The following is a 144,179-nucleotide window of genomic DNA, read 5'->3' on the forward strand; positions in this document are numbered from 1 at the left end:
AGATTGGAGGATCATCATATATGATTCTGCTAGTAATAGGTGACCGGTAAAAAGCGTAAAGGCTCATGGGTACATCGTCTGCTACCACCACTTCCGGTTCGAGATCACTCCTGCCCTCCCGTACGCCTGCGTGCGCCGGCGGCTGTCAGGCGCGTGTGTGATTGTTGTTTATTTGTCACAGGGTGCTTATCTGTCGGATAAACCCCTAGTATGGTCAATCGTTGTTATTTATGGAATTCCCGATGCATGAGTGTTTTTTCCCCAGTGGAAACAGATAAACAACAAGTACACACGAGCGTGAAAGCCGACGGCCTACGGGAGGCCAGGAGAGCTCCCGAACCAGAAGTGGCGGCTCTCCGCGGGAAAAAACAATGCACCCATGAGCCTTTGCGCTTTTTACCGGTCACCTATTGCGTCCCTTCCCGACCCTAGGCGGATGCGGAGTGGAGCATCCCTTACTTCCGTTTCCGTGATATACTTTACTCGCGTAATGAACCCACTCTTTATCCAGAAAATTCGGCATTAATTTGGGGGGAGAGGTTATTATGCGTGAAAAAATAGCAACGGATTTTTAAAAGTTGAAATTTCATACAATGAAGTTGCTGAGAAGTCCTGTCAGAGCCTTCCCGTTTTCGGAAAAACACGTAGGTAATTACGTAATCAAATTTATTTATTCCCAACCTGCTAGTGGCCGCCTACTCGCCATGGAGCTGTCCTCCTCACTCAAGTTGCTTGTGGCTTCAGATTGGTTGTCGGGCCACAGCGCGCCGCCTTCCGTGCTGTCAAGGCATTCCAACATTTCTTTTCGGACACCGGGAAACTTCCCTCTTTTGAGCCCACGGAACACATGGCGATTCCTGTTGACCGGCCAAAAAACCTCTTGTTTGCGCCCGTCAGGGATTTATACACACCCCCCTAACACCCCCCCAGAAGGACTTCGACACCCCCCCCCCCCCAAAAAAAAAAAAAAAAGATTCCCCAACCACAAGCACCCTGCCTAGGGATTTATACAACACCCCCCCAAACATCCCACCAACACCCCCCAAAAACCGAAATTCTGCATAAACCCCTGCCGCCCGTAGTGCAAACGCACTGCATTAACTTAACTGACGTGCCACCCAGCCGCGTGGTTTCCACGTGCATCAACGAATGCTACACCACCTTCAGTTTAAAACCGGCTGTGCAGCTCATGTGCCGGCCCATCGTATACGGCGCACACACAGCCACCATATACACACAGCTGAACAACAAATCCACACAGCGTAATGGCGAAGTCGAGGAATATACGCGGAACGCGTGTTTCCATCTCCAAAACGCTGTAGTGGCAAAACTTTCCGTGACGTCACATAAAAATAAAAAACAAAGAACGAAAACACGAAGCCGTTTATGCATGAAGTAGTAATAAGGATGATCATAAAAAGCAAAAATATTGCTGCGCGTGTAAGCATTTGCATCGAAACGTCTCACGCATTAACGAAAGTGGGGCGGATCAGAGCCTTCTATAAAACTAGAAGGCTCTGGGGCGGATTAGGGTGCCTGGATGTCGGGCGAGGAGGAACATCCAGACACCCTTATGATGATGATGATTAGCGGCTTCCCCTTTGTAACGGGTTGGCGTTGCACAGCGGCCTTAGTAGCAACGCGACTGTACAATCGCCTCGCCAAAACAAATACAAACAAAATAAATAAAAAATAATATCAAAATAAAAAGAAAAAAACTTCTATGAAATTTTTGCTACCCTAGGATGCGCCACGAGCGCCTTCTAGTGGTAGCAGCAGTTATCAAAAAATAAAATAAACAGCGGGCGAGCGCAATCGTACAGGAGCAGGAGGCGATGGCGCGATGGCGCGCTGCTTGTGTTGATCAGAGTTGGGTTTGGCCAAGTATCGGGTGTCTGATTTATTGGTTTACGTTTACGTACATCTGCGTGAACGCATAGGATTTTGCCATGTCTATTTTTTTCTCCCGGCCAGGGGTCTTCTCCCTGGTCGGCTAGTCTCTCGGCGTAGGACTTATCCCTGGGCGCCATCCTGAGGAATGGTGTGACGGCCGTTGCTGTGGCTATGGTCCCTACGAATGGCGGAGCGATCCGGCTTAAAAATTTCAAAACTATTCAGAGGGACCTGCAAGGGGCGAGTGAGCACTTCATGAACGTGAAGGAGGTGAGACCATACGGGAAGGGCGGAATCGTCTGCAAACCTTCGGATAAGGCCTGCTTAATCGATCTTCTGAAGTGCTCGACTTTCGCATCGTTCCCGGTGAGTCCTTTTGTCCCCTCCCACCTTGCCTGCACAAAAGTAATAGTCCGAGGTGCAGACACGGAGATTTCGCCCACCGAGCTCCTTGAGCAGTTTCGGGATGCCGGGGTAATCTCGGTGTACCGTTGCTCCCGTGCCAGCTATTCCAACATAATCGGTGATCGCAACCTTCGCGAGTACATCGTGCCCATCGGAAATCAAAGTCTGGCCTCTCATCTACAGGGTAGAACCCTGACCTCGTCAATGCCGGAACTGCTGGCGCTTTGGACACAGCGCATGGTCATGCAAGTCCGCATCCCGCTGCTGCAATTGTGGGGGCGAGCATTTGGCTAGCCAACGTACCGCAGACGACTTCTCCTGTTGCCTTTGTGGAGCGTCTCACACCGCTGATTATTCCAACTGCCCAGCCCACTCTTCTGAACTCAGTGTCCTTGGAGTTCTTGAAAAGCGCCGTTGCTCTCGCAAGGAGGCGGTAGCGATAGTTAAAGAGAGAACGCATGGATATGCAGGTGCTGCTGCCCGCCAGGCACCACACAACGAGGCTTCCCTTGCAAAAGCGACAGCGCTTGCCCTCAAACCGGAGATTTCACGGAATATGGTTGCGTCTGTAACTGAGCAAGTGTCTTTTTGGCAGCGCAAACACATCAAATCGCGCAGGCACTCTCTTTGCCCGTGGCTCCCTTCCGGAAGCAGGGTTGCTTGCAATCCTCATCCCCGCCTCCCAGGGATCAAGAGCCCCAGGATTCATCGGTGAGAGCTGTCGATCTGGCAAGGTATCCTTCCTCAGCGAGCGCACTCCAGAATGTGACTTCGAAGGACACAGTAGGCTCCGACGGTAACTGTCCAGGTTTCGGCACCTTCTATTTCTGTGATTTCCCAAGGTCAGCCTCCCTCTTCAGATCTCTGCCCATTCAATGAGTCCGAAATGGAACTTGACATTTCCACTGAGTTGCGAAGGCGTCCTGGCGTTACGCGAGCATCTACTTCGCAACAACCAACTTCTTCCCCAGAGTGGCGATCCAAGAAACCTAAAAAGGGCCAAGGGGACATTAAACTAAAAGAAAGCATCTTGGATGCAGCCATGGCTGCCATTCATAATGTCGATCCGAGTACTCCAGTGGAACTGCCGTTCTATAGTTGCGGCACTGACAGATCTTAAATGTCTTATAACTAATCACTGCCCAGATATTATTCTCCTTCAAGAATCGTGGCTGTCTAGAGGCAAACCATTTATTTTACCCAATTTTCGCGTGTTTCGCTTAGATAGGAACACGCGAGGAGGTGGTCTACTTATTCTAACAGCTACAAAGATTTGCCACAAAGCCAAGCTGTCCTTCCAGTTTTTGTCCAGGTTGCCTTTCCTTCTCCGTACTGAATGCCTATTTCCCCAACGGAGTGTCCACCACAAAACCGCTGGATCTCGCCCTTTCCTCCCGTAATCAAAACGTCATAGTTGCCGGAGATTTTAATTCACACCATGTGAGCTGGGGCTTCAAGACCGACACTTCTGGTTGGCGTTTATTAGACTGGACAGAAAAAAATAATTTAGTATGTCTTAACTCGGGTAGTGCATCTTTTTTTCGGAATCAAACGCGCTCAGTCTTAGACTTAACATTCGTAAAGGGTGGGTTGGTTTCTAGTTGGTGTACAGTAGATGGTCCTACAAGTAGCGACCACGTTCCTATCATTTCGTGTGGTGCCGACCTTGGTTAACTATGAACTCATGAAAAAGAAGTTGAGTTCGTCCCTTGCATCTTTTCCCCGTGATTCTATTTAGGGCCCTAAACGTAACAGCATTAATGAAAAGTACACTAAAAATTCAGTTTGTTGTTTCGTCAACCAAGAGAGACGGTATAAGCCCGTGGTGGAATAATGATTGCACGAGAGATTATCGGCGCAGGAACGCAGCGTGGAAAAAAATTTATTCATAATCAGAGCCCCAATAAATGACCAATTTAAAGTATTATCCCGCAATCTTTCGCCGAACCATCTCAACGGCTAAGCAAGAATATTATTCGCAACGGTTCTCCGCGCTTTCCCAAACGAAAAACCGGCGTATTCTTTTTGCTTTTTTGCGTAACCGCAAGAGCACTGACGACAGGGGCAACGGTGTATCCATTGTGGAAACGCCGGAAGAAAGCTCAGAGTCGCTCGAAAAAGTCGCCCGGGCCTTGCAAACAAGGTTTACGGCTACTCTCCGACCCATGATAATTGAAAATACCCCAGCTTTAGACTTTAACTCTGTCATGATGGAGGAAATGGCGGATATAGTTATGCGCCTCCCGCCAGCTTCCCCGGGACCCGATGGCATCTCGACTACAGCGATAAAGCTTCTCTTTGAGGAATCTCCTCACGATATATTAAACATTATTAACACGTCATTGGAGAAAGCATATGTGCCCGAAGATTGGAAAATTGCAAAAATTGTACCACTACTAAAAAAACCCAGTCTTGGCCTCGTCCCGGACAACATTCGCCCAATTGATTGACCAGTAACTTAGTCAAATTGATCGAAAGAATTGTGTACGGCCGTTTACTTCGATTCCTATCTAGGGAAAATTTACTGAGTGCACATCAGATTGGCTTCCATCCAGGCTGCTCCATTTGGTCCGCCCATGTGGACCTGGAGAGTCGTATCCAGTTTGCCCGTAGAAACAAACAAATCTGCGCGCTTGTCACAGTGGACATTGCGAAAGCATGCGACAGTGTAGAATACAGCGTCCTTATAGCTAAACTTAAATGCGGGATACCCAATTACATTATTTCATGGATTCAGCAGTTTCTATCTGGCCGCAAGTTCTTTTGCTCGAAAAATGGTTTTAAGACTTCCACACTACATCAGACAAGGGGCGTTCCACAAGGGTCAGTACTTTCTCCGGTTCTGTTTAACATACTGATGAGATCCCTTCCTACCAGCAATGAAGTCTGCGGTTACGTTTATGCGGACGATATAGCCTTTTTTGCAGCAGCACGGGACATACATGAGCTTTATCAGGCGTCACAAAATTAATTGGATTCTGTCGAAAGGTGTCTGTCAAGTCTGAATTTGTCGATTAACGTTGCCAAGTGCGCGGTCCTGGTATTGCCCGTATCAGTGCCTGTTACCCTCTGCCTTAGATACCGGGAGGAGTTTATTCCGCAAGTGACAACTTTAAAATACTTGGGTATTATTTATGAGAGTAAGCTTGATTGGCGGCATCATATAAAGCACATTACGACGAAGGGGGGAACGGGCACTTGGCCTGTTGCGAAGAACTAGCAACCGGAATTTTGGGATGAGAAGAGACTTCTTAATTAATATTCATTTACCGCGGGTACGTGCGCCCTATCTTAGAATTTGGCTGTGCTCTCTTTTCAGGATCTCCAATGTACAAACTCAATCCGCTTATAACTGCTAGAGCGACGTGCCCTGAGATTGTGTCTCGGCCTTCCGAAATACACAGCTAATAACATCCTGTACTTAGAGTCCCGGCTGCCTGCACTAGAGTCTCGGTTTAAGCTTTTAACTGCTCTGACGATGCTTAGGATTTTCGAATCGCCCCTCAGCAGAGATTTGTCGCTGATGGTGGCTCGGCCGGCTTTATTTTTTAACTCGTGGTGGCCCCACCAATACCGCCCTCAATGTGTGTATGCCCAGACATTACTTTCACCTCTTAGTATTAACATTCCGTTCATTATGCAGATGTCCTGGGAAGCTCTCCCTGTTCCCCTAACCTTTAATAACAGTTTACCTAACAATGCGAAAAGGCTGCCTACACGTCTACTAACGGGTTTGTTGAACGACTATCTGTCTAGCTGGATACATACGTGGTTGTAGCGACTGATGCGTCTCAACTTGAGGAGAGAGCGGGTGTGGGGATTTTCAGTCCACAACTCAACTGGTCGCTTTCGATTCGCCTGCCGGACTTCACCCCAATCTTCTATGCAGAGTTTATGGCAATAGTCATAGCATTAAAAAACTTACCTCCCCAGATATTAAATGTCTAATTGTGTCTGATTCATTGGCTGTTTGCTCCGCTTTGGTATCCCCCAAAAATTCTGCTCTTCTTCGCACATTTGGTTTTTTAGTTCCTTCCCACTTAAGAGAAATCCACTTGATATGGGTGCCTGGGCATAAGGGTTCATATCTGAATGAAGAAGCAGACTCTTTAGCGAGGTCATCACTAGACGGCCCTCCGATCGACGTCTGTCCATTTCCCTCCATACTGGCCGGAGCACGGATCCGTCGGCATCAACATCTGGCGAGGAGGCAGGAAGATGCTATCACCTCCCTCGATGATTACGCCCATTTGGCATATGCGTGGGACTCCCGATGTTGCGAATCTCGCCAATGCGAGGTTACTTTAACTAGCTTACGTTGTAGAGTTCCGCAGCTCAACTTCTATATGCACCGCGCTGGGCTCACCTCCTCTCGTCATTGTGCTCTTTGTGATGAACCCGAAACCCTAGAGCATTTTTTCTTACATTGCCGCGGCTTCTATTCAATGAGAAGAAAATACCTCGTGGAGCCAATTCACCGCCTTGGACTTACCCTTTCAATGCCGGTCTTACTGTCGTTTGGTGCCATTTCGCTTGGGTTTCCCCACAGGAATTTGGTTACAGCCGTCCACACCTACGTCTAAGAGACTAGGCGGCTACCCTGTTAGCCGCTCTTCTTGTACACAGACGAAATAAGAGCCTATTGCAAATACCCGCATAGCCTTTTCTGGCAAATTCCTGCATAGTGCACACTTTTCTTCTACAAATTCCTGTATTTGTTGTGCAATTATTCTGATCAACAATTTTTTTTCTCCAAAATTTAGTCTCCTAAATCGGGCACATTAGCCCCAATATATCTCCCGATCCTGGCCAATCCCCCAAGTGGGTATGCGCCACAAAAAAAAAGGAACAACAGCAACTACATTCTTGAGTGACAATGGTTGTGATCGCATTGTTTTAAATGCGAATACATTTCTTAGTCGGGGGTTGTCGTGCTCCGTCGGCGTGCGCCTGCATTCCTCCAGCGCGAGCGCACGTGAGCGAGCGCCTCGTAGTTCTGCCTTCGTCGTCGTCGTCGTCGTCCGCCGCGCTCGCATCGCGGAGCTCGGGCGGAGCTAGCGGAGAGTGAGTGGAGAGGAGGAGCGCGCTCGGGCGTGTGAGGGCGCTCGCATCGCGGAGCTCGGGCGGAGTAGCGGAGAGTGAGTGGAGAGGAGGAGCGCGCTCGGGCGTGTGAGGGCGCTCGCATCGCGGAGCTCGGCGGGAGAGAGAGCTCGCGCGCGGGGCGGGCGTGTTGCGCGGGTCTCTCTCTCCTCTCCGCGTACCCTCTCTCCGCTCGCTGCGCTCGGAAAATGTATATAAATGCAGTGGAGCGCACGCCTCTCTCCGTTACTGCTTGCCGCAGCGCACTCATCGGTGCACCCAATGCATTCGCATTTCCGCACGATCCCCTTCGGGAAGGTGGGGGGAGTTTTTTTTTCAGCAGTGTGCCAAGCTTTTCACTTGGACCATTTCAGTGGGGATGCTTGCCCCGAGGCCCGTCGCCGAAGCTGTAATTATCGATGTAATTATTAATGGTATTTACTAATTAAGAGTGAGCGGTAGCGGTTGGGTAAAAATGCACACAGACTGCCCTCACTGCGAGTTGTGAGCCGGGCACGCTGTTTGGCTAAGCAAGCTGCTTCCTCGAAATCCCCGTCACCTTTTCTACACCTGTTGCAACTATTTTTAGTCAATCCACGTTTAGTTTTTAGTCGAGTTCAGGAACAGTTCTTACATTTCTGAAATGCAAGGGCGGAAAGTACATTGCATGATTTCTTTCTCAGCCAATCGCAGGAATAATATTGGAATAATACTGCAGCATCTGATGTTGGGACCATTTTTACAGGGGCCACGCTCACATTTCTCGAAATTTTTATTTCCCCGGCCAGAACGCGTATGTGTCAAAATTGGAAGGTTAGCAGAAAAAGTAGATAAAGAGAGCGTTAAACTTAAACTGCAACCGTTGACTGTCATTTGCGAACGGTTTTGTTTATTGTCCGTACCAGTTAACAGTGGTTCAGAGACCAGAGTCACGTCACTTTTTGGTACAGTGTAGGGTATGGGGCATCTCATAGCACCATTCCCTAGTAGGCTGCATTGCAGGTGCTTAAAATATAAATTTGCCTAATATAAATTTGCTAAATTTAAAAAATACAAATTTGCTAAATAAAGGTGCTTAATATATAAAGCCTACACCTGAGAATGTAAGTCCCAAAACATGTGTCCGCGAAATCATGCAGGTGTCACTGACAAAACTTTTTTCACTTATTCTCAACAGCTCCAATGACACTATCTACCACCAGCTCAGCTCCAATTTCTAAAATTTCAGTAACTGGCGACAGTGCCAGTGTTTCAGTAAACTACTTATGTGCTTTATTGCCGCTTTCCAGTTTTCGCTACAATTTGCGTAGACTTTTTGTCCCATTAATTGCAATTTTTGAGGTTAAGATGTGTGCTAGAAGTCTCTTTTTCTTATATTGATTTGATCAATCGAATGGGGACACAAACCAAAAAAAAAATTGCACTTTCCAGCCACCTCGTTGCATAAAGGTGATTTACTGTACAAGCTGGGTCAACATTTCAAGTGTAGTCACACGCCACGAGCATCTTCTAGTGGTAACAGGGGCCGAGCACCAGGCTTGTACCTATTTTCTCAATAGGTGCCCGGCACCACCAAGGCACACGAATGCACATGGTGACTTCCACAGCTACGCTGCACACTCTACTCAGTAACCGCCTGTGGTAGGACATGCCGCCAGACTCTTCCTCCCTTCGGCAATGCGGTGTTGTAAAAGGCCGGGGCCCCACCAGATTGACAAAGGTCAGAAGCCCCTCGCAAGGGTAAAGGCAGCTTTCCAGGCGTGAGTTATCCTTTTAAAGGTCCACACTCGCCAGGGACACCTGTACCCATTAAAGAAATCAGTGGTTGCCCGGCAGTGCGCGGATTCGAACCCAGTACTTCCCCCATATGAGGCGAATGCAGTACCTCTGAGCCATCGCTGATGAGGCATAGCCACACTACGTTTCTGCAGTGCGCTGCAGAAAAGTTGTGTCCACGTAATCCAGGAACACACTGACCGCCAGGCTCATAGGTTAACTGCAGAGGGTTTTCTGACACCAGTGCTTAAATGCGGTTGCAGACTGCCTCCGTATCAAGTTTAAAAGGCAAACCAAAGTGTAGAAGCCCGATTAAAACAAGGTTAAAGTGATACCGTATCTTCATAAGCCGTCGCACAACATAAAGAAAATTGTTTCATGGCACGGTGTTCGAGTAGTGTTTCCCGCGCCATGAAAGCGGTCCAGACTGTGCATGCACATTGAAAACGCCAATACTGGGAGAGCCGGCAAAGGTGATGGCGGAGTTCGTGTGGGTCCTATACAAAAATTACACTGGTGTGTACATGAGAAGCACCAACTTCACAGTCTGAAGGCCTGGCATGAATACATTGTACTACATTACATAAGCATCTTCAACTCTCACAGCGGCTTCATGGCTGTAAACAAGAGGTGTGCTTGAGAAGCAGCGGCTTTACAGCCTGAGGGACTCACATGAATCCATTCCAGCGTACTACACAAGTCTACAATTCTTTCCGTAGCCTTCTAATCAGAAGCAACAGCCCACCTCTGCAAAGGAGCAACATTAGCACCTCGAAGGACTGACATCAAACCATTGCAACCTGCTTGGAAACTGGTTCCTATTCTTAGTGCAGCTGTAAGCCAAAATATTCTTGAAAAGCAGCGACATGAAGGGCTAAGGTCCTGAACTATTCTGATAAGCGGCATCATTTTCTATTCTTACCGCAGCTGCATAATCAGATGCAACTGTGCATGCTTGAAAATCAGTGACACGGCTCTGTGAAGCCCCTCCAACTCGTCATGGTTGCTAGAACAATAATAACTTGCAAGTGTGTGGAAGAGGTGTTGAGTACATACATACATACATACATACATACATACATACATACATACATACATACATACATACATACATACATACATACATACATTTTATTTCATCTTCATGACAAACAGATACAAGTGCCAGCCCGCGTAAGCAACCTCTGCTTTTATGCGAAGCAGGGCAGTCGGTTCGAGAAAAAAAGATAATAAAGGCACAATACGCTATCAAATCGAAATGACGTGCAAAACTTGTACTGTTATATATATATATATATATATATATATATATATATATATATTCTGACGAAGGTCTGTCCCAGGCCGAAACGTCAATAAAGTTTGTTTGTTACCCGTTCGTCTGTTCGCTCTACGGTATTTTCACCGGGCCCATTGCATCATCTTCTGACATATATATATATATATATATATATATATATATATATATATATATATATATATATATATATATATATATATATATATATATATATATATATATATATATATATATATATATATATATAGCGATGAATAAGTTCCGGGAATCGGTTTGAAAAATACACGAGAGGGTAGACACACGTATGAAAACGATGATTGAATTAACGTTTCGACCGGGGTCCGGTCGAAACGAAGACCGGACGAAGACCGGACCGACCGGACCCTGGTCGAAACGTTAGTTCAATCATCGTTTTCATACACGTGTCTACCCTCTCGTGTATATATATAGAATAAGGGTTGGCAGTCAAGAAACCCCCGGAAAGCAAAGGGGGGAATGCGTTACGTCATAGAAAGAAATGAAGAATTTTTTGAGTCAGAAAGAAAGTGGTGAAAAAATGCCCGCTGGGGGTGATCAGAACCCATGACCTCCAGAATACCAGTCTGGTGCGATAACCACTACGCTACCGGCGGGGCTGTTTCCTCACCACTTTATCGGGTATTTATGTTAAGGTATTTTTTTGTTTCCTGCACCAAGACTGCCAGAACAAAGGCCCTCGCTATGCATGTAGCGAATCAGAATAGGCAATGAGGGGCTCGTAGAAATAACACAGAAATAAGGGTTGGCAGCCAAAAAAACCTCGGACAGAAAAGGGGAGGTTGTGGTAGGTCATTGAAACAAATAAAGAATTTGGAAAGAAAGAAAGAAAGAAAGCGGAGAAAAAATGGCCGCCCGGTGGGATCGGAACCCACGACCTCCAGAATACCGGTCCGGTGCGATAACCACTACGCTTCCGGCGGGGCGATTTTCCCCCCCGCTTTCTGGGGTATTTATGTCAATGTAATTTTTTCCTGTGCTTGGGGGTGGTAGCCAGCGCCACTCTGACTTCTCGGGGGGAAGGGGACCTTCTTTTTAATCCCCACGCCGTGACTCGAGTGTCTACGACATGTCGAGAGTGGTCAACCAGCGTTAAACCCTCTTAAGCTTCCTATGGCACCAAGACTGCCAGAACAGAGGCCCTCGCTATGCATGTAGCGAATCAGAATAGGAAATGAGGGGCTCGTAGAAATAACACAGAAATAAGGGTTGGCAGCCAAGAAAACCTCGGAAAGCAAAGGGGAGGTTGTGGTAGGTCATTGAAACAGATAAAGAATTTGAAAAGGAAGAAAGAAAGCGGAGTAAAATGCCCGCCAGGTGGGATCCGAACCCACGACCTCCAGAATACCGGTCTGGTGCGATTATCACTACGCTACCGGCGGGGCGATTCCCCCCCCCCCCGCCCCCGCTTTCTGGGGTATATATATACATATACATATATGATGTACGCCTACTACACACATATATACATATACATACACGCACACACACACACACACAGACATTCGATATTTTCTTCTGCAGTCGGGTTTATTTAGGCGATATTCTCGGAAACCCAGACATGGATTAACGCTCTAGCGTCTTTCATAGAGACTACTTGAGCGTCGTTCGGCAATTTATTAAAGTAAAATGGCAAATAAAATGCTCTAGTCCTTTTGCCATAGTTGGTGTACACTTTTGTAATTTTATACAGTTCAGTTTTGCGAAGGTTTCGGATTTTCACATTCTTTATTTTAAAGTCATTCGAGAAAAAGTTTTTTGTAAGTTTTACAGACAAAAATAGCTGCTGCACGCTGAAAACTGAGTGTGCTGACATAAGCTTCGTTGTATCATCCGAGAATTCCCTTGTGCCATATGCTATATTTTTGGTAATCCTGCGGAGTATTTTGTTCAATATACTTAGTTTATACGGAGAAGCTAACCCATATATTGAGACACCGTACCGCAATATCGATTCCCCTAATGTTTTGTATATAATTTCACGCAATTTCCCATCACATACAGACCTAATTTTATATATTAATGCACAAACTTATCTTAGTCGAGTTGCGAGGTGTTCGATATGGCTGGTCCATGAAAACGTTTAATCGAATATTAGGCCCAGGTACTTTACCTTTGTCGAAAAATTCACACTAGCACATTTGCAATTTCTACATAGATTATTATGTAAATACAAAGGGAGAGGGAGTTCAACTTTTCTATGCGGACTGTGAAAACAAATAAGCTGGGTTTTCTCTTTGTTAATATAGATGTGATTATCTTCAAACCAGGCTATTAGTTTATTTATATCTTCTTGCAACAATGCCACTCCGTCGGATGCGTTTTCCTCCGCTATACAAGGGCTGTATCGTCAGCGTACTGATAGATCATAGAATGCAGCTTAACGTCTGAGATATCGTTAACGTACACGTTAAAAAGTAATGGTCCGAGAACAGAGCCCTGAGGCACGCCATATCGGAGATGTAAGCGCTTACTATCAGTACTGTTGATTCTAACAAGTTGATAACGGTCTTCAAAGTAATCTTTAAACAAATTTGTATATATGCCACGAAATCCGATCAATGATAATTTGTTAATCGAATGCTTTAAGGTCTATAAATAATCCAACGGCTATATTATTACTATCAATTGCTTCGTTTACATCATCTGCAAAATCCTCTAATAATGTAATGGTACTTCTCCCAGTACGAATTAATTCGTACATGGCTTTATAAAGCCATGTTGTGCATCCGACAGAAGCTGAAACTCTTCGCAAAAAGAGATCATCCGCCTGGCTTTTTCCAGAATACAGGCCACGCAGGACAATACCCGCCTCGAGCAATGGGCCTATAATTTTCGCATTGGTCTTTTTTGCCCTGTTTGAAGACAGGTACGTCTAATGAATGAAATTTTCATTCCTCTCGGAATTTTTCCTGTTTCTAGTATTTTTGAAAAAATGTACACAAGCAATGCTTTCAGCTTTTCGAAATGCACAACCAGGTCTCTAATTCGGATACCGTCGTAACCTGGCATTCTGTTAATAGGAAATGTTCTAATTATCTCCCATATTTCTTGTTCGGTTATATCAGGTAGATATGCTGAACGCATGTTACTTTTCGGACTGAATATTTGTGGCTGTTTTATGACACTTTGACTTCTTAATTGTCTGGCGGTGTCCGCAAAACAATCGTTGAACTCATTTGCTAATTCCTCAGCTTGTCTTTCAGGGAAGTTGATCGTAATAACCTCGTCTATGCCATCTTTTGGCTTTCTGCCCGTTAACGAGTTTACTAATTGCCATGATTTTCTTATATCCTTCCGGCCGCTATTTAGTTTGTTTTTATATAGTAATTGTTCTTGGCCAGCCTTATTTTGGCGGTAAGTTTATTTCTCATTTGCCTCGATTCATGTTTTAAAATTTCATCAGCTGGGTTAGCTTTACTTCTGCGGTACAAACGTTCCTTCAGATAACTTAACTCCATTATTTCTTGAGTTAACCATGGTTTGTCTTTCTTTCTTTGTTTAATCGTTACCGTTCTTTGGCTTGACCTATATATGTGCTGCAATTTTGAAGCGAGTTCATCGTACGCCTTCGTATGGTCTAGACCTATCAAATTGTCCCAGTGCTCCTCAGCTATGGACTTGTCAACCTTTACATTGTCCACAATTGAAACTTGTTTAATTTTCTTTTCGTCAGAATTATCTCCGTAATCCATGCGCACGGTAAGCGTCACAAAGTAATGGTCAGCGATTTTTTGTTTTATAATACTGGCTATTAATAACAATACTGACCCGTCGTCTATTCGGGTTATAATATGGTCAATGGTCAAGTTAATTTGCCTCCGACGACCTCTTCTCTAGCTATACCAACTATTTTGTGTTCGAGCCCAAAGCCTGAAATGAGAGTTTGGTATTCCGAGACTCCCATTTTTCCAGGTGTGGATATATCTATATTAAAGTCGCCAACAAGGATAAGATTGTCATGTTTGTTTAGTTTGATTAATAGCTGCTCTAATTCATGCAAAAACATTAACACGTTCTTCCCTGGTGGCCTGTAGACGACTAAACAAACTAAAGATCTAAACAAACTAAAGATTTATGGGAAGTCTCTGAAACAATTGTCTCACTTTGTAGAATAACGACTCTATCATTGCAAGGGGACGCTGGACACCTGACTGTTTGCCAATACACTTTGTAAACTCCTTTGAAAAAATTCATACTCTACTGTTAAACTGCATGTAATCATGAAACTTCAGCCATCACTATGAAGCACAATTTCAAAAAAACACATTTTTATTGCTCACGAAGGCCATTCTACAAACTGTGAAGAAAAATAAAGAAAAGATAAATTGCTGGGTTCATTCCTCGGAAATGCACTGCACAATTCCAAAATAACTTTAATAGCTGACAACACTTCCGACAGAATCCAACACTGCCAAAAAAATAACGGCAATTCGAGATCAGTACACCCTTTGTCGGCCCCTTTGATGCCACCTTCATTAGCAACGGGAACAACGAACCAGCACCGTAGCAGGCCTAATAAAACACTGCGTGCATGTGGATTTTTAAAATGAATTTATCAAAAATACGTGACGTAATGCCGCGGGGCCACATACTTTCAGCTTTCTGCAATGACGGGGTCCAAATTCAGCAATGTCTATGGTACCTTTCTCATAACTTGTAAAGAATACTACTGTAGTGTATTTTGTAGTGGCGCTGTCGCACATAACTGCCAACTGTCTGCCTGTTAAGCCCAAGGAGGATATAAAGATCTGCAAGTTTTTATATCCTCCTTGGTTAAGCCCACGGTTGAACCTGCTTCACGTGTGGCCCCCTCGAGGTCACTTTCAACAGTACTGTCGAAGTTTGCGTCGCGGGCGTGGAAGATGCTCGGCCCGAGTCGCCGAAATTGTTCCAGAGGAAGACGCTGAGAGCGTCATGAACATTCTTACTGTTCACACTGACAATTAAGCGTACGGGTGTCTACTTTGATGTCGGGGTTCAACCTGTTTCTCTGGCATCACCCCCGCGCATCATAACATTTTTAGTGGACACTGGCTCAACTGTATTGATAATGGGAGAGCAAAGCTTCCAAAACATGTTCCGAGACCAAGTTGAGCTGAAAAAATCACAGCTAACATTGCTGGATTTTTCACATGGAAAAAATTCCTGTGCGCGGACAGTTCCCTGCCCTCACTGTGCAGAAATCAAAAACATTACCCAAGGTGGAACATCACTTCTGGGTATTGATGCTGTACAAGCTTTTGGTCTCCAGATTGTGGGCAGAGAATTACGCTGCATTACAATGGCCAAACATTGACACAAACCAAGTAAAACGTTGACACAAGGCCCCAAAATGCTACGCCCCGAAATACATCCACAGCACTCAAACAAGTTGTCACCGCCCACCACGAAACCACCCGAGTCGGAAGAAATAGTGTCTCTGGTGACGTCTGTACATCAAGATGAACTGAGACGGGCGAGTATACAGGATAACAATCTCTGAGAAGTTTCCCGTTACGTGCAGACATCGTGGCCGCCCCGCAAGAATCGGGCACCTTAGCTGACTCCATACTATGAAGTCCGAAAGGAGTTGACAGTTGTTGATGGCATGCTCTTCCGTACTAAGTACATCGTAGTTCTCGCCAAGCTCGCACCGACTTTTGTCCAGCTGGCTCACAAATCCCACCCTCGTATCGTGAAAACTATTAAACAACGCCTCCGAGAGAAGTATGATGGACAGGGTTAGGCAAACATGATGAAACAGCTATCCGCATTTCCATTTGTCAGCACACGGACAAAAGTGCCAAGACCTCACCCACACCAGTTCAGCCAATTCCTCTTCCTGACAAACCTTGGGACAAGATAGGTATTGACACTCAGCGTGCACCTGAGCGTGCACCTGAAGACTGACGATTTGCCATTTCCGTAGTTGGTTATTTTTCAAAAGGGCCAGTGGCTTTTTGCACTGACGTTACCACTCACAAAGTGACGAAGTTGCTTCTAGCACTCTTCGCATGTGAGGGTTACCCTACCGAAATAGTGTCTGTTCACGGTCGATTTCACATCAAGGGAACTTGAGTCCTTCCTTGAAGACCGTGGAATCAACCACATCTTTTCTGCCGTGTACCACCCACAGGCAAGTGGTCTCGTTGAGAGATTTAATCGTGTACTGAAGTCATACATTCAACTGGCTCTGCTGGAGCAGCGTCCAGTGAAGGAAACTGTGACTGAGTACTTGGGAGTATACGCCTCGAGCGCGGCCTGTAGGGGCGCCACTGAAATCCTCCTAACGGCCCGTTTCGAAAGCAACCGCGGGAGTCGCCGGCCCGCTCCCCACTGTCACCGTTGCTTTCGGGGCCCGTTCACAACGGAGATTTACCATTTGTAGGCGTTGGAAATACATATTTATGTGGAGCAGTCACTCGTGTTCGCAAATGTGGTGTGTTTACGAGAGTGTAAATGTGTGTGACGCGATCTTAGTCTGGTACATTCAGTCTGTACAAGCGCCAGGTGTGCGTCACAGGTCGGCATCGCGAAACAGGGATATGCATATGGAGATGATTGTGATTCCACTGCCCTGAAATTTACTAACACTGTCTCCGTAAGCATAATTTCTCCAGATGGCCATGTCATGGCAATAAATACGATGTAAATCAGTTTTGTGCGCTTATATAACCTAGTGGAGCGCTCATACCTGACAACACGCCAGTTATGCTTGCCAATATCATACCTCAATCACTAACCTGGACATAAATTTCCCGAACATTCTACGAAGTAAGTACAATGGATAATCCAAAATTATACCCGGGATCAGCACACGACAAAAAAAAAATAATGCTGGGCGTCTTGTCATGAGATGAGCGCCCGCAAATATTCATATATGTTACATATATATCCTCCGCGAGCAAGCCGGAGAAGGGCTTCCACAGTAATGCCCATTCGCGACTAAACGTTTTTTCGAAGCATAGTCATATGACGCAGGGAGCCTGCAGAATCTAGCACAAACGGAGGCCTTATCAGATATCCCACTCATCTAACGACACCTTTTATCAGTTTTGAACTTGTATACCTCAAAAAATGCGTTCGCCGAGGAATCAGCTGTTAGTTGAAGTCTAAAAACTAGAGTGACGTGAACGAGTAGCTTGTGTGTGTGATACTAAAACGTTCTTTCCTTGATTTCGCTCCGCAATCGTACACGACAATACGTAAGTGTACCCCTCCTCCTCCCCATGTCTCGCGAAATAGCAGTGCATTTCGCACACTAGTTGGTCTCGTAAGTCCTACCCGGCTAGCTTAAGTTTATCCGAACGTCTTTAGCATTTCAGAAGCTGCGCTGAGTTTTTTTTTTTTTTCATTTCTGTACGAGCTATTTTGTTTCTTCCGGACTTACAGACCATTAATTTTTCAGTGGTTTAATTCACTTCTCTTGGTTCTTGCTATAAGGCATGAGGGCACATCTTTCACGACGCAGAGCCTTGGAATATACCTAACATTTTCGCGTGGCTTATATTCTTATGAAAGTTATTATCAGGCATTGGGTAATCGCATCCCCGAAATATATTTTTCTACGACGCATATATTCGTAATGAGGCCGCATTCGTTGTCCGCGCTACAAAACAAAACATACCTCTCACTGTGCCAGTATCAGGTTCAAACGAGGCGACAATAAAATTCACTCGTGCCGGACGTATTCGGAGGTGACAGCGGTGGTATGCTGCTGCCGTCGCCGACGCCCGTAACAGCGGCCGAAAAGGACGCAGATCCGCATTCCCGGATAGCCATTGTTGGCTAAACGTTCTGTTTACACACAGACGTCACCATAACAAGTTTTTTAGCACTTTGAAGGGCAAAAAGAAGCGAAAGAGGACCAAAACACTGCATGAGCCCCTATGGGCCGCGCAGCGCCAATCCCGTCAACTCCGCGGAGAAGCGGCGGCAGGCGGCGCAGCGATCGCAAAGCTCGAGGCGTATACAGAGCCACCCCTCACAGCACCACCGGTCTCTCCCCGGCCGTTCTTCTACATGGCCGACACATGAGAACTTCTTTGGACGTCATTGGTCAGCCGACAGCTGACTTCAGCACAAATCCTTCACGGGGGACGAGTCCACTCGGAAAAAGAGTCGCAGAGTGTCAACGAAAAAGTAAGGCATACGCTGAGCAAAAGCGAGCTGCAAGGGTCCCCAAGTTCCAAGTTGGCACCTACATACGAGTTCCTGGACCATAGGGCACTCCAAGTTATGGACCACTATTAAAAATCCTCAAAAAAATTGGCCGCTGGTCCTTCTATCTGGAAGGTGGTCGAACTTGGAACGCTTCACAGCTATCAGTGGTACCAAAAGAGGCACCACCACGGCAAGAAACTAACAAGGACAACTCTTGCACGTACAACATGCCCCCCGTTGACGGACTACCAAAGTAGAGCTGCACCATCGAAGACTTCGATCACTGCCCCTGGGGGGGCAGTGATCGAAACACAATCTGCGAGTACCACCACGTGCCACCGAGCCCACCACAGCCGCAAGGTTCGCAGCCACAAAGTCTGGCTCCAGGCTCTGGCACTGAGGAGTGCAGTGTACCGGTAGAGGGAAATGGACTCGATGTCGGGGCCACCACCTGACCGGCCCAGGAGAAATCGCAGACCTCCAGTGCACTTCCAAGATTACGTGCAGTGATTTGACAACTGTGAGGGCTCATACAGACAGTAACCGTATTGGTGATTGTTTTGTGCAGACTGGACTGTCAAATGATTGTTTGTTCCCTGGGACGGAAAGATGTAGTGGCCCGCAGAAGCACCAGGTGCTGCTATATTATCCGTAGACGCCACCAACATGTGGCACCACCTCTGTAATATGCGCACACACACACACACACACACACACACACACACACACACACACACACACACACACACGCACGCACGCACGCACGCACACACACACACGATGTGTAGTGCAGTGCATCTGTACGGCCGACATTACTGATGCTTACGAACAACCATAGCGAATAGTAGCAGTCATGAAACACTCTGTATATAACGCCAGCACATTTGATTACCTGAAAAATATTCGCACTCGTTCATACTGCTTTGTTTGTAAGCTACGCAGTCTCAGACGATTGTGTACAACTGTTTTGTGCTTTCCACAGATCCTCAGTGATGCCGTAATCACGCCTGTTCACGTCAGGATAAAAACGCATCGTTGCTCCGACTGCACTACTGCCCAGAGCAACCTGCGAAACCGCTGCGTAAAGGATACTTCCGTTGTCAGTAGAGTGAACTGGAATATAACACCAGCTACGTTGGCCTCACGTTTAACATCGGGTGAGCCCGTGTTCACAGCCAAAAAAAAAAAAACAACCCTTGCAGCTTGTCACCGCTGCTGTCGTAGAACAAAGCCACTCAAATTCCATCAGGGAGATTGCGTTACAGACACACATCACACCAGCAACAAATAAAGCCAGGACGTTCTCGGCAGGAGATAGGTGACAACGCTACGAGTAAAAACAGCCCACCACGACTTCCTCACGTAAAAATGACTTGGCAAGACACATACGGCGCAGACGACTTTAGAGCCTTATGATGCACTACATTCGTGCACAAATCGCACACATCCATCACACACCGGAAGACGCCATTGTTCCGTTTTTTTTACGGGTGCTTTCTACCCACGGAGCAAGAATTATTGAGGAGGCGCAACAGGGCTTGCTCCGGCGGCGCGATAAAGTCACGGCGCAGGGCACGGCACCAACGCGCCGTGCTTCCGTCGCGCCTCTGTCGCGAGGCGAAAGGCGCGCCTGTCAGCCAATACATAGCCGGCTGCCATCGTGGGTAGACTACGCCGACGAATCCGCTGCGAGACTGAACTTTCATTGGAGTCGGTTTGCGGCAGAAGAAATCTTCGCGTCTCAAACATCGTTGTCGTAAGACAAAGGGGCTTTGACAAGAAACATGTGGTTGAGAATCTAGGTATGATTTGTCCCAGGAATGACGGTTCTTATCCTCTCTGCCATTCATATTCCCATTGTCCTAACTTCATCGCCCTGCCTAAGTCTGTGCAACATGAAAAGCGCGCGCAAATCTGAGAACCCGCCTGCGAGCGTGGCGAGAGTGAACCACTCTTGGCGGAAAGGCGGTGTCGGCAGACGTCGCCTGCTCCGGGATTCCTTCTAGTGCTCGTTTCAAGCGCGGTCCAGCTTGTAACCTTCACAACCTATTTTGTAATTGTAATTTTCACAACCTATTCGATCATATTACGATTTTTGTGCGTCGCGTTCATAGAAGAACGTGCAAACTATGGCAACGTGCTTGACGCGCCATCTGTTGTGCTGCTACGCAAGCTGCATTTCCTCCTCGCCAGTGACATTAACGCACCGCTAGAGTGTACTAGAAGTTTTAGAGTGGCCCGAGCGGCGGCCTCTCCCATTGCTCCGCCGGGTCGACTTTCGCGCAGAAAATAAAACCGGTATAGCGGCGGCGCTGCTGTCGTCAACAACTGAACAGCCGGCGCTCCCCGGCAACAGCTCCCAGCCTGCGCGCGGCAATATTTGCGTTGCTCGCTGCGGTATTTTGCGCTTGCGAAGCTGATTTATTTTGGATTATGAGGTTTAACGCGCCGGCGCTACACAGGCGATGAGGCAAGCGGTACTGGAGGGCTCCGGATTAATTTTGACCACCTGGGGATCTTTAATGTGCGCTTAAATCTCGAAGACACGGGCGTTTTTCGCTTTGATCCTCCATCACAAAAGCAGCCGCCGTGGCCGGGAATCGAACCTGCGCCTTTGGTCAGCTGACTTAGAAAGTAGACGCAGAAACGTTGTGACTCCGCTTGAGCAAACTTTAAACTAGTACTACCCGCCATGAAATTATCGACCTCCTCTCCTCCCCCCCCTCCCCAACGATACTTTCTCATTTTGTATGCGTTTTCTGAAAACGTTAATTGTTGATATACAGTAACCTCTCGTTAACTCAAAGTCGTAAAATTAGCTGAAAATTTTCAGATAAGCGCGGAGTTTCGAGCTAAGTCAAATGCTCGAGTTAAGCCAAATGCAGAAAATTTCCTGCCAGGTCCCTGAAATAGCAGCTATATATATATATATATATATATATATATATATATATATATATATATATATATATATGTGTGTGTGTGTGTGTGTGTGACGTCCCGCAGATGGATGGTGCAGGGCAGTTGGCCGGAATGGGAGATTAGCCACCAAGAGACGGTGCGGTGCGATAGTGGTGGACGAGGAAGAAGTAGTTGTTAATAAAGGTGTTGGTTCGACGGACGCCATGTCTCCTGCGTTACACTAGCCGACAGGATTTACCGTGCAACCCCGCATCATGACAACATCCAAGAAAGCCATCACCATCCCCAAGTACTCGGGAGCAAGCGACGCTGTTCCCTTTGACAAGTGGCTCCGACTCTTCGAGGTGAAGACTGGGGCCGCTGCATGGACCGAGCGAGACAAGTTGTGCAATTTCTCCGATTACCTTGAAGGTGAGGCCTTTCGCTGGTACCTTACCGAAGTGTTTGACACTGGCACAGCTTGGGAGGACCTCGTTGCATGCATGACCGAACGGTTCGCAAGCGCCATCGCGGATCCATTCCGTCAGTTCATTCATTGCCGCCTGAAATCGGGCCAGAGCCTCAAGGAGTATTACGATGAAAAAATGTGTCTGGGACGCCTCGCTGAACTAAAGGACGCAAACCTTATATCAGGGCTCATCGACGGCCTTCCTGCTGAAATGGAAATGGCTCTTGCCGGGCTTACTCCACCCACCCCAGCAGCGTGGCTTTCAGCTGCGCTTAGAGTAGAGGCTGCTATGAACCGAGCTAAGTCGCACCGCGTTCCACCAGGTCGACACGCACAGATCAATGCACCGAGCGGCAATTCCCATCAGCGTCCGCCTAATACGCCGGGCCGAGCACCCATGTCCGAATGCAGGCATTGCGCCATGGCCGGCTTGCCACGACAGATGCACTGGCACAATGAATGCCCACGACGCGCAAGCATTTCCGCCCTCGCTACCAACCAGGGAAACGAGGAGGGCGACCCAAAGCTATGTTAATTCACTTTGATGCACTCATTAACGGGCACCCAGTCAGCGCTACTCTTGATACCGGAGCTACAATTACCCGTATCAGCGAAGCAGTGCTGACAGCCCTTCGCCTACAAATAATGAGAGATTCATGCATCACTGTAGATCAAGTTACATCATCTACCAAAACTTTGGGTCGCGTCAATATAAAACTACAAATCGGAAAAATCACAAAGGAAATAGAAGCGCACGTTCTGCAAGGAATGAAGAGCAATCTACTTCTTGGCTTGGACAGCGCCTGCCTCTTCAACTTGTTTCTAGACCTCGACACCCTGACCCTACGCCAAGGAAATGATGTCCTCCACTCCCAACGCCCACAAGTCCGTTACGCGGCTGACAAAAACGCTTGTGTACAGGAACCTCAAACTTCCGATTTGGGCCACCTAAATGAAACTCAGAGGTCTGCACTTAAGCAACTTCTCCACAAGTATGAGAACATTTTTTCCAAATCACAAACTGACATTGGGTGTATCAGTAGCGAGATGCATCGCATTCCCGTCACAAACAACGTCCCCATCCGCAGGGCTCCCTATCGATGCTCAGAAGCCGATAGCGTCGAAATGGACAGACAAGTCAGCGACCTTCTCACGCAAGGCGTAATACGCCTGTCTACGTCTCCGTACGCTGCCCCGGCACTTCTGGCAGAGAAAAAAGGGAGAAGGGCGCACACGTTTCTGCATAGATTACCGCAAGCTGAACGCAGTGACGCTGCCCGACTACCAACCCATCCCTCGCATTGACGACGTTCTAGACTCTCTCGGGAAATCGACGTACTTTTCAACATTAGACATCACATCGGGTTACTGGCACGTCAAGATGCACCCGGAAGACATTCCGAAAACAGCCTTTGTGACACGTACCGGTCACTACGAATGACTTGTTATGCCTTTCGGTCTCCGGAACGCCCCAGCCACTTTTGAGCGGGCTGTCAAGTCCATCCTAGCAAAACACCGCTTAGCGCACGTCACGAACTACTTCGATGATATTGTGGTGTACTCTGACACGTTTCCTGACCATCTGAAGCATCTCGACGCCGTTTTAAACGCTTTTAAAAGCGAATGCGTCAGGCTCAAAATGAAGAAATGTCAGTTCGCACAAACATCCATTGAGTACCTGGGACACAGGGTTTCAAATGGCGCAGTCACTCCGAAACGAAGCAACGTGGAGGCGATTTTGCGGTTTCCCACACCATCGCGCCCGAAAGAGCTGCAGCGGTTTCTCGGTACCGTGAACGTTTACCGTCGGTACATCGCTCACTTCAGTGAAATTGCCCATCCACTGACGTGCCTCCTCAGCAAAGACGCTACGTGGAACTGGGACTCTGACTGCCAACTGGCTTTCACAAAGTTGAAGAAATGTGTCACGGAAGAGCCGGTTCTTGCCATCTACGATGCCTCCAAACCTTGTGTGCTGTACTGTGATGCATCCAGCAAAGGTATCGGCGCCGTTTTGAAGCAGGCTGATGAAGCAGGCCGGGAGCACCCAGTTGCATACCACTCACGGAAGCTGCTCAAGCATGAAGTCAATTACGCCATCACAGAGCTTGAATGCTTGGCAATTATTGACGCTATCGACAAATGGCACTGCTATCTACATGGAAAACCTTTTACGGTGGTCACCGATCACGCTGCGCTACAGTGGCTTAAAAACATCAAGAATCCGCGAGGCCGTCTGTTTCGATGGTCCTTGAAACTCTCCATGTATGATGTAAACATCAAGCACCAAAAGGGCTCTGAAAACATCGAAGCTGATGCACTATCGCGAAACCCGATTATTCAGCTTCTATCATCTAACCAACTGCAAGAGCATCCCAACGACAAACCGCCTTGCAAGCACGTCATTGAGAACGGAATGGTCATAGTGACGCGCAAAGGGATTCGATTCGTGTGACGTCCCGCAGATGGATGGTGCAGGGCAGTTGGCCGGAATGGGAGATTAGCCACCAAGAGACGGTGCGGTGCGATAGTGGTGGACGAGGAAGAAGTAGTTGTTAATAAAGGTGTTGGTTCGACGGACGCCATGTCTCCTGCGTTACATATATATATATATATCTATATATATATATATATATATATATATATATATATATATATATATATATATATATATATATATCAGGGTGTCGAACCGGAACCGAACCGAACCGAAAACCGGAACCGAACCGGTATTTTTTCCGGAACTGAACCCGAACCCGAACCGTTATTTTTTGAGCACGCTGAACCCGAACCGGAACTGAACCGGAAAAAGAAATAACGGTTACCGGTTCATGCCGAAACGGTTCGACCCTCTGTTGTTGATATTGCACAGTCAATGCAATTCAGGCCTTTTTTTCTTTCCCGTACCATCAACTTCGTACTTGCTCGCACACTTTCCCCTCCAGACAATTGAACACTATCACGCTTTATGTAACAACAGGGGAAATGAATGAGCACCAATGTAGCATTGGTCTGTTGCTGCTGGAGGCGCGAGCGTAGTGCAAGCTGACCAAACGAAATGTCATTCTCGGCAGCTTGCAGGTGATATAAAACGACTTTGCCCTTCCCTAGCTGCGACTTCATTGGAGAAATCAGGCTGCAGGAGTGCTCCACTGCGCAACAGCGAAAGCTCACACCCGATGTGTGCAAACTTTTTGCATTTCATAATTTGTTGAAAAGGTCCGACACCTGCAAATTATTAATACTTGACAAGTGTGACCGCAGGAGCTGCTCAGTGGCTAAGCTGTTTGCTAAGCCGTTTGCCCAACTCGCTACATTGCTTCTACTGCTACTCGTTCCGGAGGGGAGTACTGCTGTGGACGAATTAAAGAGCGTCTACCCAAAAAGTCCCATCTCATGCTCCACGTGTCAAATTTCCCTTTCATTTTTTAACCGCATTATCTGTTATAAGATTCCGCAATGTAGCACACGGAACGATGGTAGGGGTTCAGGCGGTACGATGACATACTGATTGTAATGCACACTTTCGGTATCGCAAAAGGAATTGCAGTGGTCAGAGCAATAATGCAGTGACTGAGCGTAACTAAAGCTTACTTTTAACAAAAGTGTGGCTAACACATTCGATAAGGTGACAGCTAACAAATTATTCAGGGTTACCAAATAATCTAATTCATTGGTAGTATTTATGTGCCTGTTGTAGAATTTTTCTGTTTTGTTACAAATATAAAAAATGTGCGCCATTGTTATTAAGCGCTGGTATTTGAACACGCCCGTACGCAGGATTAAATTTAAGGCCTCAAGGTTAGCGTGATGGGCGATTGCATAGCGACAATTGCGATTTCAACAAAAAAGGAAAGGACAGAAAATATATCCCACCATCATATCTCTTGGCGTTGGCTTTATGAATAGTTGCTAGGACAACAGAAAGTCTGAGCGATAAAGAAGGTGGTAAATCGTCGCCACTTCATGTGTTTTTCTAATATCTCCTAATTGTTTAAAGTTTCCTTTGCAATTGCGCCACTGCCCTTGGGGAGCAGCACCATTTTGAATGTCAGTTTGTGTTTTGATTTGACGGTCGTTTTAAACTAGTAAATGTTTTTTTTTATAATTTTAGTGATAATTCAACTAATCGAACCGGTTCGCGAACCGGTTCAAGCTCCCGAACCGGTTCGCGAACCGGTTCGGTACGTGATTTTGTCGAACCGGAACTGAACCGGAACGAAATTATTTCAACCGAACCCGAACCGTAACCGAACCGGTATTTTTTTCGGTTCGACACCCTGATATATATATATATATATATACTTGAGAAAATGGTAGACGCACGATTAAAAACAAAAACAGTGGTTTACTGACGTTTCGACTGCGGGACCAGTCTTCATCTTGAGTAACCGCAGTCGAAACGTCAGTAAACCACTGTTTTTGTTTTTAATCGTGCGTCTACAGGGTTCGTACAGGCTTCAAAAGCAAAAATTCAAGGGTTTTCAAGGACTCTCAAGGACCAGAAAACACATTTTCAAGGTCCCCATCTTATGTTTTATCTGGGATTATTTATAACTTTGTCAACACAATGCAAAATTTCGTTATTGCCCAATACCTAAGCACATTAGTGCACATTTAGATAGGCACTAACAGGTTCTTGAATGCTCCCCCAGCTTTATTTTTTATTTAAGAGTTGGTATTTAGAGGTTTTTGTATTTTCTTGGTGCTTTGCTGAGGCTTTTTGATTTCAAAATTTCATTCATTAATGTTGCCTGCATCTCGTGCTTTGTCAGCAAGAGTATCATCTGAAATTAACTCAGCAAGTGTTGCTGCAAGGCAGGATGAACTATGTACACGTCCACCATTTGCACGTAAAAGTAAACGCAGATGGAGCGTATGAGGCACAGCAAACACGCAATGAGCGGCCGTCCACAGACTAGATGGAACATGCAAGATAGAGAACAGAACCCGGGTTTCACTGGATTGTATAGTGACATGGATTCTATTTAGGAGTGCTGCTCCCAATGTTGCCTCGTAATAATGAGAATCCACCAAACTCGTAATTTCACGCAATACACTGACACTTGATTGTTACAATGTTTCTTTACATTTTTAACACCTAAAATTCACGGAAAACACTTTAAATTCTTGTGAAAAGATAGGGCCATTGGTTCTCTCCAGAAAAATCAAGGGTTTTCAAGGACCTTTTAAAAATTCCAGGACTTTCCAGGCCTTGAAATTGACACTTCTAAATTCAAGGGTTTTCAAGGTTTTCAAGGACCTGTGCGAACCCTGGTCTACCATTTTCTCAAGTATTTTTTCTGGCTCCTCGAGAAGTTTTCTTTTACTGCTTATATATATATATATATATATATATATATATATATATATATATATATATATATATATATATACCATTTTCTCAAGTATTTTTTCTGGCTCCTCGAGAAGTTTTCTTTTACTGCTATATATATATATATATATATATATATATATATATATATATATATATATATATAGCTGCTAACAAAAACACTATTGCACAGGGGAGATTTCGTAATAAAGGCAAAATAATTCGCAGGAAAAAGAAACTTTTATTATTGCAGAAGAAAGAACTGTGTTGCGCTCGGCTGATTCGCGTTCGCATCTGCATCCCAGAAAAGCGTACCCGAGAATTCTCAACGCATCGCATGAATTGGTGGTCGCCACCGCTACATTCAACCTTGTTACAAAGCAGACGCAGCATGTATGTTGTTTCTGCCGGTGTAGGCACTTCTGGAGGCTCCTCGTCGTCCGCATGATCAGCTGCGTCGTCCACAGCTATCTTAATGATGTACGCGCCAGACAGCATTAATTCCGGTAACAGGGACGCGTAGCGCGCGTAAACTTGCACTTCACGACCGCGTTCGGCGAGTAGTGGGAGTAATCATTCGAACGGAGACCTTATCAGCTGCCTGCAGCGGACTTTGCCTTGTGTCCTCTCTCCCCAGTATTTCGAGACATCCGTGGTCCTCCGAAAAAACGTTTGGAGATAAAGCGGGCAAATGCGCAGCGCCTATGGGAGGTAAGCACACGGTGAGAAAAAGTTTGGAGAAGATATTTTGAGATATAGCAGAGTTCGAGTTAAAGAGGGATTAATTTGACGGACAGGCACCAGGAATGTTCTTCTCTTCCCCTTCTTGACTGCGCATGAAGCAAAAGCGGCGGGGCGCACATTCTATGCTGCAAAAAGTTTACTGTTTTTTACGTTCCTATTTGGAACGAAAATACCAAAAGCCTTCTTCTGGGATACTCCTACCGTTGATGCTTGTACTGTTGTTAGTGGGCTTTCTTATTTTATTAAGCTGCTATGTCGCATGCAGGCACTTGGTAAGGAAGTGTGCATTGAAAACGAAGTGCCAAGTCTGCAGGACCAATCCTGCATGCCAGGGGACGATGCCGCTTGTAATTTGGGAGTACTTTTGAATCCTTCAGCGCATTTTTTAAAGTTTATTAGCGATCTCTAGGACGTTGCTTCAGCGACAAGGAGCTCCACCATGACAGCGTTATGGATGTGCTGCAGCTCTTATTCACAACAAACACCTTAACGGCGTTGGTTGCGACCAGCACGTGAGACCTTGACAGCAAATTTGGTTTGGTTCTGTATACATTGCGACACGGATTCATTTCTACATAAAATGTTTAAACAAGTTCCGTGATTACATGCGGAGGTTGGAGCAACACCTTAAACTTAGCCGTCGCTAATGATCGAGGGCGAGTATTATGAAAATGCGTTGACCAAAAATGTCAATTTAAATCTCCATGTTAGCGTTATTCCTAAACCTTTACATATGTAGACTTTGTGCATGACTTCCCGCGTTAAATTTCATTTGCTGGGCTATTGAAAATGAAAACAAAATGTGTATTTGTTCCAGTTCCATTTATTTGAACCTCCATGCTAGCGTTCTTGAACCTTTACCTCTATAGTAGACGTGTTATGTTTCATTTTTTCATTTTTATCACGGTCAATATATTTTCTGATCTATGTTTTGCATTTGTTTTATGTGCGTGTAATTGTACTCTCAGCATACTTGTGAATTAAATTTGTGTTAATCTGATTCAACTCCTTTTTTGATCGAAAAAGATGAAAGGTGGTGCGATTAATAGAACGTTGCGGGTATAGTTCTATGAAAGACGGTCATTGGGACCACTGGGCTAACCCCTTTTTAGTTAAAAAGATCTCTCGCTTGCACGTGTCATTTTCTGTTCGGCCACCACGGTGACCCGTCCCAAGCGGGCCACTGCTTAACTACTGCTGTAATAACTCACGCAATAAAAAAACAAACGCAACTGATGAAATTAACCCACATAACTGCAGTCCGAGCGTAAATTGCAAGACAATAACTAAGAAATTTTTCTCAGAAGCTATCATCCCAGTCCTCATATTTTTTCGTGTCATGTCCATCAAGCAGCATAATAAGGACACAATCATAAAGCAATCATGAACTGGCTCATATTAGGCAATTCAACGCAAAATACTTTATTATGGGAAACTGGATTACCGAAAATGTCGCTGCAATAACTTTATTTAGAATCCGTTACGAATGCTGCACCGAAGGAAAATCCGTAATTTTCCTTGTTGTCGAGCGGGAAAGGCAAAACTAACGCAAAATGCGCTGCAGCGTTTATTTTTCATTTCGTTACCCACAGTCCACTGTACCTACAGTACATTTCAGCTATTGGACGACCCCGCAGAACAAAATTCCAGCGCTCCACGCGTAAAGCGCGTCCTGGCCCGGCTGGGCGCACGGCCGTGCGCGCGGCCAGCCGCCGCTTTCGCTTTCAATGGCCGTTGACTACAGCGCCGCCGCTATTTTCTGCGCGAAACGAGCACCCCTACGGGCGGCCGGTCGGGCCACTCTAAAACTTCTAGTTCACTCTAGCACCGCCCGCCCGCACTGGCCCAGCCCGGCATATAGCAGCCCGGCTTCTTCTTTCTCCGCGTTTCTACCACTAGAAGGCGCTCGTGGCGCATCCACCCCACTTTCGTTAATGCGTGAAATGTTTCGATGCAAATGCTTACACGCGCAGCAAAAACTTTTACTTTCTGTGATCATCCTTATTACTACTTAATGCATAAATGACTCGTGCGTATTTGTTTTTTTTTTTATTTTTCTGTGACGTCACCGGAAGTTTGGCCACTACAGCGTTTTGGAGACGGAAACACGCGCGCAGAACAGCAAGAGCAGAGGAGTGTGGAGTGGTGTGGAGTATGTTTAGTGCTTTGTTCGCACGCCGCCGGAACCAGCTGGAACAGCAAAGAGCAGGGAAGGAGCGTGGAATATGTTTAGCACTTTGTTCGCACGCTGCATCGTTTTTATGGCGCATTTATGGCGCAAAGTTCGTTTTGCTTTCAGCAGGTTGCAACGTTTTTAGATCTAAATCAAGTAATCTAAAATCTAACCGTCGGCAGGTTAGGTTGTGTGCGTGCGGTTGTGTGCATGAAAAAACGTTGGCAGGTGGCGCTCCGCAAGCGCGCATTTTTTAAATTGAGAGTCACGGCTTTTGCGCTCGCGTCTCCCGCTACCGTTGAGATTTCTTTTTGTTGGAATGAGTTTTTAGCATTTCTGGTCATACTGTAGCGTGATATCAAGTTACTGCAATAGTCTATGACATCAGCAACCATGCTGAGATAAAAAAACATATCCCGCTGCACTTTTTCACTGAAGTGACAAAAAAGTAAGTTATTAAGAACACTGGGGGAGGGTTCATTACGCAAGTAATTACGGGTTTGAAGTTCAGCATTGGCCATTCCCTGATAGAGGGGCAGATCCAGTTTCCGCCCTTGGGTATGTACAAAGATGTGGCCTTGTAAAGGGGGTTCATACGTGGGGAGTAGCGAGCCGATTCGTTTGGGCAGTCTTGAATTGTTCAGGGTCTAGCAGACGTCTACAAACAAAAAGGCGAATCGGATTCAGAGCTCACTAGCTAGGTCATGTTTTGAAACCTGCAAGACTTTTACGAAGAGGATATCTGTTAGGAATGAGATCTTCACAGATTAAAAGAAAAAGACTGACAAACGTTGCCAATTACAGCATCTGTGACAGGTGTTGACCAACACCGTTCACTAAATTTTATGTATTGTAGGCATCTTCTCTACGCATTTTCCACCCCAGGACACAACGATTACCCACTTTTGTGCTTCACAGTCCTGTACTGACATGATGACAATACAGAAATTGACATCACCGGTTTTGATCATATTGGTTGCAATGGTGTCATTGCTCATAGCATTTTCACCCCGGCCGTAAAGGACTTGCACCAAAAGGGCCCTTTCAAGCACAACATAAACTTTTTGAGCCAGCGAGTGTGATGCACCCTTGCCTCTTGTGCTATTTTGCAGAGCCACAGGACAGACGTGGGTCCAGGCCAGCTGTGTACCTATGGGCAGAATCATGCATGTTGCGTCTTTTGCACCAGTGGACATTGCTGGCTTTTTAAAGGATAGCATTTGTATGCGGCTGGCTTTGACACAATGCGGCCTTCTACGTAACTGTGTACACGTAACGTGATTCACAGGCCTACGCCAGCTGCCGATGCGTGGGCAGGATTGCAGACCATCAGGCTTGCTGGATTCCTTTGTGAACGTTGACTTGCTGCAAAGCCATGTGCACGGTAAAATCCAACACAGCTTCCTGCTTTTGCTGCAAAAGGCTCCCTGCTGCAGTTACGGGAGCTGCCAGGGAAAGAGACACAGAGGCAGGCATGCCTGCGCCACAGCACATTTATTCACTGAGCGTGCTGAGGCAGCAACATTGGCTGCGTAGCATCATGCAAATAACAGAGGATGGGCACTAACATTTCAAATTTCGGCTTCCAAAATGAGCTTGCCGTGTGCTTAAAAAAAATGACATTACAACGAAATGAGGGAAAGCCTGTCAGCGTTCCAGCAGATTGCAGTGAATGCTGCCGTCAAAGCACAGTGCACCATAAAACGACTGTATTCGTTAAACAAGCATGTCAGAGTTCAATAAAGCTCTGCAAACGCCGAGGTGTGTTCCACAAGAAACACAAATCATCTTCCAATTTCAAATAAAAAAGGAGGGCTACTACAATAAAAAAATCAGTGAATCAACCTGCAAGACACGCACGCAGCAATTGCAGTCTCTTATGACACAGAGCAGGCGAATGCCACCCAGTGTACATCAACCCTCGGGACATGGCAAAGGGTCTGGGCTGGCACGAAGGGCTCTTCTGCAGAAGGGGGGCACCAACCCACGCTGCTAATAGATGGTGTTGGGTGGTGCGCCACCGAACAGCAGGCTCCACGAGATGGGCGTCTGCCAGGGACCCCGTCGCCCACTCCGCTCAATGCCTTCGGCGGGGGGCTGCAAAGGAAGAGGTCAACCCTGCTCAGGGCTGCCAATGTTGATTTTGAAGGCCTGCCCAAATGATTAAGTCAAGCATGAAAAAACGGAAAACAGAAAGGAACAAGTAAGTTGGTGCATACTACAGTGTATACCATTTATAACGTAACTGCTTATAGTGCGGGACCGGATGGAACGTACCGCGGTTTTGGTGACTGCTGGTTTGCCTCCCACAGAACTCAATGCATAAACATACCGCTTAAGATGCGGTTGGCCGAAGCACAATTGCGGTTTTTCGGTGTGTGTACTGATTGACCGGCGCAGCTGGGGCATCATTTTAGGGTAGCAAAAGAAAAAAGAAAGGATGACGCAGCGCGCACCCCTTGCTCTCCTTTAACTTTGACACACAAGAAAAAAATAGGCAGTTCGTGCGTACGTGATAACCACAACTGTCCTTGCTTGATGCACCTCGGAAGATAGCGACCCCCTCCCTGTCCATGCGCTGCACGTTGTTTCCGTGAACCGCATGGCCCGTTCTTGCACACGCTTCGTGCATGTTGACGTTGCACGTGCCTTTTTGTCACGCTCGTTTCCACAATTCCGGGGCGGTTTCTTCGCGTGGCAGTGGGAGGAGCCTGACGACTTGCACCAATGGGGAGGCACGCCCATAATGGCGGGAGACCGCAAGCGCTCTGAGCACCGGCTGGCTGCGCCAGGGATGTTTAGGCTTACCACCGTGGTATTTTTTGATGGGCGCTTTCACAGGCAACATGGATGGCATTTTATATTCCACTTTCCAACCACAATATGAGCTCTTTTCTTGCATGAGCATCTTCGCTTGCGCGTCGTGTGGCATTTCAGCGATCGGTTAGAAATGGCCGCTGGAGCTGCCTGCACCGCTTCACGGCCAGTGCCGACACCTTGTTGCCATCTCTTACCGCGCCGCATACACCACGCCAGTTGTATCCGCACCGACGTCGCCACGCCTGCGGAGTGCACTGCATGTTTTTGCGAGAAGAAATTGCTCAATGCAGTTCACGCTCTAGAACGTTGTGCAGATAAGCCACCACCGTTTCCCTTTCCAAAAATCTGCAGATAGCGAGTTGCACGAAGCCAAAGATTTCCACCAAAAATACGTTGCACTGGTAAGCAGCCAGCTTCGGCATCGTGAACACAAGGTGGGGTAAAAAAAAAAAAATCCTAATGGCGTTCTTATCGCAGTCCCACGGCGTCTGTTCACAGACACTAAAAACGCAGCCATGGTCCTTCAAAACAAACACAATCGAAGTTAAAGCCGTGCTCGCCGTTTGCAAGACTGTGCTGCAGCGGCTGATGTGAAAAAAAAAATAATAATAATAATAAAAGACCGTGCCTTTTTTTTTAAGTGCTGTGCATTTGAGATAAATATAGGATGACTTCAGAGGTATGTTGCGATGTGGTTGGATTCACGCATGTCTTGGTTATAGTGCAGTACCACTTATAGTGCAGATTTTTGCAGCTCCCGCGACATATGTTATAAGCGGTCTACCCTGTAGTACCTCTAAAGATTAGAGTGCAATAAACACGACACAGCAGTCCCATTGTTCTCCTGTTGTGTTTATCGTGTTCTAATTTTTAGGAAAAGATAAGGAACGAATTTGGAAAGGATGTCACGCTGCCCGTTGCATTCGTTCAAGGAAGCGTGCCGTCCTGTCGCATTTGTTCCTCTCTGTTGGGATTTCCTCACCCTTCATTCCAAATGCATGAACGCCTCCCAGCTTGCCCAGCTTTGTTTGAAAGCTTCCGTAGCTGTCTGGCTATGGGTGCGTTCAAATGGGCCGTAACACTGGCTTAAAGGCCTTTCCTCAGTAAAACAAATCTAGCAAGAATGAACACTTTGGGAGAAGAAATGGACGACACAATTGCAGTCTGCGCTCATGTCGTCCACCCTTTAGCCGGAAGTGTCTTCTCGATGAACTCATGCCAACTCACTGAGTTTGCTGTTCTCCCGCAGAGCCTGCCCCACGGGGCAAGGCAGGCAGCGAAGAAGAGTTCAGGCAGCCAGGCAAGCTGCTAGCATGTGCAGTGCAGGTCCTATCCATACTTGGCCGCATGAGTATGGGCCGGGGGACAGGGCAGTTCTTGGTGCCACGTCCAACATGATTTGCAGGGACTGAACCCCTTGGACAAGATTGGCAAGCTCAACAGCCATCACAACAGAGCATCCAATGGTTGAACAACACCCTTTGAAATGTAATTATTGTGCGTTTCTGTAACATAGAAGGCTGCCTCTCTTCGACCAATGACAACCCGACGACTTCGATAATTGTGCTCCAGTTCTTCAGCATCGGCTTCCATCCGTCTACATGTGGTACAGCACTGGTGACAGGACAATAAGGGGATGGAGCCCAGTGGCCCACTTCCCCCCTCCCCCAAAAATTTTCGTGAACACGGGTAAGCAGTGGGCAACGCCACTAGCTCTGCCAAACATCGAATAATGACTGCAGATCATTATTTTTGTTTCACAATACTACATATCTAGCTTTGATGTCTAGGCTCCACAAAACAAGCAGAAATTTCTCGATTTTCCTGGCAGAAAAAAAATGATCACAACACTCCCGAGGTCATGTAGAGTACTGCACGGCATGCTGAAGTCCCTTTATTTTACTCATTTTTTTATTTTTGTAGGTTTTAATCTTTTTGGTTTTTTTCCATGTTCTCCCCCTTTTTTTGCAGTCCCCCTCCACCCCCCCAAAATGAAACCCTGTGCACACCACTGCAGTGGCCCCTTATTTCTTGTCCATCTACAGCTATGCATTTTCATTTAAACACGTACTATATTACAGGGCGATCAGGGGTGAGACAGCTGAATCAGATTTGGGAGCAGTTTTTGGAGCAGCGAAATCTCGATTTTGGAGCAGAAGAATCTTGATTTGGAGCAGAATGACGACATTTATTATGTCCCTTTACGAGCCTAAAAAAACAAATTTTTGGCAACTCATGGGGGAAACGTGCACTTTTTAATCGGTGATGAATGTACATAACACTGAAACAGCCTTTCAATAAAGTTTTTTCTACCAGAGTATCACAAGGTAAGAACTGCACTACCTCTTTAGAAACCATTTTTAAATGCTTAGGCTCAATGTATAGATAGCGTGGAATGCCATTGAGAATATCGAATTGAAAAACTACGCAATTGTAAGGCAGTTTTATTGCCATGTAAATGCCAAAATTATTATTTTTGTATTCCCAGACGGGGCTTTACGCACAAATGTAGAGCCACGAAAAAGCTGCGCAAAGCGAGGTGACAGTCGTCGTACCCACCAGCCCTCCCATTTCAATCCCCAAAGTGCACGTTCACTACGATCGTAGTTTGAGTAACATTGGTATGTTTGGCCTCCTCCCTCTTGGCTAAGTTTCACTTCAGAGAGATGAACCATTATTGCTAGCGTGCAATGATAGCCCGTCCCGCTTTCGGACATTGCTTGAACATTATGCGGTGATGTAGCCTGCGCCACCACTTCTGCAATGTCGATCGTGCCCTTCCCGCCGCTGGCAAGCTTGCTGTCAAGGGCAGTCATAGCTCAGCATTTTATAGCACCGCAATGAGTGCGAAATTTCACTTCAACCACACACAGCACCTCACACTCAAGGCCGAAATACGGCGAATTCGCAAGCACCCCTTTGTTTTTGCTGAACTCCCGTCTTTCGAGTCGCGCAACTTCCCACAACAGATCAAACGACTAAATGTAAACCCAGCCACCCCCATAACCATAACCACGGTAGAAATCGGCGAAGGGCCCTCTGCCTGAACCGCGAACAACTGCTTCGCCCGGTGGCCATGTTTTCCAATCTTCACCACAGAAACGGCGCTCCAAAAATTGCCGTTTTTTTCACCAACTTGCACAAGTACCTTGTGCATCAACATAAGTATTTTTTACAAGACTTTTCAATGCTTTTCAATGAGAAAACTTTAAAAAACTCTAGAATATAACATTGCCAACCCGACATTTCTACGTTCGAAAAAACTGCCTCAGGGTCAATTTCATGCGGGTTTTTTATTGAATGATCAATCAATTACCTTTACAAACAGCATCACCTTGGGGGTGCTAGAAAATTATGCCATCAGTAAGCATTTTTCCGCACTGAAACTAACGGGAGCGCTAAAATCCTTGGCTCTCAGATTGTTTCGGAGCAGTTTGGAGCAATTTTTGCAACTTTCAAGCTTTTGGAGCGGTCTGGCGCAGGAAAACAAATTTGTATCAAAACTGCGCAATATGCGCAGCTGTCTCACCCCTGGGCTATAGAATGACCCTCTATACAGGTTGACTGTTAAGGGGACGTGCTCCTTGAAACAACCCTTTTTTTAATTAAAGGGGCCCTGAAAGGCGTTTTGAGCACACTAAATGAAGTAGCGCAATCGTTAGATTGGGTCGTCAAGGTCATCTGGGCCAAGTATTACTCTTTTACGCGCAGCGGAAAGCTCACACTTTTGTTGCAAAGTTTGTCGCTTTTTTCTCACCCTTTCCTTCGTGTTTTTGGACGCCGCCATCTTCACATGTCTACATCATCGATTCCCAGATGTTCGTCATGAGCTAGACATCCTGCTATTGGGCGGCTTTTTCACGCACTTCCGGCAAAGAGATGAGTCGTCTGCTCAGCGTCGGCTCGCCGGCTGATCTGCCAGCGGAGTGCCGGAGTGCTCGGACATTTTACGACAAACGAAACAAGTGTAAACAAACGCTTAACCATTCGTATTGAATGCAACACGGCCATAACACGACATGGATATTCTCTTACCTGAGTACGTTTCATAAAGAAAGCGCTGAAGCCCCATGACACTTCTTTTGCGCAATCGCAGAGAACGCCCTGAGCCGAATGCCCGGGTTTGACGGATACATTTTATTCCACTTCAAAACAATCCAGAGATGCGTTTCGAACGAACACAACGTCACAACATGCGTTGCAAGTCTGAACCGCGATTGACAGACGATGGGTTGCCTCCTCCTGCCCGTCGTAAATTCGGCACTCACCTCGCGAGCGGTTTGCGGGGACGAACAGCAAGTCACTTAACTCTGGCGCGCAAGCCGAGATGGCTTTTAGCCACTCACACTGCACATACCCCATGCGAGGTTGAGTCGTACGTCGCTCGAGAAAGATAATCCAGACAATGGGAATCACTATCCACCCGCAGAAGCGCAACGTCGCATTTCATCGTGAAACAAAGGCGTCCACAACACACACACCATTGCCTCCTGTAATGCCAAACGCATCTCACACTTCCCAATGGGAGTGAGTGGTACGCCTGCAGTGCCCACAGGTCGCGAGGTGGGGCGCCGAGCTGAACCGGGATCACGCAACCGTAACTGACTTCTGGGGCGGTTTGTGCCTTGTTGCCAAGGCAACCGATGTTTGAGATTGTCAAAGGAGTGGTGCTCGCTCCAGCGCTAGAAAGCTCAGAGCCGCGCCGGAGCATGTTTTGCCAACGTTGCCGCTCTCCACCACGCGTCGCCCCAAGCTGAACTGGTCACATGATTGAAGCACATGGAGGAAACCTTTTCTTTCCTCCATGTTGAAGCATTTTGTGCACTGGTTCTGTATCAGTTTAAAATGTCTTTTTCACATGCCGCGGGCAGGAATTACCACCACCGCAAAATAAGACCCGGCACCAGCGGGGCCACATCTGATACGGCGCTTTTTGGATAAACCGTGCGCAGTGCATGAGGGGCATGAGGGACCGAGCGCATGATCCTCCCCGAGCGGCTGCGAGTTCGCCGCCGATTAAAAGTCACGTGCTGCCCTGCAGCAACGCACACCGCGAAAGGGCCAGGCCAGGCCGCCACACAAATGCGGCCAGATTTTTCGTTCGCTTTTCCAGCCTTGAGCGGAGTGAGGGATTCAAGGTGTCAACAAAGCTTGCCCGTAGCAGACGGCAGTATGAGCAGCGCGATAGCGGAACTACGTCACCGCCGAGGAGCGCAGCATCATGGGAGGGAAGGCTGGCGCGCCGTCAACAGCGGAGAGTAAGTTGAAAGGAGGAGGAAACGCGGCGCGACGATAATGCGTGGTTTTTGATTTACGATTTCTCAGCTAATACTCATCGCTTTAACAAAATTCTTGCGGGAGGAGATTGCTAATACGTTGTCTTATTTGGTTACATGTACATCCATGCATCGGCGGAAGGTATTTGAGGACCCCTTTAAATGAACTTAGAAGGGTCAAATCTGTACAGTTAGTAAAGATTGAGCCCCTCCTGTCATGTGTCATGTTTCGGACAGCTGCTCTGGATGATTTTTTGCACAGCATGGCACACAGAAAAATGCCTTTTTTGTGCACACACTTTTGTGCACACACTTTGCAATACGACAGCTCTGAGTATGCAGAATTGCATGCACAAGCTGAGAACATGGACATAAACACCAAACCAGGAAAAATACAGCTAAAAGTTTTTTTTTTTTTGATAAATGTTGGTATTTTTGCTCAAATAACATAAAACCTGGTGGCGACATAGGCTGACATGAGCCCAGCAGGCCAGCACGGTACCTGGCAGAGGTGGAGCCACTCATCCAGCCGGTCGGCCAGCAAGATGGCGTCGGGCGTGTTGTCGCCCTCGGAGCAGTACACCAGCAGCAGCACCACGGGGATCTCGTCCGAGACACTGCGGTCGCCAGGCATGCACACAGGGGCCCTTCAGGCATCTCAAAGGGACCCGGCAACACTCTTTGAGCAGTGCAAGCAACCTGTGCGACATTTAGATTACACTGCCAGCAATACCTGAGCCAAATATTACATGTGCAGGTGAAGTGGTGAGTGCGCAAATTGCTGTGAAAGACGCAGAAAGACCAGCCGCACTCTCTTCAATTTTCCTCATTATGCACCCCTGGCATGGCCTAAATGACGTCATTGTGGCCATGGATGTCATATTGACTGTCGCTGTTCAACTTCGCAACTTATTTCTGGCATTTCCTGTGACGATCCACCGTCGTCGACGCTGTGTACCAAACTCTTCTGCGCCTGAACTGTATGCACATTTTTGGCGTTTCTTTTGCTCTTTGAGTGCGCGCAAAATTGAGCGACGATCTCAATATTCCCCTTTCATTGAGACCCCTCGACAACAAACGTTTATTGCTTCAAAAACGCCCTACCAAGCCTGAGCGCGTGCTTGTGAGCAGGCAGCCATGCCTGCTTTTTTGTGGCACCATACCAGAAATAGACCCTCCACGTTGCGGAGAAAAAGAGAAAACTCCTCGGCGTGTGCTATAACGAAAGCCGCTGAAGAGAACGCCGTGAGCTGCCCCCCTCTGCGGGAGAGAGCACACATCTTTCGACGCTTGCACGTGGCCGAGTTGAGAGGGAAAATTATGCGCGGTTTCTCATGGCGCATAGTTTTGGTGATAGTGAATGGATTTTCTTAAAGGGACACTGAAGTGAATTTGTCAAGCTCCCGTTTTTGCTTGCACTGTGTAGACTGGCTCAAATTAACACACTATTAATCGTTTATCCGGTTGACAAATCGGTAATTATTTTACAAAGCGCGAAAGAAGAAAAACTACTATGCGCGGTTTGCGGCGGCCGCACCAACTAAAGGCTGTGACGTCAGGAGGGGGGGCACTGTGATTGGACGATGCCCAAGGTTAGCAATCAAACAAGTTTCGGTTTCGGTTTCGGTTCTGTAAAACAACATGCTTGACATCTGAGATGGCGTTGTTGGATGGGCATTCTCGATATCTCAGTTATCGCCGTACCGCGCTTCTGCCATGTTGTCGGCTGTCAAATGTCTAAGATAAACCTCCCAGGGCGGCTTGGAATCGTAGAAATCAGTAGACGAGGCCTACGCAGTGGATTGAACGCCCTCCGCGTCACCGCAGACTCTCAAATGCCATGCGCTTTTCCCGCATATTCGGAGCTTGCCTCACTCATGTCTGTTCGTAAAAAGCTAGTTCGCACCAGGCCAAGGGTGTGCTGATTCGGGCCTGGGCCCACTGCCTGCAAGCAGTCGGTGCTTGTGGCAACAGCACGCCAACGAGAACTCGCTAGCGCGTCATTGTCAGTATGCGCGCGTTCTGCGATCTCGCTCGTGGAGCAGGAACGTTACGGCCCAAAAATGGTGAACTCAGTTCAGAAATCATCGGCCGCATACGAAAAAACCAACTTACAAAAAAAAAACATGTACCCGCGGGGATTCGAACTTGCGACTTTCAAAACAAATTCCAGCGCCTCAAACCGTTAGGCCACGAGCCGGCGCTGGCCGGTTGGGATATATAAGGTTTATAATGTATGACCAGTTTACACTTTTATTTATTTTAAGCATTTTAAGTACTTTATGTGACTATTTGTTGTATATCACTCCTGCAGTAAGTGTCCCCCAAACTTCCGCAATATCTCACGTCTAGCAATTGCATTTCTTTGACGGAAAATCGTTCGCAGATGTGCGGTCGTGCTGCTGACCGCTGTGCTTGTTTACCCAGCGCAAAAAGTGCTTCCTGCTCCCTAGTTTTGCGCTGTACGGTAAAAGTTTCAGGTGATTTTATTTTCTTAGTACCTATATTGACTTCGCTGACTCTTCTCCCGCCTTCAATTGGCCTTAGATTTTCCTACTAGCGTAAAGTCAGCGAGGCGTCGCATGTGCACTTGTGCAGCGCTTGTGTGGAGCGACCCGGACTCTGAGTTTGACACAGTGTACAAACTAACAAAGTAAGGAAAGGCACATTCTTTCATTCACAAAGGTGTTGTGGCTTAGTTTCAATTGAGCGAGCGAATAGCGACGACCCGTCGGCGGACGGCGGACAAAACGCTGGGCCGACTGACTCGATCGGTATCTCGGCTGGTCGGCGAACCGTGCAGTAGCGCAGCCATTTTCCAGCTCATCTCCTGCTGACGTCACACGAAAACGCCACAGAAAATGGGCGAGCGTAAAGAGAGGAGGACAGCATTTTCGAATTGATTTTTCTACTAAATAAATTCGCGTAAACGCGGCCAGAGTGGTCGAAACAATGCCTACGGACTCCGAACTACAATTTGCGCTAGTAATCCCGCAATGTTTACAAAACACTTCAGTGTCCCTTTAATTGTTCTGGGAGGAGATTGCTCAGACTTTACCTCAAAATACATTCCGAGTAGTCGATGGTAAATGCTGCAGGGCCCCTTTAAAGGGCCCCTGAGATGGGGTTTTTTGGGAATCGATGGTATTGGAGCACAACGGCTATTTCTTGAAATAACCGTGACGTAATAGTGCACTCTTGATTTAATTAATTTTTTACGAGCGTATAAACATCAGAAAGCTACAAAAAACATCTTTTGTGTGTGTGTGCGTTTACACAGTCGCACGTACCGTATAATGCGGAATATAGGTCGAGATTTTTTACAGAAAAATTTGCCGAAAAGTCACCCCTCGACCTACAGTCAAATCCCGCTACAACGAAATTGACGGGACGTGCGAAAAATTTCGTTGAAGCGAAAATTCGTTGAGGCGAAATCTGCCCCAACACACCACGGAAAGGCCAGAAAAATAGCCCCGAGCGTTTCCGCAACATTAGCAGCATAATACAATGTTCAGAAAAAGGAGTGACGCGCAATAACTCATGTTTATTTGGATAACAAACATACCAATGGTTATCTGTTTTTTCACCACCCAAAGAACGCGTTACGGAGGGGGGTGAAGATATGCAGGCGCAAAACGTATCGCTGTACAACAAGGCGTGTTCACCGAGCTGATTACTTGCAGATAGCTGCTAGGCCGTGGGAAGCCCCCCTCTCGCTTGTGGCAGGAGCAGTGCCGTTATCTTATCCTCTGACAGGGCACGGCAGCAACTGACCTTGGCAGGCAAGACGCGCGCGCTTGCATTTAACAGGACCGCGCGCTCGCGACTAAGATAGGATGACTAGGCTTCAAGACCAAACGCGCAAACATGATTTTTGCTCTTGGCTATGAAGAATGGTAGAAGGAAAACGGCAATGACAGCTGCTCACAACGCATACATGACGGCACCGCGCCAGCAGCGGAGCACATTCATGCAATTTCAACTGGATACGGATTGGCTGTAGCTCTGGGGCTCCGCCTTGGCGAAGCGGGCCTGCGCCTCGTGTAAAGACGGCCAGCCACATCGTTATCACCATCAAGCAATGGCGTGCGCCTATGATGAGTTTTTTTTTGTTTTGTTTTGGGTGGCGGTGTGGTCGCAACGCGCATTTTCGGTGAAACTAAGCGTCCTGAATGTATAAAAAGTTACAGATAGCTGGCGCTATGCTTATTTTATTGCCAAATAATTGTTCAAACCCAGCCCAAATCATCGAAAATTTCGTTGAAGCGAAAGCAAGCCTGACAAATGGTTCGTTGTGGCGAGGACTTTGTTGCATTGACTTCTATGGCTAGCTGACGGGGAATTGGAAATATTTCGTTGAAGCGGAAATTTCGTTGAAGCGGTGTTCGTTGTAGCGGGGTTCGACTGTATATTCCAGTCACTGGCAGTTGTCATCTGGCGACCGGGCAGCCCATCGAGCCCATCCAAACCCCAAAGGCACCATCGCCACCACCATCAATCGGACGCGACGCCATCTTTGTTTTGTTGCTTATCTCGCTGTCGGCGAATGTGTGCGTGCTATTTTCTTCTTGCTCAAAATGAGTTTAGGCACTTGGTGCCGGTTTACAGCAGCATTTAAAAGAAAAGTTGGGGGTTTTCCAAGGCCAATGACGTGTCCGCCTTGCACCAGTTCGGTATCACCAAAAGAAGTGTTGCTAGAGCTGAAGGGGCAGCTCTCGGTATGCAACGCTCGGAAGGCCTCGTTTCATGGGCGCTGCTCTCTTCACCTGTGCTGCTGTACAAAGGGGCAAATTTTGTCCGCTAGGGTCGTGCGATGTCTCTACGAATGGATAGCCCACGATGTTTGCTGACCGCCTGCACAGACTGGCTGTCGCTCCAGTCTGCACACGAGTGTCCCATGCTTTGCGCTCGCTTCACGATGACATGGTCTTGCGAGTGTTGAAGAAGTGCCGCATAAGCAATTCCCTGGTCTGCACCGAGGACGAACTGCTGTGTGGGCGACAGCGAGCCAGAAGCAGTCGTCCGACGTTGCTTCAGACAGTTTTAAAGGATTAATCTGAGACGAAATAAGTTATAGTCTCAATAAAACAATGGTTGGTACCTAATTATTCTTTTTGCATTTTTCGGCTAAAAGGTAAGGGGGTCGACCTACATTCCACCTCGACGTATATTCCGCATTATACGGTATTTGTTTTATCCCGGAGTGTACACTTACACACCGCGCCAAACCGGGCTTGACACTCCTCCGTTCTCGGCGGAAGGATACAGTGAGCGCAGGAGCAACGACGCTTCCAGTGTGATCACTCAGCGCTCCGTGTCTGGTGATCATCAGTTTTCTTTGCATTTGCTTTCTTAGACGCTGTACCCGAAAGGATTTTTTGCACCATCTGTGTGTCGAGCGTAGCCTCGACGTTGCTTCAGTTATGAGGTGGTAACGAACGCCGCGCCAAGGGAGCGCCGCGCCGACGACAAAGGCAGAGCTCCGCACGCAGCGCTTGGACGACGCCGGGCACTGCTCGTGATCACGAGGCGCACACGCAAGTGCGCTCACGTGGGCTGAATAAATCAGTTCAAGCCCAAACGCTGTCGCAGCTGATTCTCTGCGCCGGTCGCGACATGCGCATCCCGTAACGACAACTCCTGCCAAAGAGTTTCATTTCATTGCTTCCCATCAAGTCATGATCGCAGGAAAGTGTGGCTTGCTGCACCGGCCTTCTGAATGAACCTGTTGCCTAGTGTCCTTAGCACGCTTTACCGTTTACCGTGTTAAATGAAGCAAGAGTAGCCGTTTGCCGCTGAAAACGAAAGGATTGCACTCTGCGGTTTCTGCATTCCGGCTCTGCCAAGTAGCGACATCTGGCGAATTTGTCTCAAAGCAAATGACACAAAAGTTTGTTGCCCAGAACTGTTTGCTTACGCTTGAAATAGCTTGAATCTTGGACGTTTTAGATTGAACTCTCACAATACAATAATTTTCTTTTAAAAGAGCCGTAGACTTCTGCTGTAGAGCTTAAAAAATAGAAAACATGACGTTGACGCCGCCATCTAGTGGGGACAATTAGGACCAAGTATTGCATTAACCAGAATTCACGCCTCCGCGAAATATTTCGATATAAAATGAGTAAGATATATTGTAATGATTCCGCAGTTGCCTATATTACCTTGCCCAACACGATTTTAAAAGCATAAAAGAGCTCATCTGAACCATTGGAAGCGTGGGAGGCTGAAGTAGGGGCGGAGATTTTGCTCGCTCATTCTGAAAAAATTGTCATTTATCGTGCTCCTGATCATCATTTAGCAAGAATGTAGTAAACAACATCAACTAAGATTGCTTGCATGAAGTGCCAAGCGCAGCGCATTTGCTGTGCCGTAAAGTTCCGAAAGTGCATACATCTGATTTTTCCCCACGCCAAGACGCCTCTTCACAGCTTTCAGGCTACCTCCATTCTTTACAGTGTATTCGATCCTCTCCATATTATACTTCCGTATGTCAGCTGTCTTACGCTTATTGATTAACTGCGAAAGCTCCGGTAGTTCTATTCTGTCAGCTGCGGTAGAGATTGTCATGGTTTGCCGTTTCCTAATTAGATCTTTCGTCTCCTGTGAAAGTTTGCCAGTATCCTGTCTAGCCATAGTGCTCCCGACTTCTACTGCACACTCCGTGATAATACGTGTAAGGTTGTCGCTGGCTTCCTGTGTCGTAAGCTCGGCTTCCTCGTTAAGAACTGAATATCGGTTCTGCAGCGCGATCCTGAATTCTTCTACTTTACGTCTTACTGTTAGCTCATTTATCGGCTTCTTTCGTACTAGCTTGTTGCGGTCCCTCCTCAAATCTAGCCTAATTCGAGATCTTACCATACAGTGGTCACTGCACCTTACCGTTCCGAGTACTTCCACATCCTGCACGACGCCAGGGTTATCGCATAATATGAAGTCTATTTCATTTTTGTGCTCCCCATTCGGGCTCCTCCAGGTCCACTTCCGACTCTCCCGTTTACAGAAGAAGGTATTCATTATGCGTAGGTTATTCCGTTCTGCAAACTCAACTAGTAGGTCCCCCCTGCTATTTCTACAGCCCAGACCATAGTTCCCAACTGCCTTGTCTCCAGCCTGATTCTTGCCTACTTGAGCATTGAAGTCCCCCATAACTACGGTATACTGTGTTTTTACTTTAGCCATTGCCGATTCCACATCTTCATAGAAGCGTTCCACTACTTGGTCGTCGTGGCTGGATGTGGGCGCACAGCCCTGCACCACCTTGAGCTTGTACCTCTTATTGAGCCTAATTACAAGACCTGCTTCCCTTTTGTTAATGCTATAGTATTCTTCTATGTTGCCAGCTATGCTTTTATTGACTAGAAATCCCACTCCCAGTTCTCTTCTGTCCTCTAGGCCCCGGTAACATAAGATGTGTCCATTTTTCAGCACCGTAAAGGCTTCGCCTGCTCTTCTAACCTCGCTAAGCCCTATTACATCCCATTTAATGCCCTCTAATTCCTCGAACAACACCTCGAGACTTGCTTCGCTAGATAAGGTCCACGCGTTAAACGTTGCCAGGTTCAGATTCCATTGGCGACCTGTCCAGATCCAGGGATTCTTAGCACCCTCTGCTGCATCACAGGTCCGACCGCCGCCGTGGTCAGTTGCTTCGCAGCTGCTGGGGACTGAGGGCCGTGTGTTAATTGGCGTATTCATGGGAGGTTTTGACTCGGTCGAAACCTAGCTTTGACCGAGCATTTCACTCGGTCAAAACCCTAGCAGTCATTCAGGCATTACGGAACGAGGGGGTAGATGAGCATTATGTAAGAATACTAGACGATATTTACAATGGGTCCACAGCTACCATCATCCTCCATAAGGAGAGCAGTAAAATACCTATAAGGAAGGGTGTCAGACAAGGAGACACAATCTCTCCAATGTTATTCACAGCATGCTTACAAGAAGTATTCAGAACGTTGGATTGGGAACAGGTGGGAGTAAGGGTTAATGGAGAATACCTCAGTAACCTCAGATTTGCTGATGACGTTGTCTTGCTAAGCAACTCGGGGGACGAACTGCAAAGCACGCTTTCCGCACTGGACGAACAGAGTGAACCGTGGGCCTGAAAATTCATATTCAGAAAACTAAAGTAATGATCAATAACCTCGGGACAGCACAGCGGTTTGAGATAGGTGGCGAGATTGTGGAAGTGGTAAGCGAATATATCTACTTAGGCCAAGTTGTGACTCCAGATCCCAACCATGAGGCAGAAAAAATTAGAAGGATCAGAATGGGGTGGGGTGCATATGGCAGGCATTCTCAGATAATGAATAGCAGCCTACCATTGTCGCTAAAGAAGAAAGTGTATGACAGCTGCGTCTTACCGGTACTCACCTACGGGGCAGAAACTTGGAGGCTCACTAAGAGGGTTCAACTTAAATTGAGAACGACTCAGCGGGCATTGGAGCGTAAAATGATAGGTGTAACATTAAGGGACAAGAAGAGAGCGGAGTGGGTCAGGGAACAAACACGTGTTAGGGACATATTAGTAGAGATTAAGAAGAAGAAATGGACGTGGGCAGGGCATGTAATGCGAAGGCAAGATAACCGCTGGTCATTAAGGGTAAAAGAGTGGATCCCTAGAGAAGGCAAGCGCTGCAGGGGGCGGCAGAAAGTTAGATGGGCAGACGAGATTAAGAAGTTTGCGGGGATAAATTGGTTACAGTTGGCACAGGACCGCGGTAATTGGAGAATAATGGGATAGGCCTTTGCCCTGCAGTGGGCGTAAATAGGCTGATGATGATGATGATGAAAGTTCTGAAAGAACGCCCACCCAAATTTAAGTACAGTCATATCAAGTGAAAAATACGAGATGGGCGAACTTTCGGGTCAGGTGCGAAAAACTACGAAAAGGTGGCTGCACGGCCAACCAAAACTGCGGAGATGTCAAAAAAAAATTTGAGACTGGCCACCTTCCGGGTCAAGCGCGGAAAGGACGAATAAGGGACCGCATCTACACATGGGATGATTCGGGTTTGTTTTGTTCACTCATCGACGCTAAAGCCATCAATGTTATGGGGTGGGCACGTCTTTCAGTAAACTGAATGGCGATGTTTCGGGGGAGGGCGTTCTCTGGGAACTTTACGGTAATCTAATCAAGACGCGAGCGTACATTTCGCCGGCGCAGGGAGCTCGCTGTTACAGTCGCTAGAAATTCTATCCGCTGTATCGTTATGTAGCGACGGTAAAAATAAGTTACCATTCATGGAAACCCTCGCGCATGCAAGGTCGACTTCCGCAATCACCAGTGCCTCCTATTGGACGTGGGCAGTCCGTAAGTAGGCAGTCCGTAAGTCCGTAAGGACTGAAAAGGTAGCTTAAAAAAATAAAAGGGCGTCGTCGTCTCATGTGTGACCCACTCGCTGAAGTAACCATGGTAACGACGACGCTGTAAACCAACGACCGCCGCCGTCAAAAATCGCGGACATTCCAGCGGCCAACCATGAAATGAGTGCTTCACCTTGGATGAGGTCGGACTATGTCTCATCGCAAGCTGCCGAGCCAACAAATATTTCTGTCTCGTCGGGGTAATAACTTTTGTTAGCGTGAGCGAATATGCTTACTATTTTTGGAGTTGCTTCTACAAGAACTATAGAGTAGTTTTCTGACACAAACAAAAACACTTTGAAATCCATCTTAAGAGTGCGTGTTCCATTCGTTCGTTCAGCTTTTTGGCTTGGTTCTTTTCCGCCGCTATAGCAACAAAGATGGAGTAAAGGTTGTTGCGGTAGCAAAGAAGAGGCAAATCAGCTGCCATCAGTTCATTAAACTGAAGGTTGTGTACAGCTTTGCTATCATCAAGTCTTACGCGATGTGGGGATCCACTAGATCCCCTTCCCTCCTCCCGCGCCGCATGTGAAGTCACCTCGTGGTCGGCGCGCCGGCGGGCACCAACTGCCCCACCGCCGCTGTCGCTCCTCCTCACCCGGGAACCTGTCTTCTCTTCCCCGCACCTTGCGAGCGCGGTGTGTGCACTGCGCCGCTCTCTCTCTCTTGGCTCTCTTGCCCCACGGATAGGGGAGACGGGGGATGGAGGAGATTGGAGCCGGATAACCGGGGCGCTGCTTGTCCCAAGGTTGGCTCCTCTCCTCCCCGCCACACCGTTTGGCCGAGGCCTGCTTTTGGCCCTGCTCGGACGCGCAAGGTAGGCCTATCACGTGCAACCTAGGCTATTGCTGCCCGTTCGGGCGGGGCCTTAGGACGCGCGTCGGTACAGTGTAGTAGTTAACCCTGTCTTGGCGTTCATTACGGCTGTACCACTCGGCCAATAAATCTCCTGGTTCGTCCTGGCCCCTTGGAGCCTGTCGTCGCCTTTGTCGGTGAGTTGAACCCGTCGCGGCATCTCCCTCGTGGACCTCTCTGGGGCATTTCGGAAGGGTCATTTCCGGGCGTGGGGAAACACCCTGTATCCCCCTACGGCCCGCTTGGGCCCATCTAGCCCACAACGTTAGTGTGCGCTTCCTTCATTTTTTGTTTCTTTGTCTCACCAAATTGCGAACTTTTCGCACCGAAAGTGCCTATGACTTCGTTTCCCCATACAGCGAGTGCCAAGTTGTGTCAACAAAGTTCGTGTAAAATGCCCTGCAGCTCAAAATCCAGTGCAGGTATCTTGGAAATAAATCACACTGAAATTGGCCGCGAAGGCGACTCCACCATTACGCCTGCTTTCATTTGCCTGCCACAAATAGTTAGCTCAGAGGGAAGTTGCAAGCATTGCAGGATTCCAGCCTGCTGCTGTCAATACACGGCCTGAGGGGAGCATGGTGACCGAAAACGGCTCTGACGCTGCTGGAGTGCACAGCACTGTGGCGCCCAGTACAGGGGCTTTGTGATGGCCAAGGTGAAGGCGTCCACATAACCGAGCGAGTGAACGCACACGAGGGGGCGGGCGGCACACACTGCTAAGGCATCATCTCCCAACGCATCGGCACAGCTCAGTAGGTCTCACTGCCTTCCCCTCACACTTTCGCCATGCATTGCTGCCAAGGAGTGTCCTCCCCCTCACACTTTTGCCGGTACTCCTAATCTGTTTCTGGTTCATCAGAACCGCGTGACGTTTGTGCGGGAGGTTCAAACACGACTTGCAACAACATGCTTGACGGCAGCGAAGCGCTGCGAGATAATGGCAGACAGCACCATGCGTTCGCTCATTGCGCGATCGCTTCCTGAGACCAGCAGATGCGCCGTGACCAAGGAGACTGCAGTTCGTGCTGCGCTGTTGAAACTATCCCAAATGTGCAAACCAGGGCAGGCTCTGTGCCGTGCCAGGGGCTATCCCGACAGCAGCCCTCCTCACCACTTGTCGAGGAGCGAGCGGGTGATGCCCGAGCCGGGCATGAGCAGCACGCCGTCGGGGTCCCGCTCCCGGCTCACGGGGTCCTGCTTCTCGAGCCGCGTCCACTGCAGCGCCCGCAGCTGCCCCTCCGTCGCCTCCTCCACGGCCGGCGTGCAGTAGAAGTGCACCGAGTACCTGCGCGGGGGCCCCGATTGACACCACCGAGCGGGTGCGTTTACATAGCTACTCCAAATACTATCATCAGTCCCTGCACTAGTGACTGCAAATGGCATTCAGCCCCCCGCATCGTGTGGACACACACAACAGCTTGGTGCTCTTTTTCTCTCACCGCCCAACAATGGTCCATCACCGTATTTGTCTTTCCTGCCTGCTACGCATCCCCGTCCCAATTTCCTCACCCCACATTTTGGCAGAAACGATGCCGTCATGCATTCTGTTTGCTTTCCACGGACAGTGTCTGGCTGCGACAAGTTACTGGGCCCCATTCATTGTGAAGTAGGTACAGAATGAAACATCGTGTCCTATGTATGGTGCCGTTATTTCTGTTGTCGTACATATGAAGTGCCCTTCCTGCTTGGACCACCTATGGTCTGCAGAATGCACTAAATCAGCCTTTAACGCAATTTTAGCAGCTATTAACAGCTCATTCGTTCAAATAATTAGTTCCTCTTTTCTTTCTTTATGTGACCATTTATACCCATTACTGAGTGCCTTCCTCTTTGTTCTGCACTGCTGACCTTCAAGCCATCTTTTTCTACCAAATAATACTCACGATTGCAAACACCTGCATTTTTCCCCGCTGTTTGCCAGTCATGTGCGTTTTATTTCATAACCACGTTTCACTGTCTTTCCTGTTGATGTTCATCCCCACCCCTACAGTGAACTAGAATGTCTTGATCCAGTGGCGCGAACGGGAGCGCTCTGCCGCGTTCGGCTGAAGCAAAGCGCGTCTACCGCCGCCAGGGGCACCACTGCGCCTTCTCCGAAAACGGTACCGCGGTTGAACGGGCCGTTGCTTGGGGCGCTCGCCAGCTATTGCCGCTGCCGTTTTTTAGTGTGGTACAGTAATTAACCTTTATGGAAGAAAGATGCTCACTTTTGTTGTCCCTGTACCTTTCTAGGAACGTTTTGTTGCTTATCAGACCCGTTTGAGCCATCGGGCAACGGCTACAAACAAAGTAGCGCTGTGTCGTCTGCTAGCGGCACAGACGACACGAGGGGATGTGCGATGCGTTGGCGGCGCTCGGTCGGGCAGACTCTCCATCTGTTTATGGTCGAGGCCGGCCTTTCATTTTCTGCGTGTTTTATGTTTCCGTGATGTTCCCCTACAGAAGCAAGGGGTATCTAATCGTCAGAAAAATAGTTATTGCGAGTGCTGTCGAATAGAGGTTGGACAGGCGCCGGGTAGCCGCGATGTCAAAACGAAGGACGGACACCTATTCCCTTGCTCCGGGTTGTCACAGTGGTTACCCAGGTGCTCCCAAGGCGTCTTTGTTCGCCGCTCCAATGGACGATGAACTGCGCAAAAAGTGGGAACAAAATTGGGGAAGACTGGACAAACTCTTGACCATATCTTTCGCCGTCGGTGAGCGCCACTTTGGGCCCGAGTGCATATTGCGGGATTAAATCCACGTAATAAACGGCTGTGAAGTGCGACTTGCACGCGGGAAGCTGTCACTGGCTCCAGGTGCTGTACCTACCATCCTGCCTACTGTGCATCGAATTCTGTACAGAGCATGCAGGCGGAAGCCGCAAAAAAAAAGGCGGGCAAAAAAAAAAAAAAAAGAGTTCCAGTTTCGGCAGTCAGCAAGAAGCGACAAAGCTGAAGAGCTGAAAAAGATTAGGTGCGCCAGCCACACCCCGAGGCTTCTCTCTCTCCGCAGGGCTCATCAAATGAAGGCGCAAGTTCTGTGGAATGGGATACTTTCACAATTAGCCATCTTCAAGAAGTCAAGCTTCCTTCAAAGCTCTGGTGCCGGCTAAATTTTGCCGGCGATCAAAACGTTCTTTTCGCTACCACATCGATACGAAGAGAAGAAAAGCTAGAAGTTTTTCACGAGAAATCCGTGCTCTTCTATCCACATGATGACAAAGTGTCGGCGCGAACATTTTTTCGTAGTGTGTTATGCGGAAGCGGTGAAATAGATTCCCCAGCTAGCTGTTGCAAACAGTGTGCTGCAAGAAGCTGACAGCAGTTTGGCCTGCAAAGGGGCCATGACGGCTACGGCGTTTAGTGATGTATTGCACGTGCTAACGCAGCATTCAGCCCTAAGTGCCTGGGGAAAGCTTCCTCTAAAGGTAATTTGTTCATTGCAAACTTTGCTGCTGAAAAAATCAGCCGGGTGCTACTGGACGCGTGAATACTGGGTATAATTTGCTTCTGTAGAGGCAAATTCACGAGTAGGTTCATGCCGGGACTTTATTACAGTAAATACAAAAAAAGTAAATCCATTCGTAAAGAATTAAACATACCAGTTGTCCGCCGGCAGCACATCGAACGCGTACGCTCGTATCGATCATCTGCGCAGGTAGCAGACGACACCAAACAACACGATTTATAGCCGTTTCCCTACCGCTCAAACGGGCAGATTTGCAACAAAACGTTCCTAGCAAGGTACGGGGATGCCAGACGCCAGTAGCCTTTTTTTTTTTTTTGTAAAGGTTAATTACTACCCAACATCGGAACAACGACAGCCATAACAACTGCAGATCGCCTGAAGTACAGCGACTGCCGCGGCGGCGCCTTTCGAAGAGAGCGCAGCAGCGCCACCTGGTGTTTTCTACACAGAAGAGCACACCCCTTCCTCGCCGTTCGCGCCACTAGATCATTCTAGTTCACTATACCCACCCCCTTTATGCAATACCTGGAAAGGGGCCCTTAAAGAAAAAATACATGATGATGATGATGAACTGCTTGAAGGAACACTGAGGATAACTTACCCCCTTCCTTACTTGAAAGACTTACCCCTTGACAGCTGACCAATATTGACTTCACCAATATTAGAAAACTTTCAAATCTGCAGCTACACAATGTTAGCAGTGTGAATACTGATTTTTGTTCTCAAAGAGAATGCAAAGCAAACAATAATTTTGCCTAAACGGTTGCGAGTCAAAATGAGTACTTTCAGACCAAAGCGAGTATTTGGTGATTTCCAATAAGGAAGACGAACATTTCCAACTTTCCCTGCTCGCTTCAGCAACTACCGTATAAACCGGAATATAGGTCGAGTTTTTTTCCAAAAAGTCACCCCTCGTCTTATATACGGTGATTGGCAGAATGTAAATCATTGTCTGGCATCAATGTGCAAGCGTAGTCCTTCGCCATTGCAACGTTGGCCATCGCCCTTTGTGTCGGACTGCACTTTCGCACTATCAGGCCTTTATTTGCTTTTCGCTTTTCTCTAGTTTTTCGTCTTTTACTCGTCTATTGTGTGTACGTGCGTACATTTCTATACGTGTCTGTTCCGAGATGAGTGGCGGCAGTCGACGCCTGTTCGCCGCGGCATTTAAGCTGAAGGCGATTGAGTCGCCGAGCAGAATTGGAATGTGGCGGCGCAACGCCAGTTAGGCGTTTCGGAGAAAAGTGTGCGGTACTGGCGGAGCCAGAAAGCTAAGCTGTGCGCGTGCAACCCCCGGAACCAATCGTTCCGTGGATGTCAAGCGGTGCACCCCGAGTTGGAGAACAAAGTGGCGGACTTCGTCCGGGAACTTCGCTCACGATCGCTCCCGGTTACAGCGGAGGCCATCCGCGGACCGGCTCCGCGAACTGTACAGTCGCGTGCGATTTGAAGGTTATCGCACGAGCTTCGGCTGATAAAGACGATAACGCCTTCGCGTGGCAGTTTTCGGTGCGCCTGGGACCCAGTTTATGGCTTCTCCTTTCCCTCAATCGCTGTTCCTTCAAGCAGTCTTCGCTCCCGCAGCTAGTGAACCACCCTTTCCACTTTGTGATGATTTTGTGTGGTTGGAATCACGGGTGGGCTTTCTTCTTGGTTATCGTGAGCAGCAATAGCACCCACTGCTATAAGTGCCCACTATTTGCCGACAATGTGCTTGGGTGCACCTTTTCAGAAACTTCTGTAAGGTACGACAACGGGGATGTCGTTGCTGCGTGCACGATAAAAAAAGGTGGAAGGGGTTACTTGTTCTGCTGTGGGAGTGGTGACCGCTTGAATAAACAGCGCCCGAGGGAGAGAAGAATGCATAAACAAGGAACCAGGCGCAGCAAAACAAGCCACGTTGGGGCGTCATCATCGTGGCTGGTCGACGCTCGCGCGATTACCTTCAAATCGCACGCGACTGTACAATGAGTGGATAGCCGGCGACAACAAAAAGACCCATACGGGCGGCTGCCAAGACCATCCCTCGCAACCGCATCAAGCTGGGTGTCCTTCTCTTGGCAGTCGCTGCCCGACGACATGGTTGCACGAGCGTCTAGGAAGTGCTCCATCAGCAACGCGCCTGACGGCATGGAAGATGACAGTGAGAAGCAGTCATCCTTGGACGACTTTGAGAGCTCGGACGAGTGACTTTGGCAGGCATAGTGAGTGGCAGTGACGGACGGGCGTCAAAAATAAATCTGACATTGTGTGTGCGCTTCTGTGCCGAATTATTTTTTTTGTCAACTTTTCCCACTTCAAAATAGGGGGTCGACCTATATACCGGTTTATACGGTAGACTGTAGAAAAAAAGGGCTGGGTTAAAAGTGCTTCCACATTTTCCCGTGGCATAAAACAAGCACAAAGAAGCTATCCTGCCACTTTCTGGTTTGCTGACGGATTTAAACTTTGCTTCTTTGGACAACTTTCACTTCTTGTGGTGACCTCAACTACCGATGCATCAGTGTGGCAGTGCAATTAGGATTCAGCTGTATGTACTGACAGGCTGTAGGTTAACACAATTTCCTTACAAAGAAGAAATGCAAACGGCACTTTGATGGACCTGCACGTCATCACCAAAAAAAATCCTATGTATGAGGCAATGTGAACCATCATTGCTTTCATATATAAAACCTCTTAGGCACGCCCCAATGGCATGCAAGAAGTACCCACTTTCCATCCCTGTGCTTGAGTGTCCTTTTCTTCACACTGACAATGCACGACTTTGACTTCCAGAACACACATTTGCATTCCACACACAAGAATCTTAAATATAGGTTCTGCCAATTAAAGGGGCCCTAAATAGGGTGTTGAAGGCTGTGAATTTATGCTCCCAATAGCTGGTTGAAAGTGTTCAGTACTAGTCGTGTTATTGTTCCCTCAAAAGTTCCACCTATGGCGCCTGCAGCTTTTGTTCTCCTGCCATGCCTCAAAGCACTGTGGATGCTACAAGCAAACCAGCTCGGAGCAAGATCGCCTAGGGACACCCACCAAGGCTCTTGTTGCTCCAAGATACGAGCAGCCATTGGCTCCACTTGCTTTCTTTTGTACCGACTGTTGGGCGTGCTCCATTTATCACCAGTTACATTCACATGCCTTCTCTCGTCTTAGAACCCAGCATTTGGCCCAAAACACAACATGCTTGCCCACGACAGGAGGTCACTCTGCGGCTGGTTCGTACAGAGAGCTCTAGGCTCACCACTGCAGCAGTTATTCGGTCGCCGCTTGAACTAGCAACGTGGACGCCGATCTCAAGTGAAATTCTTCACCACAACATCACCTTCTGTTACGCATGTGCAACTTTGTTTTTGACACAGGTTCCCATCTGGGAAGTAGGAACAATTGTAGCCAGCTGCTATGGCCTATATGTTGATCTGTGCATGGGCATCCGTGCAGACATCTTTTGTGGAATATTCGCCGCAGTACAGAAAAAACAAGCAATCGAGAGACGAACATGCGCATTTAATGGCCCCTTTCATTCGCACATGTCTGCCAACATCTGCTACCGCATGCTGCGGCCGTTTGAGAGCAAGAACTCCTTTTTTAGACACTGCAGACTTTTGGCCGCACTGGGATGGCCCTTTGCACGAGAGTACCTCCGCACCGCTCCCAAGCTGACTACGGCCTGAGCATATCTGGCTGCCAGAGACGCCACCTCTTCCCCCCCGCCGCCATCTTTCTCGCAGGCTTCGTCTAGCACCAGCGCTGCTTCATGGCGTGATTCTGCCACGATTTCTTCCAGGGTTAGCGTTTCACATGTTGGGATGCTGTTATGCAGGCGACATTGGCTGAAGGTTCCCAAGTGACCCCAGCAAGCCCAGCACTGTGAGGTCACCGTAAAACGTATCATCTGGTCGTGCTGGGATAAAATTTTAAAAATTTTGAACATACTTGCCGGTAAATTGTGTTTATCCAGGAATGTAGTAAATGGGAAAAAAACACCGTAATGCATGGGTCATTTTTAGTGTTCCCAATTGAGAGCGTAGTAACCGGGAAACCGTATGAACCAGCAACGTATCAATGGAATTTTACTGTACATGGGCTTTTATGGACGTTATCTGGAGATCCAAAAATATTACGTTGCAGTGGGGATTTCGTGCTCGTGGGATTTTGTTATCATGGGGTTTGCCTGTACCTGTGCATCGGTTTTGGCTACCGTAATTACCTGATTCTAACGCGCACCTTTTTTCCGGAAAAATAGGTCGAAAAATCGCATGCGCGTTAGAATCGGATACGAAACCGAAACTGCCGAAACAACGGAAATTTCGTCTCGCCCATCACCATCTCAAGATGGCGCCAAAGCTTTTAGCAACAATTTTTCGGACGCAGGAAGCATAGGCGCCCAGGCTTTTCTATCGGCGTTCACACAAATCGTCAAATCGTTCCACTTGCGCACTTAATAACATCAATGGCAGCAGCGGCTCTCGCGCGTTCAAAACGAGCGGTCGGCTGAAGTGTGCGCCTCTGGAGAAGTTCGCAGGATGGGCGTGCGAGGCGTGGGCCACGATCGCATCGATCATGGTTGAACGTTCGTTATGAAGTGTGGCATCGCGAACGCGCTTGACGGCACCAAGGACGAGATGTTGGGGTCAGAGGAGAGCGAAGAGGAGGGAGATGGGTGAGATCACTTCGAGAAATCTGTCTCGCTTCGAGAAATCTATCCTGTTTATCTCGCATTCGTTTTTCTTGCTCACAAAGTTCCGTGCGTGTTACAATCGGAAGTGCAAGTTTTTTCGTTTTTTTTTGCCAGGAAAATAGGGTGCACGTTAGAATCGGGGGCGCGTTACAATCGGGTAATTACGGTACATGTTGACACTAAGAAAGAGCTAAACAAGCTACAGCACAACGATTTTTTGTGAAAATTTGCAACATGAAAGGGTTCCTACAAAAACTGTAAAATTTTACTGCTGTGCATGACATAACTCAACAACTGTATCAGTTGCACAAAAACCAACGGCATAATTGAAATATGCACGAAAACTCCACCACTGTCTGAATTTCCAAATGCCTAGTGAAAACGTTTTCAATAAAGGAAAGTTGTTCTGAGGAGCGCCTCCCACTCTGAAATGGCAATCCTTTGAGTGGCCACGGCTTGTGCGGTATAGTATAGTACAGGTACACTGGTGGTGCTGCACCCACCTCGGCAGGTCGGCGGGGTTGGTGTACTGCGAGAGGCAGCTGGAGAGCATGATGACCAGCCGGAAGCGCTCCCCCTGGATCCACTCGGTCAGGAACTGCCGGTACTCACTGCGGCAGTTCTGCACGGCCACAGGGGGGGTAAGGTCACCACACACCTGCCACAAGGAAAGGGGGGGGAGGAGAACAACCCGACAAGGCAGCCTGTGCACCTCAATCTGCAAGTGCCAGACCCAGCCCAGTCCTGTTGGTGCACAAGAAGCAAGGAACCACTCTTCCCTAGAGCACTGAAGCAGCTGAGCATCAGCCCTGACGAGAGAAGGAATGTTGCACCCCTCCGTCTAACGATGACAATGGTTGAATGCGAAGCCTCCTCGTCATGGATTCTTTGGTTGGACAATCCCACACTGCGAGCATATGCTACTCTGGAAGCATGCACCACTGTTCTAGAATGCCCACAGGAAGTGTCGGGTGCACACCCCGTAGGCCGAACATTTGGGTCGGGCTACACGGTGCAAATCGGTACCTGCTGCTTGGCGTTGGGTGAGCAATTTTTTGAGTGGGTGCTGGTTTGAGGTATTAAACCTCAAGATGTGACGTTAGGCCTAACGTCCTAAACCTCAAAATAGGAAGTTAGGCCTAATGGCGTTGCCATTCTTAGGCCTAATGGCAACGCCATTCTTCTTGTGACGGATTCTTTGGTTGTCGTCTCAGTTTTCTGAACCGCTTCGATTATTTTGAAATAGAGCAATTGGATAGACGCCGGCTTCATAACGCAAGAGACCCAGGTTCGATTCCAGCCACGGGAAGCGTTTTTTTCTTTCACTTCACCTATGATCATTCATGGTTATCGCCAGAGAAAGTTGGCCTTCCTGCAGGCTGCAATGGTGTACAATGGCACATCAGTGAAGACACTAAAGCTTCGCTTTAACAAAGAAAGGGTCGGGAGGACCCACCCCTCTGACCAACACGTGAACAAGAACTGAAGTGATACCGAAAGCTAAGCCAGTTGCTACATTGTGGAAGTTATAAGCACACAAGGAACACGGGACGGGCAGGAAGAACGCAAACAATGAAGCGCTTGCTTGTGTTCTTTCTGTCTGTCGCTCACTTCTTCCTATACGTCTAGAATTTCGCGATCGCTGCGCCACCTGCCGCTGTTTCTCTTCAACGTTGAGGAGAGCCCGCTAGGGGGCCGTGGTTTGCAGTTGCACCACACATCGGCTCCACTTTTTGACCCCTGTCCCGCAGGCTAATCACCTGCCCTGACGACGAATTGTGCACTACAGCGCTCGGTACATGACGGCGACCCCCTGGACACCATTTTTGTTGTACGTGGTGGATTTTGAGCGAACCAACGAGCTCCTGAATTCTGCGCCCAGCCGAGGGCTCTGCCAGGCCTCATCAGGCCTAGCACCCTCGCCTCGCCGCCAACTGCAGCGCGCCACGGGCAAACCTCGCATGGCTCATGGAGAACACCGTGGAAGGAGAGGACGTGGACCCTGCGGAATTTCAGAGGCCCGGCTGGGCAGAAGTTCGCCACCGTCAGCGGGCCCTACATGTGGATGCTAACATCCCCGACAAGCAAGTAAGTACCCCCGGAAACCACTCCAGTCAGCGACCTCAGCGAAAGCGCCCATCACAATGGACACCACCGGCCACACCGCTCCCTCCTGAGGATATTAAAGGGGTCCTGAAATACCTTCCGCCGATGCATGGATGTACATGTAACCAAATAAAGCAATGTATTACCAATCTCCTCCCGCAAGAATGAGCGATGAATATTAGCTAAGAAATCGTAAATCAAAAACCGTGCATTATCGTCGCGCCGTATTTCCTCCTCCTTTCAACCTTTTCTTTGCTGTTGTCGGCGCACGAGCCTTCCGTCCCATGATGCTGCGCTCCTCAGCGGTGACGTACTTCCGCTATTGCGCTCCTCAGACTGCCGTCTGCTACGGGCAAGCTCTTTGGGCCTTTTCATCTTTGTTGACACCATGGACATGGATCCCGCACTCCGCTCAAGGCTGGAAAAGCGAACGAAAGACCTGGCCAGATGTGTGCGGCCTGGCCTTGCCCTTTCGCAGTGTACATTGCTGCAGTTGCTATTGGCGGCACGTGACTTTTTATCGGCGGCGAACTCGCAGCCGCACAGGGAGAATCGTGCGCTCGTTCCCTTTGATGCACTGTGCACTGTTTATCCAAAAAGCCGTCTTAGATGTGGCCCCGCTGGTGCCAGGTCTTATTTTGTGGTGGTGGTAATTCCTACTGGCGGCATGTGAAAAAGACATTTTAAACCGACACAGAACCCGAGCACAAAACACGCTGGATTGGATCGCTTTATCAGTGACGATGAACAGGAAGGCGCAGAGCAAACCAGCGCCGCACTCGAGCAGCGAGCACGCGTTTCCTGACAAGCTGCACCCATGTGTTGCATTCAACACTGACGGAAAAGCATTTGTTTGCACTTGTTTTGGATAGTCGTAAAATGTCCAAGCACTCGGGCACTCTGCTAGCAGATCAGCCGGCGAGTCATTTCGCAAAACATTCGACAGATGGCGCCGTATGCATTAGCGTGTCGCTACGCAAAACTGATGAGACGCTCTACTAGAACTCCCCTCGCGATGTTTACGTAGCGGGACGCAAAAATTTAGCGTTTAGCGTATGTAAAGGCAACAAACGCTGCGCTAAAACTCCCTATTAGCAGCAAAATGGCGTGCGTACATGAGGCCGCAACATGGCGGCAAGTAGCACGAGATGGAGGAAAGATTTTTTGCTTCCGATGAACCAAGTTGCCCCTGTGTTTTTAAATATGTCAAGTGGTTAGCACGTCGCACTCATGCAGCTCTGTATCGTGGTAACATCGCTGACTGTCCGAACGAAGCTTGCAGCTAAGCCAAGGCAGCGACCGAAGCTGTGTGTGCGTGTGCATCGCCTCCTGTGTGTTGTGGACGCGTTCGTTTCGCGATGACATGTGACGTTGTACTTCTGCGGGTGGATAATACTTCCCATGGTCTGGATTATCTTTCTCGAGCGACGTACGACTCAACCTCGCATGGGGTATGTGCAGTGTGCCTGGCTAAAAGCCTTCTCAGCTCGCGCATCAGAGTTAAGTGACTTGCTGTTTGTCCGGGCGCGAGGTGAGTGCCGAATTTAGGATGGGCAGGAGGAAGCAACCGATCGTCTGTCAATAGCGGTTCAGACTTGCAACGCATGTTGTGACGTTGTGTTCGTTCGAAACGCATCTCTGAATTGTTTTGAAGTTGAATAAAATTTTCTTGGTTTAAACAAGCCAGGTTTAAATACCATCGCAAATGAACCAAAGGCAGAAAACAGCTTGCGCCATCTAGGTTGACCAACAGTAATCAAGGCTCCGCTTCACACCAAGTTAAGCTGAAAGACCCTATGATGTCATTGCAAACGTCGTTGAAGAATGTTTTGGCGCGAGAATCCAAATTTTAACCTAAGATGAATAATTTTGCAGCGAACAAAGCATTATTTGCTTCCAAACAAGTGCTGGGGGCACTTTAGAACATGAAATCTTTTGAACAAAACAAACTTGCATTTTGTCTTCATGGTCCTTTTAGGCACCGGACAGGACTCACCAGTCCAATTAGATGCGAAATGCACTGCTATTCCGCGAGACACTACCCGCCAACCTGGCAACTTCGAAAATCGGGAGGTTCCCAGCATGAAGGGGGAGGGGGGGGGGGGGCATTTTTTTTAATGCAGCACATGCGATGTCTAGTCTACATACAAGATTCATCTTTTGTTTTCAACTTTCCATTTTTAATGTGTCGAGCACAAGGTTGCCAATTTTTTGGCCAGTAGCCTCTTCTCGAAGTTCTTGCATGCACAACAGCTTACTTTCAACCCACCCGCATTCCTCTACGTAGTAGGTTGCCACGACAGGGTAAAGCTGCGAGGAGGTGTTGCTGCCGTCAACTGCAAGCACGAGAACACGACGCTTCAGGCTTTCCACCATTGCACCTTGCGCCTCTGTAGCCATTTTACCGACAATGGCAGCTGCCGCACCCGTAGCGCTTTGCCTCTTCGCACTTGGGAAACATCTTGCGCAGAAGTGGCCCAACGTGATCGCTCACGCTGAGCGGCAAATTGTGCTCGATAAGAAATACAGTGAAAAGGCACTCCGCACGCACAACACTGTCTTCACTGCTGCTGCCAAATAAGTTGCTCACAGTCCTCTGCTTCACAGCAACACAAAGGAAGCTTTGGTGCTTAGTAGTCGCCAAATGCAGTTTTAAGTCTCCTTTACCGCCGTGGGCCACGCTCACGTCGCATGCGCAAGTCGTGCAAAATCCGAACTGTTCGCCTTTCATAGATGTCACGAAACATGGGAATTCTGAAGTATAACGCTTCAAGAAACATTGTAAATACTTCTTCTCGGGTTTCGACGACCCCGTAATGTCAAGAGAGCTGTGAAAAGCAGAATGTTACTACGTTCAGTCCTCAACGCATTGTCCCGACCACATGTGAACAAAGTTAGGCTTGTACACTCCGTGCACACAAACGGCTTGGATTCCCATCCGACTTTGGCTAGCCACCCAGCTCGTGATGGCAATCGCAATGCGGCTGTGCTGCATTATCATAACGCAGTTCTTTTTTTTCGAGATGGGGGTTGGGGCCGCTTATCGAGAGATTTGTGGCTGTGCCCGTACAATCGGGAGAATAGGTAAGAAATCGGGAGCCTCCCGGGTAAATCGGGAGAGTTGGCAGGTATGCTTGGGGGAGAGGGGGACGCGGACGCTTAATTATCTTTGCGTTCAAATGCGGAGCAAAATCAAGGAATGAATGTCTTATTAATCCCACACACAAGCTGAGGGTTCACTTTCCTTGTGTTTTTCGACGTCAACGAATGGCTGATCACTCGGCGGACACATTTTTTGAAGAATACAGGGTAGGCAGTTCACAAGCGATAAAAGGTGTCGTTGGAAGAGCCCGGTATCTGATAAGGCCGTTTGATTTCAGTTTGTGCTGGATAGTGCAGGATCCCTGCGTCATATGACGCTGTTTCGAAGAAGAGTTTAGTTGCGGACGCGGATTACTCCATAAGCCTGTGTCCGCGCTGATCGTGGAGGATAAATGTAACAAACTTTTGCGAGCCCTCACCTCGCGACAAGACAACCCAGCATTAAATTTTTTGTCGTGTGCTGATTCACGAGTATACTTTGCATTATACGTCGTACTTCTTTCGTAGAGTGTTCGTGAAATTTATGCCACACTGGCTTGTTCAGGGTAGTGATCGATATCTGAGATATGATACCAGCAAGCACAACTGGCGTGCTGTCAGGTATGGGGGCTCCGCTAGATTGTGTAAGCGTTCACACACACAAACCCTATTTACATCATAGTGTGTAGCCGTAGCATGACCATATGAGGAAACGCTGCTTACGCTGGGACACTGTTAGTAGATTTCAAGGCAGTGGAATTAGAATCAGCTCTACACATATGCCAGTTTCGCGACTCTGGCCTGTGATGCACACCTGGCACTTATACAGACCAAATGTGCCACACTAACCCTGGTATTCCGAGTCCTTCCTCCACTCGAGCTTCCAGTGCAGGAGATGCTTGAAATCGATTTCCCCATGCATAAGCATTGTGGAATCTTCTCCTCGGCCGAGTGGAGGGAGCAAGTGGAGTGGAGGGGGGACTTGGAATGTGGCCCTAAGACCGTGTCAGGAGCATTTACACTCTCGTAAATACACCACATTTGCAAACAGAGTGACTGCTCCACATAAACATGCATTTAGAACGCATACAAATGGTAAATCTGAGCCGTGAACGTGCCGCAAAAGCAGCGGCGTCAATAGAGAGCGGGCCGGAATCTCCCGCGGCTGCTTTCGAAACGGACCGCTAGGGGGACTTCAGGGGCATCCCTACAGGCAGCGCTCGAGGCGTACAAGTCACACTTATGCCACCAGCCTCAAATTATTCAGGGCAGCCAAAGCATAAGGCCAGGCTGCCCAGCTCGAAAGGCTTACTACCATTGCAGACACATGATGACACAATTCATAGCGCAATTTTTGGCTACATTATCAGCTCCTTTCCAACATGGGGAACTTTCTTTCAGACAGGAGTTCCAGTCAGGCCAATGGTGACATACTGTAACCGCGGCTGCCCCCTCCACTTCGGAATCACAGCCAGTGCCTTCTGGTGTGCAGGCAAGCGAGCCTTTCCACGTGATGTGTTCCCACATGCAAAAAATGGTTCTTGGAAGACTGAACTGCAAACCATGGGTGGCAAGATCCTGAGAGTTACGAGCCTGAGGCTGATCAAAGGAGGACCCGTATTTGCCAGTTGTCCTTAGCTCCTGAAGGGATTGCGGCCGGCCATTCTCGACTTCCTCCCGTTACACTTCTCCGCAAAAACGTCCCCCGCATAACCTTGCCCCAATGAAATCACCCATGAAATCAAACAGAAAGCTTTGGCTGACAGCAGAACTGGCTCTGAGCAGGGAATCAAGGCTTACCGCAGAGACTGGCGTCCTCTGCTGCACCACGAGCAGCTTGCTTCGATGGCACACGTACACTGACCATGGATGGGGGGCAACAAAATGCAAATGTGAGAAACACACAACACTAACACCTGCATCGCAAATTTGCTCAAACTATGTTACCTAGTAGCAGTGAAGTGCTAAAAATGAGTTAAAACTGCTCAGCACAAAATGGCCAGATTAATGTAGCAAAATGTCGGGTAAAATGTCACAAATGGTATTCACGCAAAAGTTCAGCGGCCTATTTCTTTTCTTGGCAGCACTGAAAACCACCATGGCCATGTCCACCGTGTATGCACATGCGTTCACATATCGCAGAGAAAAAAAAAAGGCCCTGGAGCCGTTGCCACCAGACTCTCGGCCGTGGCGTCAAAGTCAACAGATACGAATAATAGCAGTGAACTTGTGTGGTGACGTGCTACTTGCCCTAGAGAACTCTGAATCACCGCTGGAGAATGGAGCCGCAGTTGCTCCGTGTTCGCAGCGCAGTTGCCTGCAAACCCCGAGACCAACACACGTGTGCCCGCACCTTGCCCCCGGTAGAGTCGTTCAGTGCACAAGCCAAACAGTGCTTTTGAAGAAATCGTGAGTGCATGCCAGCTGAGATACAGCAGCAGCGCAGCAGTGCGCGCTAACGTTTGTACGCGCATTGTTAGCTGGGAGACTAGTGGCATCTATCGGCAAGCGACTGACTGAAAGAGATAGCGCTCGCCGACAGCAACCAGTGGCTGATACCAAAACACGGCCGCTGGCAGTCAGCTAGGAAGTGTCGACGACTTCACTGGTGTCTTGCGACAGGCAGGCCGTAGGACGCTGCGCGAAACAGCAGTTAACGTCGAGGTAATGCCTTTGAGCTGGCTGAAATGCCTTATGCATGCGCCGCCATGCCTGAGCCCACACGTGCATGTTGCCAAGGCGACACACATCATGCAGGGTTCGTACAAGATTCAAAAGCAAAAATTCAACGGTTTTCAAGGACTTTCAAGGACCACAAAGCACATTTTCAATGTCCCCATCTAATGTTTTATCTGGGATTATTTATAACTTTTCCAACACAAGGCAAAAGTTTTTTATTGCACAATATCCAAGCACATTAGTGCACAATTAGGTAGGTGCTAACGGGTTCGTAAATGCTCCCCCAGCTTCATTTTTTTTATTTCATGGCTGGTATTTAGAGGTTTTTCTTTTTTCTTTGTGTTTTGCTGAGACTGTTTGATTTCAAAACTTAGTTAATGCTGCGTGCATCTCCTGCTTTGTCAACAAGAGTATCAGCTGAAATTAAATCGAGCAAGTGTTGCTTCAAGGCAGGATGAACTATGTACACGTCCACCATTTTCACGTAAAAGCAAACGTAGATGGAGCGTATGAGGAACAGCAAACATGCAATGAGCAAGCGTCCATGGACTAGATGGAAGATGCAAGATAGAGAACCGAAGCTGGCTTTCACTGGATTGTATCGTGATATAGATTGGATTGACAAGTGCCTGCTCCTAATGTTGCCTCATAATAATGAAAATCTGCAAAACTTGTAATTTCACGCAATACACTGAAACTTGATTGTTACAATGTTTTTTACATTTGTTAACACCTAAAATCCACAACAAACACTTTAAATTCTTGTGAAAAGACAGAGCCATTGATTCTCTCCGGAAAAATCAAGGGTTTTCAAGGACCATTTAAAAATTCCAGGACTTTCCAGGCCTTGAAATGGACACTTCTAAATTCAAGGGTTTTCAAGGTTTTCAAGGACCTGTGCGAACCGTGCACATGGTTCCCGGCATGTGTGCCACGCCAGTGAATACAACTTATGAGCTCAAGTACGTGCACTTCTTAACCCTAATTTTTTGCATTTCAGTTCATGACGTGCTCGAACAGACTAGATGCTCCATCGATTGCCCTCTACAAAGACACTGAACGAAACACAAGAAACAAATTTTCTTCAGCGTATAAGCCCGGGCCAGGTCACACACACGTGGGCCCTCCCTAGGCTTAAAAAAAATTACCGAGCCCAGGCCAAATTCCCCTATGAGGCTAGTGTTACGGGCCTGGGTCAGGTGCGGGCTTCAGCCCAAGCCCGGGCCTTTAAATCGGGCCCGTGCAGTGCTCCACTGCATAGGGACGCCATCGGTCACACATAGAAAGCTTCACTGTACAAAAAATTCCCCCCTTCATTCTCTCCCTGCTCTCGGCACTCTCGTAGCCTTTTATTGCCTTCAATACTCTAGCATCTGGCTTTTCAAAGATAACAGACAATTTCCCTCAGGAACATGCAAGAACTCCTTTCCTTGTGCAAGAAAGTGCCGATGAAAAAATGAATTTGCAACAACAGGTGTTTGATTCCATGGTGACAAATTTCTTTCCACTGGCTTGCTAGACGGGGCAGAAATCAGGGAATACAAGTGGCAACACTCAGGCCGGGAAAATGAAATGCCTGTGCTTGCTAGTGCCCTCACAATGGGAGGCACACTTGAACATACGCGTCTTTCCACAGAATAAAGGCTGCAGTTGCACCCAGGCTACCTGTGAGTGCAGGGTTTCGGATGACCGCACTTGGATGAACTCGCAACGATGCAATGTTGTGAAGGTGATGCTTTTTACACCGTTAAAGATAGGCAGTCAGCATTCAGACTTTAACTCTAGCTTGTAGCTATGAGAAAGGACACCTTGCCAGTGTGCCACAATGGAAAACTCTCGTGACTTTCATAGGACGAGTTTGGTAGGCAAAGTCAGACCATGCACGCCACAGTTGTGCCTGGGCTGCAGGCCACAGCACAGTGGATGGCTGTGGGCCTTCTCTTGCATAGTACCATAGGCACATTGGTGGTTTCAATTTTCATCTCCTTCACTGAACAGTCCGTGTGGACAGGACTGAACGCGTGATTGATTTTGATTTCATGTTAGCGTTTAGTGCGCCGATGCAACACAGGCGATGAGGCGCGGTGTAGTGGAGGGCTCCAGGTTAATTTTGACCACCTGGGGCCCTTTAACGTGCATCGTAATCTCGTACACACGGGTGTTTATTGCTTTTCTCCTCCATCAGAAAAGCGGACGCCGCGGCCGGGAATCGAACCCCTCCTGTTTGGCAGCACAATGCCTTCGACACCGAGCTCGCGCGGTACGCACAAGAAACAAGGGAAGACATGCACTTAGCTGCTGGTGTGCGTGTCTTTCGGTCTCCAGCCAAGTGTCAGAGCATTGTACGAATGTGGTCTTGCAACTCCAACGCTGCTATCATTATTTAAAAGGAACCGACTACCGACTTTGCAAATGAACCAAGTGACTCTCGAACGCTGATGAATGCCACAAAACAAGTTGGTGATGACCCTTTTCAGGTTCGCAATCAAAATCATTTTAAAAAGAGTGCCAACTGCTTTTTGTGCACTGTACATCGTCTAGCTCATATTAAAGCCAACGTTTTGTACAGTGCCTAAGTATACCCTAGTGCGGTAACTAGAAGAAATTTTCTAATAAATTCACAAAATTTGGCACTAAACTGACTGAAATTTGAAAGGTGGCGCCATGTAGTGTTCAAACGCAACATTGCCTGATAGCATCCTCGATAAACACGCACCGGGGTTGCTTTCAAAACCGGCGCGGTGCACAGTGCTTCACGACGGTGCGCACCGGCACGGAGCGTTGATTGAAGGACAAACTGAGCGGTTCTACCCTAGCGCCATCTCTTAGGCTGTGAACGCAACTCATCAAAACGTTCACAAGTGGCTAAAAGGCAGCGTAATATGACACAGTGCCACTACAAAGTGATATTTATTGAAATCTAATGATTATATGTCCACGCAGGCCATATCCGTCACACATGCGCAACAATGCACTTCACTGCTTCCACTAAACAGCTGCCTACAAGCTGCTTCTCATCTTCGTTCTGAGAGCCATAACGCGAGTGCCTGTTATGTTGCGCCCTTCCGCAACAGCAAAGCATGTAGGTCTTCGTGGTCTAGGCACTCCAGTAACTGTTCGTGTAATTCAATTGAACGAAACGAATGCAAAGCTCCAACTGGCAGGCCATGCATTCAGCCTTCTTTGCAGTACACCAAGTTCGCGTCCTCATTTTCAATCTCCGGCCCTTATTAACGCCCGTGATGAGCCCGTTGCATCGCTGTCTGATTAATTCGCAAAAAATTCATGCTTGTCAGCAACAATATACAGCCCGTTCTGCCTTCACACGAGTGCACCGATGCTACAATTCACTGGACCGATGCGCCGTCGCTGCAGCAGACAGCAGAGGAAACCGCTTAGCCTGGCTTCACCGGCGTCGTCTGCGATGCATCTAGGGATTGCACTCCGTCGCACCGTCAACTCTCACGGTGTGTGAGGGGGCAACGAAAAACTGCCCCGTGACGGTGCGCCCTGGTGTGCACCGGTGCAGTTTATCGAGGATGATATTACATGTACGAGCCGCTCGATAGTTTCCAACGCTTGATTTATAAAGGAATAGGAAGGACTGCACTTTACTTTTTTCTTTTTTTTTTAGCTGGGGACAAGTTTTTAAACACCTCTGTTCACCTGACGTGCAGTTACGAGTATGTGGCCGCACGGCTCCCTGCCATGGTTGCCAGCATTTGTTTTGGTTGCATACGAAGGCTGGTAGATGTAAAAGTTCGCTTACAAACGTTATGGGACCCTCTTAGGAAAACCGCTTCAATTCAAGGTGTTTCAAGGGATAGAGAGCGAGGTCAAGTCGGCTGGCTGTGCCTTGAAGAAGGAGTTACGAGCGAGCGCAGCAGCTCACCCTGGCAGGCGGTGGCCAGCCGGCGGTCCCCGACCCGGTACGGGTTTCCCCCGACCAGCGGCACCAGAGCGGTCGAGTGGATGTGGCCGACCAGCTCAGTCTCCAGGGTGGACAGCAGCAGGTCCACTGCCAGCTGGGCCGCATTGCCCACCGACACCACCGGCTGCAACGATTCAGCCACCCAGCCAAAAGAGGGAATAATTGTGAAGGGGGAACTTTCTATACAGGCAAAACCTTTCCAAAGACTAACTCACACAATTCCCCATTTATATGCGAAGAAAAAAAGCATATTTCAGGCAAAATATATGTACACAACCCTGAGTTCCCACGTTCTTTCAGTTAAGTGGGCTGGTCTTTATGATAGCAAGTAAAAAAATTAGGCGTTAAATATGGCATGGATAGGCTCCAGCTCATGCGGCGTAAAAGCAAGAAGAGAGAGAATAGAGCTCGACACTGTTCCTAGCAGAACAGGAAAAACAGGGAACAGGTGGGCACTGGCCCAACAGATGGCGTGCCAAGGCGGGAAAACTGCATTGCACTGAACAAACCGTCACTCAATTCATCACGACAGGAGCGACAGGGGAGGGGCAGAGCCCAAGCGGGGAGCAGAGAACGAGCTGCTCGGCAGGGGTGGCAGACGACCACCGCCTTCAGACGGCGTTTGCAGTGAAGCAAGCAGATGGCCAATTTTTCAACGCCAAACCAGGCACATCCATGCTGCGCTTTGCAGCAGCACTGTAGCAGCTACTCTTCGGTGGCAATGTAGCACTCGCAGGATAATGGATGCGCACCATTCGGGTAGTGGTAGTCTGTTAGATGCTCTCACACAGCTTGCACTTCCCCCTTTATACTTCTTCCTCAGGCCACAGTAGCAGACTGCAGCTTGAGCTTGTTTCAAACGACCAATAATGCCGCCTCCCGCTAAATTCCTTGTCTCTTAATAACTACCTTGCAACGAATAACCCACTTCAGCAACACCCTTTCCATGCATCACTACTGGGGCTTGTTGACCCACCATAGCCACAATAACAAAAAGAAACCTTATGCCATTGATGTTCTATGCAGGGAATTTTCCCTTTTTCCGGGAATTTTTGGAGGTAATTTTGAAAAGGGAAAACAGGAATCATTAATAATTGCAGGAAATTTCAGGAGTCATAGGTAAAAGGAAAAAAATGTAAACTGGACCTCACATCATTTCCTCGTTTTCTTTTTTAAGTTCCCGTAATACTCTTGGAACAGTGTAAGTAATTTTGTGCAATAAACATCTGTTGTTAGTCTGCACTGTGTCCCGTCTACGCCTCGTCCCTTTGCAATAGACTTCTGTTGCACCAAATGAGAGGAAGAGGGAAGAATAAAGAAACACAAATTTCAAGCCGCCACTGCAGCTCATGTGCCGACACCGAATAAAAAGGCAATTTCTTTGTCGGTTAACAGCACCGAAGGGTAGCTGACACACGTGTCTTGTGTCGGCTACCCTTCGGTGCTGTTAACTGACAAAGAAATTACCTTTTTATCCGATGACAGCACGTGAGCTACAGTGGCGGCTTGAAATTTGTGTTTCTTTCTTCTTCCCTCTTCCTCTGATTTGTTGCAACAGAATTCTGTTTTAAGTAATTTTGTGCAATAAACATCTGTTGTTAGTCTGCACTGTGTCCCGTCTACGCCTCGTCCCTTTGCAATAGACTTCTGTTGCACCAAATGAGAGGAAGAGGGAAGAATAAAGAAACACAAATTTCAAGCCGCCACTGCAGCTCATGTGCCGACACCGAATAAAAAGGCAATTTCTTTGTCGGTTAACAGCACCGAAGGGTAGCTGACACACGTGTCTTGTGTCGGCTACCCTTCGGTGCTGTTAACTGACAAAGAAATTACCTTTTTATCCGATGACAGCACGTGAGCTACAGTGGCGGCTTGAAATTTGTGTTTCTTTATTCTTCCCTCTTCCTCTCATTTGTTGCAACAGAATTCTGTTTTAAGTAATTTTGTGCAATAAACATCTGTTGTTAGTCTGCACTGTGTCCCGTCTACGCCTCGTCCCTTTGCAATAGACTTCTGTTGCACCAAATGAGAGGAAGAGGGAAGAATAAAGAAACACAAATTTCAAGCCGCCACTGCAGCTCATGTGCCGACACCGAATAAAAAGGCAATTTCTTTGTCGGTTAACAGCACCGAAGGGTAGCTGACACACGTGTCTTGTGTCGGCTACCCTTCGGTGCTGTTAACTGACAAAGAAATTACCTTTTTATCCGATGACAGCACGTGAGCTACAGTGGCGGCTTGAAATTTGTGTTTCTTTATTCTTCCCTCTTCCTCTCATTTGTTGCAACAGAATTCTGTTTTAAGTAATTTTGTGCAATAAACATCTGTTGTTAGTCTGCACTGTGTCCCGTCTACGCCTCGTCCCTTTGCACTGTTTCAAGAATGCTATACCAACACACCCAAGCTTATACTTTAGTTAATTCCCTTAACAGTTGGTTAGACTTATGTTAAAATATCCGCAGTCGTGTGCCCGCAAGCCACAAGCATACAGACTGGTTCCAATCCAGTTCATAAAACAGGAGGGAGCAGAGGGGAAAGAATGCTGCGTGAGAAAGATCTAGTGAGGCGTGAAGCGGAGGCAGCTGAAGGGCTGAAGCCTGTTCACATGCATTCCTGCGCAATGTAAGAAAAGGTATTTCTGGTGCTCCTCAGTCCTCATGCTGTCAACAAGAGATCGAGCCAGTAGTTCCGGCGCTGAGCTAAAATGATCTCCCTTACACAACAATGTCTTGTTCTCTTGCACTTCGAGGTTGATCATGATGCTAAGCAAGCATGCATTTTGGTACAAAACGTGAAATGCATAGCCAAGTGCTGCTCAGCAGCTGACGCAGTGGAATTTAGTTCACGCTGAAACTCTGAGTCTCTGAACTACGTCTGCGTTCGGAAGCGGAAAACTATGTAAAGCAAACTTGGGTACTGGATAGCACCCAAAACTCAACGTAAAGATGTATGAGCTGAAAAAAGAGAGTGCAGGGAAATTTGTAGGGAATTCTCCAGAAACATGCAGGGAGAACTGCTAAAAATACGGAACTTCTGAACCTACAAGTAGGAATTTTTCTCCTTAGTACGGAACATCGCTGCCTTATGCCGCCACTCAAGAGCGGTCTTAAGTGAAATTTAGTCAACCCTGATGCAGAAATACACTGTGTTTTCACATTTTTAAATAGAAAGTTGATTTTGACACCTGCACAATACATGCAAGCGATGCAAAGGAAACTAAGGGAAAACCTGCTGACCAGCCTAGCAGGCCCTGGTTGCCTCCAAGTGCAAGTACGCTTCCACACTTTATTTTCCATTTCACGCTGGGCACTGGCAGGGTATTACAGCAACCAATTTTTGTGTATGGGCAACAAAAAAAACAGACATGCAGAATTTTTGTTCTGTCTTCTTCAGTGCTTGGGTGGTTCAAAACATGACTGGTGAGTATGGTGGCATGGGCACGTGAAATGATACCCTCCACCTGCAGGCTACAGAAAACACCTTTGGTCAAGGAGAGCTCACCAGCATTTCTCCTTTGGTCCCGTGATCGTCCTTTGCCGCAGCCCGAAAGCTGTGGCTTCCTAGATTTCGAGAGTTTCCCAGCTTTATTTAATAAAATAAAGCTGGTTCACGGTTCACGAGCTGGTTCACGGCTTCAAGAAATTAAAAAGTGCAAAGGACGAGGTCAGAGGAACACAAGAACACTGGCTCATTGTGAACAAGGCTCTATGTGGCGAGGCTCCCACACGGGAGCCAAAACGTCTTCTTTTGCGGTCGGTGTCTGTTTTTTAATCAGTGGCAAGCGCTAGTCAACTCAGCTATATTGACTCATGGACTCATCTTCCCATTCTAAAGAATGTGAGGGTCACGCATCGCCTTTATGCTGGCTCCCAACCCATTCCTGCAGAGATGCAAGGATGCGTTACAAGCCAGCAATAATCGAACTTATAAGACACAGCGCGGCACCAAAACCAGCGAACTGCCCATCTCGGGTTTGCAAACAAGCAGCTAATGAGCCACCTCATTCCCCCTCAGGTCTCTTCCTAAGCTTTATGATGAGCTAATGAAGGAACTTAAGTGCTGGGCCCCGCAACTAAGTTAAAACGTCGTCAGACGGCCCTGGAAAGACCTGGAATGTTTGCTTGAAGTGCTGCAGTCGGACGGCATTCTAGGCACTGCGTTTATCTACGTAGTTGACAGGTTATATCTCCTTCAATGAAGCTTGGTGTCGGGCAGCCGCCTATTTTTTAATAATGTCGCCCAGCAGGTGGGTAAGTGTCTTACCACGGCAGAGAGTAGCAAAACAAGTGGGAGCACTTGGCATGCGCAGAACAGACTCGCCAGTGCAACCGTTAGCGGCCAGGATGTTCCGGCAAGCCCGACACAACCTTTTTCCGATGCTTATCAGCCGCCTTGACGCTGTCACAGCCCGGCAATGAAGATAACCGGCTGATTATAAGGGGAAGGGGTGAACTGCCAATGTGCACTGTGCGAACCACCCCCCCTCGTTTTGCCACTGTCTACTGTGATAAGGCACAAACCCACCCACTGGTCGAAGCTCCCGTGATATTGTTAAAAAATTTGCCAGCTGTACATGATTAAACGTGGAGCTCTGATGTTTACATGCATCAACCAAGCCATGCTTGTTAGGGCCTCGTGGTAGGAAGTGTAAAGGCAACAAGGCCAAGATGTTTGTGTTGTAAACTTTCATGCTCTATGTCCATGATGGCATTTTGGAACACTGGAACCTTCTTACACTGTTAGACAGTGTGACTTCCACTGTTGGGGGATTTTTTTTTCCAAATACAAAGTTGTTATTCCCCCTGTTTTGGCAGGTATGCACTAAGGGGCCACAGCATCCATCCCGGGATAATGTTTTTCTGCCTCTTCTGTGATCCGAACAGCACCTCCGTCTTGCGTCTTCACGGGAATGCGAGTTCCACGACCTGTTAGGAACCAACAGGAACCAACAGAATCGCGACAACGATTCTCGTTCTCTTAGGTGCGTAAAGAACTCGTACTTCGGCTGCCGAGCACGAAATCTGCTGACATTTACCCAGCCCAAACAGGGTTTAATTACTCGTTTTAGAGGTTGACTACTAAACGCCAAGGCTACTCGGCTGCGAAGAATCATGCGAGTCTAAAAAGCAACTCTAATGACATGAACCCGATGCAATTTTTAACTGAAAAGGTTTCAAATTCATCCACCACTTAGGCTTCCCAGTGCGAAATACGTACACTATTAAAAGCGCTTCGACTCAGAATCAAGTCGGCCTCGATCCAGTGCAGACACACGCAACCGCAGAGCAAAAGGCGAGGTTGCCTTGGTTGCCCGCAGTGGTCAGAAGTATTTGCACGATAGCAAAAACGGCTCCGCCTCTTGGTATGATTGATTGACTTTGCGCCGGCTTCCAGAACAAGTAAATGCTGGGAACAGTAGCTAATTACAAGCTGGTTTCACAAACTTCGGCCGAGAGCAATGCAAGGTGCGCGCTTCTCCGGCTCGCTCTTACGCAGTACAATGGGATGCGGAATTACCAGCACGAGAGAGTATTCGTGCCATTGGTGTCCCTTAAAAGGCGGCAGCGGCACGAACATGTTCGCCAGCATCACACCTCCGCGACGACAGCAACGAGAAGAAACCTGGCAATGACACTACACAAGATTCACACAACTGGAAAAATGATTGGAAATCAGCGGCAGGAGAAGCGCTTGATGATGACAATAATGACGAAACAAGCTGCTCAAGCCAGGTCAAGCCTTTTGCAACTGGTCTTCTAGTATGTAATAAGAGCAAACTCCTAGACCACATTTTCTGTAAAAAAATAAACAGCAGCCTCTAAATATTACTGAATCCCTTACGTGCTACTTTCTCACTACTGCCATAAAGGAGGCTATGCTACTACTTACAAAGAAATAAATAGCATCATCATCATCCTCCCTGTTCTGTGGTAAAGCCCATTTGTCTGCAAGGGGTGTGTTCGGTGCGGCGTCTGTGTGTATCGTCGTTCACGGACAATATAGGCCGGGTAGGGCGACCTGCATCTCGCACCGAAGTGCTGAGGAAGGCTAATCTGTTTCCCAGGCTGTTGGAGCGCTCGCTGTGTTCGCGCTGCGTTGAATATGCCCTGTGAGTGAGTGTGCTAACGGCCGCCTCGGAACTGCGGACGCAGCCAAGGCCAAGATGTTCGCCGCCCAGCACAAGGTGAACCGGCAGGTGGAGAACATGCGGCTGTTCCAGGAGGCGCTGGCCAAGAGCAGCCAGCTGAGCAAGGGCATGTGCGGCATCCTGTCGTCGTTCGACGAGCGCCTCATGAAGCTCGAGCGCACCATCCTGCCCGTGTACCACGAAACGGGAAACCTGCAGAGGCGCCAGGAGAACATCGACCGCACGCTCGCCCTGCTCGAAGAGGTGACGTGATGTAGTCTGATACCGCGCTCTGAACTTCTGCATGGCGGTTGACGAAAAGTGTGCTTCCTTCGCGCTAGTTTCCAGGGCGCCCCCCTTCTCTTCTCTTTTTCACAACCACCCCGGGAGAGTCGTGCTACTGGCATAGACAGGTCACGCGTGCCCCCTCCCTTGGGTGCCGCGCAGGTGTTGCAGCTGTACGGGGTGTCCCAGATGGCCAAGCCCAAGATCAGCCAGGGCCCGAGCGACCAGAACCTGGGGCCCTTCCTCGAGGCCATGGAGCAGGTGGAGAAGGCGCGCGACTACTTCGACAACAACAGCCCCCACAACATCGAGGCCAACCTGCTCGAGCAGCTCTTCACCGAGGGGCTCGCCTCCCTCCAGGCACGGCTCCCCCTTTCTTCCTTTTGGCCACAAAGGGGGCGGTGCACTAGGCTAGGGGGAAATCAGGTGCTGCAGTCACGTGCCACTCTTGCTTGGCCTGGATTACGACTTGGCTTCCCGCTGCTACCTCCGTACGTGTAGCTCACTAGCAGTGGGGCTCTCCGATTTACACTCTCAGGCTCACCGCGGATAGTCCGCGGGTAGTCCGAGGATTCCCCGAAGCCATAGGGATACATGGGGAAATCGAATGCCGGACTGCTTCTCGGGGAGTCCGCGGTGAGTCCGAGACTGTAAATTGGAGAGCCCCAGTGTGTCGTTCGCAATGGGCTGCTTCGGCATGAAAAGGTGTACAGGGGGAGTTAAAAGAAATGTGAACAACGGAGCGCATAGCCTCCGATGCATGCTGCACCATCTGGCTGCACTGTCAGTAAACTGCGCGCAATCTTAGTTCTTTCAGAGTGTTTGAGAGTGTGACCTACTGTTAGGGGAAAGGCTTGATCGAGAAGCGATGCCAATTGTTTATTTTGAGTCACCTTTTCGCACTGCATCGCCACTGAGCAGGATGATCGTTGAAGGGCATCATGCTAGCTGCAATCGGCCTGCTGCGCGCTTGGCTCTCGAATGTAGTAGATAACAGGATGCACAGTGGCGACAGAGCATAAAAAGACGCCTCAAAATAAATGAGCGGCCCCTTTTAAGTTGGCCACACTGTCAAATGCTCTGAAAGAGCTACGCCTGCGTGCAGTTTGCTGACAGTGCAGCCAGCTGGTGCGGCATGTGTCAGAGGCTGTGTGCCTCGTTGTTCGTGTTCCTTTCAATCCCCCTGTGCTTGGCCACAGAAAACGAGAACATTGAGGAAGGGGTAAGCCTAATGGAGGGCCATTGTGCTTTCGAGTAGCCCTGGTCAAAGATGCTTCTTTCTGCATTCAAACCACCCTGTGTCACTCTAAATTAGTGTCACGGGTGACCTTCCTGTGTTCCTGAAAAAAAACCCTAGAACAGCTTCAGTGCACTGAGTGCAATTTCTTCGACTTTTTACTTCTTGTGTGCTGAAACAAGTGAGCCTCCCTGTGGAGTCGAAGGCCATTCTTCCAGTCGGCACACTGCTGTGTGCTCCCTGCTGCCACCGTGTAAAAATGTCGCTTAGCCTTTCACTATGGCCGCTAAATACAGCCGTAGAGGAGATGGATGGATGGGCGCACTCAAGAGAAAGGCTCCCAAACAATGTTAGTCTTGTGCTTACAGCAGGAGCTTGTACTTAGTTGCACAGGGACCCCACCATGGCATTGATAGCAGCAGCGCAAATCACATAAGCAGAATCCACTGTGAGATTAGTGGGGCTCCTAACCAAGAAGAGCATTTCAGTTACCCAGACCAATAAATGCACCGCTACAGCTGAACTGGAAAAAAGTCTGAGGCTCAGTGATGCCAGTGAACGTGCTGCACATTAGCCCTGGTAGACCTGTGTGAGAAGCTACTTCACAGTGTGGCTGCAGGGACCACGCTGCAAGGGCTAGTAGTCAAACCAAGTAGAGGGAACAAACATAATTCCTGCAAAAATGTATGGAATGTAGGAGGAAACAGCATTCGTTAGAGCTACGATGTACGGGTCAGTGATGTGAGATCACTGATCAGTGTTACCCGGCAGACAACAGTCTGCTCTAAGCTTTAAAATTTATTTACAAGTATTTACAACTGGAAAGAAGGACCGTGGTTCGAATCCCAGTGCCGGACAATTCCCACCGGATTAAAAAAAAAAATCCGCGTATTGATGGAATTGCACAAAGGGGTTTGGGGTGCGGCCTGACCCCGGCGACCATTGCCGGTAATGCACTCCCTCACCAGAGCAGGATTGGCCACCCTGGTGTAGTAACGGCCACAACCGCCCATGAATACGCCAATTAACCCTCGGCCCTGTCCCCAGCGGCTGCGAAGCAACTGACCACGGCGCCGGTCAGACCTGTTACGCAGCAGAGGGTGCTAAGAATCCCTGGATCCGGACAGGCCGCCAATGGAATCTGAACCTGGCAACGTTTAACACGCGAACCTTATCTAGCGAAGCGAGTCTAGAGGTGTTGTTCGAGGAATTAGAGGGCATTAAATGGGATGTAATAGGGCTTAGCTAGGTTAGGAGGGCAGGCGAGGCATTAACGGTGCTGAAAAATGGACACGTCCTGTGTTACTGGGGTCTAGAAGACAGAAGAGAACTGGGAGTGGGATTTCTAGTCAATAAAAGCTTAGCTAGCAACATAGAAGAATACTATAGCATTAACGAAAGGGCAGCAGGTCTTGTAATTAGGCTCAATAAGAGGTACAAGCTCAAGGTGGTGCAGGGCTACGCGCCCATATCCAGCTACGACGCCCAAGTAGTGGAACGCTTCTATGAAGATGTGGAATCGGCAATGGCTAAAGTAAAAACACAGCATACCGTAGTTATGGGGGACTTCAATGCTAAAGTAGGCTAGACTCAGGCTGGAGACAAGGCAGTTGGGAACTATGGTCTGGGCTGTAGAAATAGCAGGGGGGACCTACTAGTTGAGTTTGCAGAACGGAATAACCTACGCATAATGAATACCTTCTTCTGTAAACGGGAGAGTCGGAAGTAGACCTGGAGGAGCCCGAATGGGGAGCACAAAAATGAAATAGACTTCATATTATGCGATAACCCTGGCGTCGTGCAGGATGTGGAAGTGCTCGGAAGGGTAAGGTGTAGTGACCACCGTATGGTAAGATCTCGAATTAGGCTAGATTTGAGGAGGGACCACAACAAGCTAGTACGAAAGAAGCCGATAAATGAGCTATCAGTAAGACGTAAAGCAGAAGAATTCAGGATCGCGCTGCAGAACCGATATTCAGCTCTTAACGATGAAGCTGAGCTTACGACACAGGAAGCCAGCAACAACCTTACACTCATTATCACGGAGTGTGCAGTAGAAGTCGGGGGCACTATGGCTAGACAGGGTACTGGTAAACTTTCACAGGAGACGAAAGATCTAATTAGGAAACGGCAAACCATGACAATCTCTACTGCAGCTGACAGAATAGAACTCGCGGAGCTTTCGAAGTTAATTAATAGGCGTAAGACAGCTGACATACGGAAGTATAATATGGAGAGAATCGAATACGCTGTAAAGAACGGAGGTAGCCTGAAAGCTGTGAAGAGGCGTCTTGGCGTGGGGAAAAATCAGATGTATGCACTTAAAGATAAGCAAGGCAATGTCATCACAAATTAGGGATAAAATAGTCACAGTGGCCGAGTAGTTCTACAGGGATCTGTACAGTAGCCGGGACATCCAGGATAATGCCGAACGAAACAGTAGTTTAGAGGAGATAGACATCCCACCAGTAACGACCGAAGAAGTAAGGAAGGCTTTGAAAGAAATGAAAGGGGGCAAAGCACCTGGTGAGGATCAGATAACAGCAGACCTCTTGAAGGATGGCGGAGAAATTGTACTTGAAAAACTGGCAAACCTGTATACGCAGTGCCTAATGACTGCAAGTGTACCGGAATCTTGGAAGAACGCGAACATCATCCTAATCCATAAGAAAGGCGACATGAAGCACTTGAAAAATTACAGGCCGATCAGCTTACTGTCAGTCGTCTACAAGGTACTTACCAAGGTAATCACTAACAGAATTTTTGCAACCTTAGATTTCAGTCAACCTAAAGAACAAGCAGGGTTCCGTAAAGGTTATTCAACAATGGACCTTATTCACACGATCAATCAGGTGATAGAGAAGTGCGCTGAGTATACTGAACTGCTATATATAGCCTTCATAGATTATGAGAAAGCGTTTGACTCGGTCGAAACCCTAGCAGTCATTCAGGCATTACGGAACCAGGGGGTAGATGAGCATTATGTGAGAATACTAGAGGATATCTACAATGGGTCCACAGCTACCATCATCCTCCATAAGGAGAGCAGTAAAATACCTATAAGGAAGGGTGTCAGACAAGGAGACACAATCTCTCCAGTGTTATTCACAGCATGTTTACAAGAAGTATTCAGAACATTGGATTGGGAAGAGGTGGGAGTAAGGGTTAATGGAGAATACCTCAGTAACCTCAGATTTGCCGATGACGTTGCCTTGCTAAGTAACTCGGGGGACGAATTGCAAAGCATGCTTTCCGCACTGGACGAACAGAGTAGAACCGTGGGCCTAAAAATTAATATGCAGAAAACTAAAGTAATGATCAATAACCTCGGGACAGCACAACTAAAGTAATGATCAATAACCTCGGGACAGCACAGCGGTTTGAGATAGGTGGCGAGGCAGTGGAAGTGGTAAGCGAATATATCTACTTAGGCCAAGTTGTGACCCCAGATCCCAACCATGAGGCAGAGATAATTAGAAGGATCAGAATGGGGTGGGGTGCATATGGCAGACATTCTCAGATAATGAATAGCAGCCTACCATTGTCGCTGAAGAAGAAAGTGTATGACAGCTGCATCTTACCGGTACTTACCTACAGGGCAGAAACCTGGAGGCTCACTAAGAGGGTTCAACTTAAATTGAGAATGACTCAGCGTGCAATGGAGCGGAAAATGATAGGTGTAACATTAAGGGACAAGAAGAGAGCGGAGTGGGTCAGGGAACAAACACGTGTTATGGACATATTAGTAGAGATTAAGAAGAAGAAATGGGCTGGGTGGGGCATGTAATGCGAAGGCAAGATAACCGTTGGCCATTCAGGGTGACAGAGTGGATCCCTAGAGAAGGCAAGCGTTGCAGGGGGCGGCAGAAAGTTAGATGGGCAGATGAGATCAAGAAGTTTGCGGGGATAAATTGGTCACAGTTGGCACAGGACCGAGGTAATTGGAGAATAATGGGAGAGGCCTTTGCCCTGCAGTGGGCGTAGATAGGCTGATGATGATGATGACAACTGGAAAGCATATCATGGCAGGTCAATGTTGGAGCAGAGCCAGCATAAAGTGGGACGATCTTTTCTTCCCTAACCGTTGAACACCTCGGTCGTATTATGCCTCCTGAGAGGGCGTAACAACCAAGAGCAAGAAGAGCCAGACACACAATCACTTGTGGATGTTTCATGCATAAATAGGCACATGACGGGAAACTCTCAATTGCCTTGCCACTCAGGGACTCAAAAGATGTTCCTCAAAGCAGGAGTTAAAACGAGCAAACAAAAAACAAAACTGGCAAACCAAACTTTCAGAAAAGTCTGCCTTATGTGAAGATCCTTTCCTTGAACTGTGTGTGCCTATGTGCTGTATTTTCGCAATTCTAAGCACCCCCTGACTTTATGCACACCCCCTATTTCCCTATTTTCACAAAGAAATTTAGGGAAAAACTGCACACGCTTCCTAAGCACCCCATTTTCTGTGAGGAAGTGCACATTGCCAAAGTCACCGAGCATGCTTGCTCGTTCTGTTGCCCGACAGAACAGAGTCTGTTGGCCGTGTCTGGCATCAGAAACTGGCCAGAAGAGAACACAATAACAATCAGCTAGCGGTCACGTGGTCCCGACATCGGCATAAAGGGCACACAGGAGGTTTCGAGGACACCTCGGGCACGTGTTGTGTTGTTCGGTGTCACTTGTTTGACAGCCCCAACGAAAGTCGTAAAAAGGGCGGCCATCAGATTGGACTTCAAGCAGACTGTAATCGTATTGCTGAGGATAATGGCAACCAAAGTGCCATGGGAAATCTGGTGTGGACCGAGCCTGCATCGTCAGGTAGAGGAAGCAGCGGGATCGGATTGTCACAGGCGCTTTGGCACACAAGTTCACAGGAGCCAACATTCACAACTTTGTCTGTGAGTTTGTTTGCAGCAAATGAATGGGCTTTGTTAGTCACTGCCGATGCAATCTAGATGAAAGCGATGGAGATTTCAGTATAAATGCATATTCCCCGCACAGTATTTTGTTCAAGTCAGGGTTGGGTGGAGCATATGGTGAAAAGAAATGTATTTTGTTTAAGACGCCGGACAATGATTTGCCAGAAGCTACCAGGCGATTTCAAAGGAAAACTTTCTGTTTTTCAGCATTATGTGATGAGGCTCTACAGGGAAGGAACAGAGCTGTGGCCTCGACCAGATTGGCTTCTGTGTGTTTTGACAGGCGAGGGCTTGCACATTTGAATGTGATGACGACAGGGTATGGGAAGCAGCATGCCACAGTGATGCTGTGCATAATCGCTGGTGGCCAGAAGCTACCGCCATACGTCACACTCACAAAGGAAGAATATGCCCAAAAATTAATGTGCTCCTAAAGATGGCATCTTCCAGGAACATGGGTCGATGGCAGCCGAGCTGATGTAAGACTGGGTTCAAGTCATGTGGCAACTTTTCCCAGAAGATTGCGTGGCAGACCTGCATGCATGCGGTCAATGCTTTTGTTAGAGGTGTTTTGCAACCATCCTCTTTGGAGGTTGCAATCAAACTTCAGAACAGCGATTGCAACTTGGTGATGATTGCAGTTGGCTTAACACCAGTGCTGCAACCCCTCAACGTTTCAGTTAACAGACCTTTTGAAGCTAATCTTCAGCAGGAGTATGAAGAGATGATGCGGAACCTGATTCATTGTGGCTAGGGCTGGCATTTTTCCCGAAAGAAAAAAAAGGGGCCCTTCGCGGGGGGGGCTTATATACAAGGTTGAATTTTTGTTGGCAAAGAGACGCCATGTATTTTTTGACATGCAGTTCTAATTATTGTAGAATTTTCTTAGACAGAAATCACCATGTGTACTGAAAGTGACTCGAGATTTTGGGTATTGCTCTGAATGTGGTGCACTGAAAGTAACAGAACACACTTTGTCCATGAAAAGCTCTGTTCTCCCCTTGGCCTCCGAGCCTGCTCGCCCGCATATTTTCTCTGCTCGCTCGCATGTCTTTCCGCAGCTTGTTGACATATTTATCATTGTATTCATTGACACTTGCGTAAAAAAAAATAATCACGGCACGATGGGCAAAAAACCGGCCAATGACGGCTGGTTTTAAGTACGGACTGGCAACTGGCCTGCTGTATAAAGTTTCATGCGAAGGCGCTGTTGTGCAAATTGGCTGGTGCTTTCTCGATATCCTTCAGATTCATTCTGGCTGTATGTGTGATGCATGAGGGCTCCTTTTAGTTGGAAGCAGTGGTAAAAATTTCTTCATTATGTCGCAAAAGAATATGCACTTTCAACGAGAATAAGAATGGGAAAAAGTAAAAAAAATTGCTACCTTGTAAATTTCATTTCATTGAGGTTTGACTGTATTTATTTCCACACATCCTGTCCTTTTTTGTTTATTTGACTTGTTTACCTTTTGGTTTTCTTCTGAACGCACATGTTTTTCCTTGTGAGAATGCAATGCTGTTACTCAGTGCCTGTGTTGCTGCCTTCTTTCCATCCTCTTTTTGCACCTTTCTTGCTTTTGTGGAATGTGCCACCCAGCCTAAAAGCACAGTTTAGTTTGTGCAACTCCTTCCTGTTGACATCGCTCGTGCAGGCCGAGTTTGAGGCCCTGCTGGCCCGACACAGTCGACCCGTGGCCCCCGTGGCCATTCTGGACTTGGTGGAGGACTGCCCGTCACCGAACATACCTGAGCCCCTGGCTGCTTCGGTGGTCGCCGACCTGGCGCGGATCTCATCTTGGTTGCGGAAGCGGGGAGTGTCGGAGCACCTGGACGCGTATGCGACGCAGCGCTCGCGCATCCTTGTGCGCTCGATGCAGGGCCTGCGCGAGCACCACAAGACGGGATCGGCGAGCAGCGGGTCGCTGCCACCCTCGGCGTCGCCGCAGCTGAGCGCCAACCGCAAGGGTCGTGTGCCCCGCCGTCTGCACGAGGCCCTGCTGCGGGGCCTGCGGCGGGCCACAGACGCCGGCCTCCAGGAGCCGACGCGCGACGAGCTGCTGGACCAGGAGGTGGACGCCTACCTGACCACTCTGACGGCCCTCTGCCGCCTGATGCAGGCAGAAGACCGGCTGCTGCGGCATGTGCTGGGCCCGGAGCCCCCGCTGCCACTCGAGCGGGTCGTGCTCGCCGCGCTCGAGACTGTCACCCAAGAAGGGGAGGCCCTGGCGGGTCGCGTCAAGCGGTGCGTGGCCCGCCACGACTTTGTCAGCGTGCTGTGCCTCTTCCCGGTCCTCCAGCACGTCCGGTCACTGCGCAAGGACTACGACTCGCTCCTGACGGGGCCGACCTCCGGCCGCGCGGCGGCCGCGCGTCTGCCGAGCCTGGCGGTGACGCTGCAGACTACGCTGAACAAGGCGCTCGAAGAGCTGGTGGACAGCGTCAAGGGAGACCCCGAGGGCAAGATGCCACGCGATGGCACTGTGCACGAGCTCACCAGCAACGTCATGGTGGTGCTCGAGCAGCTGCTGGGCTTTGTGGAGGCCGCAGGGGCCGTGCTGGCCGTCTGGGATTTGGCGTCTTTTAGCCAGAGCCGCGACCCGAACCGTGCCGCACTGGCGCAGTATGTGACGCGGGTGCTGTCGGCGCTCAACCTGACGCTGCACAACAAGAGTGCCCGCTACGAGGACCAGGCACTGCAGGCGGTCTTCCGGCTGAACAACCTGCACTACGTGCTGCGGGCCCTGGTGCGGTCGGGACTGCTCGAGGTGGTGCAAGGTTACGAGCCCACACTGGGCGAGCAGTACGAGGAGCAGATACGCGACCAGAAGCGGCTCTACTCGCAGAGCTGGAGCCGGGTCCTGCACTACGTGCTCGAGCTGGACCGGCCCGTGGCGGCGGGGGCCAAGCTGCGGGACAAGGACCGCCAGGGCATCAAGGACAAGTTCACCGGCTTCAACCGTGAGCTCGAGGAGCTGTACCGCGTGCAGAAGGCGTACGCCGTGCCGGACGTAGAGCTCCGGGAGAGCCTCAAGCGGGACAACAAGGAGTTCGTGCTGCCCAAGTACAAGCTCTTCTACGACAAGTACTCGGCGCTGCCTTTCACCAAGAACCCGGACAAATACCTCAAGTACACGCCCCTCCAGGTGTCCAACCTCATCGACCAGTTCTTTGACGCAGCTGCCTGATGGCTTCCGCTGGTCTTCTTTGGCATTACATGCGCACCTGTGCCTGGCTTAACCTCCTCCCAGAGGGCAGTGAGCATTGTGCGGTGATGCATAGCTTCGCATTAACGAGTTAAGAATATCGGAACCAAACCCACCAGTGCAGGTGGCGTACCAGTGCCACAATGCAACCAAAATGGTCGTATTTTTACTTCACCCGGTTTCACAAGGCTCTGAAAAATGTCACAAGCAATAAAAGAACTCTCCCGTGCTGAAAAGTGTTCCTCTCGACTGCAGTGCTGTGAACACAAATACACCAAAAGCAGCAGCAGTTGCTTATTAATGCACGAAGTGAGAACAGTTATTGTGTATCGCATCTTCAGCCCCTTGCAGCTTTTGCAGGCGAGTGAATCAGATGCAGAGCATCTGATTCACTCGCCTTGTCCCTTCGGCGTCGTCGTCGGCGGCGTTGTCCACCCCTCCCCCGTTCTCCTCGCCGCGCCAGCTGCGCTCTCCGCCGTTCACCCCCTCTCCTCTCCGATAGCGAACACTCTCTCGCGAGGGGCATTGGATTGGATTAAAGTGGATTGTGTTGCGTCATAGCCGCGGCACGTTGCGTCATAACCGCGGCAGACGCGCTGGGGCCGGCGCATGTGCAGTACTCTCTTCATGATTGGACTTGCGCAAAACAAACGGGGACGAGGAAGGAACGACAATGACAAGCGCGACTTGTCCTTGTCGTTCCTTCCTCGTCCCCGTTTGTTTTGCACAAGTCCAATCATGAATCGTTTCCAACTAGGCCGGCTTGCTGTGATGCTTCAGTACTCTCTTTTCCGCGGTTTCCTCTCCTTCGGGCGCGCTGCGCATATAACCGGTGTGCCGTTCTCCGGCGAAGCAACATCCACGCTTGGCTCAAACTCCTACAGCCCACGCCGCTTTACAAGTACGCCAACGTCGTCATCGACTGGGACCGGCTTACGCAGTGCGCGCTATAAAACGCGGTCCCTTCGCCGCTCCGCCTATGCGTCGCATCTACACAGGGGTTCCCGCGAGGGGAGGTGGGGGTTTTTTAAGTGCGAATAAGCGACCCTGAATTCCGGCGACCGCCGTCCGTCCACATAGCAACAGCTGCGGGTGCGCGCGCTCCTCGTCTTCCTTGGCAACGGGGGGAGATGGGCGCGCGCTGCCTGGCCGCTGACATGGCACATACCCACGTGGGGGATTGGCCAGGAATCTCCTCGTCTTCCTTGGCAACGGGGGGAGATGGGCGCGCGCTGCCTGGCCGCTGACATGGTACATACCCACGTGGGGGATTGGCCAGGAATCGGGCGTGAGAAGGGCTAATGCACCCGCTTAAAGGAGTACTGACACGAAATTTCAAAGCTGAGATCCGCTCTAGCAATCAAGTACAACGACAACACAAATAGGTGTCTGTGCATGGCACATACCCACGTGGGGGATTGGCCAGGAATCGGGCGTGAGAAGGGCTAATGCACCCGCTTAAAGGAGTACTGACACGAAATTTCAAAGCTGAGATCCGCTCTAGCAATCAAGTACAACGACAACACAAATAGGTGTCTGTGAATAAATGCATCTTTCTTTCTTTGTAGTTGTGTGTGTGTGTGTGTGATCTCTCTTTCGCGAACATTGCCGAACCGCGTAAATTCAACTCGTGCATTCGCACTTTCACATTCTTCCCCTCGGGGAAATGCGGGGAAATTTTTGTTCATTCATAGTGGACACATGATTGCTTTTAAACAGAACTCCCAAACAAGTGCTTTCTCTTTTGCAACCTCGGGATTACTGAAAAGTCTTGATCGAAATACCCTAAGCTGCTAGGCATTGGCTCCCGCTATACAGCAGTTTTAATGCTGTCAATGCAGTTTTTGAAGCTGATCAAGGCAATATATGGTGTTTCATCTAAGCACAGGTTGAGTTAGGTTGGGATAGGCTGGGTTATGGGAGGTTAGGTTAGGGTAACTTAGGTTAAGTTTGGATAGTCAATTGTTAGTAAAGGTTGGATTACGTTTGGATGGGTGGCACGAGGTCGCGGGTTAGATTACCGGCCACCTTGGCCGCTCTTCTGATGGAGGCGAAAAGCAAAATGGCCAGTGTGTACGAGATTTCGGCGCACGTTAAGGTCCCCAGGTGGTCAAAATTAATCCAGAGCCCTGCACTACGGCGCGCCTCATCGCCTGTGTTGCGGCGGCTGGGTGGATGGGTGGTGGGATTTGGTTAGGTTAGGTTACCATAGGATAAGTTTGATTTGATTGAGGTGGGGTTGGAGTAAGGTTGGTGTAGGTTTTTTCAGCGGAGTTTAGGTTTGGAGAAAAGAGTAGTTAAGGTACCGGTTATGTTAGGTTGGGCTAAGGTTAGATAAGGTAGTCTGGATTGGCTTGGGTTTGGTTAGGTAAGTTAAGGACTGCAAGCTGCTGAATATTGATCATAATGATCAGGGAGAGAGAAAGAAAAACGCAATAGGGCGAGAAACAGACCCTGTCCATGAGGTAAGTTTAGGTTGGATTGAATCATGTTATGCTATGTTGGGGTAGGTAGTATTGTGGTATGGTATTAATGTCGCACTGAAGAGCAGAAATCGGAAGGGCTGCAAATTTTCCAGTAGAGTACACAATCATCGGCGGGAAATATGAGAGTAAGTGATAGAGTCTGGAAAATCGTCTATTATAGAAGTAAGAAGAGGTGGCAGTATCGGACCCATCAGAACCCCTGATTTAACTGGGAAAATAATTGAATCATGGCCCTTAGCTGTTACGTATTAGGTTCGATCACGGAGCAAGATATAAAGAGGAGCGCCGACTGTGGCCCAGAAAAAATTAATGTCCACGCGCCGCCGGCCGCCCAGCTTTCCCTTTGCTCTCTTCCTCCTTCGTTCACCCTCTCGTCGCTGTGCCTCTGTGCATGGCTCTTCCCTTCTTCGCTCTCCCCAGAGGCATCTTGTCTTTCGCAGCGACGTCTGTCTTATGCCTGTCCTACTATGCAGGAGGCATGCGTGCACGCGCGGAATTTAAACACCCGTGCGCGGCCGCGATAGACGGCGCAGATAATCGCACGCCTGAACAAAAACAGCTGGAACAGGCGTCCACTAGCGAGCTAAAAAATCAGGTAGAAATGGATACGACCACTGAACTAGAGAGAACAAACCCCCCGCCATTAAAGAAAAAAAAGGAGCAGAACGAGAAGCTTCGAGCTACCCCAGCCAAACAATCCCCATTAGAGGAATTAGAAAGCAGCATAGAAAATAAAATAGACAGTACATTGGAGGCATTCGGCAAGAAATTCGAAAACATGTTCTCGACGTTCGCCCAAGACATTAACAACCAAATAGCAGGTTTGCACGCCAGAATGACGGCCTTAGAAATGGGGCCACTGCACCCGCCGCCTCAAGCTACCACGAGCGTGGGGCCTATTAAAGTGGCCAAACCCTACGCCCGACTCACGACGTTTGACAGCACCAAAACCAGCCGATCAGACACTCCCAACCGGAATGGGTCGGAGTAGCAGCGATGATAAATACGTGGTGTGGCAGTGGAATTGCCGCGGGTTTCGCCGCAAGAGGGGAAACCTGCAACAATTCCTGAACACCAAGAAAAACAGAGAAGCACCGGACGTGTTTGCATTACAGGAAGCGGGATGCCGAGCAAAATTATCCGGCTACAAATCGTTTTACGGCACCACCATGGGGGAGGGCGATACTAAACCGCCTGTTTGCACGATGATTCAGAGAAACCTACCGGCAATTAATCAGGCACGATACTGGAGTGACGACCGTAGACCACGTCCTTATCGAAATTTTTCCGACTAAAAAGAGGGGAGAGGGTAGTCTTTTTGTGCTTAACGTGTATAGCAGCCCAAAAAAGAAACATAGATTCGCCAGACTTTTCCGTCAAGCTTTAGACATCGCCAAAAAGCACGCGCTAATTATAGTTGGCGATTTTAACGCGCCCCACGCGGCGTGGGGTTACGCGAAGGAAATACCGAAGGGCAGACAATTATGACAATTATGCGCAACAAGAACGTTTGACCCTTATTACAGACCCTGCCTTTCCCACGCGCATTGGCAACAGCGTCAGCGCAGATACCACGCCGGACCTGACTTTTTTGAAAAACGTGCCCGTTGCGCACTGGAACAATACGCAGGAAAGTATGGGCAGCGACCACTACATCGTTTCTACGAACCTAAATGCGGGACCGTCCAAACCTGGGGGAAACAAAATAAGAATAACGAAATGGGATGCGTTTCGGGCCCTTCGACACACCGAACTAGGAACGGGGGACGATGTAAGGGAAATTGCTGACATAGACGAATGGACGGCACTACTCCGGGAACACGTAGAACGCTCCACGGAGACCGTTCCGGAGGAAGCCGAACTTCAATGTGCAGATGCCAAGCTCCTACACATGTGGGAAGCCAAATCCAGCCTACAGAAACGTTTGAATAAACAGAAATACAACAGGTACCTAAGGAGGCGAATCGCGCGACTGGATAGAGACATCGATGAGTATGCGAATCCGCTCTCGCATCAGTGCTCCCAGCAAACCATAAAACATCTTGTGGATGTCCATTCAATGTAACTTCCCTGATATCCAATGTGCAGAGGATATTCGTGAACGCCCACGTTATGTCCACAGGATATTCAGGCGATGTCCCTATTGCCTCGGATAGACATCCACAAATACTTTCGTCTGGATATCCACAGGATGTCCTTAAAATTCATGGAAACTTTCTGTGGACATTTCGCAGATATCCGGATGACATCATATAATGTCCATTTGATGCCATGTGGAGGCATTCTCGGGACCTTATACTATTATTATATAACTATTTATATATTATTATTAGTGACATGAAACCATCCCCAATTTTTATTGCAAAGAAAAATGGTATTTATTTCAAAATCATTTCAATATCCACCAGATGAACCTTGCTGGAAGTTCAAGACCTAGAAAACATTAAAAAAATAAAAACAGCACCAGTTAAACGCTTGTTAAATAGCTATTATTGAAACAGCTGCTTACACCATTCTGCCTATTGAAAGAGTGACAGGCTAAAAGAAAATTGCAATCAACCGGGCGGGTCAAATACTTTACATACAAACTCACCATCAACAGGCGTGCATATATGAATCGTTTCTTAACTGTGCAGCTAAAATGAGACAAGAGAAAAAACACAGCAAAGATTTCGGCTTTTGAATAAAAACAGTGCCAAATAAACAATGTGATTCAACTTGAAGCCGCGAAAACTTAAGCAAAGAATAAATTTTAAATGTAATAAACCCACAAAAGATTTTAAATAAAAGTTATCATGAAGTTAAACAGAACACCAGAGAAAATAGGAGCTGCCAGAATACCTAAGAAGCAGGCCGGAAAAGCAAAGGTTTAGTCTACTATACTGCATGCTAAAATATTACGCAAAAGAAGGCACGTGCTTGGATTCATGTTCACGTCTTCTGTAAATTTGCTTCTGAGAAGTTGGGCCGCCAGTTGAAATCTTGTGTTTGATCCAGAAATCTTGTTTCTTCAGCAGAAAGAGCGGCAGCAAACTTCGCTGCAGCGGCGGCAGAATATACATTTGAAGAAAGGGAAAAGGAACGAAATGCTAGGTACCCATTTTGGAATGGCAGAATCTGGAGAAAACGCTAGTTGTCCTGCAAGGAAATGTCGTATATCTTGGTTAGCTTCAGCTTATTGCTGACATTATGATAGTTTCTTACCTGCTACTGGAGACGTTGATCAAGGGGCTGGGACGACGTTTTTGTGATGTATTCACTGGCAGTCTCAGATGGAAAACTGGAAGAAAATACCAAGCAGTAATTTAGAGTCGCGAGTAGCATCACAATCGCAAAGAAGAAATACCTTGAACAGAGATAGAAGTATACGGCCGGGTCCTTGAAGTGAAGCCGATCGGTGATCTGAGAACCGTGTGGTGCAGCCGAAGACAGGAACCGAACACAGCCGTCGATTTCCCGTCTCTTGAGACGCGAAGTCCTTCGAGCAGTTCAGTACGAGACAATTGTGGTCACAACAGGCGAGCAAAGAGCGAGTGAGCGAGCGAAAAGCGCGGGAACCACGGGAACCCAGCTCCCCGTCGGAGAGGGCGAGGATGGTTTCCTCCGGTCCTCCTCCTCCTCCACCGCCGCCGCTTTTGTCAGACGATACGCCAAGCAAGTACGGAGAAGCTGCGCTCGGGGGGGGGGGGGGGGGGGGGGGGGTTGTGGCGAATGCACGGCACTTGCTTCGCGCCCTCTACGACACCCCGGCATACAACCCCCCACCCACCCCCCTCCTCGCCCACTCCATAGCAAGTGGAAAAAACGCGGCCGAGCTTTCTCGCGCAAACCCTGCCGCAGCCCAAAACGAAGAATCTGACGCCAAGCGCGCGCCTGCTCCCTCCTTCGAGTCCTTCCCCCCGAGCACGGCTTTTGAAGCTCCTTTCATGGCGGCCGAGCTCGTGTGGGCCATTCAAAATGCAAAAAGAAAAAGTGCGCCCGGGGCTGACGGCATCACATACCAGGATATCGGAAACGTAGTCGAGAGGCAGCGCTCGCGCCATCTTGACTTTGCAACTTCCACTGGTCTTCCGGCACCCTCCCTGCTCAATTTGGCCTCCAACTTGTCTCTCCCGTCCTAAAAAAGAACAAATCTCCCAAACTTTTCTCCTCTTTTCGTCCTATTTCACTCACGAGCGCTGCCTCCAAAATTCTCGAATCAATGGCGCTCGCACGCCTCGAATTACCAGTATGTGCGAATCTGCAACTTGAACCCTGAGCAGCAGACGGGTTTTTGCCGCCAGCGCAGTGCCATGGATTCAATTGCTGACCTTGTCTCTGCACTAGAAAACGCGAAAGCTACCAAAAACCATGGCCTTTGTCGTCCTTTTGGACATTCGCAAAGCCTTCGACTGCTTACCCCACGAGGCTATTCACGATGCAGTAAAACGCCGCAAAATTACGCGGCCGTAACCCTCATCTCCACCGACGTTAAAGACTGGACGAGGCCGGCCACTCCATCGCGCAAGAACTAAACAAACAACACCCAGACGCGTGAGTTGCATCATGCAATGCACCTGCTCGCATCCAAAGCATCAAATTTGGGTGACAAGAGTCCTGCCTACTCAGCGGGCTCCATACTGGTTCCGTACTCATGCAGGCTGCGTACCAGTGCTCGGAGAAAATGAGAAATGAGAAAATCAACAGTCCCGCTTGTTCTTCATCCACATAAATCAAGCAGCCTAAAATATATAATCCAATTCCCGAATCAAACAGAAAGGCAACCAGATTTCGCTCAAATTCGAAATCAAATAACTACCCGCTCTTCATTCAAAATATTACTTAGAAACGGGCCAGAAAATATTTCGAAGCTTAAGGAAAGACGGGGATGAGGGGTAATTTGAACTAAGACACACTTTGTGTGGCTGGGGCCCCATTTGTACACCGCGTTATGAATGCGAATTCTCAGTGTAAGGAAAAATGTAACTTTGTGGACATCCTAGCAATATCGCGTAATGATGTTCTACTAACACACCTGCAGTGATATCGCATGGATGTCCGCAAGCAGATGATCTTGGGTGAAACATTGTATGGACATCACATGAATGTCCTGAAATGACATTGGATATTGTGACCATTTGTGGATATCCTATGGACTTTCGTGGTTTGCTGGGCACTGGAATGAGGCCTGTGAGCGTATGGACCTTCAAATGGGGTTGCCGCAAACTTGGAACATCTTACGCAGCCTCATTGACCCAGACAAGAGTAAAACACAACGACAAAACATGGGCCGGCTAGTGCACGAGCACAAAGGTATACGGAGGCCGAAATAATTACGGAGATCAAGGACAGGTACGTTGGGACGAATCCTAAGATTCAACTCAAAGACTACGCGGGAATTGGCAACCCAAAATTAGACCGCCCCATCACCACGTTCGAGGTTCGCGCTGCAATACACGACTTACGCACTAAATCCGCACCTGGTCCGGACGGCGTAACGAATAAAATGATTCGAAATCTAGACGACGCATCTATCGAGGCACTAACCAAATTCATGAACAATTGTTGGGAGACTGGCCACATACCACAACAATGGAAAACGGCCAAAATAGTCATGATACCGAAGCCTGGGAAAAAGCTACACCTCGAAAACATCAGGCCCATATCTCTAACTTCTTGTTTGGGTAAGCTTCTCGACCATGTGGTGTTAAACAGAATAAATGTCTACATGGAGGAAAACGACCTGTACCCGCACACCATTATAGGTTTCCGTGCGAAATTATCGACCCAGGACGTCATACATTACGAATCAAACATCAGATAATCGACGGCGAAGGCTGCTCCCCGCTTGACACCAGGGCGATTCTCAGCCTTGATCTCACCAAGGCGTTCGACAACGTCCGTCACGAGGCGATTCTCCAGGGCCTCGAGAGACTGGGGACCGGAAAACGAGTTTACAATTACATTAGAAATTTTCTTTCTGACAGAACGGCATCCCTAGTAATTGGAAACATCGAATCGAGCCAATTTGAGATGGGAAGCCGTGGGACGTACAGCACAAGGCTCGGTTCTTTCACCGTTTCTATTTAACACTGCTATGATGGGGCTACCCGACAAACTAAACAATATAGCCACTCTAAATCACAGCCTCTACGCCGACGATGTGACCCTCTGGGTCGCCGGTGGCAGCGACGGACATGTGCAAGGCACGTTACAGAGCGGAATAGATGCGATAATCGATTACGTCCGCCCTAGAGGCCTCGAGTGCTCCCCCAAAAAATCCGAACTCTTGATATACAGACCCACTAGCAGAGGACGCAAACGGGACCCTGCCACACCGAACATCGAGCTCTACGCGGGCAGCCAACTCATTCCCACAGTGGCCAGTATCCGAGCGCTTGGCCTAAAAATTCAAGATAATGGCCACAATAAGGAAACCATTAAACAATTAGAGAAAAACACGCAACTAACTATGCGGTTGATTTCACGGGTGGCAAACAGACACAGAGGCATGAAAGAAGAAAGCCTAATGCGACTCATTCAGTCCTTCGTGATAAGCAAAATTACGTATGCGACTCCCTTTCTCAATTTCAAAGTGGACGAGAAAATAAAAATCAACGGTCTAATCAAAAAGTCGTTCAAACAAGCGATCGGCCTTTCTTTCAGCACTGCAAATGATCGTTTTGAAGCGTTGGGCATTCACAACACGCTCGACGAATTGGTGGAGGCCCAGAGAACGGCCCATTACGAAAGACTATCCCAGAGCCAAACCGGAAGACACATTCTTCGTTCGTTAGGAAGATACGAAACACAGGCGGGCCCGAAAGAGGAGATCCCCCCTGAATGGCGGGCGCACCTCTACATTCCCCCAAAAAACATGAATCCTATCCACAACATCGCGCGCAGGCGGGAACGAGCACGCGCGCTAGACAAACGATTTGAGCGATCTGAGGACGTGGTCTACGTTGACGCAGCCGAATATCGTGCCCGCGACGCCATGACGGTAGCGATAGTCGATTATCAAAGACACTTACTCACGGCCGCATCGCTCGCTAAGGTGCGACCTACGGAAGGTGAGGAGGTGGCCATTGCCATGGCCATATCCAACACCAGCGCAAAAATAATTGTTAGCGATTCGAAATCGGCCGTCAGAAACTTTGCAAAAGGTAGGGTATCGCCTCGAACCACGAGCATACTCGCGAAAGCGAAAAACGTAACAAAAATTCAAATAACTTGGACGCCAGCACACTCCACACTCGGGTCTGACAGGAAACGAGAGGGCCCACGACGCCGCCCGAGGTTTAATCAGCCAGGCAGACGTCGACCCCACCTCACCCCAACTCGTCAGATCGGAAAGGGATAGCATGGTGTCGTACAAAGAAATCATAGATTATTACAGATTGGCAAGACGGAAGTATCCCGCCGCGCACCGCAGCCTCACTAAACGGGCAGTTACAAACGAGCACGTTTCGAAACCCGGTTGCGCTCAGTCGCTGCTATCCCGAACTATGCTCAGGAGATTGTAAGATATGCGCGGGTCGGGCGGACCTCTACCACATGTTATGGTCGTGCCCCGCGAGACAGAATCAAAATGCTGCAGCAAAGGCTAGAAGCGACTCGCTTACTGTAACGAACATGGAGCAATGGGAGACCGCTTTGCTCAGCCCCGATCCGGAAATGCAACTTCGGGTCGTCTGGATGGCCGACGCCGCCGCCAGAGTCCAAGGGCTTCTGGCTGACGACTGAGGAAGAGGGGAGGAAGACGAGTGGAAGACACCACCTTCTCATTCGTCCCTTTCCTTTTTAATCATATCACGGGCAAAATAAAAGTTTCTACTACTACTACTACTACCGCATACATGGCGATCGCTTATTCCCTATCAGGGAACGTTTATTCTGACATTATGAAGACCCACAAAAATATTGTACTAACCCAGCAGATGTAAGACGCAACTGAACGACGACGACTTCAGAAGCACCAAAGAATGTGCAAGAGTAATATGGAACGCCACAACATACCGTCTAGCGTGATTCTGCATGCTTACGACGAATCGATGCACCCCAAAGATTACCCTCTGTTGTTAGCCCGCTCTCCGGCCGCGTGCTTAATTATTTATGCTGCTTCTGCTCAGGAACAACGCTTACAAGGGTCGCCCGGAGTCTCCATCGGCAAACGGCAATGATGCACATTTCTGTGCCAATGACTGAATTGGATGGCTGCCCTGTTGTATCAAGTATACAAAAACACTGTCAGCTTGATAGGGAACCCAAGAATATCATGCGCAATCTTCATTGTAACTTATACCGCAACTTACCGCCCGATGTTCACTGTCGCTCTACGGTCGTGTTATCTCATCGATAACGCCGCGATTTGTATGGCTGCTATTTTTTGGCCTACCAGGGTTCCCGGCGTTTTTTAAGAGCGAATGCTCTTTATAAGCGACCCCAAACCATCCACCGCCGGCGGCGGCGGCGGCGGCGGCGGCGTCGGCGGCGTCCGCAGTGCTCCTCTACATTTAAAAAAGAAACAGCATCCGGAGCCAGGTTTCGATCCGAGGACTTTGCGGCCGCAGCGCGACGCGCTAACGACTAAGCCACGGAAGCCACGCTGATATCAGTGTGAGTAACGCGCCTTATATCTTTAACGCATTCAAACTACGTCGTCAGCGGCGTGCGTTGGCGACTCAGCGGCGTTATAGCGGCTTGATAACTGCGTGGTGTACACGTGATACTACAAACCCGATGGAAGAGATGGAAGAGAAGGCGGCGAGGCGGTGGGCTGCGGGGGCCGAGCGCAAGCGCCGCAAGCGGGCCGACAACCGTGCATTCGCACTTTCACATTCTCCCCCTCGGGGAAATGCGGGGGAATTTTTTTTTTCTTTAAGCGGCTGACCAGCAAAACAACCGGATCGTTAAACCTTTTTTTCGCCGAGTCATCACCACAGAGATATAGGGTCCGGACGAATTCAGATATCGCGAAATGAAGGCTTGTGAAAAGACCGCACTGTCAGATTGCTACGTCGCGGGCAGTCGCGGGTGATGTTATCGCATTTCTGTTCTTTTCTGATGAGCGTGTAAGTGCCGGTCCGTGTTCTAGGCACACTCTGTTTTGGACGTAAGTTAGAAAACTGCGAGAAAGCAGAGGGAACTTTTATAATCGCTAGTGATAAGAACCAGTTGCTCCTTTCGCCTTTTGTAAAACCTGTTAAAACACAGCCGAATTGGTATTCACAAATTTATAAAACGGAGCCACATTTTCGGCAAACACTGCGCAAAAGGTAGTGTTTGTATAGCAGCCATATGTTTGTATGTGGTCTCTACATTTTGCTTTCCCGCCATGCAAACCAATCCTTAACGTATCTTTGCCGTACGACCACTCAGTTCCCTCGGGTCCGGGTTACCCAGAAGGTGCTGTTGAACAAGTTAATCAACTGTGCGAGGAAGGCGCGCGATGAACGCGAAGCGGCGCCAAAGCAGGCCCAAAGCAGTCCGTGCCCAAAACTACCGTCAAGAGAATATTTCTTTCTCTATGCTACCGTCGCCGAAGCAGACGACAGAGCCGACGGAATGCGTTTCTCCAACGCACCCGCCGGCGCACAGGGAATATGCCGGCCGCTTAGCCGGCCGCCCATTTGAGAGAGAGAGGTGATTGGATGGAAGAAAGGAAAGGAAAGTGGGGAGCTCACCTGCATACAACCCAGTGCGGTGGGGAAGGGAAGAGGGGATAAAAGACTTGGGAGGAGTTAGGGGTGGAATAGAAAAGGCGTGAAAGAGAAAGACAGGCAGAAAAGAGAGAGAGAGAGAGAGAAGAAAAAGAAAAGAGGGGGGGAGGGGCATTACATAGGCTACAGCGGCACGAGTGTTCGGCGCGATTGATTGAATAAACTTTATTCAAAACAGCAAGCGCGATGTTAGGGCGCCCGCCCGGTGAGAGGCGTCCTCAGTCCAGGATGCCTTGGAGGTGACCTGCTCGCGTTGCCCTCTCTACCAGCATGCGCTGGGTAGAGGGGTCGGAGCTGGCCAGCAACTCCACCCACTGCTGTGTGGTGATGTTGGGGAGTGGCGGTTGGGTAGTGGTGTTGGGGCATTCTACGGTGATGTGGTAGAGAGTTCCCATGTTTGAACAAAAGTGACACGTGGCTGGGTATTGGGTAGGGAACATGGCGTGGTACAGTGTATTGTGGGGGAAGGTGTTTGTCTGCAGCTTGCGTAGTGTAACTGCGTCGGTCCTGGAGAGAGTATGGTGAGGAGGTGGGTATTTCTGTCGTTGTAGCCTATAGTGGGCGAGGATATCGGTGTATGTGAGGAGAGGCGTGGACAGGGTTGGGGGCGGGGCGAAATGGAGGGAGTTATTAGGGCAGTCGGCAACGGCCCGGAGTACATGTTCGCGGGCCGCGGCATGAGCCGCTTCATTGCCTTCTAATCCCATGTGACCTGGAGTCCATACGATATGTGCGAGGGGCAGATGGAGATTCTGACGTAAAATTCGCAGGGCTTGATGAGAGATGCGGCCGGTGAGGTAGTTGCGGCAGGCTGATTGGGAGTATGTTAGGATCGTGATATAATCTTCTGTAGTTTGTAACGCGAGGGCAATGGCGACTTCTTCCGCTGTGGTGGGCTGTGAGGTGCGAATCGTTACGGCGGTGAGTTCTTGTCCCTAGTGATTGGTGACGCTGGAAACAAAAGCTTGGGGATTGTATGCCGTAGCATCTACGTACCGAGTGGTAGTTTGTTGGGCGTATGCAGTCGAATGGTGGTGAGCTCTGGCTTGACGGCGGGCGGTGTGGTACTCTGGATGCATATTCCGTGGTATGGGGGCGATGCGCAATTGCTGGCGGATTGAGAGAGGGATTCGTTCCTTTTGGTCATGGCGAGCTTGAGCTGAGTAGCCGAGTGTGGTGAGTAAATTCCGCCCAGTGGGTGTAGGGTTAGCCGACGTAGTTGTGTGGCTTTGTGGGCTTCGATAAGTTCTTGCCATGTATTGGGGAGGCCCAGTTGGAGTAATTTCTTGGTTGCTGTAGTAGAAGGAAGGCCGAGTGCTGTCTTGTAAGTTTGGCGGATTAGAATGTCGAGCTTCTTGATTTCTGCAGTTTTGAGGAGTAGGTATGGTGTGCCGTACGTGATGCGACTTGTTAGTAATGCTTGGACGAGTCTCGTGGTGTCATGTTCTTTAAGGCCGTGTCGCCTTCGTGCTACTCGATGTAGGAGGTGTGTTAGCTGGGTTACGGTGCGCTGTAATGGTAGGATTGTTTGTGACCCGGAACCGTCTTGTGGGATATTGAGACCTAATATGCGAAGTTGAGAAGCATGGGAGATTGCTTGTCCGTTCAAGGTAACTATCGGTAGAGGAATTTTGTCCTTGACGCGATGAGAGGTCCGTTTTGTGAGAGTCAGAATCGATGATTTTTCGGGTGCACATGTCAGACATCTTTGTTGCATGTAGTCTTGAATGATGTGGACAGCTTGCTGTAAGGTGTCTTGTTGTTCTCCAATAGAGCCAGTGGAGGTCCAGAGTGTCAGGTCATCCGCATAGATGGCGTGTTTGAGGTGCGGAAGGGCTTGCAGCAGCGGAGGTAGGTCTTTCATTGCCAGGTTAAATAGAAGAGGGGAAATTACCGATCCTTGGGGCGTGCCTTGTGGTCGTGTAGGAAAAGGGGCAGTGCGTAGGTGGCTTAACCCCACTGCGGCTGTACGATTTGTCAAGAATGCTTTAACGTAGTTGTATGTGTGTTGTCCGCAGTTTGTCGAATTTAGTCCTGCGAGTATGGCTTCATGGGACACATTGTCAAATGCGCCTTTAATATCAAGTGCCAGGATTGTATAGCGATTGTGAGAAGTAAGGTGGTCGAGGAGGTCTTCTTTTAGGTATAAGAGTATGTCTTGCGTTGTGAGGTGGGAACGGAAGCCAAACATGGTGTCGGGGAAGTGGTGATCATCTTCTAGGTATCCAGAGATACGGTTGTAAACGAGGTGTTCAAAGAGCTTTCCCAGGCAAGAGGTCAGGGAGATGGGACGGAGATTGTCCAACTTGAGGGGTTTGTTGGGCTTAGGTATAAGGGTGATGTCTGCATGTTTCCATTCTGGTGGGATAGTGCCTTGCGCCCATTGTTCATTGAGATAGTCCAGAAGGTGATCAAGGCTAGCATGGTCCAGGTTTCTGAGGAGCTTATTTGGTATCTTGTCTTTGCCAGGTGTTGTATTGCGTGTAAGTTTGTGAAGGACGGCTTCGAGTTCGGATAGCGTGAAGGGGGCGTCCAATTCTGGGTTAGGTTGTCCTGTGTTCACGGGAAGGGGGGGAATGGAGTCAGATTGGGAGCTTGCATAGCGTTGCATGAGGTCGTGAAGTATCGCTTGTTCCGAGCCCGGGTAGTTATGGATGAGGCGACGAAGTTGATGAGTTGTAGTTGCTTTCGTTTCTCGTGTGCCCATCAGCGTGCGGAGGATATGCCACGTTTTGCGGGTCCCAAGTGTACCTTGTAGCTTGTCACAGAACTGATTCCAGTTCAGCCTGCTTAGGTGTGCAGCGTATTCGGCTGCTTCCTTTATTATGCGTTCGATGCGTTGTTTGAGCTTTCGATTAGTGCGGTGTTTTTTCCAGCGTTTAAGTAGTCCTGCGCGGGCATCCCACAGATGTTGCAAATGAGTATCTATTGCAGGGTAGTCAGGGGTAAGGGGGATTTCCGTGGTGTACTTGCCGAGTCTGGTAATTAGATCTTGGCTCCATTGTCCTATGTCTGTGATTGGTACATCTTGTTGATGATCGCGGAACTTCTTCCAATCGGTTAATCTGGCAGCGCCAAAACGGAGTTGTGCGCATTTCTGATTGGTGATCGTCAGCGCAAGGAGGTAGTGGTCACTGCCCAGAGTGTGTGTCGTACATTCCCAATGGGCGTCCTTGATATTCTTGGTAAGCGTGAGGTCAAGGGTGGTGTCCCGGGAAACGCTATTCCCTATTCGAGTTGTTGTTTGAGGGTGGTTTTGAATCGTAAAATTAAATTGCTGGATGGCCTCTTGCAGTTTGGTGCCTTTGATGGTATTTCGTCCGTAGCCCCAGGCCATGTGCGGCGCGTTAAAATCACCCAGGACAATCAGCGGGCAGTGTTTCGCACTGATCGTGGCGCACGAATTCCGGTAAGCAGATGCTTTGGAGGACTGTAAATGTTAAGTACGAACAAGCTTGGTTGGGACTTGTGGGCAGGGAGAACTTCTATAAACGTGTGGTCTATTGTGCTTGGTAGGGTTAGAATCTGCGCAGTAAGGATCATGCGGACAAGGATTGCAGTGCGGGAGTTTGAATTTGATGAATAAGCCGTGTAGTCGCGGAGCTGAACATGGGGAGTGCCGGTTTCTTGTAATGCGATGATGTCTGGTCTGCTCTGTTGAGCGAGCGGAAGAAGTTGGTCGCGTTTATTGGTATACGAGCGACAATTCCATTTCCATACAAGCAGTTTGTTTGGAGCCAGGGTGGTCTTCTGGTCAGGGGGGAAATTAAAGGGAGTCCTCATCGTCGCAATCAGGTAGTTCCATTCGTTCAGGGTCAGGAGGCAGGGGATGTTGCTTGGACTTCTTGTGCTTTTTGCCCTGGGGGTGTTCTAGTTGCTCTAATCGTTCTTCGCAGTTTTGGAAGCGGTGTTCCATTCGGTCTATCCGGGAGTTTATGGTTTTGACAGCGTCTGACAGAAAGGCCTTGATGCTGTCTGTGGGGAAGTTTATCAATTCTTGTACTTGCGGTAAGGTGGGGACCATAGGTGTAGACATCGGGTCATTTTGGATAACATCACCATGGGAGGGGGCGGGGGATGAGGGTTGTGAGTTCTGCATTGCCTTGGAGGTGTTGTTCGCCGTGATGAGTTGTTTCAGTTCAGTTATTTGGGCTTGCAATGCATTAATCTGGTGTGTTTGTTGGGAGAGCTGATTTTTGAGGCGTGCATTTTCTTCTCGGAGGAGGGTTACTGTTTCAGGTTCTGGGGAGGTAGTGTTGGTTGTGTGAAGGGTGGTTGGAGCAGTATTTTGTGGCGGGGCAGCAGTGGGTGGAGGAGAGACAATTGCTGACCAGCTCACTTTTGTTGAGTCAGCGGAAGCCAGTCTTGGGTAGTTAGCTTGCGTCAACGAAGGGGGCATAGGTAGGGCTTGGCTGATGACGTTTCGGAAAGCAGGTGGGGGTGATGGCTTCAGCTTGCGTTTGCACTCCTTGCTGGCGGTACTGTGAGTAAGTCCACAGAGTTTGCAGCAGGGCACACAGTCATGGGTCGGAGTGGGGTTGGGGGTGTGACACTGCGCGCAAATGTTCCTGTGGGGATCGGGGCAGATGTCTTGACGGTGACCAAGTTCGCCGCACTGAGCACAGCACTGATACGTATTGCGGTAAGGGCGACAGCGAGTTAAGGCACTGTACGCCCTCACAAAGAATGGAACGTGAGGTCCGTCGAAAGTAATAAGTGCTGCATGCGACTTCCCGAGCATTCTGATGTCCAAGATGGGTGGGCCGGTGGTATGGATGGCCATGCGGAGTTCATGCGGGGTGGTGCCTGGGGTGATGCCCTGAATAACGCCCCGGGAAGTACCCGGGGGCGGCTTCATGTAGGCCGTAACTTCGTATGCAGTAGAGCCGAGTTGGATAGCGGTAAGGAAACGGAGGGCGTCAACGATGGCTTCACTGGGAGTGCTTACCGCAATGAGGTTGTTTTGGGCTTGGGGTTGTACTGTGACTTGGGAGTAGAACTGTGCGGCTGGTATATTGCTGGCGACTTGCAGGCTGTTGGTTATTTGGTTGGTGGTCCAAGCTCCGACCCGAAGGCCCGAGCGCGGGCGTATAATTATCTTGTAGTCTGTGGCAGGCAGTCGGGGAACAGGCGGTGCACGGGAAGCGGTAGGGGGGACGCTGCGTTCAGGGCTTACTTGAGGCGTACTCGGATGGTTGTGGTTCTTGAGAGCTTGTCTTTGGTGTAGTACTTGTCTCCAGGGGTCGTCGCGTGGCAACGACCGTCCGCTCGGGGGGTCAAATGCTGGTGCGTCGGATGCTGATGCCATAGTGCTTGAAGAGGGCTGCATACGAGGCGCTAGATGTGCTGCCGGCGCAGCTGCCGGGAGCCGAGCGCGTGCCAAGAGCGCGGCGCAGCTGGGGCTTGCGAGCTAGGCCTGATAGGCCTAGCGAAGTGATCGGCGTGGTCTGATTTCAAAGGGCGATTGCTGACCAGTGGTAGTACGGATCCTGTTGTGGGTGGTGTCCAGGTGATCCGCGTGATGTAGCGATCCTCGTGGTGTAGGTTTTACCGAGATAACTGGAAATTACCGGTCAATACAGCAATCAAGGCGGGAGCCGATGGGGAGCATGTATACATGACGCGGCCCCCTAGCGGCGCGAGCGTTTGTGCAGTAGCCTCAGCTACAGGCGCTGGGTTAGTCCAGTGGCCTCGAGGAATGCCAGGAGGTGTTGGAACACTTCACGACGGGAGCTGGCAGGACCCGTCGGGAACAGCAGGTCCTGCAGGTTTTGTCTGGGCCGTCCGAGACGCTGGAGTGCAGCCTGCAGCACTGCTCTGTGTGCTGCGTGCTCGAGGCAGGACAGGAGCAGGTGCTCCAGCGTCTCGGGTTCGGGGCAGTCGGCACAGGCGGGAGAGGCGCGTCGTCCTTGGTGGTGCAGCAGGGCCGCCACCTCGCAACAGTTGAGGCGCATCCGGAGCAGCAGGCTTCGGACGTCCCTGGTGAGGCGCCCTGGCAAAACAGGCGGGGCCTGGCCAGAAACTACTCGGGGGTCCGGGTGTCTGGTCAGGGCCATTCGGGCCAGGATTTGGCGTGGGGCGTCAAACGCCGTCACGTCCTGGGAGGCAGGGGTACCTGGCTGGTGGGCACCCTTGGCCAGAGCGTCGGCCGCCTCATTGCCCGGGATGTCCATGTGGGCCGGCAGCCAGTGTAGCTGCACAGTGCAGCCACGGGACGCCACCGCATGCAGTTTGGCCACCAGCGACCGCTCCACGTGCCCACTGGAGCTGCCCGGTTGGTCAGCCGACTGCAGCCGCAGGAGGGCTGGCCGGGAGTCCGTGAGGACGAGGGCCTTGCAGTCTGGGCCTGCCCGCTCGAGCAGCAGGTCCGCAGCCAGGTGCAGGCCGGCCAGCTCCGCGGTGGTGGACGAGGCAGGGAAGGGCAGGTGGCACACCCGGCTGGCGCCAAGTGCCGGGGCAGTGCAGGCGGCTGCCGCATTGCCCGTGCGGGGGAGCACCGGCCCATCCGTGAAGACGTGGAGGCTGGCGTTGTTCTCCAGCAGGGCAGCCACCTCCTGGTAGATGGCCTGGTGCGGAGTGGCCCTCTTGCTGCGCACCCCAGGCAGCTTGGTGTTGATGTCTAGGGCCTCTCCTGTGCCAGGCGGTGGAGGCTCCAGAGGGGGTCGCTGCGGCACCACAATGTCCTCCTCATAGATGTGCAGCAGCTTGCCCATCTGTGAGTTTGGACGGGCACGGAACCGGTGCAGCAGGGCGGCCCCGTCCGGGCTTTTTTGCAGGCGGTCTATGTGGCGCAGGCCTGCCTGGAAGGCCCGTAGCTCGATTGGCCAAGTGGCTGCCTCGGTGTACGTGGCCGCCACAGGAGATCGGCGTGGGAGGCCCAGGCAGAGCCGGATGGCCCGGCGTTGGTTGCGCCATCTACATTGTGCTCCGTGAGTGATAGACATTAAGACACGGCCTCCGCGATCGGCTGCCGGCGGCGCGCCGTTGCTCCCGCCGTCCCAATCGCCCGGAAAGAGCGTAATTTCGAAGAGGCCGGTTCGCCGTTTTCCGCCGCACCGCGGCGCGCGGAGCCGATGGTTGAAACGAAAGCCGGGTATGCTGCAAGGGTTCTCGAAATGGCGTTTCGTCAACTTTCGTGCTTCGTATCGCAACAAAAAAAATCATAGCTGATGGTATGGATGCAATAAAATTTGATTACCACAAATTTGATTACCACACCAACACGTGTTACCACTTATACTTCCTCTTGTCTTGACCTATTAATAACCAATATCGACACCTTTGTCTCGCAAGCTGGTACAATAGTTTCTGATGTAAGTGACCACTGTCCTGTGTTCATGTCATATAATCTAGAATCCCATAATTCCAATGATCGCGATGAACCATTTACTATGCAGTATGTATCTGACGAAGCCTTGGAATCGTTTAAAAGTGACATTATTGCACATGATTGGTCTCCGTTGTTTAATATATCAGATGCAAATATCGCTTACGGTGAATTCATCAAAGCCTTTGAACAAATATATGCTACACACTTTCCTCTCACAACCATTAAGCTGTCAAAAAAAATAAGAAAACCGTGGATCACGGCTCTGCATGCCAAGATGATAAAAAACAAAAACAAGCTTTATCATACATTTCTGCGCACGCGATCACTAGAAGTGCTGAAAGTGTTTTAAAAAAACGAGAAACAAATTGAATGCCGAGCTCAAGCGGGCCAAGATAGCATATTATCAGCGAATTTTCGACGATATTGGTGGCAAGCAACCCGGAGCGGTTTGGAAGGTTATAAATGATGTATTAGGCCGTGGAAAGAAAAATGTGGCGCCTGAAAAGATAATTCACAACGGCTGTGAACTCTCCGGTAGGGCACTTGCCGATCATTTCAACAATCATTTAATGAACGCTAACATCTCTGTCAGCGGATCATCAAGTGGGCTAACTTCTGCTAACGCTTGTGTCGATACCACATTTTTAAATCCCGTTGATGAACAGGAAATATTCAGCACATTTATGAATTTAAAGAACAGCAAATCTCTAGATATTAATAACATGCAAATAAAACCAGTTAAGTACGTTTTGCCAGTAATTGTACCTGCACTTACTCACATATTCAATTTGGTTTTTGAATCTGGCATATTTCCTAACGAGATGAAGAAAAGTAGAGTAACTCTAATATTTAAAGGTGGAGATAAAAATAATGTTAACAATTATAGACCGATATCAGTATTGCCTGTCTTCTCAAAGGGATTAGAAAAAGTAATTTTTTTTCGGATATCACAATTCTTTGATTCCAAAAATATTCTCTCTGACGCTCAATTCGGTTTTCGAAAGGGCAGGTCAACAGAAACAGCCTTACTAACAATTAAAGAATACATATTACAAAATATTGAAAAGAATATGTTTACTCTAGGTCTTTTTATTGATTTTAGTAAGGCTTTTGATTGTCTTAACCATTATGTTCTAGCACGTAAATTGCACTGGTGTGGCATTCGTGGTAAGCCTCTATCTCTTCTCCAATCATATTTACAGAACAGGAGTCAATCAGTATATATTAAAAACCACAAGTCCAGCCTTCTGCCCATATCGAATGGCGTGCCCCAAGGAAGCGTGTTGGGTCCTTTGCTTTTTAATGTATATATAAATGACCTTGTGCATATTGATTCAGTTGCAAAATTTGTGATATATGCCGACGACAGCACAATACTTATTCCTGGTTCCGATTCAATTAGTGTAACAAGAAAATGCAACGAAATTCTCAGTAAGCTACAAACTTGGTCAAGGTCCCACTTTCTTAGAATAAATCCATTAAAAACAAAAGTAATTATATTTAGAGCAAAAAATAAAGTTGTCGGACTTCACGAAAGTATTAAATATGCTGAACAGGATATTGAAATAGTGAACGAACATAAAATCCTTGGTGTCACATTCTCTTCTCACCTTAATTGGGACACGCATGTAAAAAATACATGTAGTAAGCTCTCTCTTGTAGCCGGAGTGTTGTCACGCTGTCGACAGTTACTCCCTCTGAAAACAAGTCTACTACGCGCTTTTTCATTCTGTGGTCAATTACTGTAGTTTAGTTTGGTTAACAACTAGTAAAGGTAACTTAGAAAAGGTACTTAAGTTACAAAAAAAAGTTCTCCGTTATATTGCAAATCTTGATTATCTCTCTCCAACGCATGCTACTTTTTGACAACATAACATTATCAGAGTTGAATATATATATGATTTCCGTATTCTTCACTCCTTTTATTTCTCGCATTGTGCCTTTAGATATTTTTTGATGAGTATTTCTGTATTAACATCTAAAGTAAACGCATTAAACACACGAAGCAGTGAGCCCTGGTTTCTTCCGAAATTTCGCAATAATTACAAACTGCAGTCATTGCAACATAACCTCCCATCTCTACTCAATAAATATCAATGCACTTCTAAGTTCTCAAAACAGGAACTAAGAACGTTTTTTGTTTGTAAACAATAAATATTTGTTGGTACTGTATTTTTCTTTAAGTGGATGTATTTTGTATTCTCCTCTTAACTGTTTTTGTATTTCATTGTATTATGGATGGTGATTTTCAAAATTGACACATGACCTATCATATTGTTTTTTTTTTTCTCTCAATGTACCACTGTAAAACGTATTATTTGGTGCTGTTTTTTTTTAAATTACATGCTTGTATTATATTTGTATACCGCTTTTGTTGTACTTCCAATGTATTGCGAGCATGTTTTGTTTTTTAGTGTGGAATCGTGATGCCTTGGTTAGGGTTCTCGGGCCCAGTCAAGCTGTTCATACTCAGCTTTTAGCCCGTGAACCCTTCCAGAATGTTGTTGTTGTTTTTTCTGGAAAAATAAAAATTGAATTGAAAAATTGAATTTAAAGCGACTCATAGAACCTGATAATAATGAATTTATTTTACCTGCGATTGCAGCTATGCGACTTCTTTAACATGTGCCGCATGACGCCTTCGACACACGGACAATATTCCCTACTACCAATGGAAAATTTCTGGTGCTTAAATACCGTTCGGTTCGCTAAAAGGTGATTATTTTTCAGGTATTTCTTATCCAGGCTTCATATAATCTGCATGGTCAATGCAGTTCAGTAGAGCGCAGAGCGCGATCGCGTCATACGCACGACGGATGGCTGCGCTCTTATCTGGCCTTCGAATTAATGCCTGTTGAGTGGAAGCACCCGTCATATTTTTAGGATGAACACGTTTAAAGAGTATTACGTTGAGCGATAGCCTCAAAGATATGGCAATCTGTTCTACACATGTGCGTTAAGCAAGTTAGTTTCAATTTCAGTCGCAACAAATAAAACAACTTGAAGTCAAATGCACCCCGATTTCATTGTATTCTTAAACGTATTTCGGTGACCACAGGCAAGCCCAATTTTTCCTATTTTGGACCCAAGACTAAAGACATTTAAATTTTCAATTACGGATATCGAAGCCCATCCATGTGTAAAGCAATGATGACAGGTTTCATGTTTGCTTTGGTCATGTACACACTACAGCTGTTTTCAGAGGCCCGTTCTTCTACACGGAAATATGCGAGACTTGCCCGTATGAAAAAAAAAGGTGGCGACAACAGTGTTTGCAAAATCATTTTAGTGTGACAGCAGCGCACAACCTGCATAAAACTCCTCGTAAGATTTTCTGCGTTTTAGGCGGCAACCGAATTGTAATGCTGCTTTCTTTAGATAGTGACAGTGTGTCTTTCGGTTAGAGAAAACTGCATAAAAAAGGAATAACACCATCGTAAACGGCGGCTAATTGTTAGCTGAGTTGCACGCCGCAAAAAGCGGATATAAATTGAAATCCTGTAAATTAAAAAAAGGCACGTGTGTAAGAATATAATCAATAGGCTGCATAACAGGTGTTCCTTGTACGAGGTATAAAGCAGAAATATACAAATGTTCAACTTCTAAAAATAAGTGGCCAAATCAAACACGGCGCCAATATAAAAATGCAACCACTGCGCTCGATTGTTGTCCATAACCCACACTATGCGGAAATAAAAATATAACTGCTGTTCCAACAAGCAAGCACCCGATAATTCTGTAGCCGAGAAGTTTTCGCACCCAAATATCCGCGCACCTGAATGTCCGCACGGAAATGTCCTGCACCGATCAAGCGCAGCAATCACAGTGCGATTAACTTTTCAGTGCTGTTCCTCGAGACAAGCGGACTTCATGACCCGGTAGTTCGGTTTGTCAGCTCAACAAAAATAAAGCTGCAACACAGTTACGCAAATTCCGGCCGTAAAAACACGCAGCAACTCAGGCCCCACAAAGCCGGCCAGGGGAGTCGGTGCAAGCTGCCGAACCATCGGCTAACACCGCCACCTCGCGGCGCGTTGCGGAGTTAGCCAAATTACGTGTTTTTGCTGGGGGACGCGCCGAATGGGACGGCCGGAGCAACGGCGCGCCGCCGGCAGCCGATCGCGGGAGCCCGCCGGAGAGAGCGAAGTCGGCGCTCCTGTTTATCTTGCTCCGTGGGTTCGATTATACCAAAAGTGTACGATTAATTTTAAAGCTTTAATATTGAGTTTGCTTAGCTTCAAAAGTGATCAATGGTTAGGAACAGTGTCAAGCGCTTTTCAAAGTGAACGACCCAGAGCAAAAAGTAGGCCATTGATGAATGCTAAAAAAGCATTATTGGATTCTAGAAATGTGACAATAAAATTGGATACTACGTGTTCAAAAAGGTTATATATGCTAAAAGTCTGAGAGATACGGGGATAGTTGTCTTCACAGAGGCGACCTCCTTTTTTAGAGACACGACACAGGCAACACTCAAAGGATAGACGGAAAAGATTAGCAAGAAGGTGTCCTAACGGTTCAGCGTGACGGTGCAAGGAGGCATTGAGTATGTTGTCACAACAAATTGAAGATGGAGAACAAATTTTTAGATGGAGTAACATATTGTAACATTTAGATGGAGTAACAATTATGTATCAGAGATACCTTTGTTGACAGAAACTGTGTATGCAAGTGTGCTTGAGTTAACAAAAACAAAGTCTAATTATGAATGGCACTTCTGACAAATCTGTAATCGGTAACAGTCTGAACTAGGTCACACATGAATATAACATCAAAAACACTGTTAGTAACACTGCTTTCTTCTGACACCAATTATCAATTTTGGGGAAGATTGAAGTCCCCAGAGATACTTAGCCGGTTGTTAGCTTTGTACGTACGCAAATGGTTATGAAGCATTTTCAAGTAGCTGGGCAAAGAATTTGAAGCCCTATACACAGCACATACTGTGAAATTATGGCCCCAGCAGTTTACCTCCAAAAAGTTCTATGGTAGGATAGCTGTGGTAAAGTAATATATGTACATGAGCGAACATTTCAACAAAACTGCTACCCCACCGCCATAAGAGCAGCAGTCACGGTGTACAAAGGTGGAACTGTTACAGAACCGATTATATCATCATGCAACCATGTCTTGGTTGTAACTGTTATGTGTGAATTGTATTCAAAAACCAAATATTCCAGTTCCTTAATTTTGTTGACGAGGCTTAAGCCTTTCTAAGCGCAGCGGAATTCATGTCAGTCCGCAGCGCTATCCGTTGGCACATCATTTGGCACCGCTGCCGTGCTGTGTGTGTTTCATTTCATGACCTGTTGAAGGGGTCTATGAGAGCAGAAAGACAGGCTAGCTGTTTTGTAGCGTGAGCTGCACTGGCCGTGGTTGAGCAGTTTCGCGTGGCTCCTGGAGAGCCGTGCTGCGCATGCGCGAGGAGCAGTGACGTCATTCGGTGCATAGCACTTTGCTCGCTGCCTGGCGTCTCTCGAGCACACACCCCACGTGCCCAGCGTCTTCGCCGGCCTCCATTTCGCACATGGCGGCCCGGTCCACTTGATTATCATGCGAGGGGTGGCCGGGTGTGGAACCGATGGCGTGCGCCTGTGGAACCAGCTTAGCTCTGGGGCAATTGGTGACGCTGCGCCAAAGCCGCTCGACACATGTGTCACATATGCGTATACCGTGTGTGTGTCATTGAAGCAGCAGTAAGCATAATAATCAAAGTATTCTTTGACAACCAGGAAAGCCAAGATTACCAGCCGAATCTCAGCTCGCACTACGTACATCCTGGCACAGCCGAGCTAAGCAATTGCTATTTTTTACAGCGAAGCTGTAAATGGCTAGGATCCAGCAGATCATCTCCGGTCACAGAGCGATGTAGACAAGAATCGCTAAAGAGCGTACCGCCACCTGGTGGGGCCCACTGAAACCCCCGGAATCGCAAAGCTTCGCTGAGTAATACGGTGTTCCAAGGGAGGGGTGCGGAGAGGGGGATAGGGTGAAAGAGTAAGGGCGCGTGCACGGGCGTTCACGGCTGCTGTCAATACATAATCTTTGTCGGTCACCTTGACGGCGCACTAGAGCATGCGCCGTGATTACCATACCCGCGCTATAATAAAACGTAATTGTGTCTTTTGTCTGTGACGCGAAGATCACGCCACTGTCCGTATTGGTTGGACTCCCGACTTCACATGGGTCGTACTCGAGTAGTACGTTCCGAACAGGAGCAGCGGGAGTATCAAGAGCGTCGACGCGCCCAGAAGCGAGAATGGGCACGCCGCCAACGTGAAAGCGTCGTTGCCGCTGCTCCCAGTCCAACAAGAGCATCAAGTACCGACAAAGCTCCCCCCGACGAAGACATCGCCCACATCGAGCACCGACGCGAGCGACATTGTGAAAACAAACGGAGCCGTCGAGCCATGCCACCGAGGATGATCGGCCACGGTAAGCCAAACGCAAGCGTGACGCGTGCATGCCACCAATCCATCGGAACGCTTCCCCGTTGCGACCTCGAGGTTCCGGAGCGAATTCATCCAGAATCCTTTCGGCGCCGCATGTGCTGCTTGTGACCGTTTGTGGTTCGCCGGAGACATGTCAATGATCGCCGGCGCGCGTGAAGCGGAACAACGTACAGTGGCCGCGGGTTTGTTGCGGCAGTGTACATCTCCTCCGAAGACGTCGAGCAAGAGCCTGTGTGCGGAACTTGTCGCGATCCCCTCTTTAAATTAAGGTACGGTGCCCCGGTTTTCCACCATCCACGTATACCCGCCCATATCGAGGCACGTATACCTAAACTTAACGTGGTAGAAGAGCGACTTGTGGCACCTAGGCTCCCATTTATGTCGATTCGCCGATTGACGTTCTTCAATAAGAACAGGGGACAGTACGCCATGAAAGGACAAGTGATAAACGTGCCAATCGACGTCCAGGAGATACTACAAAGCCTACCACGTAACATAAGCGACGATATGGCGATAGAAGTGCATCTTAAGCGTCGGCTCCCCTTCAAAGCTACGTACCGACGTGGCCTAGTGAAGAAGGCCAACGTGAAGGCTTGGATTCACTTTCTGGTCAACACCGAGCTCTACAAACAGTGCAACCACTTGCCGTCGACCACGTGATCATAAGGCAATTATTACAATGGTCAAGAAATAAATCATGACAACGGTACCTTTGAGCAGCTGGTGTCTCTTTATTAGTACAATGATCAACTTATAATAGCCAAATTCAACGTGGCCAATCCCTACCATAGCGAAATCCCACCACAGCGCCAGCTTCGCTGGGCTTCCCTCTTCACGGGGTGGAAGGCCTCTGAATTTTTTAATCTAACACTCATACCCCTTGCCCGCACCCTCCTCACCATTCCCACTCTCCGCAGCACGCTTTATGCAGATGACATTAACATCTGGGTACACTCCGGCTCCGACTACCATATTGAGACAACTCTGCAACTTGGCCTCAACACAGTTCTCCACCACATCGAGCCCGTCGCTCTTAGCTGCTCTCCCCAAAATCCGCCCTTCTCATATTCACCCCACCCCACTCCAAACCACCACCGAGCCCTCCTATACAGCTTTGCATCCGCTCTACCCCAGTCCCACACGTCTCGCAACTCCGCCTCCTGGCGCTTACTCTTACCCACAACCGCTCCCCAGTGCCCACCCTCCAATACATTAAACGCTACACCACGCAGACTACACACCTCATCCGGCGTATCGCCAACAAACAACACGGCCTCAATGAGCAGGATCGTCTATGGCTCGTGCACAGCTTTCTCATTAACCGTCTTATGTATCACCTCCCTTACCCTCGTCTCACACCCACCCAACTTAACACACTTGATGCCCTTTTGCGGAAAACCTATCGACATGCACTACTCCTTCCTCCCTACACATCCAATGACAAACTCCTAGCCCTAGGCGTCCACAATACCATCAGAGAGCATTTAGACGCTCACCACACGCCCCAACTCACGCGGCTAGCCTCGTCTCCAACAGGGCACTACATCCTACAAGCTATTAACACCACGCCCCCCACACTCCCTACCCCTTCCACCCCCATACCAGCTCACATCCGCGCACACATCAAAATCCGCCCTCTCCCTAGACACATGCACCCCACATACCATGCAGCTCGCCGGCATGCCCGAGCAGTCGCGCACTCCCACAACTACCCCCCCAGCGTCACACACCCTCTACACCGACGCCGCTCCGTACCCGGAACGACCCGCGCACTGCGTTGCAGTCATCGGACATAACTCCCCTCAGAGTACAGCCACTGCCACCATTCCAACCTCTAACATCACGACGGCGGAGGAGGCGGCTATTGCCCTCGCGCTTTCCCAGCGCCCCACCCCCCTCTACGTCCTCTCCGATTCGCAGACAGCCATCCGCCATTTTCTCCGGGGCAACATCTCCCCACAAGCCCTGGAAATTCTGACCACCCATCCCCCAACCGACACCGTGTGCCTGCTGTGGACTCCAGCCCACACAGGCGTAGGCGCTAATGAGGTGGCGAACGTACGTGCTCGTGAACTAGTAGACCGGGCCACCGCTTCATCTACGCCTACACGCGGTGCCCCTTCCGGTAGCCCCGCCGGGCTCCGGAATACCAACCTGCATTACAGAGACATCACCCTTCACTACCGCCTCCTCCGCCACCAGTACCCTCCACCCCAACTCACCCTAGACGCAGCTCACTGCCTACGCGTCCTCCAGACCCACACATTCCCACACCGCACTCAGCTCATTCACACCCACCCACACCTTTTTGACTCCCCAACATGCCTTGCCTGCGGGGCCCTCGACACGCACTATCAATCCTTGTGCGAGTTCCCAGCAGACCCCTTTCCCTACCTTCCTTCCCCCTCCCTCTGGGAGCAGGCGCTGCGCGACCCGGAGGCATCGAGTCAGGCTTGGTGACCACCCGGGCCCTGGCGGTCGCGGCAGCCCTGTGGACAGCCCCCACCCCCCTCACCTGATCCCTGAGCATAAATAAAGTTGTTTCTCTCCCTCTCTCTGTTGGGTTCTCGCTGAACTGGCTCATGTATGCAGTGGCAAAAGCGATGTCCGGCCTTGTGCCTCCAGCAAGGTAAAGCAGTGCACCGACTGCTTGTCTGTACCTAAACTTTAGGTCTTCTTTCAGCGGGTTTCTGCTGTCTGCTTTTTCGTATTTGCTTCCCGGATCTCATGGAGATAACGCTGGACTTGCACAACTGTCATGCCAAACGTCTCCAAAATATCCTCTGCATAAGCCGTCTGATCAAGAGGCATCTTCTCACTTTCTTCTTTCTTCAGTCGCATGGAAATGATGTGACTAGCCTCTCCCAGATCCTTGGCGTCAAATTCTCGACCCAACCGGCTTTTGAAATCAGCGATTTCTGTCTCGTCTTTTGCGATGATGAGGAGGTCATCGACGTACACTCCCACGATGAGCCCCTTTCCTTGGCTGACATAAACACAGGAATCGGCTTTGGATCTTGTCATCCCTTCCGACTTCAGGAGACTGTCCAAAGTGAGATTCCACTCTCTCCCCGACTGTCTTAGCCCATATAAACTCTTCTTCAAAAGGCAGACCTTTCCATCTTCACGGGCTCGTGAAGATTGTGGCTGTTCCATGTAGACGGCCTCTTTCAACGTTCCGTTCAGATATGCTGCAGTGATGTCAACCTGGTGGATTTTCCACTCCCTTTCGACGGCTATCGCCAGCAGCGTTCTGATGGACTTGAGCTTCACTACAGGAGAGAAGGTTTATTTGAAATCAATTCCCTCCACCTGCGAGTATCCACATGCTACCAAGCGTGCCTTGTACCGCTCCAAGTCACCATTGGCGTCATACTTCTTACGGAATACCAACTTGCATTTCACGACTTGTCTTCCCTTTGGTCATGGCACAAGCTCCCATGTTTCTGATGCCTTCAGGCTGTCCAGTTCGCTCTTCATGGCTGCTTTCCACTCTTCCTTGTCGGGAGCGGCCAAAGCTTCCTGAAGCGTCTCTGGGTCTTTCAAGCTGTGCCTGGCTACACAGCACCTGGGGCATTCTCTTGAACGTATTTCTTTGTTTGCAAGTCTCTCAGAGCGTCTCGGTGCCAGAGTACTGTCACCTGTGGCGCTGGACGGCTGTTGCGTAGCTTGCTCGTTTTCGTCTGATGAAACGGCTGCACGGTCGTTTCAGTCATCGCTATCGCTATGGTCAGCACTATCAGCGTCCTGTGGGTCATCTGAGCTTGCTTCAACTTGAAACATTACTGGCTCATCAGGGCTGTCGCAAACATTAGGGCCGGTGGTCGCAGCTTGTACATGCTTGGATGGAAAGTAATCCTCGTCAAAAGATACATCCCTACTAACGAAGAAGTGGTCTTCTTCGAGATTCCACAGCTTGTAGCCTTTCACCCCTTCTGGGTAGCCGACCAGTACGCACTCCTCTGCTTTTGGATCCAATTTGCCCTTCTTCCGCAGCCTACCTCGCACGCTCCATGCTCTGCATCCAAACACCCTGAGGCCGTCCAGCTTCACTTCTCCCCCTGTCCACAAAGCTTCCGGCGACTTTCTCTCAATCGCTTTGGATGGACCTTTGTTTCTTATACGGATTGCAGTGACAACAGCGTCAGCCCAAAGCTCCTTGGGGACACCTGACTCAATGAGGAGGCACCTTGTCATGTCTAGCAATGTCTGATTCATCCTTTCAGCAACTCCATTCTGCTCAGGTGTGCCAGGGATGGTTAGTTGGTGCTTGATGCCGTGCTCAGTCAAGTACTCCTTGAAGTCAGTGCTGGTGTACTCTCCCCCGTTGTCACTACGCAAAACCTTCACTTTTCTGTCGTGAAAGTTTTCCGCCATGCATCTGTACTCCTCGAACCTCTGAAGCACTTCGCTTTTCGCCTTCATAGGATACACAACGGTGTACCGTGAGTAGTCGTCAGTGAAGGTTACGAAATAACGCGAACCGCCTTTGGATGTCGGCATGATTTTACCGACGACGTGTGAATGAATGCGCCCCAGACAACGCACATACATCCTAGGTAAGTGCTAGGGATGTCCCACCTGGGAGTTCGGGAACTCCCAGGGACATCCCACTTATGTTCCAAAAACACCCCAAGTGATACAAAAAAAAAGACCTCGCTGGGATGTCCCAGACTAGGACTTTGCTGGGAGGTCCGACATCCCATGTAGAACAAAGAAAGGAAATTTTTGGGATGTTCCAAAAAGGTGCTCGTAGGTCCTTTTCAGGGCACGTTTGATTAATGCTTGTGGTTATAGCTCAACGTTCCATTGCAATGGAGCTTTTCCTCCACTCAGGTGCACAATTAGAACTCTGCAAAACCTTGAAAAACCATTTTATTGGACGAATTTCATACATAAAAGCGATCAGTGGCAAAATCAAGCAGCACTCAAGTCTTAAAGGTAGACTATACTCTTCTAACACCACAAATAAAAGTTCTTTATAGCTTCATGCATGACTTTGCTTCTGTTTCTGACGATAAATTCGACTAGCTGAAGCAGAAGTGAAATTTCACATGAAAAATTTCTGAAGGTAGCATAAGTTATGCACAGAAAGATAAGAATCGTCTATTCTATTATACATCAGAAATGCGCCATGCACCGGAATAATTCATTTACAAAATAGGGTGAGCCTAATCCCTAAGCAATTTATGCCTAAAGAATGAGGTCTGAAAGTGATGTACTTTCTGAAATACCAAAAGGTGAAACATGTTTCACGACACAGGAAAAGCACATTAGTGCACGGAAAGTTACTGAAAACCATTAAAAGGGCCATGCAGACAAAACAGAAGTTTGGTTTATTTGAAAGATTTCGTGTTCTATAGTGCCCCCAGTGCTTGTCCAGAAGCAAAAGATGCTTTATTCACTGTGAAATTAATCAATTTAAGCTAAAATTTTGATTCTCATGCCGAAACGTGTTTGAATGACGTTTGCAGTGATATCATAAGAACAGGTCTTTCAGCTAAGCTTGGTGTGGAGCAGAGACTTGTTTACTGTTAGTCGACCTAGATGGTGCCACCACACCACGGTTTTGTTTTGCAGTTTTGTTTGTGACCGTATTAAAGCCTGGCTTGTTTTTGTTCATGTAGAAAATAATCGTTTCATGAAACATGGTGCTTGCTCGACAAATATGGTCACGCAAGACACCATCGCTTGCGTCAATCGGCCAGTATAGTCTGAGACAACGCCAAAGCCCCGCAGTGATGTGCATCTAAACCAAGCATACTGCGCGCAGTACCGACAGCAGTGCACATCGGTACTTCTATGTTTACGTGTGCTTTCGTTACTTCCAATGTTTGCCCTACCATTCTTACTGATATAAAAAGAATGTGCTCTAAATTTAAGCTCGAATAGCTCGTTCGGCTAGCTTATAAGTTCTGCCTTATTTGAGTTTGCTTTTGCCGGCCTCAGCCAATCGCACAGCTGGCTGGTATGACATCATCGGTTTTGTTGCGGGAAATGAGCTAGTGGGTCGCATGGCCATTCTTTTTTTCCCCCAATTACATAGCACATTTGAGTGAAGTTTAGGTTAAAAGTTCTGTCCACATGATTCTAACGAGGCAATCCTTTGAATGAAGCAAACTTGAATTTTGTCTTCATGTCCCCTTGAAATGTCAACTTCGATCAAATAAGCTACATAATTAGGAATAAAGGGAATGGCCATGCGACTCACTAGCTCACTTCCCGCACTAGGACATATGACACCATACGCACAGCCGTGCGATTGGCTGAGGCCAGCAAAAGCAGATGCAAGTTAGGCAGGGCTTGTAAGCTTGCAGAATGAGCTATTTTCGCTTAAGTGTAATGCATAATCATTTTATAGCAGTAAGAATGGTGGGGTGACACAATGGAAGTTACGAAAGAAGAACCAGTGCATACTGTTGGTACTGCGCGCACTATGCTTGTTATGGCAGCACAGCAGTGCGGCACTTTGGGATTGTCTCAGACGACGCTGGCCGATCGGTGTAAGCGACATTGTCTTATGCAACTTTAATTGTCGACGTACGTGTTTCCCGAAACAATTAGTACCTACCATAATAAACCAAGCCAGGTGCAAATACAGTCAAAAACAAAGCAAAGGTGAAGAGCGGTGCGGAGCAGTATGGTGGCGACACCTAGGATTGATGGTAAACAAGGCTTCGCAGTCCGCTGCAGACGGGACGGCGCACTTGGCATTCACTTGAAGACCCTTCCTTGTGTTGTCATGGTAGACGGCACAAAACACACGATTTGTCGGGAGAATCAAAATTTTAACTTGAATTGATTAATTTCGTGGCGAATAAAGCATCATTTGCTGTCCGACCCGCACTAAGGGCACTACAAAACCCCAAATCTTTCGAACAAAACAAACTTGTATTTTGTCTGCATGGCCCTTTTAATGTGGCAGTCACACTCCCTCAGGCTGTGCGGCCACTTTTGAACAATATGGAGCTACCGTGAGGCATCGCTTTGCACCACACACATAAAACCATTTGAAAGACCAGCTGATCTAGTTCTGATTGATATAAAATACTACTTGTAAAATCTACTGCAAACGAACAAAAGCTAATTTTAAACGTAAAATCAAATTTTGGATCACGTGTACCTACATTCGAAAAGAATTATGTAAAACTATTCAACGTAAAGGGAGGACATTTGCTGAAGACATGCCAATTGGCCACATGATGATAAAAGTGTTCTCAGCCAAATAGGTTTTCACCTGTCTGCTAAAAGGCAAATGAAAGCTAACAGAAGAAAATTGATGAAAAGGTAACATTACACGGCTTAGAGCAGAAGAATAACAGTTTGCCCGTGTTGGCTGTACGCATATTTTCCTACCTTTAAAATTTCGCTGCATTTTGTTACCATTTTATGTACTGAGGTCGAACTGTGGAAATATATGTGCATTGAAAAGTTATAGTTGAAAATGTGGGACCGTGTAGGGATGTATATGCGATATTTTAACCTTGGCAATGAAAAAAAATTCCAAATAAATGCAGCCAAATTTTGACGGCAAAAAATTCAGTCTACAGCCGTCTACAAAGACTATCACTGCTCTGCACTGAATGTGAATATCAGGTAGAGAATTTCACTTTTTAGACTTTTTTAGCAGAAATATGAAGAAATTTTTGAAACCAATTGAATTCCATCATGCAGCCACTAATTGGTATGTCATGAATGCACAGCAAACTATCCAATTTCTGTTGAATTGTTTTCTATAACTCTTCGAAAATAAAGAGGCAAGTGAAGCAAAATAGGATTTTTCGAGTTTGAAATTTGGATTTGTCTCTCATGCAATCAGATAAATAATGATTTCACTCAAAACTAGACAGGCTGCACTTTGTAATAGTACATTAGCCATGTATGTGGTGCTAGCTGACGCACAGCAAAGACCATGCAAACGTCTAAATGAACAACCACACCCTGAGGGAGTACTGGTGTCAAGCACCTTATTCTGGGAAGATGCCCTGAATTCCGTAGTTTTTTTATCACGTAGTAGCTTACCACACACACAAAAAAACTAAACATAGTTTAGACTAGTGTCAGGAAAATATACATGAGCAATCAAGAACATGAGATTAAACGACTTTCATATCATTCCTCGGCAGTGACTGCATTGCAGCTCCAAGGGTTTTCTAGTGTGCCACAGCTCTTTCCGCAGCATGTCAGAACCGTGTTGCTGCCTTCTTATCCTTTGGAGTTCCATGTGGCTGGGGAGGCTTTCCATGGCCTATGAAGCTGCCTGCACATAATTTAGAAAACAACTTGTAATGAATTCAATGAACAGTGCAGACACCGGCTAGCTTGAACACTGCCAGTAAGGAAACACAACTCGAGCATTACCGAAGTGTACAGATAACAAGGCACGCTTAGCGAAGCTTTACTTATCATAATGTTAAGAATATGTAGCAGGCACAGCAACAACAAACACAATGTTAATGCGCTGATTTCACACCATGGGTAAAACGGCATGCTTACGAGTACAAGCTGAGCTTCGCTGATCTCTCACAATGCTCTTCCTGATACATGCTCTCGTGATTGCGCTACAGTCAAAATAAACCTCGCGGCCAGAACTCTCAAAACACTCCAGCAGCCCACTGCCACATGAAACCTTGAGGAGCTTGTGGGTTGTTTTGCTCAGAAATTTGATGTGTAATAGAAATTTTGCTATTTGGATTTGTGAACGATCACTTTAGTTCTGTTTCATCGACATGACCTTTACATTCCGTGATTGCTCAAACATTTCACCTGCTGGAGATGGAAATGAACCAGTTTTCCTATATAATTTTCAGTCAAGGGATTTTGAACTTGCTCTTACAATCATGCTTGTTGGCACTACGCATCACACACACGCAAGCTACGGCAGCCACTGACCATTAAAAGTTTGTCAAATGCACCATTACATTAGTCTTCCGTTGGATCCAATGGTGCAAAGCGCAATGAAATATAACAGAGTAACCCTAACAAGGACGACACTAGACACGGGAGTCGCAGTTATCCGGTAATGCCCACCAGGTTTAAAGCTCCCTGTAAAAACTGCTAACTGCATCTCTGAGTCTCTGCTTGCCAACAAGAGACTACAACAGGAAATTGGCAAAAAAAAGAAACAAAGCTGCTTGGCAGTTAATATTCAGAGCATATCGCGCAATTTGAGAAAGATTAGTAACAAAATGGTGAAAGGTTGTTCTTACTGCTCATGAAAAATTGTTATGGCTTTTTAAGAGTAACCGCACCGTGAAGCCAGTCTTCGCAGCCCTTTAAACACGATGCACAACTACCCCAACAGTGCCCAATTCTTTAAAACAGTCGTCAAAGCGGCCCAGATCTGGGTATTCAAAGCGGTCCAGATTGCGTTGCCATTTGTTGCATAGTTTGCCGGAATTCTCTTTGCTGTGGAGGTTGTGTAGTCACCAACATGCCCATCCACAAACGGCCACAAAGTTGCAGCAGCAAGCCACATTGTATACCCCGGCTACACTAGGGCCCAAATGTCATTTAACTCAAATGGGGTGCTTCGAATGCCATTGAGAATTAGCCGTTCTACACTACAATCCGAATGGCATTTGAAAGCTTTCACAATTGCTCGCCGTGCTGTAGTGGCACTGTTGTTGCCCCCGTTACGTTTTCGTTCAATAACACAACAATCAAATTATTAAAGACACCAGTTTTGACTAATTGGTGGCTGTTTGCGAAGTTTTAGTTTTTTTTCTGCAACTGACCCACTGGTTTTCAGAGTACGAAAATTAAATATGTTGATTTCATATTTTAAGTAAATGAACAGTGAACAAAGTTCCACAAACAAAAATATTTTGTTTGTTTTACGTGCGGAAGTATTATTTTTTATTGCCGATCGAACACGCTGCGTGCGAGAGTGCTAGAAATGGCATTTGAAATCCCAAATGTCTCTCTCTCGGTGCTTATTTGGCTCGAATGTCATTTGAGCCGAATGGAATTTCACAACCTAGTGTAGCAGCACAACTTGGCATTTGAGTCGGCATTTGGTTCAAATGACGTTCGGACGCTAGTGTAGCAGGGGAATTTGATTGCAGCACAGTCATTAGCACATACACGGGCAGGCGATCACGCGAGCGGAGTAAATTGAGCACATCACACACTGACATGCTACTCAGTGAAAAATGTTAAACGCGTAAATTATAACGCATAATGCCTGCGCTATGCCGCTCTGCCATTTCTGAAAGAAAAAAAATAAGAAAAAAACGCAGTCAGTACCGAGGACTGTCACTGGACTGTCGCACGTGCTGACAAAACCCGAGACGTGGTTTCATCTAAATACATGAGAGAAATTAGTGATTTCGTTCCGGGTAGCGCGGGACTGATGATTGAGACCTAGAACCAAGGACTAAGCTACGCTAAAAGTTCTAGTTAGTGACACTATTGAGGCCCAATAATGTCTCTTTGTCTAGAGTTGTCCTTGCTCGGCTTTCCGGCATCTGCGGCGTTTTTTGTTGTTTTTTATCTGTTGTAGTGATGCCCCTTCTACACTAGTTGTATTATAAAGTCATGTAAAATATTCAACAGCTAGAGGTACAAAACAAGTTGAGCGACGCGAAAAAGTGCAGCAAACGTTGCAACTTTTCCCGCCACCCGGGAGAAGCCTTTCGACCGTTTCCGCACTGAGCACCCACTTTCGACCACAGAGCAAGAAATCATGCATAAAACACAAGAAGGGCATTGTAAGGGTTTAAAAACTGAGTGGTACGTATAAACGAGTTGCAATAGTTACCTCGTGATATGACGTTCCAGCCAAAACGTTGGTTCCAGCAGCACGGCGCAACACCATCCGCGGGCGGCCATGTTTATAAAACTGCGATGGCTGAATCGGCTGAATCAGTTTCGTAAAAAGTACACAGACGTCTCTAATGGCGTAGAACAACAATGAAGCGTTAAAAATGTATTGAGATATAATTAAAATAAAGTAAACATTTTATTTTTAACTTATACTTTTAAATACGAAATAAAATGGCAACAAGGCAGACCACCCAGCAAGAATGAGGCGGACCCAGAACCAAGCAGCAGGCCATCTGAGCGGGACGGTTCTTTCCTGCCTTGGGAAGTTGCCGTGCTCAAAAGCAGCGTTTTCAGTTGGTTTAATCAGTGCAATAGCCTTTCTCTGAAGCACTTCCTGTAACAATCACGCGCTACCTACGGGTGTGCTTTATTTTATAGGTCGACGCGCGAGGCATTTGCTGTACGGCTATTCCTTCTTCACGCGCATTATGCGCGCCTATGTATTTTATTCTTCTATACGCAAAAATAAAACATTGGGCTGACCGAATAAACACAAAAGCACGCATGCGCTTCAGCATACATTCCAATCACAGCCATTCTTGGACATTTTTAGGACTCTCCCAGGACGGAAGTCCCAGAAATGCCCATAGGATGTGCTGTTTGGGACATGGGATTTAAGGCCTTTTTGGGATGTCCTTAGGATGTTTGGTGTTGTCTGGGGCTCCAATGGCGCTTTGGCCCGAGTTGCTTCTCCCTTCGGGAAGCTGCTTCTTCTCAGCTTTCCTAGACGACAAACGTCGCAATGATCCTCCATGTGAACTTTGCCGGTTCCGCAGAGGCTACGAACAGCATCCTGATGCAAAGGGCCCAGCCGCCGATGCCAAAGAGATGTGTCTTTTGCCTGGGCGAGCCTCGACGACGTCTCTGCTTCTTTCACGGTGTACAGTCTCCCTTGCTTCGTTGCAGTAAGGAATACTTCTCCGTTGTCTTGGGAAACGAAGGCTTTGCCGGCAGCGAACGTAACTTGCAACCCTCGCTCCTCAATCCTTCCAACCGATAGGAGGTTCCCGTTCAAAGCAGGCACATACAGGACATCTTCGAGCGTGATGTTTGTCCCACCGCACTGCTCAGACAGCTAAATCTCGACTCTTCCTTTCCCTTCGACTTTGATGGACTCTCTATTTGCGGTCTCCACTGCTGATTCGCATGGCATTAAGTCGGTGACCTTTGACCTTTGGGACGTTATGTGATCAGTAGCACTGCTGTCAAGGTGCCATACACCGCGGTGTGACGCTGCCTCGCCCTTCGCACATAAGGCCATATGCGTTGCTATTTTTGCGTGTGGAAGACTTATCTTCTTTTGCTGGTCCTTCTCTTCATCCGGAAACATGTCGCAGTCCCTCGCTACATGACCGATCTTGCCACAAGCAAAGCATCGCACCTTCCTCTTTCGGACACCTGACGTCCGTTGGCGAATCTTGTCTTTCTTAAGAGCAGGCTGATAGCTCATATTCTCGTTTTGCTGCTTGCTGTCAGACGTGGAACAAATTTTGCTGACCAGCGCCCTAGTCTGACTGCCGTCGTTGTCGACGCTCTCTTCATTGCGACGCAGCTTTCTTTTTTCTTCAATGAGCAGCCTCGTCTTCACTACCTTCGTACTCAGTTGCTCTTCGTCCTGCTCCAAATTGAGAATGAGCGGTTCGTACGCCGCTGGAAGTCCATAAGCATCACCAAGGCGACTTCTCTGTCGGTGAATGCATGTCCTGCACTTGACAGTTTTCTGTGCAGCTTCCCAGGTAGCTCTGCATTGATTCTTTTTCCTTCATCCTTACGTTGAAGAAATCACGCATTAGCTGGAGTATATGCAGAAGTCCAAACTTCGAGTGCATCTCTTCAAGCGTCGTCCACGCTTCTCTCGCAGTTTTACTTTCGCCGATATCATCCAGGTAATTGTCCTCAACGACGAGGAATAGGAAGGTCAATGCTTTGTTGTCTACCTTCTTCTCTTTATCTGTCATTTCCTCAGAATAACCGGGTTCGATGGCGTCCCAGCATCCCTTCTGCACGAGAGCGGCTCTTGCCCTTATAGACCAGGTATGGTAGCTGTCCGCCGCCAACTTTAGTAGCCTGAACTCGTCTGATGCTGCCATCTTGATGTTGAACTGAATGCCAAACAGAAATGGTCTTCCCCTAGTTCGGCAAACGCACAACCTCTACTTCTAATACTCTTCTTTTTCACGCCACAACTACAGAGCCCAACGCGATGTCAGTCCCTTCTTCCCGACAGTTTCGTTTCTCCGCAGCCGCGTCGTTCCGCCACTTACTGTGACGCCGCCTTGTGTAAGCGCCAGCTAGAGTGGCGTCAGCAGTGAAGCAGGTGTCGTATGACGTTTCGTCCCTCTAACGAAAAAAACACGCCCTGTTCCACACTATTTGTTATTAGGCATACACCATTCGTCAGTCACTTCGTCCCGACACTTTCACCACCCCACACGCGTGTCGCTGGAACTTCTTCCGTGGACAGTAGCACGTGAAGCAGAGAAATGGGTGTGGCTTGACTGTTCACGGTTCTTCATGGTCGAAACTTTCGCAGCTCATCACAAAGCAGTCCGTTGCAGTTCTTCGCCAACGCTGGTCGATGCACCGTCCTGGGCCCATAACGTGTTTTTGTGGTGTGCGCAGCATGACCACAATGCGAAGGGCACAGAATGCGGCAGTTTCGCGAGGAGCCGAAAGAAACGACGAGCGGCCGTCAAGCTGCCATCTCCTTTATTGAAACGTAATACGCGCGAGCGAGCGGCGCGCGGGAGTTTGACAATACGCCCGTACAAACGAAGAAAACAAAAGCCACAAAAGCGCAGGACGGTGCGCGCACTGTGCGGTGAGTCACGGAGTCTCTTGAGCAGGCATGCGCGCTGCAGTACACCTGGCACCATCCGATTGCCGTTTATTACACAACTAACAACCCTTAGTCCGTATAGGCGGTATTCGTTGAAAACTTTAGCGGTCAATTTCTTCGCTTGGCAACACTGAAAACTGCCACAGACATGGCCAGCGCAGCGGACACGGCGCGGCTTGGGCCACTGCGGCTGCACGCCGAAGAAAAAAAAAAACACCGGAGCGCGTCATCTGCTCCGTTCCAGTCCGATTCTAAACAGTGGCGTCAACAGAGATGTTATTAATCGCACTCACATTGAACTCGAGGCAATAATTTGCGTTCGGTGAAGTAGTTTGTAACGTGAAACACAGTCATGTGTTTCACTGTCGTGCTCAGCATGGACAAGTACCACCATCCCGCGGAGCCCGACGTAACGAGTGACGGCGCACTCGCATGGTTGCATGGAGGAGAAGAGGGGTGCCTGAACTGCGGGCCGTGCGCACAACATCGTCTAGCAACAGACGCTTGGCCACAGATATGGCGGCGCGCACTTGGTTGCCTGCATGCAATCCACACCATTGAATACCGGATATACCTTAGAGTCAGCCCTCTCAGCAAGGGCGGTTCGTTGGGCCGTGTGATCCCCTTTCGTGCGTCGGTGCGTGACTGGCTTCGTGACACGAACTTGGACGTCGTCCCAGGGAGCGATCGCGCGGAGCACTTCTATCTGCTCACCCAGCTGTTCCCCATCCAGCTCTAGGAGCGACTGGCCCGCTCGTGTGTAGAGACGGCTGCGATCATGTCCTGCCTTGCGTTCAGCGGTGATGTCTCTGAGCGGCAGGATGCGAGAGTAGCGGGGAAGTTCGTCGACCCGGGCATGGCAGGGCAGGCCCGTTATCACCCGAAGACATTTCCGGTGTAGTCTTTCCAGCTTGTCGTATTGCAATTTTGTCAGGTCAAAACACACAGCTCCGTAACAAGCTTTTGACGTTAGTATTGCCATTGTGAGGGTACGAGCTGTGCATGTGCTGGCTCCTCCGGATTTGTGGGCTATGCGTCTTACAAGATGCAAAAGCTGTTTCCACTTAGGCTCTAGCTGCCGCAGCCACGTTGCCGCACCTCCGCTTTCATGTATCGGGATGAGGTCTCTCGAGTGTCTGGCCGGCGAGGAAGAGCTTGAGCTTTTCGTTTTCAGCCGTGGAGCCGCCCAGGAGAATGTATTTTGTTTTTTGCGGAGACACTTCTATGCCCGTGCTCTTCAAGTAGTCGGCTAAAGTATTGAGGGCGTCTTGTATAGCGTTGGCTGCGTCTTTTCTTGTCCTGAGAGGGTCACCGGGCTCCGTCCACAACGTCACATCGTCGGCGTACATGGTGAGGCGCGCACCATGAATGCGCCGCAGACGTATAGCCAGCCACAGTATGGCCCCCTGGGGAACGCCAATACTGCTGCTATAAATCTTAGGGCTCCTATTGTCACTCCGAATCTCAAAGGTGCGTCCCTCAAGGAATGACCTGACGATGTTGAGGATGCGGGCTCCTGGCTTCGTGTCTTCGAGTGCGGTGGTTACTGCATCATGCGTTACGGTATCGAACGCTTTCCGCAGGTTGGCGGCTACCAGTATGCCAGGAATCCTTTTTTCTCGTCTCCGCTTTTGAAGGCAACGACGGAGCAAGAGAAGGCTGTCCTGTGTGCAGAGGCCTGGCCGGAGTCCTGTCTGGCCCGGGTCGAAGTAGGGTTCGTTCTGTGCCTCTTCAAGGTGGTAGTTAAGCCGGGTGAGAACCATCCGCTCCAAGAGCTTGCGGAGTGTTGAGGTAAGCGAGATGGGCCTCAAGCTGCTGATGCTGATGGCTGGCTTCCCTGGCTTGGGAATGGGGCTCACCATGGAGTGCTTCCATTCAGCCGGAATTTCGCCTGACAAAACCACACCTTGTTAATTTCTTAATAATACATAGTGTGCGTAATAGTTACAATAAAATAATAGTAAGTATTAACCATCTTTCGGCGGCGGCCAGAAAGTCCCACTGGCAATCCCAGGGAGCCTATGAAAACACGATTGAGTAATAAAATATCATTATTAATGTTAATAATAGTATTATCGTTAGTGGAATATCATCGTAATCCCTACAAAAACCTCCCGCCTTTGTAGAGCGCACCCACAAATCTGCCCCTGATGGCGAATAAGTGGTCAATATCGTTCGTTGTCCAGCGTTGTCTGGCCCTGACAAAAGTTTCATCGAAGTCCGGCGTCCGGCATGCAGGTTTCGCCGCAGTAATATAACGGAGCTACGAAATTCTGCTCCGATGTTATCTCTGATAAATCACATAAGAACGAACGCTGCGAAAACAGCCCGCGCGCGTGTAAAACAGCCTCCAAATGCAACGCGCAAGGACCAGGCAAGGGTTAAGGTCCCTAAGATTACTAAGGTAGCGCCATCTTTAGATCTCGCCGCCTTTCGCCCTCGCTCCTTTCCTCCTTCGTTTTTTGCCATTTTCTTTTTCACTTGCGAACGCCGCACGCCACTGGGCAACAAAAAAGTCACGTTGTTTTTTTGTTTTTTTTTTTGCTCCGCCGCCGGGTCGCCCCGCCGATGCCTCGCCGGCTGGGACAATGCGCAACGCCGCCGCTGCGACGCCATTGCTGGCTGCCGAGCCACGGAGCTTCAGTACCGGCTTTATCGTAGGCGCCAGCTAATAGCAAAGTAAGAATTAGCTGCTCGTTCCAAACAAATGTCGCACCGGTGTCGCTTTATGTTGCTTCTCGGTGCCGATGTGTTGTGCCTTAGGCAGCGCGAATATCGTCAGGGAGGGCAAAAGACTTCGTTATTCCGTCCGGGAAACGCGACGCAGAAAGGAGAAAAGTTTGGTTGCATAGATTTGAACGGGCATACTTCAGGCCGACGCTGCCATCACTCTTTTGCGAGGTAAGTTTCTGAATGCTTGTTCTTGCTCTGTTAAATTCTGCGCGAGCTTGAGCGGTCACTTACGACGAAGAATTCCTCCGCGACCGTGGGTGGCCGATTCTTGTTGACGGGGTGGCCGATTCTTGTTGACGTGCGGTGCATGGGCTCCCGTTTAAACCCGCCCAATCTTCGGTTAAATCTGCCATCCGGTGGATTATTTGGCAACGCCCGATTCCTCTCGATGAGCGCCATCTAACAAGCCTACACTCAAGTCGGTGAGTGTACCCCGTGAAATATTACGACGAGTCAAAATTCTGAAGCGAGGATTGCCACGCCAAGTATAGAAGCCACGAGCGGCCATAGCAGCCACCGGCGCGTGCACCGCAGCCCGCCGTGGCCGATCGCTACATGCCCGCTTCTCCGCCTCCCATCACCCCTGAGGAACGCTATCGCGCTGCAGCGATGGAGATCGTTAACGACGGCGAAGAGATCCCCCCCGAGGAACTCGCCAGCGAGGAATGGGCCGAAATTCGGCGCAAGCAACGAGCCCAGTTGACCCTAAAGAGGACCGCGACCACCGGAAATGCCAGCACGTCGCCCGAAGTGGTCTCACCGAATACCCGCGAAGGCCGGCCGCTGCGTCGTCGAGGTCCACCGATGGAACGCTTGCCGGAGACCGACATCAAAATTGTCCTACGACCACGAGGAGGGATCGATGTACGGTCGGTGGCGCCGGCAACTATCGCCAATGCCATTTCTAAATCGGCACCAGTCCCCCTGAAGACCAAGTTCGGGTGCACCAAAACTCCAACTACATTCTGATCAGTACCCCCGACCATTTACGAGCGCGCAATTTCGCAAGCATCAAATCCCTTGTTCTCAGCAACAAGCAGTATGAAATCTCTACGCACGTCTCGGCCCCCGCCAACACGGTGCTGGGAATTATTTTCAAAATTCCCGAAGACGATACTCCCGATGAAATAACTCCGAACGTGGTCGACTTCAACCCAGACCTGCCCATTCTATCGGTCAAACGACTCGGAAGCACAGACGCCGCTCAAATCTTATTCGACGGATACAAGGTTCCGTTTTGGATTCGGTACGGCTACACCACGTACCGCTGCACACCATTCCGGCACAAGACAGAAGCTTGCACGCAGTGCTGGCAGCGAGGACACAGACCTCACGTCTGCCCGAACCCAACGACAAGGTGCCCCAAGTGCGGCATCACCAACCCCAGTGAGGGACACCCGTGCAAGCCTAATTGCATTGTGTGCGGAGGAGCTCACCTCACGGGGTCCGCAGAGTGCCCACAGCGCTTCAAGCCACGTCGCCCCCTGCCGCCGCCAGAAACAACGAAGGACGGGAACGAAAAAAATTCCCCGCATTTCCCCGAGGGGAAGAATGTGAAAGTGCGAATGCACGAGTTGAATTTGCGCGGTTCGGTAATGTTCGCGAAAGAGAGATCACACACACACACACACAACTACAAAGAAAGAAAGATGCATTTATTCACAGACACCTATTTGTGTTGTCGTTGTACTTGATTGCTAGAGTGGATCTCAGCTTTGAAATTTCGTGTCAGTACTCCTTTAAGCGGGTGCATTAGCCCTTCTCACGTCCGATTCTTGGCCAATCCCCCACGTGGGTATGTGCCATGTCAGCGGCCAGGCAGCGCGCGCCCATCTCCCCCCGTTGCCAAGGAAGACGAGGAGATTCCTGGCCAATCCCCCACGTGGGTATGTGCCATGTCAGCGGCCAGGCAGCGCGCGCCCATCTCCCCCCGTTGCCAAGGAAGACGAGGAGCGCGCGCACCCGCAACTGTTGCTATGCGGACGGCGGCGGACGCTTCAGGCTCGATTCCTGGCCAATCCCCCACGTGGGTATGTGCCATGTCAGCGGCCAGGCAGCGCGCGCCCATCTCCCCCCGTTGCCAAGGAAGACGAGGAGCGCGCGCACCTGCAGCTGTTGCTATGCGGACGGCGGCGGACGCTTCAGGCTCGATTCCTGGCCAATCCCCCACGTGGGTATGTGCCATGTCAGCGGCCAGGCAGCGCGCGCCTATCTCCCCCCGTTGCCAAGGAAGACGAGGAGCGCGCGCACCCGCAGCTGTTGCTATGCGGACGGCGGCGGACGCTTCAGGCTCGCTTAAGAAGTGCATTCGCACTTAAAAGAAGACGCCCCGCTGAACGCTCGAAGCCGGCAAGATTGGCCCGCCCTTCCGGGCCGCGAACCCCCCAGGACGCAGACCCCGGAAAGAGGAAGAGCCCCGTCGAAATCGCTGTCCAAACACAAGGCAAGATCTCCATCGGCCGGCCGCTTCAAACCCAACTCCAAGAGGTGGGCCAACCTTCCGTCGAAACCACAGAAGACGGCCGAAAACGAAAAGTCGGTAAGCTTCGATTGCGGGGCCCCCTCTAAACTTCCATAAACAGCTAATAGATGAGATAGCCAACATAAGAGTAGAAATGGCAGCTCTTAGGAAAGAAAATAATGACCTGAAACAGGAACTCCTCAGGGTCCGCGCCAAAACGCAGCAATCTCGCAACCAAATTCCACCGATGAAGAACCTGCCTCCCCCGCACCCTAAAAACGAGCGATTGCGGCAGCTTCCGTAAAAATCCCCAACTCGGTTGAAGAGTCCCCGCAGCAACAGGAACTTGATCGTAAAATAATCACTCTTGGGAGAAGCAACGCTGAACTGCACGAGCACATTACCATCATGCAGAATAGTATAGAATCATTCCGATACGAAGTGAACTTGTACAGATCGGAACTACACAGCTTCATGCAAGATATAATGAACAGGCTCGGTATACCTCCCAATCTCATGCCTCAACCCGAAGCACACAATGGCTCACCGTAACAATAAAAACGACAACCCCATTAACGTCTGGCAGTGGAATTGCCGAGGGTACAAATGCAAAAAGCATAATTTACACATGTACCTGCAAAGCCTAGACTCCTCCCCAGAAATTATAGCCCTACAGGAGACAAACTCCACTGTCAAATTGCCTGGTTACAGGGCATTTCAAAGTGCGACGGACCTGAAAACGGCGGTCCTCGTACAGAGGCATATACCAGCCTACAGGAGTCAATTCGACAGCGTTGCCAACCCCCACGACTTAATTACTGTCCTCCTAAGCAAAAGGGGAGCGGAAAGACTTTATATTCTAAACGTATATAGCGCCCCTAAATCTAAGACAGACCGCTTCAAACACCTATTCTCGCTCACGAGGAAGGAGGTGGGCCCACACGCACTGCTCATAGTTGGATATTTTAATGCTCCTCACACGGCCTGGGGATACCCAACCTGTGAGCCAAACGGACGAGACCTGTGGGAACGAATACAGTCACATCATTTTACGTTAGAGAATGGCATTCACACCCCTACACGAATCGGAAATAGCGCACAACGCGACACCACCTCGGATCTCACTCTCACTAGGCAGCGACACTAGGCAGCGACCACCTCATAATCGAGATAGCGATTATAACCAAACACAAAATCACTCAAACGCTCAGACAAAAAACTATGACTGACTGTGATGAGTTCAGAACGATCCGAGAATGCAACGACAACCATGTGGATGAGTGCACAAGCCCATTAGGGACATAAACGAATGGACACAACAGCTACTTGCAGACATTAAAGCAGTCACCAAGGACCTCGATCCCCGCATCCCTTCCGATATCGTAGACTCCCGTCTCGATCACCTTTGGGAGGCGTACCGAGGAATCAAAAAACGATGGTGCATAAATAAAAGCAATCGCAAACTGCCGCTAAAACTGTCCCGTCTGCAGACGGAGATTGAAGCGCACGCGGTTACTCTCTCGCACTCCCAATGGGACCAGACCTGCGACCAGATGCAAGGAAACTTTGCAATGAAGAAGACGTGGCAGATAATTAGACACCTCCTCGGCCCTGATCAGAACAAGACAGAACAGAGAAACCGCATAACCAAAATCATCCACACATACTCAGGCTCTGACGACGAACTCATAGCAGAAATCAGAGACATGTACCTCGCGATAGGACCAAAAATCGAACTACCCTCGTACATGGGTCACCCTAACAGCGAGATGGACAGGGACATAACTGAAGCCGAGGTACGATTGGCGATTCGCAAACTTAGGTCCAATTCGGCCCCAGGTCCTGACCACATTTCGAACCGGGCACTACGAAACTTGGACGATTTCTCAATCACCGCAACCACTGGTTTTCTCAACACATGCTGGAGAACGGGGCGAATTCCGGAATCGTGGAAGCATGCCGAGGTTATTCTAATACCCAAGCCAAATAAACCACGCAAAATCGAACACCTCCGCCCCATTTCCCTCACGTCGTGCTTATCAAAACTCATGGAACACGTAATCCTAGCCCGGCTCACAACACACATAAACGGCACGGAACCATTCCCCCACACAATGATTGGCTTCAGACCTGGTCTCTCAACTCAAGATATACTCATACAGCTATCAGAAGAAATTATCAAACCATCCACCGGCCTAGACACAGCGGTGATACTGGCCCTGTACCTGACAAAAGCATTTGACAACGTCTCGCACGAGGCCATAATGTCGGGTCTGGGATCGGTCAATCCGGGTGAGAGAACCTACAATTACATCAGGGACTTTTTGTCAAACCGGACAGCCGCCATACATCTAGACAGCCTTGTCTCAGATACATTCCCGCTAGGCAGTCGTGGCACTCCGCAAGGAGCCGTACTGTCACCATTACTCTTTAACCTTGCAATCATAGACATACCGAAGAAATTAGCACGGATCCCCCAGCTCTACCACAGCCTCTACGCAGACGATATCACCCTCTGGATGAACCGGGGGAGTGATGGGCACATTGAAGAAACACTGCAAAGAGGCATAGAAGTAGTGGTGGAGGAGGCCAGGAGAGCGGGTTTGGCCTGCTCTCCGGCAAAGTCTGAGCTACTTGTTATTTCCCCGAACCAGAAAAAACGGCTTCACTCCAGCATCAAACTCCATATTGAAGGTAGAGAGACCCCGGAGGTCCCGGCCGTCAAAGTCCTAGGGCTGCACATACAATCCACTAGACTAAATCACAAATTTATTCAAACAATATAACGGCATATAAACCAAACCATTGGTTTGCTCAAAAGGGTGACCAATAGGAACTCGGGTTTGACCGAGCAGAACAGGGTTCGCCTAATCCAAGCCTTCGTCGTGAGCAGAATACTTTACTCGATTCCATACCTTAAACTAACAGCTGCCGAAACCAACAAAATTGATGTCCTCATTAGACGCGCCTACAAGGGAGCACTACGTCTTCCCTCCGGCACGTCCACTGCCAAACTGGAAGGGTTAGGCCTTTACAGCAAGGCCAGCGAACTAGTTGAAGCCCACCTAATGGGGCAGTACGAACGTCTCGCTCGCACACCCACAGGGAGACACATACTCAGCAAACTAGGAATAGGATATCACACACTATATCAGGACGCGAAAACAGTTCCCCCAAGTATTCACTCTCATATTGTAGCCAAACCGCTTCCCCGCAACATGCACCCCACGTACCACTCCGAGCGCAGGAAACAACGAGCCTGCGCCCTGCACAAGAAGTATAAAAATGATCCGCAAGTCGTGTACGTCGATGCAGCATAGTACAGACACAAGGAGTCTTTCACCGCAATCGCCGTACAAAATTACCCCAACACCAGCATTCTCGATTCTATAACAATCCGGACGCCCATCCCAGAACCGGCGGAAGAGGCAGCAATAGCGCTCGCCCTTTCACTCACCCCCACACCTGCAACAATCATTACAGATTCTAAAACTGCTCTCCAAAATTTTGCCGCTGGTCGCATAACCCCAACGGCGCTCAAAATTTTCCTCAAGAACCCCCAGCAATCCCCAGTCCAACTGATCTGGACCCCCGCGCATTCTGGGCTCGAGGGAAACGAGGCGGCCCATGACCTATAGCCCGAGGATTTACTATCCGGGCAGGGCCGAACCCCTATCCTTACCACGGAGCCCGGCCCGCGCGGGGCCGTCTGATCGGTTTTCACGATGTTACCACCTACTACCTCCTCTCCCGCCGGATCTATCCTCGGGCGGACAAATCCCTGACATTAGAGCAAAGCCACGTCTGGCCCCAACTCCAGACGGGAGTCTCTCCCAATCCGGCCACCATGACCCAAGTCCACCCCAGCCTCTATCCAACCTCGGCGTGCCCCTTATGTGGCGCCCATGCCAACCTGGCCCACATTTTCCCCGAAATCCCCTCTGAGGAGAGGCCTCGCTTCGCAGCCCCGACCCGGACCTACAGAGGGCCGAAGAGGTCGCCGGAAGGCACCTGCAGCCAACGGCCACCACGGGACCGCCAACCTAAGCCTCGTCCAGGACGGGGCGGGCCTTCAGCCCGTTACCTGCCACCACCAATAGGACTTCGATTCTCATCGAGCAACTTCCTCAAAATGAAGTTTATCTCTCTCTCTCCGCGACCGCCGTCCACCCTTTGTTCTGAGTATACGCATTGAGCGCAGCGCCGAGTTCGTCCCGTCGTAAGCTTTGCTTTGGATAAGAGGCCTTGTATTTGTCATGTGCGCGCTTAACTTCCAGCATCATTATCAGCGGCGTAGCATGTTCAGTCGGTTGTCGTAAGGTTTTCGTGACGCGAGAACTGTTCACCTGAATTCGCGCTTGTTTTGGCCGACGGCAGCTTGCGTCTGACCATGTAGCGTGTGCGTTCCAAGTGCGTGTACGCTCTTTTTGGCGTGAAGTCATGTTTTGTGTGTTAGCGACCCAGGTGGTATTATAATTTCGTTGTTATGACATTGGAGTGATTTGCTACGTAATATGGGCTTGGTCGGTGCGGCGCAAATTCAGGCTGTTGCGGGAAAAAAAATTGCGGCTAGGTAAAACAATTTAAGGCCAGCCAATATAGTGACCGCGCCGTTCACGTACGTTTGATTCGCAATTTCTGTTATCGCTTTGTTAAATTCGCGCACGTTTGAATGGGAACTTCAAATGCATATTCGCACCGTAACGGCTGTATGCCCTTTCTTACGTGTATGCACAGAGGAACGTTAATTACATCTTACGTTTGCATTACGCGTGATGCCGTACATTTGCAGTGTGCGCGCTTACTTCATCTTAGTAGTCAACGGCGAAGCGTATCCAGTCATTGCGATTTGAACCAAAACACACTGGGCGACTATATTATTTTCAGCAGACCTATTTTTGTCCAGGAAAGCGCTTGCTAAACGGGTTTAGTGTAAGCGAGTTGAGCGGACGCGGCACTCAGCAGATGCGCGAACACGATTTTGACCATGCTACGGTAGAACGGTCACTAACTCTTCTGCAATGCCTTATTGCCTATGTTTGCCGAGTGTTTGTGGCGCATCTCCAACTCGGTGGTGACATTTTTTCCCTTCTCAATAGGATTATTTCACGGATCAATTTGAGCAACGGATATTGGAGAAGCTGGGAGTTAAAAAAACTAAACCCAAATGCCACTCCCAACATTTTTTCTCACAGGAAGCCACATCAGCAGCACAATCCACCTGCACGAGGTCATTACGGACGTTTGTTCCAATAAAATATCTATTTAGTGGCACCAATTCATTTTTGTTATTTATTATTTTCTCTTGATAATCATCGAGACATTGGTTCTCTTTCGAATTTCTTTCGGGTGTATTCCTGTGTTAGTGCAATGTACAAATATGCCCGAATATATCCTAGCACAAAACAATTCTGTCCAGGCGCCTCCATTAATAACGGCTGTAAACGACCGCGCCAGGTGAAAAAACGTATTGCATGATTAATTAACTGCAGTAACTAGTTACATAATTTGTACCTAGAGAGACTCGATCTCTGGTTCGTATGAGAAATAAGAGGCCAGAAATCTGTAATTTCAGTTTACCCGATCGATTGATCGCAATCTTCTCTGGCGCGTATTCCCAGAATTACAAGCCTGCGTTTTTCACTCGGTTCGCACATTAACGTACGGTCCGCGAGTGCAGTTTAGTGTATCCAGCTGCGAAGTCGGGAAAGGAGGGACTATTCACATCGCTGTACGTGCACACACGCACAACAGCATGTGTATGTTTTTAATCTATTCACAGACATGAAGGTGAAGGAAACATTTCTACAAAAACGGCAAAGCACTCTAAACTGTGCGGAATTAAGGTAGGATATAGGTCGTTAGTAAAAGCGGGCGCAGAGTAAACGCCGCTGAGGATTCACAACCATCGCAAGGCGAGTGCAAGGACGCCAGCGCAGCGCTCGAACGACGGCATTTGCGAATTAACCGCTCTGTATAGGGACCGGGCGGCCGTTGTATGGCACCACCATCGCTTCAGCGAACAGCGCCGCCCGTGGCGAACCGCTCGTCAGTGGAATGCCGGCGGCGGTCAGCGCAGCGTTAATGTGCATGGCTTTCTTTCGTTCTGCTGCGGTGCGGCTTGCAAAGCCACAAGGACTTTTTTCAGATCGGTAAATCTTGAGCGTGGATGTGACCTTTACGAGGCATGCCATGTGTGTGATTTACGCGGAAACTCAGTATTTACAAATAGCAGACGACGCTCAATGCACCAAGCTGGAAGTCAAGCTGGAAGTGAAAGTCCGTTCCTTCATGTAATTTTTTCATGCCTGCATGCAGTTTCGCATTTCGAGGAGTATATTGCTGCTAAATGCTCCCACAAAGCCGGTGTGTGCAACCGATCCAGGAATGCTGCGGCGCTGGCCTTTGGCAGTTAATGACCAAATGGCGTCGACGTCGTGCACAAGCGAAAGACAAAGTTGGGGGTGCCTTCTAAGATTTACCTCCAAACAGAAACAGACGACGCTTCCGTAACTTCATTACCTACGACTGAAACGTATTTAATTTCACAGAAATGCTCTTACTACAGTCATCGGGGATCGCTGATAGAATAAATACCGCACGATAGTAGAACGTTATTGCTTGTCGTGGAGAAGCATTGCTTTACAAGAATTGCAATGGTTGCTGGCTAGTTGGTAAATGGTTTTTCAATAACCAATTCCTGCGTGGCTGAAGGACGCAAGACAGGAGGGTGCCCGAAGCCTGTACTCAGTTTCACAACTGAATGCTGCGGTTACAAGCTGCCACCTACGCTTGAAAAATCATGTACTCCTCCGTCTAACGACGATGATGGTTTATAGCAAAGCTTTCTCGTATCGGTTTCATTGGTTGCCTTCTGGAGTTAAACTTTGACTAGTTGAGCTTCGAATTTGACCAGCACGCAGTTTGGTCTTTTGATCGCAGCGTCTTTGTTTGACCATTTCCCATTCATTCGCACGATGAAAGCTTTGCGTTCAACCATCATAATCATCAGACGAGGGGTTAGATGATTTTGCTGTTTAATGTTGAACTTCCATGCACCCCTCTCCAATTATAAACTTTTTCCAGCTTGTCGAAAATGTGTCTGTGTTGGAGGACTCGGATTGATTCACCCATATTTGAGGCAACTAATCACGCGTTTGTGGTGTCTTCACAAGGCATTACACGATTTTTAAGGTACTCTGTAAAGAATACTTACGCAATAAAAAACACCGGCTGACCTTAACACTGCCACATTTTTCTATCTATCGGTGCCAGCCTTTATTCCACGCAGGTGGTAAAACGGGTAGGGGAGGAGGGATGGTTTTGTGGCTTGGGATGTTGGGTGGTTAAATAACCTTGGCTCTTGAAAAAATGACCACCACAAACGTGGGAGTTCCACTTCGGCTTTCAGGCTCCCATGCTGTCAGAGTGTCGCTCACCAAAACCGAAGGCACAAAGCTCACGGTTCCAGAAAGTGTAAACTACCGCAACGTTTCTACGGCTACACGGTAATCCACATCGTACGCAAGTGCCTTTCTCTTCAAAGCACACGTATCGAGGTATCCCAGCGCTTAGGCTGGCGCGGAAACCGTAGTCATTGAAACCAGTGAAGATAATTTACAGTGGTAGAAATGAATACTAATATTCCTAATAGTTTTATTCCTAATCAGATTGCGTGGAGCCATGGGCGCAGAGCGTTGCAAAAAGCGCTCATGCCAATGTAGCCCATTCCCAACCTTAGAAGCATCCAATAAGTTTGCGTAGCCGTTAGTGCATTTAAGAAGAAATTAATACTAATAATAGTACTTTTATTCGTACTCAGAACGGGTGAAGCCAAGCGCAAATCGCTGCAAAAAGTGCTCATGCCATTGCAGCCGATACCCAACTTTAGAAGCGTCCGACAAGTTTACGAAATTGTTATACTGCATCTAAGAGCCCAACACATCTGTCTAGACTTCGTTTCATCTCACATGTCCGCTCACAACACCACCAAAACATTCAAAGCACCGAAGCAAACACGACAAAAACAACGGGAGGTTGTGTAGTCGAATGCACCGGCTCATTCCACTGACGAGGGGAGCGCCGTGTGGTGGCGTCACCCGTCCAGCTGCCCGGTCCCTATACTGCCGCGAACCGTGCGCAAGACCTCCGTGCAGCGATTGCACGACCACAGTCACGCGAATGCAAGAACGGAACTACCGTAACAGAGCAGTATGAAATGTCCACGCTCGATCCTTTCGCATTCACGAGCTATCCTGAGATGTTACAGAATGCCACACACATAAACAAAACCGCGCTGTGCGTATGCGCCAGCGGCATCCGCCCCGCAAATATCCCCTTGTAGACAAAAATATAAAACAAAACACCCTCAATCAGTTCGTGTTGGTAAAACAGGGCTCTAAAAATCTTATAAATGCTACCAAAGAGCGATGCGCCGCAAAAACAAGAGTACACTGCACGAAAAACTGCAGCGAGCGGCCCGAAGCGTTGCGAGGGCGTCTGCCCTGAAGCAGCCAACAAAAATGGCGCCACCACCTCGGAGTAAAGGGACCACGGCGCCACGGGTGAGGGGAAAGAAAAAAGAGGAGGGTAGCGGAGAAGGAGGCAGCAGTTGGCGCTACCTTAGTAATTTTAGGAACCTTAGCAAGGGTAGGCTCCCGCAGACCCCACGCGGAGAGCGGCGGAACTTTACGTCGAGACTGGTCTGCATTGTTCTCGCCGCCGCTGCGAAGGCCGTATCCACACAGTGCGCGCCGCTGCTCTAGCCCGGCCGTGGCCTGGCTGAAAGTGTGAACCGCTGGGCGCGTTTTTACACGCGATTCGTGCGCGTCGGCATTGCGCGCCTTCTTTTCACGCCCGCGTCGACGATTTCGCGCTCGCGGCGGTTTCTACCTCGCCCAAAAAATGACGCGCGACGCGCGCGGCAATGGGAGTGACGGAATCTTGAAGCGCTAGGACACAGGGACAAGTGAGTGGGACAATACAAGGCGCTACTTCCAACAGTTTTATTAGCAGACGAAAACACATATATATACACATGACCACTGGCCCACGTCATGATACAATCTTACACGTCACACTCCATTCAGAAAATCACGCTCTTTCTTGGATAAGGCGACAGACGCAGTACTAACACAATCGCGGCCCGCTTTCGCTATCATGTCAGCTTCTATTATTTCTCGCGTAAGCTGACTCTTATGCTTGGCGACAAGTGCGCAGTTGTCGCCAAGCATAAGAGTCAGCTTACGCGAGAAATAATAGAAGCTGACATGATAGCGAAAGCGGGCCGCGATTGTGTTAGTACTGCGTCTGTCGCCTTATCCAAGAAAGAGCGTGATTTTCTGAATGGAGTGTGACGTGTAAGATTGTATCATGACGTGGGCCAGTGGTCATGTGTATATATATGTGTTTTCGTCTGCTAATAAAACTGTTGGAAGTAGCGCCTTGTGTTGTCCCACTCGCTTGTCCCTGTGTCCTAGCGCTTCAAGATTCCGTCATGTCATACCAACAGGCCCAAAGCAGCACCCTCGTGAGCAATGGGAGTACTTGCGCCAGTGGGGGAGCGCGTACCTCATGACGGCTGTTTCGAAGCGCTCGGGACAGCCGTCTGGCCACACTGGAGATTTTTGGGCTTACCACGGCTAGTTCACTATACCACGGCGGCGGATATATGTGACCAAGGGGGCGGCGCTGTGGAGCGCATTTCTGGCATTTGTCTTCTGCTTCACCCAGGATCGCTCTCCCTGCGCTCGGTTGACTTTTGATACTTGCCCGCACCAGACCTTGCGTGTGCGTAACTTTTGAAGTGAGTGAGTGCATAAATTTCTTGTGCCCGGGACGGGGGTCAGGAAAAAGTGAGATGGAAGCATCCCCTTCATTCTTCCCCCCTACCTCAGACGGCGGCCAGGATCGTCCTTGCGCCCTGGCGGCGTCTTCGGCCATCTGGACGGCCCGGAGTTGAATGTCCGGGTCTGAACTGAGCAGCACAGTCTCCCACTGCTCTGACGAAGTGATGCCTAGTGCTTGAAGAGAGAGAGAAAACATTTTAATGAGCTCAAGTGTGCTTGAAGTGTGGTGTTCACTTTAAAGGGGCAGGCCCATAAAATGTGTTCAAGGTTGGCCCTTGCTTACACTTATTTTCATATAGTCAGGGGTAACAATAAGTGTACGTCACCGGGTACGGGAAAATGTAGGACTGTAGTAGACGCCATGCTACTGACTGCCGCTTTCCCAAGGTGCGATGAGCTGCAGGATATATGGCCCTCCCTAACCTGTAATGATCGATTATCTCCCTAGGGACCATGCGGTCCCTACCCCCTGTGCGGAACGATGCCTCAGGTGTTTCTGGGCAGTGTCGGAAGCTCAGACCTCGAGCTGCCTCGTGGGCGTTTTTGTTCCCCGGAAGTGCAGAGCGCGCTGGTGCCTATATAATTGGACCCCTCGTAGTCTCAATTTTTTGAATTCTCTAAGGTTCCTTGGGCCTCAGGTGACCTGGAAGGCTTCGGAACCCGATGACGGAGCCAGAGTCCTTCAATGCCTTTCTGGTCATGAAACTTCGCCGTCACGCTATGGGAGAGCTTCGTTCGCTGCCGCGCCGCGGCGCTGGTGTCGATCGGAGGGCAGCCGGGGGCGTGGTCAGACCGCGTTTGGCAGGGAACGGACCATGGAGTAAGATAAAACAGACGCTCGCCGCCTTATCAGCAGTGCGCTTTCGCTTTACGTGTCAAATGGACTTATCATTTTGTTAGTGGCGAAAAAATTTGGTGCGAACGGGCACGCTGCTTCTGCGTTCCTGCCTGCCGGTCTGGCTACAGAGCAGCGGCAGCCGCCCGATGCCCTCCGATCTGCGGTGGAGCCACTCGCGGTAGCCTTTGTCCCCGTACGAAACTTGGCCGGGGATTTCATGACCAGAGAAGCATTGAAGGACTCTGACGGAGCCATTAACAGGTTGGTCGTGAAATTTACACCGCAATAGGGATCTGAGCCCATGCGACGCACGTTTCCTTGCATGCGCGCACGTGACGCTTCGGCTCTAACTTTTAAAGACGATTATTCTTTCTTAGAAAACTTCAACACGAAAAGTTTGGTTTGTCTGTCTGTCGCCCGGCAAAAGTAAAATAGGATATATCCACGCCAAATCCAGATGTTCAAGACTGGTGGCAATGTTTATATTTTTCAACATTGTTGAACAAGAACAAAAGATTACGCAAATATGAGATAAAAATCAATACCCGAGTCAAACTTGCAGTGTTCCCTTATTTAAAAAATCATAGATGTTTGATTTTTACGATAGCAAATGCAATACGTACTACATCTACAGAAGAAAAATATTCACTCTTTCGGATGCTGTCGCCAGGCGGAATTGTAACAAATCAAACGGCAACAGTAGCGAAAGGTTCCACTAGATACAGGTTTTACGTTCCGCTTGGAACGCGCGTGGAGCAAGGCACCGTGGTTCCAAAAACGTTGTAGTAGGGTGCCTCGATTCACGCGCGTCTCCGCCGTACCGCAGTGCTGCCATCGAAGCACCCGGCCTGGAGCGGTGGAACGCGGGAAATTTAAATTGGCTTGAGCAAGCCTCTAGTGTGTCTACTCTGGGAGAGGTGAGCAGGAAAGAGAAGGGAGGCTTCTTGGTAGGGGCGCCAGACGACTATCGTCTTTCGGCGACATTTTCAACGAAAGTAGCAGATACGCGGCTAATAATTTATCATAATAAAAGACATGCTGAATTCCCATGGCAAATCGGGAGTGGTCGACAAGCTCCGCCGCAGAGCACGCTGATCCCTCGAAGAGCAGGTGTTCCGAAACTGCCGTTGGAACGCACGCGCTGCCGCCTGAGCAAATGCCGAAACATGGCGGGAACAGGAATTTCCCGGCAGCCTTTACGTCGCTCCCTTCCTGAAACGTCTGCTTCCCTACAAGTGTTTTCTTCTTGCCGGGGCTCAACTAAAGTCCCTTCATCAGCTTTTTCGCCGAAGTACAGACTTTAGTAGCCTCGACGGTGTCCAACGGCGCCCGTGACGAAAGCGTCTGCTTTTTCGCAGGCCGGCGAAAAAAAGAAATGCCGATCGAAGGCGCGTTTGTGCATGTGCTAGTACAACGACTGATAATGGCGTGTCTATTCACGCGTGGCTAACGATGCATGTCTACCTATGGCTAATCACAAGCATAATAATTACAACTAAATCAAAGATTAACCAAGTGAAATCAAGACTTATAACCAGGCTAAACGAAGCTTTTGATTGGTTTGCATATGTACAATTCATCAGCATATGTACAATTCATCAGCAATTTTCGCTTATCGTAAACCAGTTAGACGCGTTTTTTACTATCGCGTTCCCGTTTCGCGCTTTTCCAGAGAAGCCTTCGTTTGTGAAAAGTGATTCGGCGGTAATCATTCTCGACAAAGTATTGCTTCTCTTCAGTTCATGTGATTTTCTCCAAAATCTCGGGAGTAAGCAATAAAGGGCCTCCGTCCTTCCTGGCCAAGACTGTGGATTCCAGCGATGAATTTCCACTCAACGCCGCATTTCTTTTTAAAAACCTTTGTCTTCAGCGACTTTTCCTGTTCATCGGCGGTTCTAGTGATGCCATATGCAGCAAAGTTCGACCGCCGGCTGCGGTCCTCCCAATCTACTAGCTCCCGGGGGGGTGTTGAGGGGATGCTGGGGGTGCTTGTATAAATCCCTGGGCAGGGTGCTCGGGATTGTAGAGTCCTTTTTTTTCTGCAGAAGGGGGGGGGGGGCGTCAAAATCCTTTCGGGGGGGGGGGGGTATAAATTCCTGGTGAGTTGCGCCTCGCTCGCCAACCGCGAGCGGTTAATTACCAAGGTTGCCTGCGTGACGATGGCTGAGATGCCACTCCTCAAAGAGGTCATAAAGACAAACGTTTCGTTCATTAAGACTGCTTTGTCCTGGTAGCAATGATACCAATATAATCGCAAACTTCGAACAAATAATAGAGATATTGTCACGAAGCCAAAGACGACGCAGTTGTCTTTAAGGAAAACACGTTTATTGGACCGAACTTGTGCTCCCCTAACAGCTCAAACAATACACAGGCAGTGAAGCAGCAGTCAACAAAGTGACGTGCCCAGGCGAGCGTCGGCGAGTCGAATACTGCGGCGTCTGCTCTGCGGTCATTTATCTCTCGGCGCGAGGGCTTCTCGAACAGTCGAATTGCATCGAGAACACTGGAAGATTATTCTAGGCTGGTTAGTTCGCGACACTCTCTCTATCAAAGGAGATAACACGTGCGGCATACAGAATGGAACATGCACTTCACTTGGCCGACGGATAACACAGTGTTAGGATCGGCCAACACAGGAATTCCTCGCAAGCAAGGTGTGCGTGGATGAATCACCCAGAGGCACGAGGAGGCAAGAAACCCTGGCGCCAGCGGCGGCGGCGGTTTCAAGTGGCGGCTTCTATATCCTCGGTTCACCCGACTCTGCGGGTCACTTCTTTTCTTCATACACGTATGAAAGAAGGGTCCACCGAAAGGAAGCTGCAGTTTCAAGTGCCCAAGCTCTTCGGTTTCCAACCGTCGGCGAGAGCAGGGAGTCGCTCGTCTTCACGTGCTGCGAGCCGAGTTGAAATTCCGTTCTCACGGGGCCTCCAAAATGAAGACTTGCGCAAAGTGGTGCAACTCCGGCACATGACACGATCCATGACGTGGATATTCACCCTTTCCATCGACCGAGTGGTCCGTGTGCATCAGCCACGCCTCATGTCGTGGGCGGTCATCAAGTGTCGTCCACTGCCCACCTGATTGGACAACCTGTGTGAAGTTAAATTCCCTAGCCAGGGATCTGGGGAATACGAACTCTATTTAAACGACTGTATTCGTGTTATTCTTGTTCTCCTGTCTCGACTGTCATGATGTAGAATAAACCTCCTGTACAGTTTCCTCCTAAGCAGTCATCTCGAGTCTTTAGTCCGACACCATGGCGAGCCGGGACCTGCGGGCCTGAACGAGTCAGACAACCCAAGGGCCCCTCATCTCTAACACTGGTTGGCAGCAGCTGGGATGGACCGTGCCTCATCGTGCTGTCTCTGCGGGTGAGCGTTTGGCTTTTGCTATGGGATTCGCCAGGCTTCAGATTTTGAGAGAATAATCTTGCACTGGGAATCAAGCGCTTGTCAATTGAGAAGGGTTAATCTCACGACATTGCTTGGAAGCAGAGCCAAAGCAAAGCAGAGAAAGCGGGGTCATGGACCTAATGAAATTGCCAAAGTCGGACTTGCTCTTGTTATGCGAGGAACTGTCAGTAGAAGTGCCAAGCAAAATAACGAAAAAAGAGCTGTGCAAGATCATTCCTAAAAGCGTCGAGAATAACGACGAGCTTGTACATGCATGGAACTTGGTTCTAGAAGCTAAAGAGAAAGCGGAACATGAACAGAAACAGAAACGACTTCAGGAAGAATCTGAACGAGAGTGGGAGAAAGAGAAGGAACGGCAAAAGTGGGAAGCTGAAAAAGCGGAAAGAGAGCTAAAGCGACTGGAGCTTGAAAAGGAAAGACGAAAAGATGGTGGTAGCGCGAGAGCCGAGACTCCTGAAAGAACATGCGAGGCAGTATCGTATCGGATGGATAAGTACATGCATCCATATGAAACTGGACGGGACATAGGATTGTACCTAGGAAATTTTGAGAGAACTTGTGAACGGGAGAACTTTGCTCGCGGTACTTGGACACAACGGCTTCTGACACTCTTGCCATGTGAAGTAGCTGAAGTGATAGCGAGACTTAGTACGGAGGATGCGGCGGATTACGAGAAAGTCAAAGCCAGCCTGCTGAAGAGATACAGGCTTTCAGCTGAAGCTTTCCGCCAACGTTTTAGAAGCTCAAGCAAAGGCGACAGCGAGGGCTATCCGGATTTCGCGTATGGCCTTAAGACTAACCTTTTGGAGTGGCTTAAGGGAGCAGGGGCCTATGAAAGCCGTGATGGAGTTGTCGAATGCATTTGCCTTGAGCAATTTTATCGAAGCATCCCCCAAGCGGTGAAGCTGTGGGTTCAAGACAGGGAAAATGTCGGCACAGTTGAAAGAGCCGCAGAGCTAGCGGAAGAGTACGCTACTCG

The 144,179-nt window shown here is 48.8% G+C and overlaps 3 protein-coding genes across 5 annotated transcripts in view; 2 read left to right on the plus strand and 1 right to left on the minus strand.

Annotated features, from left to right (window-relative positions):
• Positions 1 to 31,731: 31,731 nt before the first annotated feature.
• LOC144176051 (proteasome assembly chaperone 2) lies at positions 31,732 to 74,204 on the minus strand. 3 transcript variants are annotated; one of them, XM_077705170.1, is made up of 7 exons: positions 74,016 to 74,203; positions 68,460 to 68,622; positions 63,689 to 63,747; positions 57,205 to 57,359; positions 49,688 to 49,861; positions 38,855 to 38,969; positions 31,732 to 32,353 (listed from the first exon to the last, which is right to left on the minus strand). In XM_077705170.1, exons 1-7 carry the CDS (start codon positions 74,085 to 74,087, stop codon positions 32,249 to 32,251), a joined length of 843 nt encoding a protein of 280 aa, XP_077561296.1. In that variant the 5' UTR covers positions 74,088 to 74,203; the 3' UTR covers positions 31,732 to 32,248. The 3 variants fall into 3 exon arrangements, with proteins under 3 accessions (XP_077561296.1, XP_077561297.1, XP_077561298.1); XM_077705171.1 differs by having other exon boundaries at positions 57,205 to 57,323; positions 74,016 to 74,202; XM_077705172.1 differs by lacking the exon at positions 49,688 to 49,861 and having other exon boundaries at positions 74,016 to 74,204.
• A 212-nt stretch (positions 74,205 to 74,416) lies between these two features.
• Positions 74,417 to 84,505, plus strand: Exo70 (exocyst complex component 7). Its single transcript, XM_077705169.1, has 3 exons — positions 74,417 to 74,889; positions 75,073 to 75,270; positions 82,719 to 84,505. Exons 1-3 carry the CDS (start codon positions 74,662 to 74,664, stop codon positions 84,249 to 84,251), a joined length of 1,959 nt encoding a protein of 652 aa, XP_077561295.1. The 5' UTR covers positions 74,417 to 74,661; the 3' UTR covers positions 84,252 to 84,505.
• Positions 84,506 to 142,985: 58,480 nt separating this feature from the next.
• Positions 142,986 to 144,179, plus strand: part of LOC144175762 (uncharacterized) — a 10,744-nt gene continuing 9,550 nt past the window's right edge. Inside the window, exons 1-2 of the mRNA XM_077704779.1 lie at positions 142,986 to 143,463; positions 143,500 to 144,179. The exon at positions 143,500 to 144,179 is cut by the window's right edge and continues 652 nt beyond it. Coding sequence (XP_077560905.1) covers positions 143,311 to 143,463; positions 143,500 to 144,179 — 833 coding nt within the window. The 5' untranslated portion in view covers positions 142,986 to 143,310. The remainder of the gene's footprint in view (positions 143,464 to 143,499) is intronic.

This window comes from Haemaphysalis longicornis, unplaced genomic scaffold, assembly GCF_048455015.1.
Source record: "Haemaphysalis longicornis isolate Haplotype H1 unplaced genomic scaffold, Haemaphysalis longicornis Haplotype H1 scaffold_3, whole genome shotgun sequence".
NCBI lineage: Eukaryota > Metazoa > Arthropoda > Arachnida > Ixodida > Ixodidae > Haemaphysalis > Haemaphysalis longicornis.

Coding starts and splice junctions, on each gene's coding strand:
- LOC144176051 (XM_077705170.1), bottom strand. CDS start 74,087: ATGCTGGCGAACATGTTCGTGCCGCTGCCGCCTTTTAAGGGACACCAA. Junction 57,360..63,688: donor AGAGGACGCCAGTCTCTGCG/GTAAGCCTTGAT, acceptor TCCTTGTGGCAG/GTGTGTGGTGACCTTACCCC. Junction 49,862..57,204: donor AACCCCGCCGACCTGCCGAG/GTGGGTGCAGCA, acceptor GCCCCCGCGCAG/GTACTCGGTGCACTTCTACT.
- Exo70 (XM_077705169.1), top strand. CDS start 74,662: ATGTTCGCCGCCCAGCACAAGGTGAACCGGCAGGTGGAGAACATGCGG. Junction 74,890..75,072: donor CGCTCGCCCTGCTCGAAGAG/GTGACGTGATGT, acceptor GGTGCCGCGCAG/GTGTTGCAGCTGTACGGGGT. Junction 75,271..82,718: donor AGGGGCTCGCCTCCCTCCAG/GCACGGCTCCCC, acceptor TCGCTCGTGCAG/GCCGAGTTTGAGGCCCTGCT.